Here is a 144,179-nt window from a genome sequence, read left to right as displayed (position 1 = left end):
ATAAGAGCAAGGTTTTGGGTGTTATAATGCCAAACTCTTTCCCCTACTAGTATTAAGCTACATCCTCACCGGCACTTACTTGTAGTCAGCTCTTCAATTTTTGCAAATCTGTAGGTGTAACATGATACCTTGTGGTTTTCTTTTGACTGCTAAAGAGTATCTTTTCTTATGTCAATTGACCATTTGTGTTTTCTCTCCTTTGGAAGGTTTGTTTATGTCTTTTGCTCACTCTTGGAAGGTTGGGTTTTTCTTATGTGTTTTTAGGTCTTTATGCTTATGGATACTAATAATTTTGAATTATATAGTATGTATCTCAACTCTCATGAAACAGTATTGCATTAAGCTAAAAGCATACAGATACTGTGGTCAGATGTTTTGTGTTCAAATTCCAGTTCTAACTGTGTGACGCTGGATAAATTAGTTAACCTCTCTGTGCTTTAGTTTTCTCATCTATAAAATGGGGATGATAATGGTACCTACCTCATAGGGTAGTAGGGGGATTAAATGAGTTAACATGATGCAGTTAGAACAGTGCCTGGCGCATAGTAAGAGTCAATAAGTATTTGCTCTTATTAGCTTTTACCATTTTACAGCTCTCATGTAATTTTGAGACACAGTGCGCTCATCAAAGTGCTCATCCTACAAGAGGTCTCCTACCCCATTTGGGGGTCTCCTGCACCATACCTATGGCCTCATCCATAAACTGCTCCCTACAACTGTGTGCCACACCACGTTAATAATACAACTTTGCACAGGCAAGCGCCCATGAAGTGATGTTTGCCCCTCAAAGGCGCATGGGGTCAATAAATTGTTCCTTGTGAGTGTGGGGGAGGGACACACACATTCTGCAAACTCTGAGGGCTTCCTCCAAAATCTGGAGCGAGTAATGTCAGTAAATCCTCTCCTTCACTTTAAAGACTCACAAGCACCTAATTCATACAACTTTGAGACCTAAAGGTGTTATGATTTATTCTGCAACAATTTATAAGTGTCTACTCATGATAGGACCCCTAGCATGTCACAGGAACCTCTCTCTCCCCCAGCCTCTCCCCGGGGCGCTTCCCCCAACTTGGGCCTTTCTTTGTGTAGTGTTTCAAAGCTTAGCAAACTTGTGATACAAGCGCACCCAGTAGGCACTAAGTAAAAGCTTCCTAAATGAACGAATGAATGAAGGAAGGAATGTTACTGGTTGCCAGGTAGAAGTGATGAAAGGAGTAAAGGAATGTTGGATGGCAAGCCTCGTGATGATTGGCTGGCTGCCACAATGGGAGTGCGGGGAGAGCAGGGAACGTAGGAGGCGGCGTCTTTAGACAAGGTGGTGGCTGCCCAGGCAGTCACGACGTGGTGCGTGGAGAGCAGCGCTGTCCAGTTTGCGGGTCCCAGGTGGGCGGGGCGGCCCTTTGGGCCCCGCCCCGCCAGGGCTGCCCCGCCTACCAGCTCATCGGCCCCAGCCCAAGCGGCTGTCGCGCCGGAGCTTGCGCACTGTGGCCCTCGAGACAGCTGCTGTTCAGGGCTCTACTGCTTGGAAGATGGCGGAGCGTGCTATCGCTAGTAACGCTCCATCCCTGAGGGGTCTGAGGGAACGCATGGGTGAGCGGACGGGGGATCCCGGGAAGGGGGTGGGTGGGGCTCGGGCCGTGCGGGATGCGGTGTCCCTGTGGCCCCGGAGACCGTTGGAGCAGTGCAGAGGGCGCAAGAAAACTTTATTCCGGAGTCGCCTCGCGCTGTCCAGTCCTCCCCTCATCCCCGTTGGACCTTCTTGGGATGGGATGGGAGCTGTGGTGGGAGAGGGACGCTAGGGAAAACGACTGGCCAGCGCCGCCAATGGCCGAACCCCCTTGGGCAGGGCGCTTCAGAATTAACGGGCGTTGCTAGGCGCGGCGTGGGGTGGGGGTTAGAACCCCAGACCCGGCGGACGGTCCCGAGTCCGCCTGCCTCTGCGGGCGGCGAGCGCCGTACAGTTGCTGGAACGGACGTGCCACTGCCCGGCATGTGCGGGCGCGCACTGGGATCCCGCGCGCCGGGACCGCCCCCGCGGCCGGGGGCAGCCCTTCCAGGCGCTGGTGGTTGTAATTTTCCCTCAGCCATGGGCACTCGCGCTCTGATTCTTTCCTGCGGTCGCAGTCCTTGCCTCTCCCACAGGCTTACCTCCCGCGCCCTCCTGGTCAAGGTCCGCTGAGGAGGGAGTCGAAGTTGGGATGAAACTTGGCTCTCTGTTCCTCCTGATTTGCCTGCTGTAGCACATGACATCGCTAAGATGTCACCGTCCCTGAGACATCTTGCAGACCCTAGGCTGAACTGATTGAGAGTGCTTCTCCCAAATTGGTCCCATCGCCATAGTTTTTTTCCCCTTAAAATCATTAACTTTGTAAAATGTGCAGCGCATTGCTTAATTAGGAGACTGCTTCACTACCTGAGCGAGATAGTATTTCTTGTTTTGGGGAGGCTGCTTTTAGCTAGTTCTCTGGCTAGTTGCCTCCTACATCAACTTGAATAAAACGGATCTTGTTGATTTTATTGAAATCCTTAGGGATTTTTTTTTCATTTGCAATTGAACAATTAATTTAGATTGGCTGCGATTGAGAGGCTTTATGTTACTTCAGAACGCTTTGAGTCAATTCCCCCAAAGAATGTGTCAGAAGCAAATACACTTTCATCGTTCTATAGGTAGAAAAACTCTTTTCTGTCTCCAGCTTATAATCGTTCACCTAGAGAATCTGCAGTAAATTCAGATTGCTTTATTGGTTATTGACACCTAAGGCTTTCTGACATTGGTTTCAGTGACTTAAATTAACCAGCATTCCAGATATCCCCCGCCCAAAAAAAGACATTTGTATATTGAACATTGAAAAGTATTTTAAAATTTTAAGACAGTTGCTTGTATTCACAGTGTTTCAAACCAAAAACTTAAAAAGCTATGCAAAAAGGTTTAACTTAGAACCATAGTTGACTTCCTTGCTGCCATTTTATATTAGAAATTTAAAACATCACATGCTAGACCAGAACCGCCCTCAAGGTCTCAGCGTTTCCTGAAGGGGACAAAGGGTCAATGAAATGTTTTGCCACTTTGTGGCAAATGAAATAGGGCGCTTTGTGGTGGTTGCTTCTTTTTATTCTGTGGTCTAAATAACAGTATTAGATCTATTAATCTGTAAAATTAGTTTCATAGTGTGATGGTTCTTTGCCACAAATATAGCCCTTTTTATAACAAAAAAAAAACTGTTCAATCATTTTTTCCAAACTGTCCTTTCCTCCTAATAAAAATACTAATAAAAAATAGTTTATGTGCTCTATTATTTCTGGCGAGTACAGAAGAAAGGATCTTGGAGAAGAAAGGTTGTGGAGAGGTAGGGCTACAGATTTTATGTTGAATTCTGAGAGTGATTTCAAGAGCAACATCTCTGGCAGACGATACTAAGTAAGTATGGGGATGTGTACTTATTGACATCTCATGACATTAAGCATTTTGGTTGATTGTGCTTGGGTGCAGCCTTAGGAAGATTATTATTACCATTCTTGAACTAGTTGTCATCGAGTGTCTTTCTTTTCTTGCATTCAGTTTGCCCTAGTGGAGCAGAGCTCTAATGACACAGATCGTGTATCACTATGTATGTATGTATATATGTGTGTGTGTGTGTGTGTATGCGTGCACGCGCATGTGTTGAAAAAGGGAGGGGGGCCCAGAGAGAAGCAGAAATTTTCCACTGTATTGAAGTCAGTAATGAGCTAAAATGCTTTATGTCCAAAAGGGACTTCAAAATTTCAATGACGTCTTTTTAAAACCTAGTAAATATAAAGCATTCTTTAACTTTGGCATCCTAGTGACACCTATTTTTGGTTTATTTCATTCTGAGGCTTTTATTGGGCTAGATAGGATGATTGATTTTAAGTTTTCCCCTGGTAGAGGATGATTTTCTTGTAATTTCTTTTACACTTTTTCTTTAAACTTAGGCCTTTCTTAGCCACAGCATAATAGTGCTTTCTTTTTAAAAAGGAAAAAGAAAAAGAGAAATACTTTATTTAAAAATCATTCTATTGCTTATTTTCAAAGTATAATTTAAACCTAAACCCATATATTTCATTTATTTTTTGCTGAATCTATACAGTAACCTTAGAAGGTAGCTGAAGAGAGAATAATGAACTAACTCATATAAAGATTAATGTGGATTTTGTATAATCTGGTCCTTGATAATTATGTAATATTTCAAAGTAAAGTTGCTTCTTAATCTACAATTGAGTAAAGTTCTGGCTTCACCATTACTACCTGTGTGACCTGGGAAAGTTATGTTTCGCTTCGGTTTTCTCGTCTGTAAAAAAAAAAAGGGGAAAAAACAATAATATCCATTTTATAGGATTGTTATGAGAATTTACCAAGGTAATACAAATGAAAAGAACTTCGTATATGGTGAAGTGATATACATTATTTGTTATGGCAGATTTTAGGAAAGTATAAATATAGATTAAGATTTATAATTCAGTTTTAGTAATAAATACTACACATTTTCTTATTTAATCTCCAGGCAAAGGTACCTTTTAACCTTAATTTAAGATTTAGAATTAGTAGAAAAACTAAAGAAATACTGTTGTATATACTTCCTGCACCTTACTGTTACTTTAAAATGAATGATAAATAAATACCCTCATTCATGGAATTGAATAAAATGTTCACTCTGTTAAGACCGGATATAAAGACTTTCTCCCATTGCCTGGAAATTTTAAATAATTTTTAGAATCTGCCCTTTTGGTGAATGTATTTCTTGCCAGTAGGAATTTCAATATAAAGGTCTAAAAATCAGATTTGATGTTATATTAACACATTAATATTTATATGATTTGGTTCATTAGTCCCACCATAGCTAATTCTAAGGTTACTTCTGTTTAATAAGATCTTTAAATCTGGTAAAATTGTACACTTTGAGAGAAATTACCCTTATGGTCGGCTAAATTGTGCCAAAATATGGACTTTCCTTAGGACTCTAAGCAAGAAAACCAAACATGCAAAAACAACTTGTTTTCTCTGTGCTCACAAAGAAATGTTATGGGGGCAGGGGCGGTATATAGGAAGGCTTAATTAATTTATAGTGTGTATTTAAGAATTTTTCTCAATACACTAGTACTCAAAATCAGAGGATAATTGTGGTCTACAAAATTGCCAGTAGTTGAATTATTAAGGAAGCTGGAAAGAATTTAATCTTCAAATTTATCTAGGTCATGGATTATCTGAACTGTTAGGTCTTTGGGGTAATAAAAATCCTTTTCCCTTTTTGAAATGGTGATCCCAGTGGCAGCCATTGTAATGTCACTTTCAAGGTTACTTTGTAAAATGACTCCAAGATATCTTTCCTCAGTGACAACTAACATCTTGGTCCATTCATTCTATGCATACTACGACAGCCCCCTATTCACTTAATTATTTTAACTGCCCATCTTCAACTGTTATATTTTCCTTGATATATAGAAACCAGAATTGTATGCAGTATCACAGGAGCATATTTCTTGTGATTTTTTACAAGGGTAGAAGAGTTTTCAGTGTTAATCTCCAGATCCTTCCTGAAGATGCGCAGCATCGTAGGGTATTTTAGAAACAGCCATACGTGGAATTAAAGGTTTCAGGGAAACCACTGTAATAACTTGTTTGCATATCATCCTAGAATTTTAGTTTTTATTTCCCTCAAATGGTGCTCCCCTTATCTTATATTTCACCCTTATTGAAGATTTTTTTTAAAAAAATTAAGTATAGTTGGTATACATTTAAGTATAGTTTCAGGTGTATAATATAGTGATTTGACATTTATATACCTTACAATGTGATCACCACATCAAGTCTAGTAATCATCTGTCACCATGCAAACACACTATTATGGACTGTATTCCTCTTCACCTTTTACACCTATCACCTCCCATTGAAGTTTATTTACCACTTTTCTGCCTGTTTATACAGGATATATGTAAATTTGTGTTGTATAATTTTATGTCCGCTTGACATTTTTCTACCTAGAATAATACCATCTAATTGGAAATTCCTTGAGTGGTCTTCCGCCTTAACTGTGCATCAGAATAGAGCTTTTAGCAACTGCAAAGGCCTGGGCCCCACCCCCAAGAGAGTGGGGGCAGGGAGGGGCAGGCATTGCTAAATTTTTTAAAAGCAACTTAGGTGACTCTAGTATGCAGCCAGGGTAAAAAGCCCCTGATCTAGATCATTTATAAATGTATTCCTTAATATTGGGCCTAACCTTTGAGGATCTCACTGTTGACACTTTTGATTCCAAATTAAGATCCATAAACTCCAAATGTTTTCTAAATTCCCAATTTATGGTGAGACATTTTTTCCAATTCCTTGCCAGCTCAGTTTTTCTAGTACTTGGCATAATGTCTTATCTGAGGCATTTTTAAAAGCTGTTAATCATTAGCTCCTATTCATCTACAAACTGGTGCTGCTACTCCCACTAAACAACTATATCCACAGATATGCTGGCACATCCACAGCACACATTTTTAATTCTTTGTGAAATTTTTGTCGAACATCATGAACTCAGTATGTCTTTGTTGACCCAGCTTAATTCATCATGACTTCATCTTAAGGAGGAGATGCTATCCTTTATCATCAAAGACACAATTGGCTGTGCTTTGCTGACCCTGTTTTAGCTGTTTGTATTCTTAATATCTAATTTATCTCCCTGTATTTTAGTTGCTGCCGCTCATGCCATTGCTCAGGAAAGACGGAATCAGAGCGGCTTTAGCTCTCTTCCATTTCAACCCTCGAATTCAAGATCAACATTTAAACCAGGTATGATTTCTTGAATGCTTTGGGAGATGTCAAAGTATCTTTATCAAAATTTGGGATCTTATTAATGTCTAACTCTTCTTTTTTTCAGTGTTGGACGGATCTGTTCTTAAAAATGATTTAAAACAAAAATTAGCAAAGGAGCGCAGGGAAGAACGGCGGCGACAACAAGATGGTACAGTTTTGACTTAAAAAAAAATCAAAATGGATGAAGTGGTTTTATTTCCAAAGTGGTTTTACTTTTCCTTATCTGTTTGTATGATAGATTACACTTATAGTATGCATCATATTGGATTAAATGCTTATACTAAATCAGATAAAGAGGGCCCATGAAAAGTATTTGACTAAATTGTTTAATTTTTGAAGTAGTAGTTTCTCTTAGCTTTAATTTTCTGAAAACTAAGGTATGAAAATTTCTCAACATTTGTAGAAACAAGCAGAATGGGATTTAAGTAAAAATGATTCTGAACATGAAAACGAAGTTGCTGAAAAATTTCTAACATAGATAAGGTATCTTTCACTGATCGCTTTGCTTCTCAAGTGTAACTTTTTATCAGTTAGGATCTAAAAGAATAATCTTTCTACAACTTGAGAGGATGCTTTTTCAACTATATTTTCTTACTCTGGTCTTGTAAATCCACTAACAGTTCTGTGCTCAACTTCATTCAAATGGAATATCAATTATCTTTGTTTTGGTGAGGAGCCGTTTCTTCCTAGCTCTTGGTAGGGGGGAGTATTATACAATTGCATGGATGCTCTCCAGGATTAAGCGAGGGGAAATTTGAATAGAGGAAAACATCAAAATGTGATATGTGACTAAGTCAATGAACTTAATATAGTCTGTATAGATATGAGGCCTTTGAAAGAAGTTTCTTAGTAGAAGGAAAAAAAACATTCTGGCTGTATTTTTTTTTTAATTATTATTTTAAAGTACAGTACTTTAAGCTGATAGGGCCTTGAGTTTACCTCAAGTCAGCAGAAATATCACATGAATGAAACTATTTCTTCTTTGGAATTTTGGTTTAGGCAGGATGGGAGTCATCTAAGCTAATTTATTTCTCTGGAGTTAAATGAATACCCAGTGAAAATGAATCTTTAGCAGCCATCTCTGTTCACGTACATAACAAATCTTTAGTTATCAGGATAGATCATTGTTTTTAAGAAAGAGAATGAGAAATATTAACTCTTTTCTTCTCTGTTTCTAATGTGGAAAATGTAAATATTTTCTTGGCTCTTACACCTTGTGTTTGGAATATTGCAGCTAATAAAGAAATACAACTACTTGAAAAAGAAAGAAGGTCCAAGATCCGATATGAAAAACAAATGGAGGAAAAACAGCGAAAGCTGCGGGAACAAAAAGAAAAAGATGAACAGCGGAGGATATCCGCAGAAGAAAAAAGAAAACAAAAATTACGAGAAGAAAGGGTATATATTTTTCTAGCCTGTTAATCAAATTATACACTGTTACCTGGGTCTGGAATACTTTTTTTCTTATCCCTTCTCTGTCTTTACTGGTCCAACCTGTGGAAAGGGAATCAATCCCAATTCTTCTTTTCTTCTTTTCTTAAGCATTAGAGTCTCTTGCCCCTGTCCCATCAGATCCTTGGAGTGTAGATCCACTGGCTGAGGTTAAGAGGAGCTGTGCAGATCCAGGAAGAGAGCCCTGTCCACCTTCAGGACATGGCACACGGGGTACTGAGTTTGCTCTAAGTGGCTCTCTCCCCTACCCAAAAGTTTCCAGTGTTGCTCCAGTTCCTGATATTCACACCCACTGTCTGGTCCTCCCTGACAGGCCTCCCATCTGACAGGCTTACTGCTTTCAGCTCCTCTAATGGTGGGACTACATGCACTGCTTCACTTATGTGTTCCCCTGGCTCCCTCTGGTGTGCACCCTCTCTCACCTTCCTCACATTCCCTTCTTTTTCTTTGTCGTTTTGTGGCCCACTGCTCTCTTTTCCCTTCTGGACTCTGTTGGTGTCTTTGGTAATCTCTTGGTATGAGTCACTGCCTTTGTGATGCCCTCTCTTTTTCTCTTCTGTCCCTCTTCAGTCAGTTTGCATTTCATCGTTTATACATGGGTACCTGGCTACCTGGCTCATTCTGTATGATTCTCTACGCGACCAAATGTTTCACCTATAGGTCATTCCACTACTTTGCTCTGAGTATCCTTGACTCTTCTAAATCCAGTACATTCTCTGTTACACCATTCTCTTTCTTGCTGGCATTCTCTTTTTCTTTATTCCAATGACTCTAGATCTCTAAATAAGTCTTAGTCTGTCTTCTGGTTCTCTGTTTGCCTCACTTTTCTTTCTGCTTTCTTTGTTTTAGCTTCTTTCTTTTTCTTTCCCCATCTTTGGACTTTCTGCCTGTTCTCTCGGTATGAGTGTTTTTATCTTCTCTTTTTTTCTGTTGCTCTAATTTTTACATTTCTTATTCTCTTCTCTTTAGCTTCATTTCTCCCCATGAGCCTTCTTCTTTGCTGCTTTTTCTGTGGTGCTCACTTTTTCTCCTTCCTTGTGCACGTGGTTGCTCTTGCATATGCCTTATCCCCAGCCCTCTCTTCCTTCTGTAGATCTTATTCTGGGACTGTCTTCGTGACATTTCTTCCCCATCCATGACCCAGTACCACTTTATCTGTCTTTTTGAACCTTTTTCTATGGTTGTTTATGCTATCATTTTTCACATTCCAGTGTTTTATGGACTCTCATTGAGTATTTCTATTCTGTCACTCTTCATTTTCCTCTGTGAAACATCTTAATTTACTTAGGTATATTAAAGAGAATGAGAGAGAGACAGAGACAGAGAATATGAACTAAGTAAAGACAGAGGACCAAAGTAGGTAAAACAGAAAACTATTTATGCAGAGTGGAGGAGGGGCCCTGGAGGTGAGAGAGAGTCCCAGAAACTGAGAGAAAAAACATACCATCTTAGAGAAAGAGGAATCTGAGAGAGAGAACACAGAAAAGAAGAGAATGCAGCAAAATGACACTGTGGACAGAAAGGGAGCCAGAGACATGGCAGGGAGAAGAGGCAGAAAGATAAGGAGAAAAGGTCCAGAGAGCTAACTGGTGTGCGTGTGGGCGGAGGGGGGGGGGTGTCCCAGCAGAGCAGGGACCATGGGATACTATAAGTAGGCTACAGGTAGAGCAGGGTAAAAACTCCAAATTTGGGGAATGGGCGATACATCTTAGCTACAAATGCACGAAGGAACCTGAGAGCACAGAGAGTCGGTGCATTTGGAAACAGGTATGGAATTCTTAGGAATCAGGAATGTTTTACTAATACAAGATTAGTCTCTGTTTTTAGTCTTCATTATACTTTCTGGGTTTCTAAGTAATTTAGAACAACTTCCTGTTAGAAAATATAATTTTAAAATATTGCCATTACATACATTTTATTTTAAGAATTGCAGTTGCTGTTCTCTGTAGAGGATACGATGATTCTCCATTTTCCTGGTATGCTTACCCTCTTTGGCCTGAGAAATAGTGGGGATTTTATAAGTATGTTGTTGCTAAGAAACGGTTGTTGTCAGAGAAAAATAGAAAACCGTCTGGCCCAGAAGTTGATTTGCTTACCTGCGTATAGCCCACGGTGTGTTATAGCACCAGGATGAAAAATATCTAAGAATTTCTGGCAGTGGAGTTGTTTTGCCACAGTATGACATTTAAATTTGTATAGCTGTTATCCTGAGCAGTTTAAATTGAGTCGAAGTCAAGACCAACTCATCATTATCTTTTTAAAACTATATTAACACCAGAATTTAAGATGTTATAAATGTGGGTAAAATAGATGACTCTGGCATAGATTTCACTTCTGTGTGTGAGTTGACTTTTTTCCTTCCTCATTCTAAAAAGAATTTCAAGTGTATTTTTAAAAATACATACTACAACCAGATGATAAATGTTTGAGGGAGTCAAGCAGAGGGGAAAATTAAAGTAGGAAAAAAATAAAACGTAAGGTATGATTAGCAAACACAAAAGTGGACCACTCAGTCTTCGTATAGTTTCTAGAAATAGGCTACAAATTTGGTTCTAAATTTCCCAGTGATAAAGGCAGAAGGAAGTATGATCAGTTCCTCGATTCAGATTCATAAGATTAAAACCTAGTTATTCAGGAGAAGCACTGATATTGACTGATACCTGAAACATGTCTCTATTTTTAACTTTTACCTGATACGAAAAACTTTGCCTGATATAAAATGTGATGGTGGTATTGCTTTATAACCCACAGATCAAAATTATACTAACCATTATAAGGAATGTGTAAAAATTGTTGGCATTTATTTTAAATAGGAGAAATTCAAAGCTGCTCTCTCTCGTACATTGGAGCGGAGCAACCGTGTTGATCAACGTCAAAAAAGATGGTCATGGGAAGGTTCTACAACAGTAAATTCTGGAAATAAAACTGGTAATTAATACAACTATTGAACTTGAAGTTCATTCATGCTCATATTAAATATTGGCTATTACCATAAGCTTGCATTTAGAACAAGGTTTTGAGTTTTGTATCTTCAATGAAAATACTGCCATGTGCTCTGATGTGCACAGTATTTCATCTGTGTCATGAGATTGCAAAAGAAACAGTGAAAATTTTATAGTTTTATTTTATCTAATGTATCTAAAATCTTAACATTTAAACTCGTAATCAGTATAAAAATGATAAATAATCAATACACTTTATACAGCTTTATTCAACGCACATTTAAAAAATAAATCTGCCCTGTTTACTATTGATATACTGTAAATTTTCATGTATGTGGACATAATTCTACACTATTTCATAAAACATAAGTTAAATACATACAATTTTAAAGAAATGACTGACAATGAACATTGTGTACCTAAAAATTGCATATTTATGCTCCATAGAACTACATCATGAACTCGTTTTGTTTCAGCTAATGATGCTTTCTTAAAATTGTATATAGTAAATATTATATCTTTTCTCAGTCAATAAACGATCTGTATCTACTGAAAAAATTGAACAGGAGACTTCTGGTTTGCAAAAACAAACGACTGTGTCATCTGCAGGTCTTCAAAATTCTATAGCCAAAAGTAAGTAGTTATTTCATGTATTCCACTGAATTTCAAATAAATCAATTCTTTATATGTATTTTTACAGTACCACTTATTCTTTATATTGTGGAACATTTAGATTGATTTCAGAAGAGCAACATCACATTGTTTTACAGTAGATGATAGAGATGGTCATTACCATTTTGTACTTCATCAGTATACCAATATAAATATCAATATATGCATGTGTATATAAAATTAATATATTAGTATAAATATCAATATAAATCCTCATTTTGTGATTTGTGTATTAATCATATCAGATGGGTTTGTAGGGCTCAGGTAGCCCAAACTAAAACATTTCAACCAAAAGACATTGCCATTAAGTGGCACAATAATTTATTTTAAAATTAATTCATATTCTTTCTAACCTATAAACAAAATCATTTTTTTCTAGGGACTAGTTAAACTAATCATTCAATTTTCATTAAGTTTCATGAATAATTCCTTATTTAAGGAAAATAATAGCATATATATAGCAGTGGACAGATTGATCTGCTTCACATATATTTGTTATTCGCAACAACCTTGTAAAATCGACAGGCAAGTATAATTACCTTCCTGGTTTTGTAGTTAAGATCCCAATGAAGTTACCTTACTATGGATACTTCAGATACTTTTGCTCCTGGTATTTGTCCTTTTATTTAGTGTTCCTTATTTAAAAAAAATTATTACCTGACTGTGTGTCATTGACCATTTCTGGCTTGTAGTACATGGTGCTTCTCACTGATAATTAAAAAAAATTAAGCAACCATACTCATCAAGCAAAAAAAAAAATTTTTCTTTTTGGAAATAAAAATACAAGTGATACAAGTCAACACCAAAAAAAAAAAACAAAAACAATCCAATAAAAAATACAGGCAAAGGACCTGAATAGGCATTTCTCCAAAGTGGACATGCAGATAGCCAATGGACATATGAAAAGATGCTCAATATCACTAATCATCAGAGCAATGTAAACTAAAACAATAATGAGATCACCTCACACCTATCAGAATGGCCATCATCAATAAATCAAGTATGTGGAGAAAGGGGAACCCTCATGCACTGTTGGTAGGATTGCAAATTGGTACAGCCACTATGGAAAACAGTATGGAGGTTTCTTAAAAATTAATAATAGAACTACTTTATGACCCAGAAATTGCACTTCTGGGTATTTATCCAAAGAAAAGATATATACATCTCTATGTTCACTGCAACACTATTTACAATAGCCAAGATATGGAAGTGCCCTAAGTGCCCGTCAATAGATGGTTGGATAAAGAAGTGTACACACACACACACACACACACACACACACACACACACACACACACACTGGAATATTATTCAGGCATAAAAATATGAAATCTTACCTTTTGAAACAACACCGATGGACCTAGAGAGTACTATGCTAAGTGAAGTAAGTCGGACAGAGAAAGACAAATACCATATGCTTTCACTTATATGGAATCTAAAAAAAATATGAATGAAAATGTAATCAGACTCAGATACAGAAAAGAAACTGATGATTGACAGATGGGAGGATGGGATTGGGGGACTGGGTGAAAAAGGTAAAGAGATTAAGAGGTACAAATTGGTAGTTACAGAATAGTCATGAGGATGTAAAGTATAGCTTAGGAACTATAGTCAACAATATTATAATAACTATGTTCATTTAAAGCCAGGTGAGTACTAGACTAATCGAGAGCATCACTTCATAAATTATATAAATATCTAACCACTATGCTGTATACCTTAAGCTAGTATAAAATAATGCTGAATGTCAACTGTAATGGAAAAATAAAAATTAAAAAAAAAAAGAAAAAATAGAAATGATCACGGAAGGAAGAAAACATGGCCAACATTATATAGCATTCCCTTAAACTTAGTCATTAAAAAAAGAAATACCACTTTTGTACCTTATGAATGGGGAAAAAAAGGCATAATTTGAATTAAAAAGTATTTTTTTTTGTATTATTAGGTGCTTTGACATTTTTTGGAGCAATGCTGATTGCTCTAAAAATTCCAGTACAGCAAAAGATTCTAGATCTCATTTAAAGTATAATTGTAGCAGTAGTTAACTTAGTGGGAAAGATTTTTCCATTTTTGTCTAAATATTATAGTTTGAATATGTTGGAAGTGATTTTAGCTTTGTTCATTCTTACATATGTTATTTGTACTTTTAGGAGTCATACAATTTCCAACGATGAGCTTGCGTGCAAGGTTTTTCATCAGTCTGGGTGCATCACGTTTTCTCCTGTAATGTTCTGACAAAAGTTGAACCACAGTTACCCTCAATATGCTTTCCCAAAGCACTTTTATATATAGCGTAGGTCCATTCATAGATTAATGTGGGAAGATTTTCTCTAGCACCTTGTTTGTCATATAAGAAAATTAATTTAGTTTCCACCAACTCAATCCTTTAGAAAGATTAGATAACATTCACATCAATGTCATGTTTATATGCTTTCATTTTAATATAGCTTAATTTTTTCACAAGCATTAACTTTGTTTTATTATCTAATTGCTTTGAGGAATTAGCAAAGATTTCTTCCAGAGATGCTTACTATATTTTTTAATATAATGAGCAAATACTAATATGCTTTCAATAATATGCATACTTGCCATATTAGTGAAACATGTAAAGAGAAGGGACAGGTGATGACTTTCACAGTAATAATTAGTTAAATCGCACTGAAGGAACAATTCCAAGTAACTTTTTAAATGATTTCTTTACAAGTTTTTAATACAAGAAGGTGTGTGGAAGACACTTTGTAAAATAACTTGCCTAAAGGTACAGTATATTGCACACCCTGAAATGATGAATGTTGTAATCATTGGTTCCAGGGGAAATAAAATCAATATTGGCAGTGGCTTATCTTTGTAAAATCCCGTCAAATTGAAATGAAACCTATTCAATCCAGAGATGAGAACTTTAAACTCAAATGAAGTTCATAATATAATCTGTAATATTTTAAATAGCCCTATTTTAAATCTTGGCTGATTCAAATAGTCTACTTTTCTTCTGTTCATTGCTGACTCATAACTTTATAGCATTTTGACATTTCTTGCAATATAATAATAAAGGATGTGCGATTTAACCACCTAACTGAATCATTTACACTTCTGTGGTTCACAATGCTCAATTATATTATCAATTCAGGAATTTTCAAATGATGCTGTATTGTCAATATGTACTTTAATTTGTCCCCAAAAGAAAAGTTATTCTTTAAACAGACATTCCTTAATATTCTGAGCCAGAATATGTCAAGCGAAATGGAAAAGTATCTACACAAAACAAATTATTTTCCCTATGAATGATTTGGGTTGCTAAAATTGTACATCTGAATCATGTGGTAATGATCATTTTTGTTTTAAAGATACTAGTTATAACTAAAGTATAAGTTATTTTAGCAGTAGATATCATGGATTGTATCCAAAATTAAAGGTTGTATACTTCTAATTTGGGAACTTTGATGTTGTCAAGTTGTATCAGATATCTTCCCCTCTTAATTTTTACAATTTTCTAAATAAGTTTATTTTATTTTAGATAACTTAAAGAGTTAAACAGTTAAACTAGTTTTAAGTTTGGGGATGTAGAAGCTCTACATAATATTTGAAACTTAAATAAATTCTTTACAAGTAAGTGCAGATAAAATAGAAAATGTTTGAAAAAAGGAGTGACTCGCTTCTGAAATAATATATTCAAACAGCTTGTAAAATATAATATTCCTTTGCCTTTGATCTCCAGAAAAAACAGAAAAGAAGATAAACTCATCTTTCAGAAGACATAGGAAACTGCATTCACCTACAGAGGAAGAGCAAAAGGAAGGAAAAGCAGGTGGTTATTTATTTCTAAGTACCAGTCTTAAATAGTGGTTTAAAAGAGATGTGAATGTCAACCTTCAGTTACTTGAAAAGTCATTCCTAAATTTGAAAGCCAGAATATCCCTTCTTTAACTAAAAAATGTACTTCGGCGCCGTGCTTATTTGGCTGAAGCCAGAAGAGTTAAATAGATAATTCTGCCATCATCTGAGCAAGGAGTCTTTAATGAAACTGACAAACTAGATGATACATGTTGGAAGAGATAGATTTGTACTAGAGGACTTGACTCCCTTCAAACATTTCATCAATTTGCATTTAGCAGTTCTAAATTACCGGCCACATTTGGAACTTCAAAGCTTTGCTTTGTTGCTTCATAGTATTACCCCAAGTCTATCCTTTGTGTATGTTTTCTCTGCTGATTATTGCATGCAAGATTTCACAATTATTACTAAAGTACTTCTTTATTTAAAGTAGTTTCTAACACCTTCCCTGCTAACTTTTCCCTGTCAAACATGATTGCTGCTTTTTGTTTCATACCGAACCATTCACTTACAGAAGACTCTCCAGTTCATTGATTCAGATCAAATCCTGTTATAACAAATGCCATTGTCACAAGGATCTTTATGAGCATAAAAATTTATTGGAGCAAGATATTTACAACAAGATTCACTTTTAGCAAAAGAATTCAGTCAGTCCCTTGGAGCTTTTGGCAATGGACTTGACCAGCATGACCATAGAAATCCATGTCAAAGTTGTTTTTTCATTCCTCTCCATAAAGATTCCATCCATTGAGTACGGTTTTGTTAAATATATTACCTAGATTCCTTAATTGGGGTTTTTGTGGTATGCCGGGGCCTTTCCCCCTTTATTCAGGTACACTTCCTTAACAATGCAGTCTGGTCAGGTGGTAGTTTTCACTATCATGTATGTCTTGTTTTCATTGCATTTACTTTTTGACAGAGAAAGTTACAATAGTTCACATTAGTCTTTCTTGCTTTCCAATATTTTCAAGGCTTCAAATTGAATCCTTTTTGTTTTTTCTCATCATATAGTTCAGCAGCTGTATACCGAACTTTGGGAGAATGATTTAATAATGAGCCTGATTGTCCCAGCAAAAGCAGCAATAGCCAGAAGCAAAAGTGCTGCTTCATTACCAATCCCTGGAAAAGATACTCCAGGTAACAGGCATGGTAGAAAGCTGGAAAGTGCAACTTTTTGCACTTAAAGAGTAGGTTGTATCAGTTAATTTGTCACAGTAAGGCATACATTTTGAATCAATAGCTTTCAAATGAGTGCTTTTACCCAATATTGTATGTTGCATATTTATTTTATGACTTCTAGCATGGTAGAGTAGTTATCTGGGTAATAGGTAATTCATAGGATGACATAGGTAATTTTGGTGGTTATTAAATTTTAAAGCTATGAGTTTCTTGACCTGTGCTTACATGTCACAGTATTGTAAAAAGTACTGGATTTTAAAAGTATAGAAAACGTAATATCAAGGGAGAAAGTGTCCTACTCCACCTTCCTTTTTTTTCCTGAAATACTGAAGAATAATAGTGAGCTGCTCTTCAGCTTTTAATTAAGAACATAAAGATTGTTAGTGAAATAAAACAAATCTTCAGGGATATGTGGATTTTCTCATTTATAAGTTACCTGTATAGTATTAGACATGCCCATGGGTAGTTAGAAGTCCTCAGTAATGGAGAGCTTGAATGCATTGTTCCCATCATTTTTTTTCCCCCTTTTTTTCTCCACTTTTTCTTTTCCAGAATATATCCCACCTCTTTTTTCTGTCAATATTCATATGATTAATAAAATAAAATGTTCTCAAAGACTTTCTGGTAGTCCAACTTCTTTTGGTTTAAATTCCTGACTTTGTTTATGCCCAGTTATATGTGTGTCAGGTTATTTTCTACCAGCCTCTCTCCAATCTATTGTGAGATATTTCTAATTACTTTCATATTATTTTAATATATTACTTCCGTAAAAAAAATCAACATTTTGTCTTAAATTTTTATAGGTAATAGAAATCTAGTTATACTTACTGTATTTTCTGTAGCACAAACTATTGGTATTAAACACTGTGACTGTTTAGGCACATACAGATATGTTAATAAAATATTCTCCACCAAAGATGAGGGACTGAAAAATAATATTTAATTCATAAGTCAATCTTTGGTAATTTGTTCTATTTTTATTATTTGATGAGATCATACAAAACTTTGCCACCCATATTTAAAGATAATGTGACAAATTTACCAAGTCTTAAGAAAGCCACCACCAAATACATTTTTTAAAAATAAAAAATATTTATTATATAAGCAATAAATATTTAGAAAAAATTTTAAATATAATTCCCTATTATTCCAGTACCCACTTATAACTGAATATTTTTTGTTTATATATTTTTTCACAAAATGGGATTATAACCTGCTTTTGTTTAAACTCAATATACATTATTATTTTTCTTTAATTAATTAATTTTTATGGTGACATTGGTTAACGAATTCCAATAAGTTTTAGCTGTACACTTTAAGAGTAAGGCATATATATATTTATACTGTGTGTTTATCTCCCATAGTTAGATTTCTTACTGTCACCACATATTTGACCCCCTTTATCCCATTTACCTCCCCTTTCCCTCTTTCCCCTACCCTCTGGAACCACTAGTCTGTAGCCCATGTCCTTGAGTCTCCATTTGTTTGTCCTGTTCATTTGTTGCTTTTAGGTTTATATCCCACATATAAGTGATATCATGTGATTTTCAACTTTTTCTGTCTGGGTTATTACACTTAGCATGATTATCTTGAGGTCCATCCATATTGTCAATATGTATTATTTTTTATGTCCAAAAATTGCATATTATTAATGACTGCCTTAGTGTAGTCCAAATTTCCTCTTGAATATTTGGATTATATTTTCAATTGTGTCAGTATTATAAACAATGCTATAATAAGTAGCCTTGTACATTACATTTTCATTTATCTGATTTTTTTCTTAAGTATAAATCTAGAAGTGAAATTGCTGAAACAAATAGTATGTACTTTTTTAAATGGCTTTTGATATGTTACCGCTAAAATGCTCCCCAGAGAGCACATGCAAGTCTACACTCCTACCAGCAATTTATGAAGTTGCTTGGTTACCAACATTAGTATCAAGTTTTACCGTTTTTGTCCATTTATTAGGCAAAAAATATTTAGATTGTTAAAGCTGGAAGAGACCTTGGAGATCCAGACCATTCTGATTAATGTCTTATTATAATTTTTTAAATTAAATTTATGGATGTGACATTGGTTAATAATAAGATTATATGTTTCAAGTGTACAATTCTGTATATAATACATTGTCTGTATATTGCATCGCATGCTCACCACCCAAAGTTTAGTCTCCTTCTGTTACCATGTATTTAACCCCCTTTACCCTCTTCGACCTCCCTTCATCCCCTTTCCCCTCTGGTAACCACCACACTGTTGTCTATGTCAATGAATTTTTGTTTATTTTCTTTGTTCTCTGTTTTACATCCCCCATATGAGTGACATCATATGGTTCTTGTCCTTTTCCGTCTAACTTATTTTGCTTAGCACAATCTTCTCGGGATCCATTCATGTCTCAAATGAACAATTTTTAGTATGAGAGAGAAAATGCTCTTTTTTACATTCTATTCTAAAACAATCATGTATAGAGTGTCTTACCTAATCACCAGTAATGGTAAGTTCTCTGGTCCTGGTGAAGTTGTTGAAAGGGTTGAAAATTTTATAATTTTCTATGAAAATCATTCTGAACTATAGTGTGATTAAAAATAGAAATGGCTTATTGCAAACATCAACTTTGGAGAAGCATCTTATCTTCATCCATAGTGGATTACTGCTTTCACAATGCCTCTGTTGGCGGTGATACTTCTGAAGTGCCAACTTTGTCATGCTTCTGGGCTATGTCTGTGATTCATTTCACTAAACACTTTTGTGTTGTGTGTAATCTCTATCATTTCCTAATAAACACAGTCTCTCTTTCCTCTCTATTCCTGTTCTCATACTGTTTCATGGTGTGTTTCCATTTTGTTGGATTTCTAACTGTGGAATTTCATTTTCTCTCCTCATTCATCCACAGGCATCAATGACCCTGTAATGCGGTATGCAAACATGCCCTTTCTTAGCCGTAGCAGTGATGAATTGAAGAATGCTATAGTGTTTTCCAAGTCAACAGGGGCAATGCCTGCCCAGGAGAAAGTAGAAACACCCCTCAAGGCTAGTGTGGAAGCACACCCTGAGGTGAGCGTGAAAGCACCCCCCGAGGTGAGTGTGGAAGAAATTCCTAACAGAGCGGAAGAAATATCACCCGAAGGAAGCTTGGATGCGTCCCTCGGGAGCGTGGATCCATCACCCGAGGTGAGCATGGACTCATCTCCTGAGGTGAGCATGGAGTCATCCCCTAGAATGATCATGGAAATATTATCTGAGGCCAGCATGGACATATTCCTCGAGGCTAGCATGGAAACAATCCCTGAGGAGAGCACGGAAGCAATATCTGAAGAAAGCAAGGAAGTACCCTCTGTGGCAAATGTGGAAGTGCCCCCCAAGTCATCCCCTGAGGTGAACGTGGAAACGCCTTCTGAGGTGAATGTGGAAAGATCTGAGGTGAACGTGGAAACACCTGAGGTGAACGTGGAAACGCCTTCTGAGGTGAATGTGGAAAGATCTGAGGTGAACGTGGTAACATCTTCTGAGGTGAAAGTGAGAGACACTCCACAGGTTTGTCAAGTGCCTTTTATTGACCAATCTTCTATTAAAATCTGTATATTTAATTGTATAGATTGTGGTAGGTCACGTTTCCCAATATTAACAACTTATTATTTATAGTGTTCTGCAATAAACTTATTAAAATAGGATAACTCACTTGAATGATTTTATGATTTTAAAACCAGAGTTTCACCCAAAGCTGAAATATTAATTTTTAGTAGAAGGGAGAAGATATAACAGTTTATATGGACTGTGCTTCTAAACTCCGAAGAAATGTTTGAGAATTATTGCAAACCCTTAATTAAGATTTAGAAATAGAATTAGGTTTTGAAGTAAAACATTTCTTTTAAATTAATTATTTATATGACCTTGCTTGAATTGTGTAATATGAATTTTTAGTCAGAATTGTTAGTCTAGAAGAACGTATCTCTACCTAATTCTCATGCATGAAAGGAAAATTGAGAGTTTAAGGAGCTGTAATTATGTTTTAGTCAGTATTTTTCTCTTAAAAAGAAAACCCAGCCGCAGTAAGGCAAATGCTAGTAATTTCTTAATTAATCTGAGTGTATTAATCTGTTTAGAAGTCGGAAGTAGACAAACAGACATCAAACCTTGTTACCAAGAAACGCCTGTCATCACACATACCATGTTATAAATGGCCAACTTCTGCAAATGGATGGCGTCCACCCTCTCCCATCAGTGCTAAGTAAGTAGCTTATTTGCAACTGTTCCTGATATTTGTTTTACTGGGGTAAATTTTATATCAGTGTTTCATAGTTGAAATAATTCAGTATGCATGGTAATGTAAACGTAAAGAAAAAAACCTTTAATAGACCAAGGTTTTGTGTATTATAAAATATCATCTCATAATATATTTGATGAAATAGTATACTAAAAATTAATTGGCACACATTTATTACAAAACCATATCAGACTTCTATTAACTACTACTTTTTCTCAGCAGGCAAATCCAAAAGAATCACCCTCCATCACTCTCACCCACCATGTCGAAACAATCAACGGAATCTTCTCCTTCCTATAAAAGAACTCGTGTTCAGCGTACTCTATTTACACAAAGTACATTAAGTAGTAGTACTATTGGAAAGAAAAAGGCAGTTTCTAAAATCACTAACAGCTCTGAGTCTGTGAACCAAAAGCATATGACCTATGAAGGTAAGTTCCTTCACTGAGAAGTTTATATTTTGGCAACGTAGAAAATGGTTAAGTGTGAGGACTAGTCAACTTCACTTTATTCCCCAATTCAGAAAATTTTAGGGAGCAGGATTTCTTTTAGATAAAATTTAACCAGTCACTGGCATACTGCTTACTTTTCCTTATCAGAGCTTCTTACCTCTACCCCCTTGTTGTTTTGGAAATCCATTTTGGAACTGATGTTAAAAGTACCAGTTGGATGAGTGCATTGGTCTTGGGAATCCCTATGGGCCCTTCTAGCTCTGACAGTGGATGGTTCTGTGAATGACCCTATGGTATTTTCCATCCTTGGAGAGAGCACATCTAGCCATTTGAATCTGAGCAGATTTTGTTCAGGAGCTGTAGGTCAGTTGCCATACATAGGCCATGTGTCTGGGTTCCTGAAAGTACCATATTGGTATTTTACCTGTCACATGTGTTTTTATTACCCGTTGACATTTCTTAATTTTAAATACACTGGGAGATTTTACTCTTTGAAGGAATTCCACGGTGAATTCTTTATAACAAGAACAATCTTTTTATTATAAATTATTCATTCCTGATGTCTTAAAATTCTTTTTTATATGTGGTTTATTTAAAAGAAATTAGTCACATGGTCTAAAATATTATAATATGCCTTAATGTGGTCAGCTTATTTTATCGAGTCTTGGTTTCTTTGGTTATCTACAGTTAGCCACTTTATGATCAACCAAATATCATAATACACTATTATTAATGGTTAGCTAAACAGAAATTGTTCAATACAAGTGAAGCACAAATTTTAAACTGCATGCTGGATATATTTTTATTTAGTCAAGTATTTAAGATTTGTACACTTCATTTCAACCAAATATAAAGCTTGTTTTCCTCTATATTTAGTATGTCTTAATCCTTTTTTCCCATAGGATCAATTTAGTCAGGTATCTCAAAACAGATAAGCCAAAGCAAGAGAAGTACATTATTTCATTTTGGAACAAGTAGTTGTTAAAAAGAAAGTGGTACTTCTTTTGTTGGGGGTGGGGGGAAGGGTTTTGAACAAAATCTTTTATATAATCACTTATAGATTGCTTTTATTAAATTTTAGACCATGTACATGTTGTTTGCTTTTCATATTGTTGGTTGTCTTGTACTTCTTTATTGGACCGAGAGGCAGTAAGTTCCCTAAACTAACTGTGTCCCATGTTAATTTAAACTAGAGTCTGGCAATAAAAGCACACCAGGGACTATGAATGCCGAGGAGGCAACAAAAATTTTGGGAGAAAAACGACGCCTTGCTCGTGAACAAAGACAAAAAGAAGAAAGGCTCCAAAAAGAAAGAGAGCAAAGGTCAGCACAAAATTATCCTTTCGATACTATAAATATTGGCTGGAGCCCAAAGTTTGAAAGTCAGAACTAACTCTCAAGTTAGGGGGATTATGAATTCTCAAAGAGTAATTGACTTTCACTTCAGCTCGAATCAGAAATTAGTCACTGCCTTCTAAACAAGTGTGGGAAGCAGGTCAAGCATAGAGGACACTTTTGTGTAGATGACTGGGTATAGGCCTCTATCGTCTTCATGCATCATGTGCTCTGAAGGCATGCTATAGAGGTACATAAGGAGACCCAAACTCATGTCAGGGTCCTACATCTCAGCAGTAGCACCTGAGTGATCATACAGACAGTTTCTGTTGGCATTCACTGGTGTCAGCCCCTGCCTTTATTTCAGATGTCTTTTGTAACTTTAGAATTTGTAAACCTGGAAAGTATACTTACTCGTGTTTTTCTAAGGGTGCTTTCCAATGACCTTTGGGACACCTGAATCTCTTCAGTCGTTGCTGGATTTCCTATGGGCACCAAATCTCAAGTAGAGTCATGTGCATTCTAACTTGATCAAAAGGTTTCTTGATCTCCATCTTTAGGCCCATTTGAGTTGGGGCTGTTGTGTAAACCTCTGTCCACTGCCTGTAAAGAATAACTACAGTTCTGACTTTGTTTTTAAGTATTAAGTGTTTTTGAAATACAGTCACATGCATTGCATATACTTTATATGGATTTGGGAGAAAGGAGGAGAAGGGGATTTTATGAATAGCAAAAATGTATAATTCGAAGAATATTATTCATTGATTATGTAAACAGAGCCAATTTAGCATTTTTTAAGCCCTGAATACTGGGCATTGTGGATTGGGCTTTCTTTCTCTGGGTACCACCAGACCCTCCTCTAAATTACCCCTGTCACACCCCCATGTGAGAATGGGTGTGAGTAGTAGGCCTTTTGGAAAGTCCTGTGTGTCAAAACCAGTTAAGAAGGAGTAATATTCTTCCCTCCTTCTTGTGTTTTGAGATGTAAAGTAGTCCACCATGGGTTAGAAATCTTTTTCTACTCTCAAGGGCTAGTTTCCCCATTTTTTAAAAAAGGGTAAAATTGCATAAATCCTGTGTAGTAACAATAAAGGAAATGTAGTGAATCTGGTTTAAATATAAATAAATTGTAATTACTGCAAGGTGCATATGGTAGAGACCAAGACAAATAACTGAGAGTAATTTAAATATTCTGTGTCATTAGGAAAGACAAAGACGTGGCGAAGAAAGTAGTTGAAGGCCAAGAAGAAGACGATGGACAACAACAAAAGAAAATAACAGAGAAGAAAGAACGTCAGGATCAAAAAGACCAGAAAGTGCTATTACAGGTTTGCTGGCTCTGCACTATATCAGGGCATGAGAATCGGGTTAAAAATTCGGTTGAAAACCCAAGCAAAAATTTATTTCTCCAAGAAGGAAAATAAGAAGATGCTACCTTCTCTGGCTGCATTTTTATATTACAGTCTTGCTAATACCCCACACCACTGCAAGCCATTCTCAGCCACCCTTGGAAAAATCCTAGAATGTTTTCCAAGTGAAACAAAAGCAGAAAGCAGCAAATTATAGATTAGCAGTCCTTTAGTTTATCTACATAAACAATATTGCAGCTTGGTTTCAAAAAATCTAAACTACTCAAACAGTTCAGACATCCTACGTGAGTTTTCCCAATCCTGTGTTATTTTGGTGACGCAGTTGCACCCCCACACACCCTAACAGATAAGATAAAAATTACGAATACCTCTAAAACTTTAACATCATCAAATTCACCAGTAAGAATGTCTCACCCATGTAAATTCAAATCACCAGGTAAGTAAATCCCCAAACTGATCTCAGACTATACTCAGTTTGAATAGCCTAATTTGTACTCCAGTTTTACTGTGTCATTCATCAGAGTCAATTACATGTCACATAAATGATTGTATGCATTTACGTTCCTGGAGAAGGTACCTTTAAGAATCCTCTCGGTGCTTTTGAAGTGTTCAGACTTTTGGCTCTTCTCACTATGTTAAAGGATAGCTACATAATCATTTACATACTTTGAAACTATAGTGGTCTGATAATCACTATTAATGATAACCCTGAGGTTGGAGGGGATAACATGCCTTCTAAATCCTCAAGATAATAGCTTAGTTTTGTACATTTTAACTAATACTTTGAAAACTGATAATACAACATATAATATATATATATGTTGTATATATAGATACTCTCAATCAAAAGGTAATATTCTTTTATGCTGGGTAACATTTTACTGTTTAACTTTTTAAACTAGTATGTCTGATGTCATTCGGATTTATTGAGATGAAATATTTTTACATAAATTTCCTAGGAAGAGGACGCCACAATAAAAGCTCAGGAGGAGACTGACAAACGCAAAAAGGAACATGAGAGAATTATGTTACAGAATTTACAAGAGCGGTTAGAAAGAAAAAAGGTACACTCTCGCTTTCTCTCTCTCTGTTGATTCTTTGTTCAAAACAATATCAAAAGACGGTTTTGAAAATCCAAAGTGATATGTTAGCCCCTGGTTGTTTTCCCACTCTACTCTCTTTTTCTTTACCAAAGATCTGACCTCTCCTACCTAGAAGGGTCTCCTTTTATTGACCATACATCTCCCTCATGGACCACTGATGACTATTACAGTGATGCCTCAATATAGCAGGCCTCTGGGAACAAAGTTCCTTTGAGCAGAATTACTCAGGTCAAGGTTGGGGTTGGTGGGAGTTAGAGTTTCTTCTTCTAAACTGGGCTAGAAATTGCAGCTGAGTGAGAAGAAGCAGAAGTTGCAGTTTTCTCTGAGAGGCCAAGGTGCAGACTGTTTGTGATGCAGGACCTCACTCTGCGTAACTCATGTGGCTAGTGTGGGAGCAAGGTATGGCCCCGGTCTCAGCTGAGGTGCTGCAAGGCCTCTGTCAGGAGACTGGTCACCCTGAGGAGGCCAGACAGCTGCAGCTTTCCTTACTTTAAGGGAAAGAAGTATACACTGGGAAAAGAATTCTTATCCCTCCTGTGTGTGTGCTCTTTCTAGTAACAAAACCTCTGACAGTGTCGCATCATTAGGGTACATTCTTTTCACTAACCGGCTTCAGTCATGGTCTGTTCAGACTAAAATTATGTTACAAGTTCTAATTGGTTTGCGATAATTTGTGCTTAGTCTAAATGAATTTTGAAGTCTGCAAAATTAGGAATGAGAACTCATTTGGATTTCTGTGTTACAATAATAAGTACAACAATCATCACTCAAGGCATTTTCTAGATGACTTCGACACTGGGGTTGGAAGAAGGAACCCAGCTGCTGCCCAAGGTCTTGTTTTGGTTAAGTCTGTGGCGTTGGAGCAGTCACTGATACTGTCCACTTCTGGAAAATGGAAATAATCAACTTTTTCAGGACTACTGTCTCGTTTTTAATTTGTTTTCATGTTTGAAATTTTATTTTCCTTTAAATAGAGAATTGAGGAAATTATGAAGCGGACAAGAAAGACAGATTCGAATGCCTCAAAGGTAGTCTCTGCTCCCACCAGCAGTGTATAAAATTCCTGTTGCTTTCCATTCTTGCCGACTTTTTAAGTTTTGCCAATCTGGTGGTAATGAAATAAAGTATCACGTTGCATTTCCCTGATTATTAAAAGGTTGAGCATGTTTTCATGTTTTTTCTTATGCTAAATGCTTGTTTAGGTCTTTTGCATAAAACTTGGGCTGACTTGTCTTTTCTTTACTAATTTATAGTTCTTTCAGTGTTCCAGATACTACTCCTTTATTGGTCATATGTGTTAGATTGCTTCTCCCACTTTATGGCTTTGTTCTTTTTCTTAATGCTGTCTTCTGCTGGATAGAAGTTTTTCAGTTCCACACTGTTGAATTTATCAATACTTTTTATGACTAATGAAGTTGGTTGCCTTTTCGTGTGTTTATTGACCATTTGGAGATTTGGTTGGGGAAGCCCCTTTTCAAGTCCTTTGCCTGTCTTTCTGTTGGGTAGCCTGCCTTTTTCTTATTGACATGTAGGAGTTTTCACCTGCTCTGGTTATGAGCCCTTGAATATATGTATCACAGGTATCAGCTCACATACTGCAGTTTATCTCACAATCTCATAATGTCTTGTGATGAGCAGAAGTTCATTTGAATGAACTCAAATTTAGCAGTTTTTTCCTGTATGGTTACTGCTTTTGCCGTCTGTCTCATAAGGATTTGCTTACTTCAGTGTCCTGTCTTTTGATGGATCACATGCATCCAAGGCCTTTTTTCTCCATCTTCTGTGTCCTTTACCCTCTGTGCTACAAAACTGATGTTTTGCCTGTTTACCATTGCCTAGTTGTAATTCCTATAGTCATGAACAATTCCTAGCTGTCATTCCTATCATCATGAAAATTTAGAATAGAAATGTCATTTCTGAAAAGTTTTGGATCTCAAAGTAAAGGATCTCAAAGATCATTTAGCCCATTGGCCCGAGAAGTTTTACCTCAAGCAGCAGCCAAAAACTGTTTTAGCTGTTCACCAGTTGGGACTCCAAGTAGGTAAAGACCACATGCCAACCCAAAGCTCTTGTCCCTTGGCTCTCAGGGAAGTCTTTCATTCTTGAGTGTCTTTCCCTAGCTGAAAGATACACTTAGGGCCACCTGTCTTGTCCCCTGTAGATTCTTGGAGCCAAAGAGGTTAGATTTTTTTTTATATCTTTTAATTGAAATGATGAAAATTAACCATCAATCCAGCTGTGAAATCTGTCTTCTTTGAAATAACTAAGTCAGGACGATTTAATATTTAGATGTAACCATGATTTTTTTTTGTCATAGGCTGCAGAAACATCCACCAGTGACATATATGAGGAGAACGAGGCAGATGATGAGGACGAGTCAGAAAGTGATGACGAGGATTCCTTCGATGACTTGCACCCATCAGGTTTGCTTGTCTTTTAAGTTTCGTTAGTCACTATTTAAGAACTAGACTTCCTAGGTTCATACAGGGGCAGCTCCGCTTCTGAACTGTGCGGCTTTGGGCAATTGCTCGATCTCTCTGTGTGCCCAGTTTTCCTGTCTGAAAAGGGGTAAGCTATTGTTGTCCTCCTAAGGTAGGCATGAGATTTCAATTGGATGATCCATGCAATGCTAAGAAAATAGTACCTGACACATAATAAGTTGTTATTATTTTACAGGTTGTGCTGAAAGACTGCAGATGGCAGCTCTTTCTCAGTTAAATGCAAAGCTTACTAGCATTTCATAGGTCACGGCCTCCTAAGGCATCATGATTGACCACAGATGGAATGCCACTTCCCACCTCATTGAGAAACTTAAAATGATGTCATGATTATGAGTGCCCTCTAAAATTTATTATTGATTCACTTATGAGTAGGTACTACTTTATGACAGAAGTAATTGGCATTTGATAAAACACTGTTTTTCTACTCTTTAGCGTACAAGTCAAGCACTCTACTAGGTACTGGGATACAGAGATGAAGACACAGGGCCCTCAGCTTTGAGGAACCATAGCCAGTAGAGAGGCAGGCATGTGAGCAAAGAGTGATACTACCACAAGCTACTTGCATTGAAAGAAGTTTGGCCAAAATGCAATGAAAACAAAGCAGTAAGAGCATAGTAGGTGTAGGGCCTGCCTTAGGGCACTGGAAAGGTTCAGGTAGCAGGAGGTAGCATTGGATGCGAGACTGAAATCAGAGGTGGAATTGACTAGGTAGATAATCAGGAAGAGGGGTACAGTCCTGTCCTCAGGCCTGGCATTCTTTCCTGGCAAAGGAGACAGAGCAAGTTCCTTAAAGGTGGCCCCCTTGTGCTTTGAGGACAGAGCAGGCAGGTGTGCTGGGTGGTGGCCCAGGCCATAACTGTGCAAAGGAGAGCAGCTTGGAAGCTGCTGGATCTGCCTTCCCAGAGTACTGTCCATGACTCTTCCTGCCTTCAGACAGATGTCCCTCCCCTCAGCCCGTCAGGATCACAGCCTTCATTCTTCTTATCTTTGTTGAAACTCTAGTTTTAATTGTGTTCCTTTTTTTCCCTAGCCTCTATAAATGGCACGGGTACATCCAAAAAACTCAAGACAAAATTTAGAAATGTGAAGAAGAACACCCCCAAGCTGGTGTTTTTAGACGCCAGTTCTAGCCAAATCCATAAGGAGACACAAGCATCTTTTAAAAGTGACATGAAAAACTTCAGACAGAACGTGAAAGACTCTTTGACTCAGGCCAAGGATACCAGGTGAGTCACTTGGTGAGCTTATCAGAATAAACTTGGTGGCATTATTATTGACTTTAGAATGATACACAAGATTATTGACTGGGTGCTTATTTTGTACTATGTCAAACATTTGACTTACAGAAACAAAGTAATCTCCACAATAGCCTTGCTAGGTAAGGATTAGCATCCCCATCTTTACAGATAAGGAATCTGAGGCATAGAGAGGTCCTGGACCTTATTTGCCTAACATCTTACTGTTAAAGAGCAGAGCCCAATCACACCCAGATACATCCGACTCCAAGCTGTGCTTTCGTTCACACTGATTAATGACTCATAAAATCAGAGAAGATGTCATTGACTGAGTGACTGTTGTATACCAGTTTTACATTACCAGTTTTAATTCTCACTGCACCTCTGAGTTTGATATTAATGTCCTCATTTTACATGTGAGGAAGCTGAGGGTCAGAGGTTAGATCGGAAGAAGGGGAACAGAGTCTTAGAAAGGAAGGCTCTTTGGGTGATTGCCTGAAAAACCTTAACCTACAAGGCGCATGGAAACACTCCACTAAGAGCTTAGTGATGGTTTGGAAAGAGCACTGAAGCTAGAAAACCCACGTTAGTCCTTACTTCACCTTATTGGCCATGTCCCAGGTCAGTTTGAAGTAGGGACAGGGTTCCTGGAGCCTTCACCCTTAGCTGCTCCTAGCACCTCAGCGTGTCCATGGATCCTAGGACTTTGTAGGACACAATTTGGAAGCCAGTGTGTTCTGTGATCTTCAGGGCACTTTCCAGACTTCAGTCTTATGATTCAGAAAGTTCATTTATTTCCAAGGGATTTCTTAGAAGTTAAAATATAAAGCTTCTTTCAGGGCAAAGCCTTGGTTTTGGGATAATCAGGATTCTAACCAAAACATCTTTCCAGACCATCCACCAAAAGAATGACCAACCGAGCAGCAAAAACCAGAAAGACAATTGAGACCAGCAACATCACAGAATCTTCCAGGACTGTACATTCAAGGGAACAGGTTTGGATTTGTGAGAATATTCAAGATACCGCAAGCGAGACCGAAACACTCATATCCAGTATCCTTCCTGATAGACCAAAACACCATCCGAAAAGTTCCACTACATTCCACCAAAGTCAGCAGACACCATTAGAGGGCAAGAAAAAAAGCAAATCTGAATCTTCTCAATCCGGTAGGTCTCCATCCCATCTTCACTTTGCTTGATGGGCAGTTGACCTTGAACCCCTCCTCTGCTTCCTGCTATTCCAGGGCCATCTTGATACCATGTAATTATGGAGATGAGAAGACAGTGGTGGGTCTAAAAGCTAGGTTGATGTCGAAGCATCTTCCATCAAGGTAGTTTTGAGAGAGTAAATGACTTGATTCTCATTTTTTATGTCTTGCATTTCCTGCCATATAATACAAAATAGGTTCTTTTCACACCCCAGATCCCTTAGATTCCTCTGAGCTCCTGATCCACTGGCTGCTTTTTATAGCACACAGATTATCATTTGGAGCAGAGAGTTAGTGAGGTCTGTGGGATTCGCCTCTCAACCTCTTTCCAAAACCAAAAGGCCTTTTTTTAAAAATTTTTCTTTACCTGAGAAGCTCTCTTTGAAATTGAGAGGCAGTGCGGGTTCGTTTGGGGTTGGCAATGTAGGGGAACATTTATAAGAGCACCAGTGTGTCGGCAGCTCCATGGGGCACTGCCAAGGGTCTTGGGCCCACCCCAAAGGCAGACACGCAGCAGGTAGGCCAAGGCCCAGTTACTGTGAGACCAGCATCTTCTCTACTAATCTTCTGTCTTTTCTTTTTCCCTCTGGTCAGATATGTAAAACTTGTGCAGCCTAGAAGAGAATTTCTCCTCCACTCTGGGTTTCAACTTCCAGGCCCATCTCCCTAAATTTCTCTGCCTCCGACTTAAACCAGACCAAAAAATGACCATCAAAAAGTCATCATAATGGATCTCAGAAGATGCTTGTATTATCTTGATTCTTGCCCACAAGCAGGAGTTCTGAGTAAAGAGTTTTTTTTCCTGAAAAAATCTCCATTATCTCTCATTCTTGTGTTTTCCTGCCATGTGTGTGAGTGTGCATCAAGGGTGTTTTTATAAAAGAATCTCTACTGAAGGAATAATTTTTTCTCAATACATACTTGAAATCTTAGTGTTTATTCTATTTAACAAATACATTAATTTAGCAATTAAAAACTCAAATTTGCTCTTGTAGAGAATATAATGGGTTATACGAGGAACTTAAGATTGCTCACAAGAACTTTTTGGGATCGTTTCTAATAGACCAGTACTGAAAGTTGCAAAATATAGTAAAGCACATTTTACCATTATGTATGTGTATTTTTAACTCTACCATAGTCTGGCAGCTGAGTGCACAAGCACTGATACCCTGAAATGCTGGGAGTCCTAGAAAATGTGATCTTGGAATAGTTAGCATGTTTTGTGCTTTTGTCAGTATTTCCTTTTGAAGTACATATCGGGGTTTATCTACAAAAACGTGTTGTTTTTATTGTGTACATAAGACAGTATTTAGCCGTTGTGTGGTAGGGTATGTTAAATCCTCTAAATGTTTACTGCGTGTAATCTTTTTTTCTGTTTGTGCCCTACAGTCCTGCCTTTCAGTATACTCTCACTCTTGGGATATAGAACCAAATTTTGCTTACCTTTCTCTAGCCACTGGCTGCGAGTACAGGAGCAGTGTTATCCTTCAGTCCCTGTGATAGATAGACACACAGACAAAAATATGTATATGTGCGCGTGCACACACACTCACACATGATATATATTCCTGTAATTCATCGAATCCTGCTTAAAACCATTGACTAAAACTTGAATGCTTACGGTCTTAATGCTAGTGAGTTTTCTGATGAGCCACAAATAGTTTGAAGTAGGCCCGTGTTCATTTCTAGTCACCAGTGTTGGATTAGTTAAATGGAGTGATTATTCTTTCTGATTCCCTAGTTCTTTGCTATTCAGAGTACTGCACCTTTGTTACAGATTAGAGCTTGGTGCCTTAGATTTAAAACTATTTTTATATAGTAGTTATTTTATACAGAAGGCACAGACAATCATCCTAATGATATTTTTGATGTTTTTCTACACAAATGTCATGTGTTGAAATACTCTGTTACACCTCCATATAAATGTGTGTTCTGTGAAATAAACTTTTCAGGTAAAGCCAAGTTTTCTTTTTATTATACTAACAGAAATGTGGTAGTATAAAGGTAACAGCAATTGTTAACAAAGCTGTGAACACAGGCAAGTGGCAAGTTCAATAAATAGTAATGGAATCCTCTGATGCCTCACTTCAGCTCGTTGGTGATTTGGCAGAGTTCCACTTTTGGGACATTAAGATGTGAATTTCCAAACTCCGGTCTTCCTGTACCTATTTAAGTGCATGTTACTCTTCCACCTGACAGCTCTGACTTATACTTGAGACCAGTGATTAAAGTATCTTTACTGTGGTGAAATTCACCTAAGTCACCATTGAATGGCATTTAGTACCTTCACAGTGTTGTGCAACCATCACCACTATTTAGTTCCAGAATATTTTCATCACCCTACAAAGAAACCTCAGACCTTTTAAGTAATCATTCCCCACTCCCCCTCCCCTAGCCCCTTTAAACCTCACATTTGGTGCTTGCCATGAATGAGGATAACACAGTTGCTTTTTAGTCTGAGTGTGTGCTCAGGTAGTAATTGTGTTCCGTTATAGACACATCTCTTCATCACATCACTATTACTGTGCATGACAAAACAAATGTTCTGATCTACCCGAGAATGTTTAGTTTCCAATCTTGAAATGTTCTATTCCACTAGTTATTGTTTTTGATGAGGTGAGGTCATTTATCTTCAGTCTTTGGGGTCTGGTGCTTATGAGAAAGGTGGCATAGCATTCTGTTAGTCCTTTCCTTGGAGCTGTTGAACAAGGATATCCCCTGGCTCACACACAACCTGAAACTTGGTCAGAGCACCCTGTTTACAGCTACAAAGTGATGGGCACTGACCTAGTTTCCCCCTCTTGCCCTGGACTGGTATACTTGGTCACCTTCAGTTTCCCTTACTTTCTGGATAGCCTCTTGGTGTCCTCTCCCATGAGAAACAGGTCCCTGGCCTTAAACAATGGATTCTGAGGATGAGCACATTTCCTCCACTTATGTCATGAACACCTTGTGGAATGAAGCCTTTTAAAGACTCCAATCCCTGACAACCACAAAATGCAATATAGGATATTGTAAGGGACACTAGACAGGGATCTAAGGACCTGAACCTTAGCCGAGGGGGCTGTGAGCTTGGGTATGACTGTACATTATGGCCCCTCTGATCCCTCTTATCTGGCAAGCAAGGGACGGGGCTACACTACAATCTCTGAGGGCCCTTTGGTTCTGAGGAATCACTCACTGTGGTGAGAGCCAGAGGATCAGGACTCGAGGTATAAAACTGCAGCTAGTGCCAAGAATCAAAAGCCTGGAGGCAGACTGTCACATTTCATTGGGTCAATTCCCTGTGTCATGTTCAATGCCCCCCACCCCAACAGGCCAAGTTTGTTGAAGCCCAGAAAGGCCTTGCCCTTCGTCTTCCCACCAATCTAGTTCCACTGTTTCCAGAAGGGTGTGTCTAATAATTTGCCCAACTGTGTTGTAATAACTGTAGTTAACATTTACACATACTACATGCCAGATACTTTATAGGCATCACTTTAAACCCTCACAAGAATCCTATGAGATGTGGATGTTCATTTTTACCTAGGAGGACACTGAGATTTATGGAGATGGGTATTTGCTCAAGGTCACCCAACTAGAAAGAGGCAGAGCTGATATTCAAACCCAAGTCTGTCTGATTCTAAAGCCAACATACCATACTGCTCAGGGAGTGTCCTGTGGTTTGCTTGATAGTTAATATACTGTTCTGTTGATGAGGATAAAATAATTGCTGAAGTTTATTTAGTGCTTTTACTGTCAGTCACCCTGCTAAGCACTTGTATTACCATACAATGTACATATGATTCTTCAAGATAGGAGGAATTCTAAGTCTCCTTTTACAGGCGAGGAAAAAAAGCCTCAGAGAGGTTACGTAAGATCTCTAACTACAAAAACGGCAGAGCAGCCAGGATTTGAACCCCGACAGTTGGGCTCTAAAACCCACTCTATTAACCACAAGTAGATACGTTCTTGATATCCTGCTCCCCTTAATTATGAGAGAGAAAAGTTTTTTTTCTGCTGAAAGTTTCGTAACTAAAGTTTCCCCTTCTTCCTCCTGAGTCTTATGGTCATCACACTTAAAATTAAGTACTGAGCACTGTGCATGATAGTTTCCTCACTGAGATGCGTCAGACACTGCCCATGCCCTAAGGGGGTTCATCGTTTCTATGGCAATGCAGCATCATGAGTGATAGGCCCAGGGTGGTGATTCGTTACTAGTTGTGTGAATTTAGGCAAACCTCCTAATTTCTGAATTCATTTTCTCATCTGGAAGATGGAGGCAAGAGTGCCAGTGCTGACTGAGGATTCAACATAATGTATGTGAGGCACTTCTCAAAATGCTCAGGTGTTAAAAGTGGGCATTGTGTGGCAAACAATAGCTAGAGGCTGACTCCCATGGGCCTGTTTCTTGGGCAAAGGTGGTGGTGGGGACAGTCAGTTGGAAATATGAAGTGGTGGAGTGGTGACATGGGGTTGAGGGCCCCGCAGGAGTTCCTGCAATGTTGGCGCAGTCTGTGATTGTGTGTCTTTTTCTCAGCAGAGCTCATTGGCTCTGGTGTGGACTCTGGTTTTGCAGGCCAAATGGCATAGGAAGGGAAAAAGATAATAGGATTGAAGGAGGGATAAAAATGGTCGAAGTGATAGAGCATAGCATCTAGGGCAGATAAAGAGAGAAGAAAGGGTGGGAAAAGGCTGAGAGAAGAAACTGGAGCAGTCAGTGGACTGGAGGGCAAAGGATGAGCTCAATGACAATAAATAGGAGGACCAGGAACGGAAACATGCGTGGTTAGGAGACCGGTGAGTCTGGATGCTGAAAGGTTCAGGGTTTACTGAAGTGGAGCAAGCACAGGTGGGAGGGCATTGGAGATGTATCGTGGTCTCTTCCTAAGGAAAAGAGCATAAGCTGTTGCCCGTCTTGAGTGAAGGCGGGACTGGCCCCTCTCTATCCCAGGCTTGTCTCCTCTGGGTCTGTCCCTTGCTGCAGTCTCAGGAAGCAGAGGGGTGACATCTTAATTCCCCACCCCACCCGCTTCCTCGGGGCCCCAAAAGATGACCAGATACTCTTTTCATTGTTTTAAGGGTTTTAACTGCTAATTTATCTAGGTAAACACAAGGGAATGTTCCCCATTCAAAAAAATGCTCATGGCTTCTTACTGACAGATTTTGATTTCCTCCTAACACAGTAATATTAGCCCCCAAGGGGTTCTGCCCTTTGCTTTTATTACCCTGGCCCTGGGGCTCATCAAAAATCCACCACCCTCTCCCTCCCACCTCCTCCTTTAGCTGAAACGTAGTTTGACCAGGTGCCCGTATAGCCAGGTGACCCTTCCATCGTGAAAGCACAGCAGACACCTGTTTGGGCCTCCAGTGCCATCCTGTAACGACCATGTGGGGGTGTGTTAAATGGCTCAAGAACATGAGACTCAGAGGTGTGTGGTGATGATCTAGAAGCGGTGACCTCTGCACACCCCAACCCCATGCCCCCCACCCCTAACTGAACTCCTTGGGCTCAAACGAGCAGCTTCCCAAATAGGCACCGTCCACAAGGGGGAGTGAGGTTCTCCCCGAAGGTCTGACGGCAGAGAGTGGCACTTGAGGACAGCAGTGTTCATCTGGGGTCTGGGGCTCCAGAAGGCACTGGGAAAGGACAGCCAACAAAACAGAGGCCATGATGATTTCTCATGGACATGCTTCAGCCTCAGTTCCCTTCCCACCCCTCACCGTCCTGGCCAAAGACAATCAATTTGCCCTTTTTAAGGCATGGGAGCATCTGTGAAATGCTATTTTAGGTCAGAACAGGTTGTTTTTATTGGATCCAAGTGCTGTTATAGGTTTGTTTGTTTTGTCTTGTGTGTTAATTCCTGTGTTCCATACAATCACAATCAACTGAGTATGTCCTTGAAAGAAAACAAGTCATTCATGTTTCTGGGTCAGTAGCACTTATCACCGTATAGCATTCCACCAGGCAGAATTAAAAGACAGGAGGCAGGTTATTTATATGCTGCTTTATTTCTGTAAGAATACACTGAAACATCAGATGATAATAGCTAATGACAAAATGTAGAAATGAGGCATCAGTTTCTCTAACCACTGCTACGAGAATGTTAATATGTACTGTCATTACATGTTCACTTTTGATATCTCATTCTACTGTGTAATATAACAATGTAGATAGAATACAGTTAAGTAGGTGATCCTGCATCTCAGGTAAGCACTACATGGAAACCCGGTTCTGCCTTTGAGGATGGTGGCCTCCCCACTCCCCCTAGAGATCCAGATAAGCTCTTGAGGAATAGTCCTAAGAACCACAAGAGAAGGAACTCGGTGGACCTCTTTAACACATGGACAAAGAGCAGACAACTACTATGTTACAAGGGGTTCAACTTGTCACTGTTTGGAAATGTCACATCCATGTCAATGACAGTCCTGGTGCCTGCTCAGCTACCCCTCTAGAGTTTTATGGTTATGTCTGTAAGATGATTTCAAAACTGCAGGAACGTTTGAGGGGGCTAAAATGTTTTCATGCAAGTCTCCAAACCCATAAACTATGTTGCTATTAATTAAAACAAAAATATTATTTTTTTAAAAAAGGACGGCTGGGTTAGTTTTGTTAAGCTTCCAGAAGTATTTGCTGTGATGACGATCCTCTGAAACAGGCTCATTTTCTCAGATCTGCCTACACTCTCCGAATCACCTGCATGTTCCACGTTTGAAAGTGGGAACTTTCAGAAAACACGCCGCATGTGGAACTCAAACATTAGTATGGGGGAAAGGTCAGTTTAGAATCACAGCTAAGTTCAAATGTTAATTTTCTGGAAATTTGTATTACTCATTCAAAAGCACAAAAGAACAGAAGGAAGGTTCTGATGAGGAAGTTAAACCATGCATTTTGCTAAGTTCTCTTTCTGCTCACAGAACAGGGTGAGCAGTGAGTTGGAGCAGCCGCTTCAACTCTTGTGTGTCGTGTGATGACACGGTGGCTCCCAGCTGAGCCATGAAGGGCATCTCAGTGGGGGCTTTATCTCTTAGGCTTCTTGCTTACATCACTAAGCGGCTAAATGGTTAGCACTTTTCTGCTCTATGATAAACATGCAGAAGAGTCAATCTAAGTGTTTTTTAACTGTAGCCATCATAAAATTAACTTTGCTGCAGAGCTGCTTTTTTGCTAAATCCTAATATCACTGTGTGCCCTTATTTGAGTAATACTGTAAAATGGGAGAAAAGACAGAAGGAGCAACTTTGAGGAGGTGAAAGGCCGCTCTTTCCCTATAGGTGGTGCAGGGCAGAGGGCGAGGACACAAAAAACAAGACTCAATTCCATTTTACAGGACAGGAGCCCCTGTCACTTTACAGCTTTTTGGCACAGTCAGGGCAATACACTTGCTCCTGATGGAAAACAAAGCGCTTGTTGGCCAGGTTCATGGAGCATTTTTTGCAGTGGAAGCAGTAGTCGTGCCAGGATTGTCCTTCATAGGCCACCACACTGGAGCCTTTACCAAACCCTGTGGAAAACACAAAAGAGAACAAAAGAGGCAGCTGAGTGAATACAGGTGAGAAACACGCCACCGCCTTGCCAGTTCATAAAGCCAACAAGCACGCCGGGGCAGCATCTGCCCAACTCCCAGGCCAACCCTCTCCATCGTGCACTGTCCCCCACGCCACGCTGCCGCAACCCTGCTATGGCTCTCAAGGACCTGAGAAGATGCCGGAGCTCAGCCAAGGCCTTCCCTGATTTAAAAAACCCACATTCCCATGCTACCGCGGTTGCCCTTTGACGCGCACCGACCTCCCAGCATAACCAGTCTCTGTGATTTAGGTCAGGGCCATGGCATCAAATTGGCCACCAGGAGGCAAACTTGAGCTGTTCGCGGGGTGTGCACTTACCGGGCCTCGAGGAGCTGCTAAGCTTCGATTTTTTCTATAAAGAACCACCACCCACGAGGGACAAGTCCTCTCTCCACCCGGATGCCTGCCCCGGAGGTTGGCGCTGGGAAACAGGGTGAGAGGCAAGCGTTTCCCGTGGCACACTGGGGGCTTCCTAGCTTTAGAGACTGGGTGGCTCACTCTTGACACAGTCCTTTTCCCTGAGGATGGCAAAAGTCTTCTCAAATGTACATTTCAAGGCTCCCCGGGGAGATGGGAACAGTGGAGGCAGGGAAAGGGCCCAGGGCACGTGGATCGCGGCCGCGAGATGATGAATGAAGTGATTAGCTTGGCTCCTGATCGCAATATAAGCAGCCCACAGGCACCTCTAAGCTAGCCTTCCGCTAAGGGTGTTATGATCCCATCCTATGGCTCTCCAGCCTCCCCTCCCCTCCCTTCCCTCTTACATCTTCTCCCTCCCTCCCCACTCTCCACCTCCCCCACCCCTACCCCCATAATCACGCGCACGCACGCAGTGCCTGCCCGTGGCCACAGGTCTCAGGCTCGTGAAATCCGCAGCACAGCATCGTTAGTCAGCAGCAGTCAGGAAGTGTTCTGTATTGCAAAAGCTAACCTGGCCTGGGGGAGAATCCAAACTATTTGGGAAGCTTTGGGACCACAATGGCAAGGGGACAGGGTATTCTTTGGGGTCTTTGTGGATGAAACCGACGACACAGGAAAATGAGAGATGGTTACCATGCGCAAAACCTAGCCTGGCTTACTTAGCAAGGACTCTTTAGCCTACCAGTGATGGGGTTCTTGCATCCAGCACACTTCTTGGCCACAAAGTTCTTGTAGCAATCCACGCAGTAATACTGGTCCTCCACAGCGGTGAAACGCTGCCCAGCCAGCTTCTTAGAGCAGGTAACACACACAAAGCACTCGGCATGCCAGGGCTGATCCTGGTAAGTGATTCCTCCAGATGTGATGGCCTAGACCAGGGAGTGTAGCACCGGATTCAGATTCAACAACCATTTTGTTGAATGCCTACTACGTGCCAGGCACTGTGCTGGGCGCTTTGGTCTACAGTATCTCATTTAATCGCCACAACGGCCATGGGAGGCAGGTGCTATTATTATCCCCGAGTTACAGATGGAGACACTGAGGCTTAGAGAAGGCGAGCCCCTAGGCAAGGTTACATAGTCACTAGGTGACAGAGGCTGGCCTGGAGAGCCAGGGCCGCCCACGCCTCCGGGGTGAGTGCCGTCAGACAGCCTGATTTGGCTCAGGCACTGCTTTCTTCCTACCACAGTCTCCTCATCTGTAAAATGAGCATAATAATTCCCACGTCACAGGGCTGTCGTGGGGATGGAATGGGATAGTGTGTGTGCAAGTGCTCTGCCAACTGTCAAACGCTTCTAGAAACAACAGTCCACACAGAACTCTCTTGACAACATACCTTGTTGCACTTCACGCAATGCTTGGCAAATTTGGCCTCGTGGCAAGTTGCGCAGTAGAAGTCTTCCCCCTTAGGGAAGAAGCTTCCAGTCCCGATGACTTGCTTGCAGTTGCTGCAGGTGAAGCAGTCTTTGTGCCAGACGGTCCCCTTGTACTCCACGTTCTGATCTCCTGTGGGGTGGGGAGAAACAATTGGATAGCCCCACTGAGTGTATTCTGCAGGGTCTGCATCCACTCGGCTCCCACCCTGGGCCCTCCAGAGGTGAGGGAATGCAGGCCCTGCAGTTACTGGCCCCATGCTTCTGATGAACCTACTTGTGAGGGGTTCTCGACAGTGGCCTACTTGTGGGTGTGCCAACCCAGATCTGTTGGGGAGGGGACCCCTGCTGTAGTGTTTGAGGAGTACATGCCTGAGTCCCCACTCCCACTCCCATGCCCTTTGTGGACTTAGAGATAACCTAGGGGACTGGCTGACCCAGAGTTAGACCCTAAGGAGGAAGCATGCTTCAATGACTTACTATTCCCAAATGAGAAAGTGCTACATACTTTTCACTTCCTTCTGTTGCCACAGACAGTTCTCTCCAGTGGTCTTTAGTTTCCGAGTGTGTGCGTGTGTGCGAGCATATATGTGTACGCATGTATACATGTATATATATGCGTGCATATATATGCTAAAAGCTAAGAGCAGCTCACAGTAGCATTAGCCCCATTTTCACAAGCAACCCCTCCCCCCGCCACCATCTCTGCTCTCAGGCCTCCTCCCTGGCCGCCCCAGGGGGGTGAGTGTGGGCAGTACCTGCCACGATTTGCTTGAAGCAGCCCTTGCACTTGAGGGAGTCCTCCCGTGTGGTGCACTTGTTGCACAGGATCTTGTTGTCCTTGGCCACAAAGGTCTCACTGGCCAAGGGGTGAAGGCACTTGGCACAGCGGAAGCAGGTGTCATGCCAGTAGCGATTCTTATAGTGCACCTCCTGGAAACCAAGCAGAAGGGTACGGGCTGCTGTGAGTGACAGGGCGGGGGGTGAGCAGGGGCCAACTACTGAGATGACATCACCCTTAACACCCCGGGGATACACCAAGATGAATGTTCTTGTAACGTCAGGGACACTGAGGTGAGGATGGAAGACTCAAAGCTCCTGAAACAAGAGTACGACCAAAAGAGCTGGCATGGGCCTCGGCGCCAGCCAGTCCAAGCCCCACATAGACAGCCGCCTGCCTTGCCTTCCACACGGGAGGCCACAGTGATGAGAACTCAGCAGAAGGCGAGCTTTTGTTGTCTCAGCTGCAGGAAAGCCACCCTGTCCTGTCCCCATGTGCAGACCAGTTACCTTGGAGTCCGCACCGATAGGCTTGCGGCAGTCGACACAGGTGTTGGCGCAGAACTTGTCAAAGCACTTCAGGCAGCAGTGGTGGCCATCCTTTTCCACGTACTTCTTCCCCTGCAGGGGATCCCTGCAGTAGTGGCAGTCAAATTTCTCGGCCATGGTGCCCACCTTGTACCTGGAAGGACCTGTGGGGGCAAGCGGGCAGAACAAATGACCAATGGAAAGGCCAGCGTGCTTTGCCGCAGAGGCTCCCCCGGACAGCTGCTCGAGGTCGTGCTGGGGCTGCAGGCGCCAAGGTAACAGATACTTCACTATGACTCCTGGGAAGAAAGAACCCCTGACAGTAGCTTCCCAGGAGCCAGAAGGCCAATGGCTAGTGAGTCCCTGGGAACTTGGGAGACACCCCTCTTGGCATATCCCACTGTGCTGCTTCATAGGACACTGATGAGGACAAGTAAATCAGAGCTTGTGTTGGCCAGACAGGGCCCCTGGGCTTTGTGGTGAATCTGAGCAGTGATGTGAACAGTGCAAGAGTGTGATGGAGCAGGCAAGAGAGAAGGAGTTGTTTTATACAAAGGGACACACAGCTTTGGGCACAGTCTGCATGCAGTAGCTGCTCAGAAGAGAGATGCTCAGCCCGGCGACACGCTAGCTGGCTCGGCCAGCTTGCGGGAGGGAGGTACCCAGACCTTCTGCTTTAAGGGCTGTGTTCTACGTAGTGAGCCAGAAATGTCCCTGCCAGCTTCCAGATCATTCTTCGTAACTTGTTTTGTGGGGGAATAGCATCCTCTGGAGTCTCTGTTTCCTGTTTGTAAAATTCACTTTGCCTGAAGAAAAATGTACTGCTGACTCTAGACTATGCCAGACATACAAGCAATCCATATTAATCTGTTTAAAATGTCTGCATTTACTTTAAATATGGCAGAACACTTTTTAATCCCTGAATGATCCTAAGAAATTTTGTCCAAGATAGTTTACTGACTTTTTAGACCTGAGCAATCAAACAAGAGAGGATTTATAAAAGTGGCATTCTCAATCAGTACTAGCAAATTTTGCAACTATGAATTACTTGTCGCAGGGATGTGCAGTTTCGTGACTCCCCAAAATCAAATCCCCCTTCGTTCAAGAAAATGAGGATAGATAAAATCAATGAAGTGTTACTACTTAGGACATTTGCTGTTTTAAAAATTGCGATTTTAGAGTAAAATCTGGGGAGGATGACTTTCAAGAAATGTTAAGCCCAAGAACCCCTTCCATTGCCTTCATATGAACAATCCCCCTTGTCTCCCTCCCCCACCCATCCCTGACCCTAGACCATCTGCCTGCAATCACAAGCATTGCTAAGGCACTCTGTTAAACCTGCTACCCAAAAGGTACCAAATGTGAATAGCTATTAACTCTCAGCTTCTTTAAACATACACTAACTTGTTCCTCTGTCCCTGAAAAAGAAACTTACATGGCCAAATCGAAAGCAATTATTTAATTTGTGCAGGAAACACGAGAATGGACACTATTTTCTCCAACTACCCACAAACATGGTTATTGTGCTAGCAGACATTCCCAGCGTAATTTAGAGAAAAAGAATGAGGGAGAAGCAAAGAGCAGTTAATTGCCCAATACTTACCGCAGCTCTTCCACTAACTGAGTGGCCCCAACTCTCACTTTGGGTCTCATTCCCAGTGTTTTTTTTTTTTTTATATATATACACAAACACATGTCCAAGTTGTTTGGATCCTGTTGCCATAGGCAACCAAATAGCAGAGTATGAGCTAAGGAAACCACACCCTGTGCCTCAGACCACGCCTCAGTGAAGGCTGGTGAACTGTCAGTCAGAATTTGGTCACTTTCTGAAGCCAGCCCCCAGACAGAATCGGACCACTGACAAACATCATGTTCTGGGCCAGCCCAGCTCCTACTCATGCTGGCACACAGACAGAGCCCCTCATCTCCATAGAACTGATGACTGAAGCAAATAAGTGGCATTCTTGGACAAAGACAATTGCTTGAGACATCATGTCACAGTTCGGAGATTTACTGCAACCAGAGAATGGTTCTTAGTGGCACTTTCACCCCAAAAGGAAAGCAGAATGTTCCTTCCCCTACATAATTGTGTTAGAAATGAAAAGTAGAGACCTGGTGAAACCAGGGTCCATCTCCTTGAACTATGCACTGTTTACATAAGGCAGCTTTTAAACTGCCTTTAGCCTCTGTGCGTATAGAAAAGTGTCTGTCACAGTGATAGCATGTTGAAAATCACTCTCCTTAATTCTTTCTTGTTGGTCTTTCACATGTCACATAAAATCCTTGTCTTATTAGCTTTTCCATATTGAAATTGTGCATTCGACAAAGATTTGCTTTCTTATTAAGAGTTGAGTAGAGGAACCAAATAAATCTCCAGTAATAATAAATGCCAGGAAATTATCAGTGACTCCTAAATGCCATTTGGTAGGAAATCAGAAGCGATAAGATTAAACAGCACTGGCTTCCTGTGTGGCTAGTAACCTTAGCTGGTTTAGCCCTTCAGAGATTATCTTCTTGGACCATACCAAAGTCTCTATTTAGAAAAAAAAAAAAAAAACCTTTGAACTCTACTCATTTTAATATCACTCTCTTTTGGTGTCTTTCAAAGAAGAAATGATTCCAAATATTTCTATATTAAAGTACCGTTTGGAGTCCCAGCTAAGGAGAATCTTATCTCATGTTATTTCTGAGTCCCAGTTTTACAGTAAAAATACAGATATTAGTGTCACACAAAAAAAGAAACCACTGGAAAACAAATGAATTCTATTTAGAGGTTTTCAGAGGTTTTGGTTCACAGTACCAGAGAGATCTTACCTGCCACGTCTTTACCACTTTAAAATATATACTTTCAAACCGTTATTTTACCAAAGCCAAGTTCTTCATTGGTTACTTTCATAGTTCTAGAACACGACTCCCTCAGAGTTTCTAGGCATCCAGATGATGAAATAATCCATGGCTCACCAATGAACATGGAAGAACCAGAGTGTGTTGAACATGGAGTCAGTCAATGAAGTTGCTCACCACTTTATCATTCCTATAGCACAGGGTCTTAAACCAAGCAAAAGGAAAATTAAATGAATCTACTCCAAGTTAATGGCACCATTAAGGAAAGTCCCGCCTCTTGGAGTTTTGGGGTCCTAACTCCAGGCATTATTATTTTTCCTTTCTGCAGTGTGAAAAATCCAGGGTTATCTTATATTTCCCACCACTGTACACTTAAACCCAAAGAGCCTGTGTCCAGATGGAGAGACAGATTTCAAAGGGCATATCCTTTTAGAACTGATTTCCACCATGAACTGAAAGCCTTTCTCATGCGTAGAAACACTTGTCAAGATAAAATAGGCACTTCTAGGAATGCAGACTTTATTGCCTAATAAGTAAACAGGATGGAAATACTTAGAGCATGTTAACAATGTCGACGGCAAATTCATGAACTTTAGTACTCTTGCAATAAATCCAATTAAGTGGAACTCTGGGCAACCTGAATTAGCTTACCTCGTGTTTTTCTAACCTTATGATTATTTGGTCCGAAACTCTTCCAAATCACCACACAATGTACTTAGGAGGAAGCTGCAGTAATACATTCCCGCTGACAAGATAGTTACCATGTCAAAAATTTGCATAAAATATGGACGATGTGTACAAGAGCAAAATATTGTTACTGCTTATTTTCAAAGAGGTTAACAACTCTAAGAGAACAGCTTATAAATGACAATGTTGAAAGGTTCCAAAAATATAGCAAATACCCTGATTTATGGGCTCCACCGAAATGAGCCATAGTTAATCTCTGACTTCAAGAGGAAACAAAAAGCTTTGTATTTTCCTTCCTTTCCCTTTGTTGGAAGTAAGAGAATAGAGAAAAATGAAGAGGGCATTTACCTCTTCTTTGGGGCTCTCTTTAATCTTACTGAATGACGTATACTTAGGTGTTTATCTCTTAGGGAATAATTTTTATCCCCTTAGCAATTTCTAGATACATGAAATCCAAAGCCTTTAACCTTCCAAAACTTCCAGATCTGTTTGTCTTGACCTATTGCTGTTCTCTGGGAAAGGACATGTCATCGATCATTAAATGAAACTTGGATACATACTATTACAGTGCCGCTTCCTTCCTGCCCATAGCTTTCCAGGCCATGTTTGCTCTAGAGGAGCTCTTTGACTAATTTTAACCTCACAGTGTGGCCCTCACCCATACATAGTAAAGAGGTTTCTCTATCACAGAAAAGTCTGCCAATACACTAGGAGCCCCTGGGACCTAATCCAGGGCCTTGTGCACACGAGTCACACAGCATGTGCCTGTTGATTGACAGATGGAGATAAATCACCACTATTAAGCTTCTAAAACCTCTTTTTTTATTAAAAGCATTTTATAGCAAAGATTTCTGTTTTAGAAAAGCAGGAGGCAGCTCCTGTGATGTTAAGGTGCTGACATCTAACCGACAATCCTGTATAGACTTATTAGGTTAGACGGAGTTGCAAATGTGACTGGGCGATCCAATTTTAAATATTTACTCCAAGATGGTAGGGTGATTTTCTTGCTATGCCTGCTTCAAACACACATCACTCTTCACTTAATAAACAAGCTTCCTCTTTCAGAAAATTCCTGAACGACATCCAACATGCTACGAGGTGCCTACATAAACCTCAAAATCTCAATAAAAGGTTTTGGTTTTTGATTTAACCGTGCACATATACAAGTAATATAACATTGCAACCTTTTTTTCTACTATAAACCTCTCATTAGAGAAGATTCAATTTGTATGTAATAATCTTGCTTGTGTTTTTATGTGTATTTTCTCACATACTTCTTGCTATTTTTCCCCTCATGCCTGAGTGGCTCAAAATAAGAATATTTAAGGAAAAAGTGAGTATTATGACTAGGTAGCATTTTTCTAGCTATGTGCTTTCCCGAAATGGTATAATGTACAGTATAAACAATGAACAGCAACCCAGAAGGAAAAAAAAAATCAGGTTATTTCTGGTCTGTTAATTGCTAAGTCCAACATACCAGTATTTTAGTCACTCTGTGTATAAATATTGGCTTCTAAAGAAAGGGTATATTGCTTTCCTGCAATATACAACAAATGGAACATTCAACAAATGGAATGGAGCCTTAGCCGATGAATAGGACGCTTGTGTAGCAGACATGCTCACACACCTGGAGGTATCGTCAGACATTTGGGAATAAATACCTAAATAGCTGGAATGAGACGGAATTCATGAATCACAGCTGAAAAGTAGTCTTTCATAGAATTTCATAGAAAATCAGAAAGTGTTCTTTCCCTTAAAAACAGAATGTGTACAGAATGATTCAATGTTATTTGCAACTACACTTGTATGCTGCATTTGGCGGGGGAAGCCCTTGTTTTTATATCCACGATATAAACATATCCACACAATATAAATCTCTTGTGGACCACTGATAGACAGATAACAGTTTAGATTATACCTGGTATCATGAGGGTTGAATAGATTATTAAACAAAAAATTATGTGCCATTGAACTTGCACTCAGCCAGATTCTATTCTAGTGCTATTCCGTCCATAGTCGAAGGTTTTCTTAATGTTGTACATATTATGTGCAGCACATTCTATCTTCCATATAGAAAAAAAAGTGCTTTCAACCTGGCAGTAATAGAACATGTGTTTTTAGTTTCTTTAGTTGTGGTGAAGTAGTAGGCGGTTGTTTGGTAGTCATTAAAAGTACAAAACGTTCAGCTTCACCCTTGACCAAATATTCTGGCTTCCATTTTTCAGTTATTTTAAGAAGCCAATCCAGTTTGATTACTCTCTCTCACCCCACCATTTCATTTTTTCGTCCCCACCCTGAAAACAGACCGCTGGGGGTGTGTTATCCACTGGGTAATGGCTGGTAGAGAGAATTAATGGCTGTATAATATGGCACCCCCACGTGATCTTCAACTCAAAAGGCCAAAGGGTAAAGGATTTGAATATACATAATTTTGCCGACTGTAATTATTCAGTAACAAAAGTATAAATTCTTGTCCTTGAAATGTCCTCTCAGTATGTGGATGGTCACTAAAAATGGATTCTGATCTAATTCTGTCCATACAAAGCCCATTTCATGGTAATGTAAGAATTTTCTTTCTGAGGACTTTCATCTGCTCTTATGTATCTATGAACCTAATGCAATACAAAACAATAGTCTCTGATTTAAAAAACTCATCTAAAAGATGACAGTTAATTTGTCTAATTTAGTCACAGTTATAGCCTCCAGATTTATATAAGCAAGAATAACATCAGGATTTGGTGTAATTGAAAACCCAAGGTCGGTGCGCTGTAATTATGTCACCTTTTAAATCTGCTATTTGCTTATTCTGCCACTTAATTAGTAAATAAAATGGAGACTTATTCTACCAGTTAATATGCATTCAAGGCTCACTGGAACAACTGGTACAGCTGAATAGTTTGCCTACACCCTGAGAATGTGTATGTTGGCTAATACCACAATCTCAGGCATGTGGTACTATGTTTATAAAATGGCTCCTGGGTGGTGGGGGGAAAAACAGAAAGTTTTTGAACACTTCAGAGTAAGGGAGACATTGCATATTGATTCATTAAAGCAGGGAATTCCATTGCAGCATATTTGTTTTAAAATACCGAAGGAGACATTTCCGAAAGTGTTTCCATTGTTTAAATATTGGCAGGCAATTACAAATTTCAAAAATATTTTTTTTCCCAAAAGACTGCCACTAATAATTACTTTGTCCCTTAATCTGAAAGCTGGGGACAGGACAAAGTGCTTGGTTTCTGAGAAAAGGACTGTTACTTAGGCAGAAGGCACCAGAGCAACAGTGACATTCCTGGCTTTGGAGGAGAGACAGATAGAAGGCTGAGTTGAGAGAACCAGGCTTTCTGAGGAGACTGGCCATCCTTTAGCCCTTTGACCCCTATTCTGTGGTGTCTTGTTCATGGCCAAAGGGCTTCCTTAATAGCAGGATACAAAACAAGAGGAAGACTCTCCTGGTAAGGATGGTCTAGAGGTTCAAAACTTTTGCCCCTTTTTCTGATAAGAACAATTAATAACCTAAGTGCCATATCAAAAGGATCCTAGCTGTTTCTTCAGGAAGACTGAAAAGACTGTTTAGAAAAAGGGAAGATATGTGCTAAGTCATTACGGATTTAGTTATACATATTCTTCCTTCCAGTTCCATATTCAATTGACCTTTTCTAAACACCTTGAATTCAACTTAAAGCACTGTCAAGATTATTTGTATCTTACAAATAATAAAAAAATTTCTAACCAAGAAAACTCTTCTTTCCTCACATAATCTCTTATAGTTTCATAAGATGTCCCGAAAAATATACAAATAAAATATTTATATAATTATTGAAACTATGTGATAGACAGAGATTTATTACATCATTCTCTCTTTTTGTGTGCAAATTTGAGAGTTTCCATAATAATTTTTTTTTTAAAAATAAGCCACTCAAACTGCTAATTTTACTTGAATAAGAATAACCTTTTATCTTTGAAACAGCATTAGAAGGATAGAACAGAGACCAGCTATGTCTTATTTACTATTCAGACAAGACTAAAATCATTTCATCAAAAAGTACGATGGATTCACTGCCCTAACAAACTTGTGCTCAAGAGAAGATAAAGAATATGAAACTTTTACCTGAGTGTCTATGGGAAGCCATGGTTCAGAGATCAAGTTCAGGAGCAGCACCTAGACCAGTCCTCCCTCAACCCCACCTGAGAAGGCTGTGGCTCATTTGTGAACATACATTTAAGGGGAAGCAGCTAACACAAAAATAACCGAGAGCAGATGGCCCACCCCTCCCCAGAGATCACAACCTTAATCCCACTAGAAAATTCTTAACCATTTTAGGTGATCCAAGGGAGAAGAATAGGACCCAGTAAAAATACCAAACACTACATATAAATACCTGTGGCGCTACTCAGCATCCAAATTAGCTCCAGAGCCAGAGAGGCCACATAGAAAGTCATCCTTGTACTGGAATAAAATTTGGACTCAGCTCTGGCATAGCTTAACGCTGAGCCATCCTTGTTAATCCACTTTATATGCCTAAAAGAGCTTGCATTTGCCCTGCAAAAAACTCATTTTTATGCTATTAACAATAAAGTAACTATAACAATAGACTTATATTACCACTATAATTAAAAGGGATTAGACACTATGAATATAAATATCAAGGGTATTATCTACGTCCTCCTTGATTTGTACCACAGATCAGCAGAAATATTGAAAAGAACAATTCTAGCCACATATCTCCCCAGTGTCAGACAGAGTAGGACAGGACAGACATACATGTGTATACCCACTATGTACACAAAGAAGAGGCTTTGTTTCACAAACAAAATCTCTTGCTTTTGATTTTCACTGTCAAGGACAATAAAAGTAAAAATATGGATGAAAATGAAGATGGCAACCTATCATACTGTAGTAGCTCAAAAGGCCATCCAATGGCTGGAGGCTGGCCATTAGGAACAAGCTCTAGGAAAAGCCAAGGTCCTCAGGATAGCCTGTAAGTACCCCCATGACTCCTGCTCTGTTCCTTCTCTGGCCTCTTCCCTTCAACTCCAACCTCATCGGCCTCTGTGTTGTCCCATGCACCCTGGAGACATGCCCCACCTTAGGGTCCCAACACCGATTCCCTCAGCACTGAGCCTCTCATGGTTGTTCTTCTACTTCCTTCAAGGCTTTGCTGCAAGTCACTTTTCCAATCACGTCTTCTTTGACCATCCTATTTAATACTGCAACCATGTTCCCTGCCCCCGAGCTCACTACCCTCTTCCACAATTTGTTCCCCACAATAACTATTTGTTAAAAAAAATGAATTAAAAAAAGCAAAAAGTGTTAAGCTTCACACAGAAGCAAAACACAGTTCCACCTGGAACCCTAAAAGTGGCTTTGGCCACCGAACTGCAAAGAAGGCAGTCAACCTTCACTCTGGGACAGACCCTGGGCTCACTACCTTAAAGACATTGTCTCGTCTAGTGCATGTCACTGGTTTCAGCCCTATTCACACCTCTCTCCTACCAGGCTGAGGGCTGGGCATATGTTTTATTCGTCTTCCTATTCCCAGCGTATTGCAGGGAAGCAAAATATGCTTCATGGATAAACGAATGAATGAGTTTCACAATTCTTATTTTCTAAGAATTTAGTGAAAAGTTATTCTAAAGACAGCTGAAGTTGTCAGTAACTCCTAGTTAGCTGGAAAATAACAGTAAAAGCCAGGATGTTACGGACAAATTTATTACACGATAATGTTAAAAAAAAAAAAAAAAGCTTGGGAAAAGAAGGGAAGTGACACTGTGCTCTCCTCCATGCCTCTCTAGCCTTTCTTATCCAGCCTGATTACAATTATGGCAGAGAGACTGGCCAATCTGAGCAATACCACACTCCTAAAATAAACTTAAACTTTTCCCCCCCAAGGAAATGTTCTTGTTTTATTTGATGATGAACCTTTCTGAACCTTAAATTTTAGATTTTAGTGAGGTATATTTTTAGATAGAGCCGAGGTATTTTTAAATGCCCCTCTTATAGTGCTGTGAACAATAAGCTTGGAGTGCCACGTGCTTTCCTCTAGGAAGTCAATTCTAGTTTCAAGCCATGTATCAGGAGCTGTATTCTTTTAGCAAGTGTAGTAGTTCCATTAGTCATCTGATCATTTTGAAAACAAACAATAGAAGATGGACTGACAGCCTTAAGAAGTTAGCAAATAAACATAAATCTATTTTGCCTGAAACACAAGAGAAAAGCACAAGAAGAAGAGAATTACTTCCTGACCATTAATTCATCAACTACGACAAGGCACTGGGAGCTTAGCCATACAACGACAGCATCTATTTCATCAGCAAAGTACTTCAACCAGGTTAACGATGCCTTCCTGAAAACTTCATGAAGTGTGACCACTGCCTGCTCTGACATTTGTCCCCACATCCATGTCCTCAAATCACAATACTACCAATTTCACAAAACCAAAACAGAAAAGGCCCTTTTGTGAGGTGAAAACCAGTTTTTCAGTAAGAATAGCTGCTAATTTTGCCCTGTCTTGGATCAGTGGTTCAGAAATCTTGATGGTTATTTAGCACACACCTGAACAATCACTGGTTCATTAGCATTTAAACCAACTTCATTATGCATTAACAGTACAATGTTAATAATATCCTTAATAATCACTGCAGTGTTTACAAAATGCCTTTATATACTGTTGGTGGAGCTGACTGGTGTATATTAGTGTCTGAAGGCCACATTTCAGACCTTTTAGTTTTTCACACTCCAGCATACATCAGGATGATTTTTCCAGCCAGTGTTAGGCATCAAAAGTCTTAAGCTCTCTCTTGTATGTGATCCTCTAAAAGCCATTTACTTCAGAGGTTATCTACACATGCTTGTCTTCCAACTACTCAACGGTTACATTTTTTTTTTTATTTCTTACTGTTATTTGGGTTCTATGTTTTTAAATTAAATTTATTTATTTTTATGGTAACATTGGTTAATGAAATCCATTAAGTTTCAGCTGTATACATTAACAGTAAGGCATATATATATTTACATCGTGTGTTCACCTCCCATAGATTTCTTTCTGATATCACATTATTTGACCGCTTTTACCCCATCTATCTCCCCCTCCCTCCTTCCTCCTACCTTCTGGTAACCATTAGTCTATTGCCCATGTCCAGGAGTCTCTGTTTGTTTGTCCTGATCATTTGTTGCTTTTAGGTTTATCATGCTAAGTGAAATAAGCCAGACAGAAAAAGTTAAAAATCACATGATATCACTTATATGTGGAATCAGCAGTTACATTTTAACCTACCCTTGGGCCCCACCTGTAGATGATACCACCCCATTCATTCATTTTATAAGATGCATACTTATTGAACAGATGTCCTACTATGAGGTATAGTATATTTTGCTGCTCAAAATATACTATAGTCCTTCCTTCCAAGTATACTAAGATCAATATACAAATGGCTAATATAAAGTGGTATAGATTTATCACAGGCAGTGGCTGTATCAGGTTTGGGGGGATCAGACAAGATCTGATGAATGTGATAATATTTGGTCCCTGAAGAATGGGGAAGACTTTCACATGAGGAGAGGGAATTCCATGAAAAGGCAGTGTGAGCAAAGGTGTGAGGAGAACACATGGTCTGCTCCAGAAGCAGGATGCAGCCCAGTGTGGGCAGGAGCATAGGATATGAAAGTGGTGGCACATCAAGCTAGGAAGGCAGGGAAACCCAGAGTATGGGGAGTCTTTCTGTAATTGGTGTGAGGGAAGGGTGAGATCATGGTAATGCAAGCAGTGATAAGAATGGATCTTGGAGAAGGGAGTCTGGAGGCAGAAAGAGTCTAGAAGCGTACTGTGGTTGTCCAGATGAGACATAAGTGTGTGTGTGTGTGTGTGTGTGTGTGTGTGTGTGTGTGTGTGTGTGTGGAATGAATGAATGAGAGCAATGGCAGTGCACACAGAAAAGAAAGGAGATATAAGGGACACTGTAGGGCAGGACTGAAAGGACTGGTTAGATGAATCGGAGGGGAAGGAGCTGGCAATCCCTCTGATGTGGTGATTCTTAGTGATAGGGACATAATGGGGAATTTGGGAGGCAGGGCTGGGTTGGGGAAGATTAGCACTTTATTTGGGGCTTTATAATGAGGTTCTTCGGAGATGTCAATGACTAACCCAATGGGATCCAAATTGTCAAGAGAGAAATGGGGCTAACAGTGAGGTTATGATGGAATCACACTTGTGGAGATTCTCACCCCGCATCATAATCTCAGACTCTCTACCTCAGAACCACCACTGGGAGGATCAAACTTCCAAAGTTCAAAGTGGTGCAACCTAAGAGTCAAACACAGCAAATTCAGTGACCTAGTTGGCCCACATCTCAGGAGTTCCTCGTTCACAGCTTGGCTTGTGGTCATCCTTCTCCCTTTACTATATTTTTCTTTTACTGAAGAAATTTCCAAATGGCTGAAAACTTATTCAAACAACCACTGGCCATTAGTCATGGCCAGAGGCAAGAGGCTTACAAGAATCTGGAATGGATTCTGTGGATTTATCAGTGGTTTGATCTTCATTTTTTTTTTTTACATTATTCTTCTCCTCATGCCTACTACCAATAAATTAATACACAGCAAGTTTTTTCTCAATATAACTTTGTTGGGCTACTAGTTCCTCTGCCAACAATTTTACTGAGTGACTCCAATTGCGAGCTTAAGGTATCCAGTCATGCACTATGATATGATGGGATTCGGTGCTGAGCTCTCCCGAGTATTTCTTGTCCTATGAGTTCTCGCCAGAAAAAGGCCAGTACAGCTTCAGCCATCTCAGGTTCCTGTCAATCTTTAGGGTGAGAAGAGTATTTTTTCTTACCGACAAGTCAAATCTTGCAAAGTCACTGCTTAAATGTCACAATTCAGGGTGCACTCATCAAAGAATAAGACAAGGGAGCCTGGCCCCCTGAACCACCTGAGGGGCAATTTCATCATGCAAGATCCAAAGGAAAGCAAAACTGGAATTCTTCCTCCCTAAAGGGTCTCTCAGTTTCAGAGCAAAGGGAAAGACCTGTTACAAATGAGGTAAGATACATGAAACACAGGACCCCGTAAATAGCAAAGCACCTTGAAAAATGCTAATTCACTCCAGTGGACTTGTTCATTTCACAATTAACCAGGGCTTATAAAGCTTTCCTTGTAATATTCAACAGAGATTAGGAATTTAAACATATGCCATAGCCTCTGCCATTTCATTTTTGGAAATGTCATTCCATGATTCATAACAGTTTTAAATTCTCTAGTCCCCAAAGTTGGCCCCTTCCTATACTGCTAAGAGACTCTCACCAAGAAGTATGAACTATCCCAGCTACATCCTCTATATATTTTTATGGGCCCTTAATCAGAAATTAACATCAGGACAACGATGAACAAATGACTTTCAAAGCAATCCACTATGATGATTTCAGGTTAAAAAAAATTGAAGTGTCACTTAAAAGAGAAAATACAGAGAAAAAATGATAGAAGAAAACAGCAGTTTCAGAAGGAAATATATAATAGAAGTACAGACTCTCAGATCAAAGGAAAATGAATGTATCATGAAACTGAGAAGCCGGTAGGGATAAATCTTTGTCATATTTTAGGTGTTAAAATTCTCTTCCAGTCTATTTCTACCACCTACTTGAGACATATCTGTTTTATTTCCATGTTGCCATGTGCCATGACTCAAAACACCCTTTCAATCATGCTAAGTCCTGGCATTCACCAAGGCCACCTGTTATGGACATTTCAAACCTGTGATAGATGCTTGAGGGCTAAACATGCCATGACCCTCGTCTCTAATTTACCCAGCTGATTAATATCCATAACAGGAAAAAAAAACAAGCAAATCAAATAAACTTCTACTTCTTCATTCTTAAAACTGCTATTGGAGATCAACTGCCTCGACCAAAGGTGTTATCACAATACTTTATGAGCCCTGCTTCCTGGTGTGAGATCTCAACTAATAACATAAACTGTCTTCATTTACCAAATGACAGTAATTAACACGTTACCTTTTTATGCATTGGTGTTTTCAACTCCCCAACAGGGGATAGGCCCGGATTTCAGGGTAAAGGTTGGAAACACTCATGATTGTTCTGTGGGTCTTGGTCATGATGCACAGAACTGGGAGTGGAAGCACAGGAGGAAAGAGATCAAGCAGTGATCGGGGTGCCACCCAGCAAGTCTAGATTTTGTTAGGTAGTAGGGTTGATAGAAGGGGCAATCAGATTTCTAGAGGATTGAAAGCACCTAAGATAAAAGCCTCACTCGGTTCCCCCATCTGCTAAGTTTCCCCAAGGGCCACTGTATGTCTACCTGAGCAGTGTCTCAATCTGGATTTGAAGCAGATATTCACAAGGAGGACCCAGGAGGGTGGCTGCCACAGTGATTCATGACTGAGAACAAATATGAATAACTTTCCATGGAAAGAGGTATTCTGTTTGCAAGGACAGGCACTATTATGTGAAAACTCAGCAGCAAGACCAAAGTAAAGGCCAGGGTGATCTTGTGTGTGGCCTGACATGAGGTCACTGCCCCAAAGGGTAGCTTATTTTCTCTGACAGTCTGGACAGAGTATAATGGATGGGGTCTGTGGGTGCTTCCATCTTCATAATTATAGAGTTGGAAACACCTTAGATACCATCTAGTCCAACCACTTCATTTTACAGATGAGGAAACTAAGGCCCAGAGAGTGAAGATGACTTGCTTCCCTGCATTAACAGCAGCTCCAGGTCTAGAACCTGAGTGTCCAGACTCCCAAAGTGCTCTTCCTAGCACCATATCAAGCTGCTTCCAGCAAGGGCTCTTTATTGATGACAATGTAAAATCTGAGAATACATTTTATGATAAATGGGGTTCATGGTCCCTTGATTTCTGATAATCATCAGCAGAGGCTAGGTGTATGGGTCACAGACTTCAAGACTTAAGGGACAGCTGTATGATTATGATCTATTGATGAACACTTTGTAGATTCTCTCATGCTATATAGCAAGAGTCGGGTCAAGGAGCCCATAAACTTCAGCTGAGATAACCGGGAAGCTGCAGTTTATACAGAGCCAAGAGAGATAAGGACCAGGTTGATGGAATAGCAGAAGGTCTGCCGAAAAAAGAGGACAATCAAGGAACACGAGTGAGTGGTGTCAAAGCTCTTGAAGTCAAGCAGTATGTTTGTCATGCCAGGCAGCGAGTACATAAACAAAACAACAGTAATACGAAGATCAGCAAACAGTATGCAGCTAAAGTGGCAGAAGCCACCAAAGGTCATGCACTTGAAATTATTACATCACATTTACCTCAAATCCCAACCCTTCTTGTTCATTTTCAAGCAGTGTGATACTCAAAGAGAACAAATACATAAATACGTACCTAGTGTAAATAAGACCAGATTGTTGAAGGTATGGAAAACTAAATAAAGAGTAATGGTGATTATTGCATCCAATGGAATTCAAATAAAGTGGTTTAGACTGAATCACAGCTATTTTTGAAGATTTCCATGAAAGGAATTGTAGTCTTAATTTTATATGAGACCGTCTGAACCACTAACATTGTTTTAAGACAAATAATATGGAATTTGCCCTGAGTTTAATATGTGTATATCTATTTTATCAAGTTTCAAGAGAATACAGTGTAGTGGCTAAGGGCATGGGCTCTGGAGCCAGAATGTCTAGAATTGAATCCTGCCTCCACCATTTATTGGTTGTGTGGAAACAAGTTCAACTTCTCCGTGACTCGATTTGCTTACCTATAAAACGGGGATTCAATAACACCTATGTGAATAGGGTTGTTCAGAAAAATAAAATGGTAAACATTTGCAACATTTAGAACAGTGGCTAGCACACAGTGAGCACAAAATATTATTTATTCAATTACATTCTAAAAATATGGATGTCTCAAGTAGCAGATTCCTGCAAAAGAGGAATTTATCAAGTTTAGCAGTTCACAGGGGATATGTGGAAAAGAGATAAGAGCTCAGGATCTTGGCTAAGAGACCAGCTGTCAGGATTATGGGCCTGAGAATGCTTGGGGCACCAGAGAGCAATTCTAAAAGTCCTGGGAACTCAGAGGAATCGACCTCTGGCAGCGGGACAGCCCAGAGGAGAGAGCTATATAACCCCACATGGATAAGGAGGGTTTAGGAACAGATGACGGAGACCTAGAGAAAACAAAACACTGCTCTCTTGATCCTCTAGTGCGAAGAAAAGACCTGCTAGATCTAGGTCACCTGCTCAGTCTTAGGGTGAGGAAGGCTCTTCTCTATATCCTTCCTACCAAGTAAGGGCCCAATGAGCCCAATGGATTAGACTCTAACACGATGAAAAAGGGCTTGCTGTGATGTGACTAATTAATGAGGCAGGCCACCTGTGTAGTTCATGCCTCTGATCTTAAGTTGGCCTTTGATGATCAATAACAAAAACAAGCTACCTATGCCATCAGAATAGTGGTTCCAGCGAGAACACAGGTTAGTTTTACATTATGTGAGTTAATTCTGAATGAATGCTAAGGACATGGATCTTAAAGACCTTGTATTATGAAGTCACTTAAAGGACTCAGCAGCTCAGGTGAGGTAAGGTTGCTTGCTGGAAGACCTAGCTTCAGTGAGCACAGGAATGCCTAAAGGTCTCAGGGGTGGCAAACTGAAATATGTACCGTGTACCCCACTCCTAACCAAAGACACACTGTGATCATGCCCACCCCAAGATGAATTCAAGTTAAAGTACCTGGAGTTGGGAAGACTGACAGAAGACTGGTACTCAGCCAACCCATGGACAGGCCACATGCTATGATGGCAACTGTCCTGATGGACAACAATCCACAACGACCTATGAACAGTTAGTGACTATGGGAAGAGAAGTTGTATTGTCAGGTCCACCTATCTCTCACCCCAGAGCCCCAAAGCTAATACCTTATCAGGAAAGGCTCCTTAAACCCTGAAGACTCAGCTCCACCCAGGAGAACACAGGAAAGAGATTAAGGGCAGATCACTGGCCCAGGGAGGCAGGATAGAGAAAGGGGCAGCTCTGGGATCAGTCGTGGGGAAAGAAATGCCAGAGTCATCCAAAGGACTCTTTGAGGCTCCTTCAAAAACTCCCATAGGCTTCTCTCCTAGTGGCAGGGTCTGGGGAAAGCCTGCAGCCACATCTCAATCCCATATAATTCAAACTCCTTTTTTTTTTTGGTCTAAAATCCTATCAATCAGGGCTTCATTTGGGTTAACAATATTCCTCTGTAAAATGAAAAGATCACTGAATGTTAGTGAAAGGAGCTATAGGATATGAAGTCTTCTGGCACCATCAGTGATACTATGCAAAATATTTTTACAGTGGAAATATTAGGTGGAAACTTAAGAAAGTTGTTCATCGTTTTATATGTTCACGGTGATTCTTAAAGTGTTCATGTTCATGACTTCACCGAGTTGTTTTTATTTATTGAGATACAATTTAGGTACCATAAAATTCATCTTTTAAAGTGTACACTTCAATAGTTTTCATAAAGTTGTGCAACCATCATCCCTGTCTAATTCTAGAACATTTTCATCACCAAAAAAGAAACCCTGGACCTCTCAGCAGTCACTCCCTATCCCCTCCCCCCAGCCCCTGGCAACTACTAATCTACTTTCTATCTCTATGGATTTGCCTATTCTAGACATTACATATAAATGGAATCATAAAAGCTGTGACCTTTTGTAACTGGTTGACTTAGCATGTTGTAGGTACTCAGCACTTCATTCCTTTTTACAGCTAAATAACATTCCATTGTATAATATACCACACTCTGTTGATTCATTCATCAGTTAATGTACGTGAGTTGTTTCTACTTTTTCACCATTATTAATAATGCTGCTGTGAACATTCTTTTGGTGTGTGGATTTATTTCTTAAATATGTATTTTTGAAAAGGTACGAGAGGGTATATAGTGAAAAGTCTTCCTCCCCTGCCTGTGCCCAGACATCCACTTCCTCCTCTCCATCAGTAACTAATGATACTGGTGTCTAACATCTCCAGAGATGCTGGGCATATGAAAAATAGCTAACTATATATATTGTTCTTTTTCCTTTTTAAAAAACATAATGGTGATAAACTATACATACTCTTCAATACCTTGCCTTTTTCTATTTAATATATTTTAGAGAATTTTCCATGTTAGTACATTAAAAGTTTCTCCTTTAGTAACATGTACATAGCATTCCACTGTGTAGATATACTACAATTTACTTCCTCAGTCCCTTATTGAAAGACATTTAAGTTGCTTACAGTCTGTTATTATAAACAATGCTGTAAGGAATATAAAAATTTAAAACGATGGAGCGAACCAACTAAAAAGGATAGTAAGTTAATCAGATTGTTTTCCTCTAATACCTAACAGGGGTCAGCTGCATTAAAGAACAAGAGTTGTGATTTACAAGGGAATGGACAAAAAGGAAAAAAAGGATGAAAGGATCTCAAGTGGATCAGGTAGCACCCACCGAAACTTACTGAAATGGCAGATTATTTTTGTTCATGCAGAGAAGATGCCATGGAAATCCTATGCCAACTATGCTAAGGTTACCCTCAGTTAATAATCCATCCAGACAGGAAATGGACTTTGATTCCAAGTCTAGTGCTCTTTGCACCAAACCACAATGCCTCGCCAATGAATTATAAAACAATAAACTCAGTAAAACACTTATCTTGGCAAAGTACACATATGATCATACAGTGCCAGACCATGACAGACTAGTGGCAATGGAGGATTTATCTCTCAAAAACTAAGGAGGCACTTAATGTTCATCAAGTTTTAGGTTGAAAAGCTACAAAGTACATACGATAGTTGACTTTCAAATACTCTATAAAATAGCGAAAGGTAGCTTCTTGGCTGGGGATAACGGAGCAACCTGAGCTGGGCACAAGCCCTTTTGGACAATCAGACTGGCAACATGTCAGTGATGCCTATCCTCAACCAAGTACACAGCTCTGAGTCATAGGTCTGACCTTAAAACTGCCTGCTGGGAGAAAAAAACACCATACTTGTTCGTTATGCAAACCTGTCAGGGATTTTTCAGCTCCATCTGTATCAGAGTTTTAAATTAACCCTATAGTAGTTCAATGTCTGTAATCTCAAAATTAGCCTTTTCTGAAGTAGGCACTTTTTAAAGATAGCAGCATAACTAACTGAAGCCAGGTGACTTGTGTTCTATTTGTCACTGATTTACCAACTTAGATTGTACTACCCTGTTTCTATGGAGAACAAGAAAAAGAAATGTCACCAGCATCCTCACTCCAATCTCACAGCTAACAAGTAAAAAAATTAACTCTGGATTTCAGGAGAAGGGGTTGATGTTTGTAAATCGGCTTAATATATGTAAATCATTTAAAAAGTATGTCTATCAACTATGTTTGTTAGATGTTAAAACTGGAATCGTCAGTCACAGCGTTGTGGCAATTCAGTGTGGTGAACCGGGGGTATTATAAAAATCACAAAACCAATTTCCATTCACTTCAAATGGTGTACTCATTCGATGTCACAAGTCAATGCTGAAGCCTGTATAAATGATCACATTGGACAAGGAAGTATACAGAGGAGAGACTAATTCAGTTCTGAAACAGTACATTTAATTTTAAAATATTTTTAGCAAGTGCAAAACTAATCACAAGTTAACTTTGTAAAACTAAATTCAGACAATAGTATAAGAGTTAAATGAATTTTAAGCTTTCACTTAATGAACAGTGAATGTTTGGTTGACTTTATTCTTTTGTAACTCAAGGAATGAGCAATAGATGGGTAATAAAAAATCTCAGATAGAATCCCTGACTTTGGTGAGCTGCTCATTAGCTAATTTTTCTTCCTCATTGATAAAATGAGAACATTAATACCTATCCTACTTTCCCTATAGAACTGTTTTAGGAACCAAATTAATTCATTTGTCCAAGTAATGTATGAAATGAAAATATCAAAATATTATATTTGTACAAGAAAAATATATACATAACAGTTGACCCTTGAATAATGCAGGGGTTAGGGGTATTGAACCCCCTGTGCAGTCCAAAATCCAAGTATGACTTTTGACTCCTCGAAACTTAGCTAATAGCCTTCTGTTAACTGGAAGTCTTACTCAACATACACAGTTGATTAACACATATGTTGTATGTGATATGTATTATATACTGTATTCTTACAATAAAGTAAGCTAGAGAAAAGAAAATATTATTTAAAAATCATAAAGAAGAGGAAGTACATTTACAGTTATTTATTGAAAAAAATCCACCTACAAATTGGATCCAGGCAGTTCAAACCTATGTTGTTTGAGGGTCAACTGTATATAAATCAGGCTTTGTATCCAAGTAGGCAATGTCTTTCAATTTTTCAAGTGGATTTAATTTTTCACATGACTCACACGAGTTTCACAATAAAACATACATATTTATCATGCACAATAAAAATACAGTAGCAGATCATTGTGAAAAGACTCACAGTGTCCATGATAGGGATTCTCTCTCAATTTAGTTCAAACTTTGAAGACTACAGAATTGAAAAAATAGTCATATGGGTATTTTAGTTTTACTTAGGGTCTAGCTATGTAATCTCTTTGATATTTAGTTAATACTTGATTCTTTGCAAAGGCATAAGTAAGTAGCTGGGAACAAATGCATAATAAGTGCCACATAATCTTAGTTCTCTGCTTTGATCTAAAAATTAAAAGCATACTCCTCTACTTATTTGTAGAGGGTAATTTTAGTTGCTTCCAGTAACTGACATGGTTTATCCTTCACTCTTTACAAAGAGAATAACTTTGAAAGCCCTCAACAAAAGAACAAATTTAAGGCAATTTTAGCTAGAAGACTTTCATTCCAGAAAAAATAAGTAAAACAAGGAGCACTTTTTTATTTCTGTTTCGAAAGGGCTGGAGATTTAGTAACAACTTGAAGAAGTGAGTTAATCCTTTTGTAAGACATCCAAGACAAGAGTTTATTTTCCTACTGTTATGATGGTAACTTAGAACACACAGGACAACAATATCAAATATCAATTCCCTCCAGAGTTGTAACTTTCTAAATGTAGTAATTACTAATTTGTCAAGATTATCATTCAACATACGAATTTCTTCTACCTAGTAATTTCATTCTTCAATGCCATATTCTACATTAAGTTCTCAAATACTATCAAATAAAAACCAAGTACTGTTTTTATGAAATAAGACTACAGGTGTTATAGGTGGATAAACTGAGACATTAAAAGATTAAATGTCTTGCCTTAAGGGAGGGGAGCAAGGTCAAACTAAGAATAGAAGCTTGAGTACTGTCACCTGTCCTAATCATAAATCTAGGACACTTTCCACCTTCCTGCTAGCAGTAAGTACATAGTATGATCAATTTCTTTGTGTCTTAAACACATTTTGCAGTAAGAAAATGAATCTTCTAAACTGATTTGTGGAAATATCATTTAATTAAGGGTGGTACTGTATATATGAACTATAGAACATAAAGTATTTATACACAAAACACTTTTTCAAATGATGTTAAATTTGAATATTAATATCAAAATATTAATAAAATCATTCCAAAAACTTGAGGCCTAACAGCAACTAGATACAGTCTTAAACTTCTCTATTATACTATATGTAGTAAATCAGTTTTATTATCAGTGCCTATGAAACCATCACAGAACAAATCAGTCATTCTGAGATCAAAGAACAAGTCAGTGGTAGAGGGATCAAACCCTTGCAACCTAATAGTCTCTTCCAAGACCAAAATACATATTATTCCATGGTGCCAAAGTATTTTCATGGATTTTGAATGGTAGTGTATCTGTCTGGTGGGGGTTGGGGGTTGGTAAATTCTTTACATCTCTCCCTCCCTCTCCCCCTCTATATATACATATACATATATATGTATATATACATATATAGTGTATATATATATGTGTGTGTATATATATATATATATATAAATTCATGTTCTACTATATATATATGTATATATAGATATATGTGTATATATATAAATTCATGTTCTACTGACACATTTAAAGTATATCTAATCACCAAGTTCCCCACTTGGTGCCCCACTTAACCCCTGCCTCCAAAGATTTTTCTGTTCTAACTTTTTGTTCTTATACATTAAATTTTCTTGGAAGATCCAGAGATTGGGAACATAGTGGATGGAGATCTGTTGCTATTTAAGCAACAGCAGTTGAAACTGAAGTAGAAATTGCAGGATTAGCTCCTATAGGGTGTGGAAAAAACTGCTTGGAAATGCTTTTAAGGGATCTCCTGCCAGCTAACTCAAGAGCGAAAGTGAAGACTTCCAGAAGGAAATACACCCAGCCAACCCCCTGGGCCAAGAAAGAGTGTTAGGACATGATTCTGGGGATTGAGAATAAAGGGAACAACGACTGGGCTTTGCAAGAACGTAGGGAGGGCAAAAGCCATACACTAATATCTTTCATTTCCATCCTGATCTCACTGTTCCAATGTAACAAGAGTGTTGTGTTTGTTTGTTTGTTTGTTTGTTTGTTTGTTTTTTAATACTTTGCACTTACCACCTTGATACCAGGGTTTGGGATTGGATCCTGCATAGACCAATTTAATCCTCAATTAACTCTTCCTCTGCTTTCTAAATGCAATAGCTTTTGCTGGCGTGACCAACACTTGATGTTTATGACACTTGTAAAGATGATCCTGTCTCTCTATAAGAACTGGAAGTTATTTGGCTCCCGTCTCAATGATGAAAACGAAATTTACAAATATATCCCTTTTTGCTAGAGGTCAGCGATGTCTGAGTGACAAAAAAAGTTCATATTTATAAATTAGCCAGTATTCTTCTCCAACTCCATGCTAGAATTCCAGGAAATGTTATTTTAAAAAAAAATAATAAAAGCAGTCACCTAATTTTCCCCCCAATAAAATAGGCATTTATTTTACATCTCTCACAAGACTCTATGATAACTGAGGCACATTTTTGTAATGTTTAAAAGCCAGGCACCAAGTGTGTAAAATATATGAAGTTAACTGGTGAAATCTACATTTACTTTGAAATACACCTGAAAATAATATGGAAGGATGGATAGAGAGATGGTAGATATGTGATAAAACAAGTATAGTTAAATGTTTTAATTGCAGACTCAATGATGGGTATACAGGTATTCATTGCAAAATCATTTCGACTTTTAAAACCTTTATAATAAAATGTTAGGGGAAAATAAAATATAGATAAGCAATTTTTTTTAGTTGACTGCAGCTACACACAAGCAGGTACTGGCTTCCAAGAGGCATTTTAAACTACAGGCACAGAATGTGGTATAATCTAGAATTAAATAACCAAAATGAGTACCACAGCTTCTAAGTGAAAAGAAATCTGCTAAAGGCACTGTAGGGCTTTTCAGGCATAATCAAAGAAGCCCTGAAAATCTCATAATGAACTGCAACATCACACAATAGACCTTCAGACTTATGTTGAGCAGTTAGAGCTTTTTGAAGGTTCCCTAATCCATTCACGTAGCCCCATCTGAGAGATGACACTGGAGCCAGTCTCGGCCTCTTAACTAACTTTCCCCTTTTATGGTTCTTTCAAGTTAAAAGCATACAGTCATCTGTTTCCAGATTTCTAAAGGTACTAGAAAAAAAAATCTAACTATAACAGATGGATAAGTGCTCATGGTAACTAGAAACCAAAGTGTAACTTCAGATTTTGCAGGCCAGCGTCTTAACACCATGGCTTTTATGTAATAGTCTTGCTGAAGACCTTTTGTCTTTATTCCCACAACAGAAATATTACCCTGGCTTTGATGAATGATAGATAAGTGTAATTCAAATTTTTATTTTAAGCCGACATTAATAACCTTTACTTATTTTAAAGTCAATCAGTAAGTGTTCTCAGGAATGTTAAAATTTACTACAAAGCAGTTGAGTATGTCTGTCGTTTTTTTCTTTTCTTTTCTTTTAGTTTATTAAACAGTTCAATACACTTTGAAAATCTAATTCAAAAGTTGGTGAAACTTCTGAAACAGTCTATGAATTCTAGTGTGCCACGGAATATAATGTGAAAACTATTAGAGCTGAAGAACCCTCTATATGTATTGTTAGTGTTTATTAAATCTATGACCCTTAGGTAATATAAACAGCCACTAAACCCTCTCTAGACTTACACATAAAAGTAAATGGTAACCCGTGGATAACTTCCTGATTCTGAATCTCTTTCCCCTTGCGTTCTAGTATCTAACACTAACCTTCTGCCCCACTATCCTCAACCTTAATTCTCCGGTTTCACTCATATAAACCAGACTCTCAACTCTATTTCCTAGGTTGGTCTTCCAAGTTTCAACAATACAAACAATGTGACTATGTAATGTGTGGGTAAAAGGGCTGTGATACGTATGTTTGTATACTTGCTGGTAGTTAGAAACAAAAACTTCTCCGAGTCTGAAAACAGAGCTTATTTCTCATTCAACTTACCATCTCTTCTTAGTCACCACTAAAATCAATGTCAGAATCTTAGCAAATCTGATAGCTCTAAGCATGTCGAAATTGAAACTACACATGATATGCATGCTGAAGTGTTTAGGGGTGAAGTGGATGGATGCTGGCAGCTTACTTTGAAATGCATACAAAAAATTAAGAAGGACCAATCACAAATTAAAATACGTTGACAAAGCAAATATAGTATAATGTTTAACTGTAGAATCTGGGTGGTGGGAATAAAAGTATTCGCTATTTAACTTCAACTTTTCCTTCTGTTTGAGGGACTGTTCCATTCAAGAATGTGCTCCAATGATGTCAGGGGAATAGACAGTCAAACAAAGATCCTGAGAATGTCCTGTGTAATACCACAGTAATGCTATGGTTTGCAATTTATAAAATGCCTTTCACTCACCTAATTGTAGCTCTAGTAAATGACTACTAAGCCTCTGGCACTAAATAATAAATGATACGGAAGACACCAAAGAAAACTTAGTATTCTTGTTCCCAAGGAGCTTCCAGCTTCCTCGGGAAAGCAGAGTACAATTTAGGACAGTAACTCCAATCAAATCCTTGACTCTGTGTCTTATATTGTCCCCATAATAAAAATGGAAAATGCCCAGGAGAGGACCAAAGAGGTTGGGTCAAGATCCTGTGTAAAGTCTATGAAGACTGACAATACGGAGAACATAGCTTGGAATTTAAAAGATGGGCTAAAAATAATGGAATATACTGTATTGTTTCCAGGTTCGAACCCATCACATGAGCCCAATGCCAAGGGTGGAGCTCATCCTAGCATTTGAACCACTTTAGTGAGCAAAAGGCACTATGGATTACGAATCCTCTAGCCCATGTACAGTGACAACTATGTATGCAAACTCTCATCAGAATCCACAGAAAATGTTCCACTGGTTCTGGGAAAGAAACACTTGGAATGCCTTAAGTAAATTATTAATCTGTAACCCTGAATAAGGCATAAAAATGGTCATATCACACGGTTTAAGAGATACCAACAGACTCACAAAGATCACAATTTCTCACCAAACTACCTAAAGACCACTGATTTACTACTTAGGTGAAGAACTCTTAAAGAAACTAATTGTTCATCCAATAAATGGATATCCTTCATTGAGAGATGCTGTACAAAGTGTGAGGCTTATCTGACTGATAGGACAAGAGAATGAGGCCACTATTCTAAATGCATTTTTTATATATTTCATCCTTTTTTATTTAAATCGATTTGATCCTTAGAGCTGTTTAAACAAAACTGAAATATTAACAATTAGAGAAATAATAAAATAAATTTTAACTATTATTAGCACAGTTCTCCATACTGGGCTTTTAGCACATAAGGCTGTTAAGAAAATAATGATAATGACAATGATTAATGATGATGATAAACATGCTATTCTTTCTCAAGTATTATTAAGGGCTTTGGGTCTTAACATTTTGATTCCTGTAAAAGTTTTGACCTTAGCTATGCTTATTGCACTGACCATAACAAAATTTATATGATTTAGTTATGACTGTGACCTAACATATTTTCTAAGTTCACAGTTGCAAAACACATCAGGCAAGGTTTCAAACTCAGAACTTAATGAGTATCCAACATTTATCTCACAAGTATGGATCTCTTCTACAAGTGAGCATCTGTTGTTGGCTTCTCAAGTCTTTGTCCTATTAATAGAAGAGTTGATGATGGGGGAAAATCTTAAAACAAATTCCATACCCATTGAATTTTACAAAGTTAAAAATTCTTAATAAAAATATGAAGTATTCACAAGTTCCTATTAGACTTAAATGAAATTTGATGACAGATCTGAACTCTAATATTTTATTGGAGAATAAGGATGCAGGGGCATTTACGTTGCTTTGCTCATCTCAGCCTTTTTGCAATCAGTTTTTCAAGGGGAACAGAGCACATTACAAAGCGGGTAGCTCTTGACTCTTTGCCCGCCCTTCGCCTCCTTGAGCGTTCCTATTTCTTTTGGGTCTAGTTCTGTTTAGTTTTGTAGTCTTCGTCATCAGTTATGTTTGGACTCCTTGTTCTGGTTTTAAAGAAAATTCATGCATGTGAGTTTGTTCCTAGAGAAGATTAAAGGACTTATAAATGATCCATGAGTAAACTAACACAGTATACATGAGCCTTAAATAAAGTAAAGCACTCTGACTCAATTTCGGATAAATTATTAAATTTCCTGAAACTGGAGTAACCTTGTAAACTCAAAGGATAATATGGGAGAGGATAAAAAAAGTTTAAATGGTCATCTGAACCAAATGAAGTCCAAGATGGTTTGACTTTAGCCACCTTAGAGGTCAAATATCCATGCCTTCATTTCATGTCAATTAGGTATAGATGGAACACTAGATTTGAATTTTGATGTCTAGATCTGACTTCTTTCATAGGAATCCTAGTCAAACCTGACCATTACTGTGGACTTCCATGGCACAATTTAATATACTTGAACTCTGAAATATGGTTTGAACATATATTTGCAAGCAAATGTATAATCCTGTAATGGATAAAGGAGATACAGCTCATTTACATTAACTAAATATTTTATTTCACTGAAAAGAAAATTATTTCCTGGGGCCATTAGCAATAGTGTATGCATGTGTGTGTTTATCTAAAAGACTTCTCAGCTTTCTTTACAAGTGCAATACTACACGAGCTCTGATAGAAGATGGCATAAGAATTGAAGACTCTAGAGATTCTACTTTTCAAGGGTCCAGCTTGGACTTTTTCTCTAAATGGGGCAGTTTCTCTTCTAAAGTGAAAATGAATTCCTTCTATATCAGAGACTGGGAAAGTTAGGAGATGTACAAGAGGTCAAAATTAAGTCCATTAAATCCCAACCCCAGATTTAGTCACCATAGAGACAGGGGAGATAAATAAACCAGTAACCTTAACAAATGTGCTGCACCTTTGCCAGACATATCTCTGACTTACCATTATTTTTACTTAAGTATCTTTCAGTCCAAACATAACTGATGATGAAGACTACAAAACCAAACAGAACTAGGCCCAAAAGAAATAGGAACGCTCAAGGAGGCAAAGGGCGGGCAAAGAGTCAAGAGCTACCCCCTCGTAATGTGCTCTCTGTTCCCCTTGAAAAACGATTGCAACATGAAGCTCCAGAGGCAATGACATATGGGGAAAATATGTGGTGCTAAAGCCAGAGGAAACCATGTCAAAAAAAGAAAAACAGACATGAAGTAACTGACCTAATTAAAGAGGAAAAGCATACTTACAACAGGAAAATAAGCATATCTGACTGAAATAGGGAATACAACTGGATGGGAAAGGATGCTGAAAGAAGGAGGCTCATGACACTAGAATTTTTGTTGCTCACCTAAATGAAACCAGAAGATGAAATAGGCACTGCCGTTGAATTACAGCTCCATTAAGGTTCTACTTCACTGTACACTGAGCCTTTAGATGTTAAAATTCACTCTCTGGCACTTCTACACACTAATGAAAAGCTCTGAGACAAATATTTATACTTTGTCATGTGAGACACCCAGATGCCTCTGTATCAACCATAGGAAACAGAAAAAAGACAAATGGGAGCTCAAGATGATAGAACAAAGCAGCAAGTAGGAACTATAACATCAGAACTCTATGCTTATGCTCTGGACAGCAGTCCTCATCATGTTTCATCGTTATTTACTAAACACATACTGTGTGACCAGTAGGAATAGTGCTCCTTATATGGAGTTGATTTTAGTAGGTAAAAGTTGAAGATCCTCAACCTCTTAGTGAGCATGTACTTATGGTAAGATGTACAAATGATAGGACGAAACGAATAAAACCTCAAATAAAGTATTACTCACATTTGTCCATGTGCCATCTAGTCCTTGTCCATATGTACATATCTCTTTACAAGGTTATAATCACAGCACATATACAATTTTGCATTCTGCTATTTTTAGTAAGGCAATATTACACAAATTCTTTCATATTGCTCTGCAAACATCACAATTATAATTTTGAACAGAGTCATGGACTTCCACTGCATAGAGGTATCATAATTATTTAACCAAAATTACTTGTTGAATAAATGAACCATTACTCTAATGGTGGACATTCTTTCTAATTTTGTGTCCTTATAAATAACCCAGTGACGAATACCCACAACATATAGTTTTCCTATTAGAACAGTTTGTTTCTTAGAACACATTTCCCAAAATAGGATTATTGGATCAAGGGGTACCAAAAAGTCTTTGTGACTTTTGCCATATATTGCCAAATAATATTCCAAAAGGCTTTTACCAACTTATAATGGTACCAGCAATGAGTCAGTGTTTATCACTTTTAAGGTAACCATATTATCATAGGGTTTTCTTTTTGTTTTTATTGATTTAATGGGTGAAAATTGTACTTTGTTGCTATTTGACTATGCATGTTTTTGCCTACCAGAGAGGCCGAACAGTTCTTCCATGCATTTATTTTGTGAAATAATGTGTCTTTTGCCTGTCTACCTACTGCAGAATTCATTCAGCCAACAGTTATGGCACATCTACCACATGTCAGGCCTGTGCCAGGCCTTATGATCTATATGAGCTCTGTGCATAACATGGAAATTAATTATCTTGTCAAATTCATGACAAACTTTTCCTGGGGTGTTTTCCTTTTCATTATTTTTTCCATCCTTATTGAAGTATAATTCACAAAAAAATGTACATATTTAAGGCGTACAATGTGATGATTTGACATATACAATGTGAAATGATTACCAAAATCAAGTTAATTGGCATATCCATCACCTCGGTTAATTGTGTGTGTGTGTGTGTGTGTGTGTGTGTGTGTGTTAAGAATACTTAAAATCTACTCTCTTAGCAGATTTTTATATATTTGAATCTGTTGATCTCTTTCTGAATTCTATCATTTTATAGCTTACAAGGTTATTATATATCCAGGGATTTCATAGTTATTCTATTTTCTGTGGTCTTATTTATAAGTTTTCCAAAGAGTCTCATATATTCTCCTACAATTATAAAATGAAAAGCTCTCATCCCTATTTTTTGATTCTTGAGTTTTAACATATATAGCCTTTATTTTTACTAAAAGCACTTAATTTGAAACAAGTTTTAAAGGTTCGGTTTATCATTTACGTGGGCTGTGCTGTATTAAGAATGATTGAATTTTTTAACTAACCCTGTAACAAGACGAGCATGCAGGCTTATTTACAAAGACTCAACCCTCGGCCTAGCTAAAATCTCCTTCTTTTTCTCAGGCCAATAAAAAGATATTTAGAATAATCACTGCATTGCTGCCTTAAGATTGCTTTAGCGTAGAGTCCCCTTGCTACTCAAAGAGAGCTGGGTTTCCAGACTAGCAGTGGTGTAACCTGGTGCTTGTTGGGAAAGCAGAATCTCACACCCTCCCCTATACCTGATGTATCAGAATCTACACATTAAAGTCTGAGAAGCACAGGTGTAGACCACAGGAATCCTTTGAACTCTGTTGATGCTCCTTCTCTTAATCAGGCACCACCAGAAGATATTCCTCTGTTCAAATGTTTCCCTTAAACCCTTTTACTGCACTCCTTTAAAATGAACATCACTCAACATCGTGTACATGAAAAGTAATAAGCTGACATTTTGAGGGAAAAGATGAATCTAAGTTTGCAGCCTCAATTTCATCTAGACCTAAGGTTAAAAACACATGTCAGTAAGAGCCAAGCAAGTCTTACAAATCAGTAAAACATTCAGATAATGGCAACTGCCTTTGTCTTTAGTGTCAAGGAGATAACATAGTGGAGACTTTGGCAAATTTCAGAGTTCACGTCCCATCTAAAGATACAGCAGCAATTTGGCTTCAGCCTGGTGTTACCAAACAGGAATGCTGGCTCAATGTTGCCAGATATTCTGATATTTCAAGAGAAGCTGAAAATCTGTAGTTTTTAAAAATGTGAAATCTCTCAACTTTGAATTCTGGCAATTCACTTAAAAATTTAAAAGAACACTTCTCTGTGCCAGATCCAGCCCACCAGTTTGAGACTTTGGCTCTAGACTGATGATTTCCAATCTCTTTAAGTTCGTGTAACCCATTTGTGCTGATTTTCATGCTTACTGCTAGTGCACCAAGGAGAGAGGTTGTATTAATATAAACGGCAAAAATCAAATCTCTATGACTATATTTTAAAATTTTGTTTTGTGATTATTAAAACTGCCAAATCAATAATGAAAATGTCCATATCAGTGATAAAAAAATATTTCCTAGATGTGAAATATATGTTGAATGAACCAATATTGTCCTTACAACAGAAACAAACACATAGAATACCCAGCTCATATACACATTGAGAATTATGTTGTGTTCAAGTTTTTGTTCCCAATAATTCCATAACTAGAAGGCAGCCAAAAAAAATAACTTCGAGCTATTGAATTATAAACTTTATCTATGACAAATGCTGCGTCAAACATAAAAAGGGACACATTATCATTTGAAAAACAAAAACAAGAACAAAATATCCTCTTGTGGAAACTGCAAAGTCCATTTTCCTAAACTGTTCAATTATTCCAAAATAACATTTAAAAAATAGAGTGTGAAATACACCATTTACATTTGTTTTCAGTTTGGGGGCATTTGGGTCTCAGGCACAGCTGCATTCCCAGCAATTACTACATATTTTATTATTTGCACATGCATCTATGGAGGTAGCATAAATCGCAGGCTTGAAGAGCAGACTGGATATAAGGATTCTGAATTGTACCATGAACCCAAACTGGTCTACTCAATACTGGGCAATTTAATTTAAAAAGGCAAATCAATTTTCAGTTTCTTCGTCTGGAAAAGGGAAAATAATCTAGGACTGTCCCACACTTGAAGACTATCAGACCAAAATGTATTATTATTTTTGTTTGGCTCACTCCTACACTCCTGGCCTGGTACATAGTACGGCTGAATGAATGAATGAGAGGAAGAAAGATCACAAGATACAATTGCGTCGTGATTGTTGAACTGTTTTACATCAGTGACTGTTTTACATCAGTCCTATATGTTTCCATCACAGTGAAACAGAATTTAACAGATTCTATTTAATAACTCACCTGAGAAACTCACTCCTCAAAAAGAAAACCCAAGTTTGGGTCCAATTAAAGATATCTTTAGGTAGTCTTAATATCACAAAACCACTTCAAATATGTGTTCGAAAAGCTTCAATTAAAGGTTCCATTTTAAGAATATAGTCTTGTACACACAATTTCTACTGAACTTTGACACTGATGAAGTTTGTCAAAGTGGCAGATGCTGTAGAATGACCAAGGGCATACAATGTATGTGAATGGCCAAGTTTCACCTAGTCAGCATTTCCAATTAAGTTGATGGGAGGATGCTTTACCTTTCTGTGTATCTCCTTAAACAATCTAGTCTCTGTTTCTATGGAAAAATAAAAATAAGAGCCATGAAAGGGCTCAGAGCTAAAAATCCCCATTCTTTAGACAGAGCACTGTGCTTTCCAACTGCCCTAGGAATGGTTTCTCAGAGGAGGGTGAAAGAGTCAGTCTCCTACTTGAGCCAAAGTAGTTCTGCTTTGGTGTTCTCTGCTGGGGTTAGACCTGAGATTTTATTTTAAAATAGGTTTATATCATTAAATTTTTTTTTTCAAAACTGTTTTAGGTAAAGTCCTAAAATGATAGCCATTCTAAGGGCTTAGACTGAAAGATGGAAGAGTCGATCTATGGCAGCTGAGAGAATCTGCTGAAGCTTCTGTCATCAGGCTAATGTAAAGCCCCAGGCCCTAGGAAGGGCTTCCAATCTCTACCATAACTGATGAAATTGATAAAATCAGTTTAGACAATAAAATTCAGATTAGTAAAAAGCTGTCCTACTTTTTTACTCTTTAAGGTTTAATACATTCAGGTATTTGAATACATATTTTTTAAGCTGCAAATTATTCTGCAGCAAGTTGATGTAATCATAAAGGCAACTATCACCACCTAGTGAGCGTCTACCCTAACTGAAATAAAAGGACCTACACCAAATGTGGGACTGTGCCTGAAGGTGGGCGAGGTGCAGAGGAAGACAAAACTTTTTGGTGGATGAAAATGGAAATCCTGGCTGGTCTGGTGCTGACAAATGTTACATCCTCTCATAAACACATGGAGACTGGGACCCCTTCCACTGTGCTTGGATGAACCAGCTTTGAGATGTCCCCCTTTCATTATTTTCAAAAGGAATATCTAGTCTCTTAAAGGGAGAAATAGGTAATCTGGATCATCATGGAGTAGACAGAAGTCACAGTGGCTAAATGAAGAGGACCAAAGATGCCTATCTAATGTTAAATGAAAGGGCTGGTCAGTCTCGCTGCTCGCACCAATGTAACTGCTCTGAACTTTAGTACTAATCGGAAAAAAATCTGCTGGCCCATGTTAATGTAAGCCAGTGGAAGCACTCTTTGGTGTTCCTATCACCAGATTCTACAGAGGCCTCCTGCACCTTGGCTCCTTTCACTGGCAGTTGACTGGGTCAGCCCAACCTCCTCACAGTTGTCAGCAAGAGTCTCCTCCTTCATGAAGCTTTCCTGCTCCCTACTGTTCATGCTGTGACATGAGTAGATCTTTATTTTCAGGCAGACCATCTAACAGTTCTGTTGTGCTTGGCACATCCACTTTCCATGCCCCCAAATTAAAAGCAAATGAGATTTGTTTCCCCTTGAATAGGCATTCCCCAGAGAGCTAATATTTAGGGTAAGCAGTGATAATGGTTGGGTCAATTAAAATAAACCCTCTTAAATCTACTGTACAAATAAAGCTATTTGTACAATGTTGACCCTAACACCACAAATTGGAAGGCTGGAGAGCAGTGTATGAATTTGCGGCAATTAGTAAAACTTACCTCACACTGGATGTGTGGAGAATGGGATGTATTCGACAAGGGGTGGATACAGCTGTCAACAACTTCCAATGAGCCTAAATTAGGAAAAAGAATCAAGAGACAAAGTTACCCTTTTAGAAGAAAAGTTTGAAATTCTAAAAAAAAAAAAAAAAAAAAAAGTCAACTTCTTTTGAAATGGCTCATGGTAATCCAATCCATTCTACTTTGTATTTACAACTCTTTAAAGTTAAAGGAAAACTGCCAAGATGTTCTGCATATTTCCCCAAATGTCTGTTTATCACATAACATTCTCACCGGCAGTGGATCTGGCCACCTCATTATCAAGCTGTATTAGCTCAAACACTCAGCATTGTGAGCGGAGTGAGCTCATGGCCTATTTCAGTTTTAAATTAACATTTGGCAATCACCCGGGTAATCAAAACAAATGACTCAGTCGTTTAGAATAGATTTATTAGTTGAGCCTTTTTTTCCCTCTCTTTTGACATCTTTAGAATATTTTGCCACAGGAGGCTCTCGGATCCAGACAAAATGTGGAACACAAGTCACCAGAGGAATATTTAGAGGTGTTGCCATGGCGACGAGGTGCCGTGTGACCGCTGAAGTTATCTCCAATCAACAACAGGATTAGGATGCAGGCTGGTGGGCAGGCTCATCCCTGTGCCGATGGTTCCGCATCACTAGGAAACAGGTGTGCCCTGTGCTTTTCCCATCACCACACAAAGACAGTACAGCTCAACCCCACAGGCACGGTCACCCCCATTATGACCTGCCCCCCCCCCATTATTCAGAAAGGGCTGGCTGGGGCTAAAAAGACAGAAAGTGTGATTACTGTATTATCCCCAATGTGTGAAATCCTGAAACTCATACCAAAAAGTACTTTTATATCAACTGTGAAGTGTTTACCAGCAAATGAAATCTGAGGGAAAGAGCTCCCTGAGTGGAGGGCCCGTCTGTTCTGTTTACTGCTCTAATCCCATGGCCAGAACAGTGCCTGGAACACAGGAGGCTCTCAAGGAGTATCTACCAAATGAAACAGGGCAAACATAAACCAAGGATTATAACCAGGCTCAGAACTGAGCCCCTCCGGCCCCCCATCCATTTTCAGGCTCCCTACCAAACAAGCCGTGGTTAGAGATTTTAAAATGTTAATGTACCAGAAAATAGCTGGTCCAGTTACCTAAACAGGCTAATGGGTACATCTGTTTAGAGATCTTAATGACAAATGTCATAATTGAAGATAAGTCTTCCGAACTCAAAATGGACAAGCCTGCTGACTACAGGGACAGGGTTCCCCTGTGCCAGGTCACAAGCCCAGTAGAAAGCAAATGTGTGTCAGTGATGAAGAGCTAATTTGCAAAAGTGAATGCTTGAAAGTGACTTCAAAGGAACTCCTTCTAGTCCTCTTCCTACCTAGACTTAAATAGAGATAATATTTTCATATTCTATCCTATGAATATGCATTATTTCTTGTTATGTGTTGTTTGTCCTACAGGACTTCAAGTTTATTGGTGGCAGGGACTGAAATCCCTTATTTTCTATCTGCCAGTGCTTAAAATGGTGTATACATATAAAAAGCTTTGCTCAGTCTCATCTCCCACCATTCACATCCTGCTCATGTGGAACTCGCTGTATCTAGAAGTTGATGCCACACCCTTTCCTGCAGCTGCAGCAAGAATGCAGCATGGCACAGCTGTTCGGAGCAAGGGCTCCAGAATCAAAATGCCTGGGTTCGAATACTGGCCCCACTTCATATTAGCTGTGCAATCTCTCTTGACATCATAATGGTAACCTACCTGAGCTGTAAGGTGGCAAGAGGGCAATGCATGTAAAGCACTTAATAATGCCACACACATGAAAGGTACTCACTGAATATCAGATCTATAATTCTCACTATAATTATAGCAGGCACAGTACAAATGTTATCAAATTTGGATAACCATTTCATATGCTGCCACAAATAGTACCACATATACCCCTCTTTAAATTCAATCTAACTTAAACTTGAAACCTGAATCCATCACACTTTAGCCTTAATATACTATTTCATTTTACTTACCCTTCCAGAATCAATTTTTCCTGGAGATGGATTCAATACATACTGGGCTCTAATTGAAGGAATCTGGTTATCTGCTTAAGGAACCAGAATAGCTTCTTCCCTAAGACCCCAACCCTGCCAGTACCTTACCTTCCTTATCTCTGTATGCTCTCCACCTCTGTAAGTTCAGACTTTGAGGGACCCCCGTGGGTGAGGGGCAGAGAACTTGTCTTTTAGTAACCGCACCAAGACTGGCTCTCCCTGTCAGAGTTAAGTTCTTGCCTGTCATGCTCCCTGACACCCTCCAGAGGGCAGAAGAGGGAAAGGCCCAAAGGCTGAGCAGGCAGGGCTCTCACACTGGGTTCCAATTTGGGCCCTGGCCAGAGAGTCTTTGGTTCCACAGTTTATGGTTTCACCATGAATAACTAGACTGTACAGAATGATAAAAATGTACAGCGAGATTTTAACAGCTTTTTTAGTTCTGTTTCACTTTACTGTCTGTGCTAGTGTGTCTCACTTATTAACATTTAGTTGGAGTTGGGAGGATGAAGACACATAGCAGGTAGAGTTATGTGTATTTTTGAATCTGCAGCGTGTAACTGTGCCTCTGACCAGATGTAATACAAACTGTGTTGATGATATTGCGCAAGAATAAAAACAGAACAGCAGCCAAACACACTGGGTAAAATGTGATGACAGCGAAGTAATCCAAAATAAAACCCAAACACTTTAGGGTCAGTCATACTTAAAAATAAATCATGTTAATCTTATCCCACCCTGACAGAATTAATAAGTAAAATTAGACAAACCATTTACATCATTCCAGAAGAAGCCAGTAGCTATGTTCTTGTGACATTTAACATACACAATCATTCTCCTTCAGGTTTAACAATAGTATTGTGGTCACAGACACTGGAGAGTCTATTACTACTGTCAGCCAAGCTTAAATGATCCCCAAATCACCAATTGGGTGAATTGTGTGGAAAAATAAAATCCAGAGACAGCAGCTGTTTGAATGAGCCTAAAAGACCAGCTGAATCAATCAAAATGGATGAGCCCCACAGATTCATTGTCTCCTCTAAATTCTTTAAATGTGATTGTCATGGTAACCGTTCCTTAATCATGTCGTTCAGAATATTCTCTCCCACCTAAGAAACCAAAGAGCGGTGAGCCCCAAATATCTTCTTAATTAGGTACACTTGTGATGGTAACAGGCAGCTTAGACTTCTCAATTATTCTACTTTTATTCAAATGCTTACACTACTATGATAGTCAGAAACATTGGTGTGTGCAGCATTCGAAAAACATTTTAAATGTTATCATAAAACATAATAAATACAAGTGAGATGGTCACTGGCTCACTTCTTTTAGCATAAGAACTAATAAACTGGTTCTCATTCAGCAAAATAATTTACTGCTATAAATAAATGGTTCAGATGAAAGATGTCTCATTTTTAATAATTTCAACATAATCAAGATCTGCAAAATAATCATATCTTTAACAATATCTTAAATTAATAAAAACAAAAGGATATTACATTATAGAGATATAATAAGATCTAATTTTGTTTCCTTATATTAAGATTTAATATAAAGTATATCTGGTGATGTGTATCTCATGATATACTCTATACTACGTCTAGAAGGTCATTTATTCTGCACTATTTTCTACATTTATTTTATATAGTATAATCATAATATTCTTCATGATTTGGAAGAGAAAGGTTTTTATCTTTATTCAGTTTGGGAAAAGACAGGTTATATTTTTAAAAGGTATCTACTAGATGTACACTACATGTTTAAAGTTGTGATCACTCTAGATTTTGCTCTAGATTTTTACAGTTCCTTCAAAAAACTAAAATGTGCAGTGCTTTACCAAAGTTACAGTGGTTAGCCATTTTTAAACCTTGCTCTGGAATATAGGTAATCCTTCAAAACATCGAATTTGCTTTATAGGTTTCTAAACTAGTAAATAAAAAGTGTCTTTCTTCCCCAATATGACACAACCTATAAACGCACTAAAGATGGAAAGATAAGCAGTGCCCCCACCATGCCCCAACTAAACACTCAGGAACTCTTTTTTTATGGGCCACTTCTGGATGTAAATTTAAATAATTTTTTGGTCATAAAAGGGTAATAATAAAAATATATTTATTTTTGACTGGAGTATTAAAACATTGAGACTACTTTTGCAACAAAAGCAAAAATAAATAAGTGGGACTACATCATACTAAAAGCTTCTGCACAGCAAAGGAAAACATCAATAAAATAAAAAGGCAACTACTAAATGGGAGAAAATCTTTGCAAATCATATATCTCTTACCTTATCATATATCAGATCATATATGATAAAGGACTAATATTCAAAATATATGAAGAATTCATACAATTCAATGGCAAAATAAAAAAAAAAAAAGAAAATCAATCTGATTAAAAAATAGGCCAAAGGTCTGAATAGACATTTTTTCCAAAAAGACATACGGATGGCCCACAGGTACATAAAAAGATGCTCAACATCACTAATCATTGGGGAAATGCAAATCAAAACCACAATGAGAAATCACCTCACACCTGTCAGAATGGTCATCATCAATAAATCAACAAACAGCAGTGCTGGTGAGGATGTGGAGGAAAGGGAGCCCGTGTGCATCACTGATGGAAGTGTAAACTGGTGGAGCCACTATAGAAAACAGTTTGGAGGATGCTCAAAAAAAATAGAATTATCATATGATATAGCTATTCTACTTCTGGGTATTTATCCAAAGAAACACACTAACTTGAAAAGATATATGTACCCCTATGTTCACTTAAGCATTATTTACAATAGCCAAGATATAGAAACAACCTGTATCCATCGATGGATAAATGGATAAAGAAATTGTGATACAATACATAATAGAATATTATTCAACCATAAAAAAGAACAAAATCTTGCCATTTTCAACAACATGGATGGACTGCGAAGGCATTATGCTAAACAAAATTAGTCAGATAAACACAAATACCATATGATCTCTCTTGTATGTGTAATCTAAAACAAAACAAAACAACAACAAAAAATAACTTCGACTACAGAGAACAGATTGGTGGTTGGCAGAGGCAGGGAGTAGGGGTTGAGAGAAATGGGTGACAAGGATCAAAAGGTTTAAAAAAGACCATAGCTATTTTTCTGTGTGTTTTTTGCATAATTGCTGGCTAATGATCTTTATGAAAATAAAGAAAAATAGAAAAGTAAAAAAAAAAACATTAAGAATGCTTGATTAAAAAGCCATTAATAACAGAACAGAGGAAACTACAATGATTAGGCACTGGAAACAAATGGGAACAATGCAAAAAAATAAAATAAAATAAAATGGTAAAATCCAGCAAGAAAAATGGAGCAACAAATATTTGCTAAAGTCAAAAGTTAAAACCTTGAAATTCTTGTTCTTTGACCTAATGTTCAATGGTATTTTTGTTTTGTTTTAAAAATATGGAGATTGATGTCTTTTCAATGACAATTATAACAGCTCCCAAATAAAACAAATGATAATATAAAAATTCACTTAATTGACTGATAGACTTGAATTACTCGTTGCCAAGTTTACAACTTTCCCAAAACTCCAAGCATTCTTTCATTAAGAGAAACAGGGTTTTTTTCCCCCCTGCCGTGATGATCATGAGTAGCTTTCTGGGTGACTACAATTCTGTATTTTTATATAACTCACTGGGGAATACCCACTCTCCAAATTAGAACTCTTAAATCAAAATGATGGGGGACAAAAAAAATTAGGACAGATCCATAAAACATGACAATTCTGGTAGATGCATTGCAGAGAGCACTGGCTGTCCCAGAAGTCTGAGAGGAACTCCTGAGCCAGATATTCTAACACTAACCCTCACGCCCACGATTTTCACCAAGTCCTGCAAAAGAGCTTTCATACGTTTTCTTCCTTATAATCCCATTTCTACAATCTTAATTTGGCCCATTATCACTTCACACTTACACTACTTCATCAGACTTAACTATGGGCATGCTCCCTTCTTCATATAGCTGCCAGAATAATCTTTCAAACATACTACCTTGAATGTATCACACTCCCTTTCCCCAAGAGCTTCCTCCATTGTAATCTAAAGGCCAAATTTCTAGCATGAAATTCAAGGCCTTCCAATCAGATCCAAACCCACTTTTCACTTTCCCTCATACTCAACACTGGCTTTGGCTGACTCCCTGCCACTGAGGTTTGTCACCAGTGGAGAATAGGTGCTTTGGCTCATGCCACCCTCCGATAAACCAGTGATTCCTGAATTGGGTGCATCTGCGGAGCCAGAACTAGTGATGTCTCAGTGCCCCCCAAGTCCCCCAGATGAATCTAATGTGCAGCCAAAGTTTGAGAACCACTACCCCAAATTCCTACAGCCCATAGTTGTCAAAGTTTAGTGGGTATCAGAATCTCATGGGAGTGAGGGGGTTGTTAAAACATATTGCTGGGCCCCACCCCTAATGTTTCTGACTTAGTAAGTCTGGGATGGACCCATGAATTGGCATTTCTAACAAGCTCCCAGGTGATGCTGATGCTGCTTGTCCAAGGACCCCGCTTTGAGAACTGCTGCTCTATAGTCATAATTAGTATAATTACAGAGTATATATACATACTATATACAGAAGGTCCTCGAATAACATCATTTCATTCAATGCTGTTTTGCTATAACGTTGATGAGATGCCACAGGAACCTAACTCTTGTTTATATCAAATAGCCTATGGAAAAATTGGTTTTGTTATATGTTGTTTTCACTTAAAGTTGCGGAACCTATCAACGATGTTAAGTGAGGACTTACTGTACATACAATAGTAACTATTATATGTGCACTTTATTTGGTAAAACTAAAATGTACCATCTTCTGGAATCCCTTTTATTATTGCTTTGTACTGTTAGTTTAACTTTTTAACACATTTGTTTATGAACCAATCCTCAGAATGTTTTAAGAGATTATCTACTCCAATTCCCTTTTTACAAACTGAGACCTTGAGAGGGGAAGTGATTTGCCCAAGGGATCAAGAACTTGGGCTAAGATTCAAAACTCCCAATTCTTTACTCGTCACCACCCCTCTCAGTTCAATATTCTTTCCACCACATCTTTAATGCATCTCTAACAGCTCCAATTAGGATGGATGTTTTTTGCTTGAGGAGATCACTTTTGTTTTTAATATTCGCCACAGCATCTAGCAAGCCTTAGCAAAGTGCCCTGCACATAGAGTAAGCACTCAATAAACATTTGCTGATTTCATTTTATGAAGTACTCTGCCTCATACTTTATAAACTGTGTTTGGCACGGTGCTGACAATTGGGCAGCCCTGCTCCAATCAATTAGCCATAGAGTAAATCTTTCACATCAGTCCACACATTGCTGGTATCTGCTATAGGGTCAGTAATAAGAACATAAAGTCAAATTATAGGCGTTTTAAAAGTGGAAGGAATGATAAGTTTATATGGGGACACAATTCAACTCTCAAGTTATGTGTCAGAAGATGTTTACAATGTACTCTAAGTTCCATTTTATACCTTACAAACCAATGCAGCAGAGAAAACCTGGAAGTTAAGGAAGTCAACGTCTTCTGCTCTGGTAGTTGGAATACTAAGGCCAATGGTCCCTTAACTTTTTTGTGATGAGGCCCTCCTTGTTCCTTAACAGAAAACCTACAAGTAACTGAATTAAGAATAAAGAGGAGCTAGAGGAAAAGGGAGATGAAGAGGAGCCAAAGGGCTGTGAGAAGCAGTGGGTGAGCAGCAAGGAGCAAAAAGATGTTGTCATACACCTGCCTTGTATGCCATGGCCATTACACCTCCCCAGACCTTCCAGCTATTTCTAGCAGCTTCACTAGGAGGAGCATGACCATGCTAGGCCTCAGGACTTGACTATGCCCATTTATACATTATGATTTGGTCAGATCAATATTTTGCCATCTCTACAATGGACAGGAATTGCTGTACAATATCAAGTCAGTTACAGAACTTGGTATAATTGTGAAGGTGACCACAGGAATGCATTTGCTGTGCTACCATTTGGTTCACCACTGGCACAGAGTAACCCGTGATCTTGGCAACTGAACTGGAATCCCCAGCCTCCATCATGAATTGTGACTTGAGAGAGTTATTCCTGTTCTCGCTCTTTCCCCTTTCCCCTGTTAAGATCTACTACTTCTAACAGAGGTAGGATCACATGTACAGTATAGTCAATCGGATAGGCAGTGAAGCCAAGAAAAAATTGCGTAAGTTTGTCTAGTAACAGGTATAACAATAAGTATACATAACAGATCCATATATAATAGTTACTTCTGATAGACAAGATAAATTTTAATAAGTTAAATAAGTGAACTCTATAACCAACTCTCCCCTTTATTAGTATTTTTTTTTCGGGTAACTGTATGAAGTTTTTCACCCTGGGTCTAATCACAGAACTAATGGACATGTTCCTTAAACAACCACTTCCCCAAGATATCCATTCCTTAAGTGATCACCCTCATTCATGTTCTAATCCTTGGTGGTTTGTCAGTTTTTTCTCTTCCAGTGACTTTAACATCATCACGACATTTGCTTATCCACCTCACGTTTCAATGTCTCTCTCAGATCCAATACCCCCCACCCTGCTTACTACCACCTACCATAGAATGGTTTGCTTCACAGCCAACTCAAGAAAGCAACATATGCTTGTGGTTGCTCATAATAATCGCCCAGTTCCAATTTATAGAAACCATTTACAATAAGACTTTTAAAAACCTACTCTTTTCACATGAGTTTACTGACCATACTGAGTATCTGCATAGAGGTTCTGGTGTTAGGTCAATTCTTCTACAAGCCCTGGAATAGCCTTAGGCCCAAAGCAATCAAACTCTGACCTGGATATTAGCTCAAAGAGTTGCCATGAGTTCACCAAATGTCACTCTTGCTAGTGACACCACAAATGCAAGGGTCAAAAAAGGACTCATTGGGTTACAGGGAAGGAAATTTGTCAAGTCTGGGGCTCCACTCCATCTCAAAGATGGCACAATGCCCTAATGGTGGCAAAGTCCCAACCCAATACTAACACTGACTTGTCCAGTAACTACTGTGCAACCTGATGGTGGTTAGCAGTACAGGGCCACTCTTTCAGAAGCTAACACACTTTTCAGGGGACCTGTGATGCAAGTTATGTCACTCAAGGAGAAGCACTTCTCTTATTTTACTAGTACTTAAGAACAAACGCTGCACTTTAATCTACATGTTAATAATAAAAAGTGCCTGACATATTCTTTGTATTTCTGAATCCTAAATGTATAGGTTTTTTTTCTAATTTATAGATTTTTTTTTTTAGCAGTTTTAGGTTTATAGAAAAATTGAGTGGAAAGTACAATTTCCATAGACCTCAGCACTCCCTCCCGGTTTCCTCTATTACTAGTATCTTGCATTACTGTAGTATATTTGTCACAACTGATGAGCTATTATTCATAAATTATTATTAACTAAAGCCCATAGTTTACTTTAGGGTTCACTCTTGGTGTTGCGTATTCTATAGATTTTGACAAATGTTGAAGATTTTTCTAAAAAAAATCCTTTACATTATATTTTGAGGAGCAATCAATCACTTTACCTCAAGATAACTTTGATTGCTTTAGTTTTATAAAAGGAAGTTTCAGAGTTATCATAATGTAAATCGTTCATTTCTTTTTCATGATTCATGGTTTCAAAGACTGTCTATAACATAGCCCTGCAAACATATTTGACTTTATCTGAAAACCAACAGTTCACAACTCTCAAACCTCCAGCATGGCTCCAAACTTGAAAGGAGTCTGAAGAAATTATTGGAACACAATACAAAGAGTAAGAAAACAGCCTCTAAGATGATATCTGATATGGGGAAATTAGTCAGTCTGTTGACGACTCAGTCTGGAGATGTTTATAAAAACAGCTGTATCATGAGAAAGCAGGGTAACATAAGGGGCAACATCAGGAGACAGAATAAGATGAGGAAGAAAATGAAAGAAGAAAAACAGTAGAAATCAGATGTGGCAGATGGAGACTGGATGTAGGACAGGGTGATAGCAATAGAACAGAAAGCCAGCTAGACATAAAAGCAGAGTTATATGAATTTTTGAGGGGGTGAGTGAAGAAGGGATAAACTACATCTCAATACTATGACCCTTACATTGCCTAATAACTGTTCAAATGAATGTATCAATGAGAAAGTAATATTTAGCATATTAAAACCTTGCTTCTCATGTAAGTATGTAAAGACGATACATCTATGCACAGAAAATTCCCTCTTAAATCTGTTTCAAATATTTTGGAAGTCTCAAGGGATAGGGTTATTCCTGCATAATTATATACATACATTAGCTGGCCGTATATATATTCTCATTTTTCACTTTTACTTTACAAATACACATGAAGTCAAATTCAGATTATTTTATTTGTCCTGTTCTTGAGAAATCTAACTTGTCATTATAGCCACTTCAGCAGAACGTATACCATTTTTCTATTTTATCAGAATTGTTTCGCTTTTTGCTGTAATTTCCCTTCAATCCAAGTATGTAATGTGATTATTTAATAATGATGCTGCAGTTTACTTGCATGCAAAATTATTAGGTATTCGTTTTTACACAATTGGGATAGTATTAGTTTACCTTAAACATAGAGAAGAAAATTGCATTTTAGATATAAATCTGGTCTTTGGCTAGAGAGGGATCCACAAATTTTCAAATCTAAATTTAGAAAGTGGTTCTCACACAAAAGCAGCTCAGTGGTTTGCCTGGGGCCATGCACAAAGAGAAGAATGTACCGTAAAAGGGACCCAAGGAAACTTTTGTGGGGGTTTGTGACAGTGGTTTCATGGTTATTTACATCTGCCAAAACTCATCAAATTATATGCCTTAAGTGGATAGTTTTCTGTATGTAAGCAATACTCAATAAATTTGATATTAACTTACATTGATAATGATTCCACAATATATATGTATACCAAATCATCAGATTGTACCTTTTAAATATATACATTTATATTTGTTAATTATTCTTTAATAAAGTAGGGGAAAGGTTGATATTAAAAAAGTGGCTCTAAACAAAGGCAGATTGCTTTATCTACAGATGCAAAACAAATACAAGCTTTTGCCTCCTACTGCTTTGGCCACTTGGTTTCTTTCCTTAGTGTGGTTAGGTGTGCTTAACAACATTGGAAAATTCCTTCCTAGTTCCTTCCTTAAAAAGAGGTAGAGCTTCTTGTAGTCTAGAAGGGAATGGGCCTAGTATCTGAAATCTTGAACTGACCCTGGCATCTGGAGATACAGAATATTTGCCAAGGGACTTACAGTATCTCCTAAGCTTCCGGAAGCTATCTGGCTGAGGTCTTTATTTTATCATTTTAAGTATTTGAAATTATAATTATTTACAAAGTATTTCTTAGAAACGGTTGAAAAACAGAATTTTGTTAATTCAACTGTCTAAATTCATTACTATGTCTTAGTGATATGATATTTGAGACTTCATAATTTATGGGTGTGTGTGTGTGTGTGTGTGTGTGTGTGTGTGTGTGTACTTTGGAGTCTCTAAGTAACCTTGGAGGATGGGAGCCATCTGTTATTTCAGTTCACCTGGCCACATGAGAACCCAGATGATTGATTATGTCTATAGGCAGACACTAGCAATCAGTTTCACAAGCAAGAATGATGTGTAAAGCTAAGCCTGGCAGAGAGTCACTGAAAAATCAATCCTTAATGTCTTCCTAATAAATCACACATTTAAAATTCGACAGGAGTCAAACAGCCTTATCCAAATTCTAAAACTAAAAGTGATTGACAAAACTTATTAATTAATGGAGCACAGAAATTTAGGTTTGTATCATCCTTGTCAAAAAAAACCTTGATGATAAAACCGCTGCACCCCCACCTCTCATTTCCTTATTATTGAAAAGTAAACATAAAACTGTGTGGATATTACAAATTCTTGTGATTAGAGAGAGTATCTATGGACCACTTTATGTCTTAGAATAAATATAAGATCTAGAGAGTTTTTATGTGGGTAAATAAAATAAAAATTCTATAATTAGTAGAGTTATTTTGATGTTTGATATTTTCTTTTAGGTTTCAGTTCATTAAAAAAAGAGTATACACATATCTTCTCTCTGTGCATTTTATACCTATAGTACTTCAAAAATAAAGTACAAGCAAATCTCTTTGGTTTATATGAGGAAAATCCATTTTCTAAGAGGTGTACAGTGTGCTACAGGAAACTGGAAGAGCTGGTTGCTCACTGACAATTCACACACTCATTAGCAGGTAATAATGAGGAACAGGCATGAAAACTACTTAAGAACACACCCTTAGGCTAGGGTACAATTTTCTCATTTGTTCAAATAGTAAGCCTCTGGCAATGAGTATCCCACATTCATTATTTCATGGAGCTTTGGCATTTGCTGGGGCCCTGGCTGTAGAGAAGGGATGATTTCGTGTTCACAGGTTCACATGTTTATAGAGCATATGTAACCTCTGGTCGTATTTTGTTTAATTCTGTTTTATCAGTGACATTTCTGTATCAAGTGATACCAGCTCTTCTCAGCACACACCTGCTCTGGACAGCAGCTTCCCTGCCCATCCCAGGCTGAAAAACAGACCTGGCCCAGTCCAGGCTGGGGCAACTGTAATACTGGTGAATGGGGGATAAGGGAGACACAGCGGCAGATGAACTTGATGTGGATACACAGAGAGCCAGAGGGGAAAAAAAGGAAAGTGGAATCAGCTGGAAAGTCACCCCCAGAGTGAAACAGACATACACACAAAGGAGACACAAAGAGTGAGCCACATAACTGCAGAAAGAAACGAAAAGGGCAGGGAAAGAGAGGGAGGAAAGCTAAAGAACTTATTTTTTAATAGCGCCAGATTAAAACAATTTGTGTGTGTGTGTGTGTGTTAATGACCCAGTATTTGCTATAATTTGTTAACTTCCTACCTAAGTTTGGAATATGCAATCTTTAAAATTTCTTTCCCATAATTTTAACAGATCTCATTTTATAAAGAAAAAAAAATTGTGCAGCAATAGCTCTAATTGTGGTTTTCCAGGCTACCATGTGTAAAGACTCATATAAATTCGTTTTTCATTTCTGTGACTACAGACATGTTTGATATGCCTTGGTACTTGGTACTTGCCCCATAGGCCAGGGGAAATTAAACTGAGGGACAGATGCACAAAAGAGGTTCTCCATCTCTAATCTTCAATTTCAATAAAGCAAATAATATGGAAAATTCCTATACTGCTCACAACTGGTTTGACCATTTTCTGAAATTAGGAAATACTTGGTCTTTTTGGTATCCTTTAGTATAGTTAATACACTTCCACCATAAAAGCTTGTTCTTTTGAGGGACAAGCCAACAAAAAGTTATTGACTGTGCAAAGTTTGTAATTAGGAAATAAAAACTTACCTACTCTGGAGGACCTAAAACTTCTGTTGGATCAGGTACTTGACCTCTGTGAGCCTCCAGTTCCTCATCTGTAAAATGAAGGGGAGTGGATACTGACAGCCCCTTCTAGCACTGAAATTCTATCACTCAAGTTGTAGAAAGAGAAGTTTTAAGATTACATAAAGAGGCCACAGGACAGTTCTCCAACTCCCTGGCAGCATTCTCATTTCACTCCTTAGAATCATGACTTCTATCTAGAGATGAAATGATAATTCAGAAAATCTTTTGGTTAGGTTTAAAAAATAACTTAAGATTACACTTTTAAGTTGGAGATTTTGCAATGGACTTGAGTCCACTATTTAAAAAAAAAATCACTGCATTTTAAAAAGAAATATAAAACATTGTCACTAATTTCTGGATGGTAGATTATAACTGATTCTTATTTTCTTCTTTAGGCTTTTCTGTATTTTCTACAATGAAAAAGTACCACTCTTATTATTAAAAAATTAGATTTTCAAAAGGATTACTGTATTCTTACAAGTCTTATCAGATCTCTCAAGTCTACTCTGAAATGATTGGCAGCGGGGAGCAGAGGACAAAATCAGGCAGTATCACAATGCATGTCCATACACAGTGGTTGATTACCCAAGTGGCTGACTGCCGTAGTCAGAATCAGGACATTATTATTACAATCAGAATCTATGCCTCACAGTCCTATGTGGAAATCAAAACGTGCGTTTTATCTAAATAACATTTTTTTTTCCCCAGCATCCTGGCCCTTGAGAATTATGTTTAAAATTCCTTTCCAATTTAAAGTAAGTGAAATGAAACATGAGGTCCTTCTTCTACCCACGAAAAAAAAATCTTGCCAGACAAAATATGATCGCTAAAGGGCTGTTTCTTATTTTTCCTCTTTTTATGCTCTAAAATATGACATCAAATGTTAAAATAAATATTTAGCTGTCAAAACAAAACATAACACCCTGTATGGAAAACACACACGTATGAACCTGATGACTTTTTTTTTTAATAAAAAGAACTTCTGACAACTTCTATAGCAAAAACAAATGTTTAAACTATGTAAGATGACAAAACCAAACTCTACCATTACTAAGTTCTGTACAACAGTCCTAGGAAAGGTAGAAGGTGAGCTGCAGAAAGGATCTAAACACAATTTGGTAACATCCATTTTTATGGTTATCAAAAAAGTGTTTTAAAAATTCCAGTAAGACAGAGAATGAAGTTCTCCTAAATGACAACAACAGGCTTGGTTTGGATAGATCTCCAGAACAAATTCCATGTTGAACTCTGTTCTCTTCAGTTGAGGAAGGTACAGTAATTGACCTTTCCATTCTCTACCTAAATATAATCCATCATCTATAACACGTTACCTCTGAAATTACTTTTTACAGGGACAGTTACTCACCTTTCTGCAGCCTCCCTCAACTCACACCCTTTATCAACCCCAAGTTTTAAAGTAAGCAGCAGGGGACAATGACTTAGTCACGGGACTTAAGTTCAAATCCCAACTCTGCCATGTATTAGTTATGCAATCTTAGACAAGTTATTTAACTAACCTTGTCTGTGAAATGTGCATCATAACCACTTTGCAGAGTTGTTGTGAGGATCAAATTACATAATGGGTGTAAATTCAACTCGAGTATTTCCAAAATTATAGTAAGGCTTTAGACAATGTTAGTTCCCTTTCTCCTCCCTACTCCTGGTGACTTATTCTAAGTATGATCGAATTTAACATTCGTGGTTTTAATTACTCTCAAACAAGCTCAATGGTATATAGGACATGTAGCAATTTTAAAATTTTGAATAGAGCATGCCACAAGGGAGATAGTATGACACTGTGCTCAAAACCATGAACTTCTGAGGAGTATGACAATCTCACTTTTGATGTGCACTTCCAACTCTGACCAGCTGTGAGACTTAAGGCAAGTTACTTCATCTCTCTGAGCCTGGTTCTTCATTTATAAAATGAAGAAAAGTACCGTATATACAAGTGCCTGGCACAAATTACCATAAATGGTAGCTGTTATTGGTCTTTTTAATTACTCAGGTCCATGTATGGAAACTAGTCACTTTTAAGACTAGAAAAGTGAACTCAGCCAACTACTCAAGTCACATCAAGACACCGTCATTGTTCTCTACTCTCCTGAAGTCTGAAGTTAGGTTTTACTGCATTTTGTAGAGGAAATTACATCAACATTAGCACTATTAACTTTTTGGGTCAGATCATTCTTTGTTGTGTGGGGGAGCTGCCCTGTGTGCTACAGAATGTTAAAGCAGCATATCTGGTCTCTCAGTGGCATACTGCACTCCAAATTGTGACCGCAAAAAATGTCTTTGGGTGTTGTTCAATGTCCCCTGGGGGCAAAAGTGCCTCAGTTAAAAAATGGTCTAGCACTATTCAAAAACAGGAATTCTCAGAGATCTCAGAAGGTAGCCCTGAAGGAGGACAAAGGGTTTACTTGAGCTGCTATTTAGTATTATCCACTCTTCTGCATTCTGCCATCCATTATTATCCATAACTCAAAGTTTACCACAAAAAAATATTTTTTTGACCCAATTTGCTGTTATAAGATGCTTTAAGTCACAGGAAGGAACACTGGCCTGGCCGTCCTCTTCTCACTTCTCTATACAGTGATACAAAACGCTGAACTAAAATATTAAAAAATCTGCTATGTCATATTTATTTTACCTAAAGCTTATCATTTTTAAAAAGGCCATAGACCTTAAGATGACTTATAAACCATACTATTACACAAAATGGAAAGTATGTCTGAGTGGGGAGGTAAGATAAAATTTATGCAGTGAACAATTCCCTGAAAAGAAATGACTCCACTGTTTGCATGGCTGAAGCATGTTTAATGTATATAATATAAAGTGCTATGTTAACACCCAAAAGACTCTGTACAACTCTTGATTATTCACAACAAATTCGTTGTCTATATTTCATTTAATAAGTACACCGGAAGGCAGGAGCCATTACTTATCCACTGTGCACCCCTGCACCTAGCACAGAGACTCCGGCAGAGGTGGTAACTCAGTAAATGTTTGTTGAATAAATGAATGGTCATATATTCTGCTTAATTAAGTACTCCATTTACCAAAAAAAAAAAACCCACAAACCTTTCTTTGCTCTCATCCAACAGGAGCTGAAAGAAAAGATCTTTTAAGAGAAAATAATTAGAGTCTATTCCCTTTTACCCCAAATCTAAACAACTGGAAAGTTCAATTAACCAAAAAAATCTTGTAGGCAAAAGTTGGGGAAAGCAGCCAAATAGATAAGGCCTAAAGTTCAAGCAAGCGCCAACATTTGTTCAACTCCCACAGGGTTATAAAAGCCAATGTTGCTGGCACCAGAGGGGAAAAAGGGAGGGGTGTGGGGAAGCAGGGAACTGGGAAGTGGAGGGCAGGAAAACCGAGATCAGTCTCTTGGCTCCCATTCTTTCAACAAACTTTTTTTTTTTTATGTCAAAACCTTAGGGGCGAGGGTCAGTTTCTCACGCAAAGTCTTGATTTACAAATTACTTTTCAAATGGATGTTAGCAAAATCTTTAAGGTTACTTAGAAAGATATTTGATCATATATGTGATAATTTCTGAAATGTCTTCACCTTTTTTTTTTCTCTCCAGTCCTTCAGGGGAAACAAAAGGTTCTCAAAATTCTTGGTAAAAGACACTCCATTTACTCTTTTGTCTACAGAAACTTGAGGACCACCACCCATCAACATGCTTCGCTCTATAAAAGATTTTACCTCTCTAAGCACTCTATTCATAAGAGAAAAAACAATCAGACTTAAATTGTATTTTTAAAGGTACAGTTGATCCTTGAACAACACAGGGATCAGGGACACTGACCTCTGCATGGTTAAAAAAAAAAATCCACGTATAACTTTTGACTCCGCAAAGACTTAAATGATTACTCAGTATCATGGGGGGATTGGTTCCAGGATCCCGCCCCCCCGCCAGATATCAAAATCCACGGTTGCTCAAGTCTCGTATATAAAATGGCGAAGACAAATGCATACAGTCGGCCCTCTGTATCTGTGGACTCCCGAGGGAAGACTGAAAATAGTTTGGGTATTTATTGAAAAAAGATCTATGTATAAGTGGACCCCGCAGTTCAAACCTGTGTTTTTCTAGGGTCAACTGTACCATTTTTAGATCGCTGCCTATGCATAGAATGTGTATCACATTAACATTAGAAATGGTGCATAAAATAATGTTTATTTAAATGTATTTTCGTCAAACTTTAAAACCCAAATCTCTATTTCCACTTAAAACATTTCCAGTTTAGCACTTTCAGCAAACAAATAATTATCTTATTTAAGTGGTCCATTAGTTTGATACTTATTAAATTAGTTCCAATACACTGGTATCGTATAAGAGGAATTTTACCAATTTAAATCTTACATTTTTTTGATGTTTCACTCAAAAATCTAGACTTGGTTGAAAAAAAAGAAACTCAGTATTTTCCTTCTCCAAAAATTAAATATGGGAATGGTAGCTTAGGATTTCAAAAACCAGATATGACTACAGAATCTATATGGTAGTATTAGACTATATATTTATTGAGGTGGTTTGTACAAATCATGGCCTATCTGACCAATTTCTTGTTGCATAAAGATTATATTTGCTCTTAAAAATGTTAACTAAGCATTTTTAAAGACTGAAGGTAAAGACTATATTGGAACCTTATGTAACCAAAATGGGAAGGCACGTATGGCCTCACCACATTAAAGGCCTATGCCTTCTTAATATGTATTCTTCTTAAGCAAATAAGAGCATGGGTTTCCAAAGGCAATGCTACCATCCCAGAAGCCCTTGCTTCTTCAGTGTAAAGAATGGGGTGGGTTCTGTTCCCAGAGAAGACAAGTTTAGGAGGGAAAGGCTTTGCAAAATTTCAAGGGGCCCATAATTCAAACTTACACTATTCTGCAAATGTTCACGGTTCGAAGGAACAACATAAAACTTACATTAAAACTGTCTTAATCAAGATAACGGAAAAAAATATTCCTGCTGCTCTATAAGCTTGCCATAGATTTGATAACTCAGGGAAGAATTACAGGCAATTACAAAATGATGGCTCCAATTAGGAACACTGGATCTAGTCCAAATTCAAATCAAAGGGGGCTCGGATAACCCCGATGGAATAATTTAAATGATTATAGGGGACCTCCCAGCAAAGACATACTACGTTTTTCTATTTCGACCTCTTCTAAAAGCTGAGCAAAATGCTACAACGACGGATCTCTTGCCCTTCAGGAAATTCAAAAACCAAACCTGGAGTCCCCTTAATAAATCTTGTTCTTTTCTTTCCCAAGGGGTCTCCTTGGTACAGGGTTTTTATTGTAAAGGGCAATCAAAACAACCCCAAGAAACTCGCACAGTTCCAAATGCAGAAAATAATAGCAATGAACCCCAACCACACACAATCTTCCTTAGCTGATTTCCAAACGTCTACCTAGTCCTGGACGATGAGAAGCCGCGAGGGATGGACGGGAAAGAGAAACTTCGAAAGCAGAAAGCGCTCTCCCAGAGCCTAGAACAGACGGCACCTTGCAGGCATTTCATGCTTTTTGAGACGGAAAGCTCACAACATGCAATTTTGAAAAGCCACCTTCTAAGGCTCAATCCACGTGACAGAACCTTCCTCTTGCTCCTCCAGGTTCCACACTGGAGGTGAAATCTCTCATTTTCCCCACCCCCACTCGCCAACACCAGCCGCTCCCCTGCCACTCTATTAAAGAGAAGTATAGTGGGCTCTACCCCTCCCTCCTAATTCTCCCAGCACCCCGCACTCCTCCAACCCACTCCAGCATCTCCGTGGAGAAAAGCCAGGCGAGCCCCTCACCTCCACTCCCTCGTATCCCCGCCCCTGCCATCCTCGTGGAGCAAACCAAGGCAGGTCCCGCCTCATTCCAATCCCAATCTCCGCCATCCTTGATGAGAAAACCAAGGGGAGCCCCCCACTTCACCTTCACCTGCTCCTGACAAACCTTGCTAGCTACCCTTGTTGAGAAAACCAAGAGGTACCCCCGCTTCGCCCCACCCCCACTGCCCGCCATCCAGGGTGAGAAAACCAACGCCCGCCCCCCCTTTCGTCCCTCTCCACCATTCCGCAGAGGCAAACACGGAGAGCCCCCTTTCGGTCCCACTCCCTCCACCTCCACCCTGCTCCCTCCCCAGTAGCTCCCCATTCCCACCTCCCGCCACCACCTTGGCGAAAGCCTAAGGGAGGCCGAGGCACGCACCAGAGGGGAACCCCTAGCCGGTGTCCCGCAGCCCGCAGCCGGGTGCGCCCCCAGCCCTCTCCCCGGCCAGGCGGCCGAGGCCCGGAGGCCGCAGGTAGCGGGCTCAGGAAGGCCAAGCAGCCCCGAGCGGCGGTGGCCGTGGCAGGGCAGGAGGGCAGCGGGTCCCCGGGGACTCAGGCCGGCTGGCGGGAGGCACACACGCATGCACACGCAGAGAGAAAGCGGGCTTACTGTCTGGGGATGCTCGGCAGCACAGCTGTCCCAGCGGCGGCCGCTGCCTGCACACAGGCCGAGACGCTGAGGCGCGGTGGCGGACTGAGCCCCCTCGGCCGGGCGCGGGATGTAGGGCGCGGGAGGGGCGTGAGGGGAGGGGCGGAGAGGGGAGGGAGCGTGCGCAGGGGCGGCGCGGGCGCGGCTGGCCCTGGGCGGGGCGGGGCGCGCGCCAGGCAGGGCTCTGCCTGCGGGGGCTGCGGTACGGGGCGCGCGCTCGCGTGTGGGGGCCGGTCAGTCAGAGGGCCGGGGGCGGAAGCGCCACGCACCCCGCGTGCCCACGTGCCCACGTGCCCCTGCCTCGGGAGTGGCTGCGCTGCCAGCAAGTCTCGGGCGCGCGGACAAGGTGGCCGCAAAGAGGCGGTGGCGAGCGCCACCCCAGAGGGCCGGCTCCAGCCTGGAAAGGAGGGCGGGCTGGGGGCGCCCAGAGCCCTCCTCCCCCGCGCCGCAGCCTTCGAGCCCGGCAGGGAGTCACGAGTCACTGCAGGCAGCCTCGCCCAGGGCAGGGGAGGTGGGAGTAACAAAGGAAGTCGAGCGAAGGTGGCCTCACCAGGGGCCCCTACTAACCTGTGTAATCCCTGCAAAGCGGCCCCGGGCCGGAGCGCACCCCGTTTCGCCTCAGATTGCGGGAACCCGTGGTTTGGAGTGGCGCCGAAGGATCCACTGGTGACCCTTCCCCTCAGTAACAAGAAGGAGGGAGTGAAAGGAGCCCCAGCCATAAACCCAATGCCACCATCCAGAGGGTTTTACATTACTCAGAAAAGCACTGACGGCAGCGGCACGTGGCTACTCATTCATTCGCTCAACATTCAGTTTACTGAGCTGTCACCATGTGCCAAGCACTGTGCCACGCGCTGGGAGGACAGCGTGGAATCCTGAAGAATACTCTCCACCCTGCCCTGGGAGCTTGCAATCTAATTCGGAAGACAGACGATAAAGAATTGAGAAAATAATCAAATCTGGGATAAGACCTGTGCAGGAAGAGGGTGCAAACTGTGGTTAGAAAGTAGACGGCAGCGGCGGCGGCATGTAAGCTGAGTTCTGAGAATTACGAAAGAAGCAAACATAAAAAAGAGCCAAGAAAAAAATCCCTCCAGAAAGAGGGAGCAGATGTACGAAAGCCAGAAGGAGGGGGCAAATCTTGATGTCTTGGAACTAAGGTGGTGATTGTAATGGACACCACAAGAGCTGGGGAGAGCAGCATATATAAGATTGGACGGATTGTCAGGGTGACTGCATCCTAGTCACTGAGCAGACCATTTTATTCCAAAATAAATGGGAGGCCATCGAATGAATGGCTTTACCCTGGGGCATGACATGATCTGATTTCTATTTCTATTTTCTTTTGGGAAAACTGTAGATCGACATGCTTTTATAAGAAATAAAACAGATCCTATGTACCCCTTACCCATTTTCCTCCAATGCAAAACTATAATGAGATGACAACCAGAATATTGACATTAGTACAATCTATCAATCTTATTCAGATTTCCCTGATTTACTTTCACTCGTGTGTGTATTTAATTCTATACAATTTTATTACATGTGTAGGCTCATGTACCCACCACTACAGTCGAGATATAAAATAGTTGCATCATTATAAGGATTCATCCTGTTGCTCCTTTATAGCCACAGCTACTTCCCCAGTCCCCTCAGTCCCTCAACATTGGTGGCCATTAATTTATTTTATTATTATTATTATTATTACTATTATTATTATTATCATTATTATTATTATTACTGAGTAGTATTCCAGGCCTGACATATTTTTAAAAGACAGCCTTGACTACCATGTGGAGAAAGATTCAGAAGAGATTGAAAATTGAAACATGGGAACTAGTTAAGGAGTTTTTCCAATAGTCTCTGTCAAAACTGATGGCAGTTTAGATTAAGATGTGCCTGTTGTGGGAAGTGGAAGGGTTTGAAGAGGGAATTAAAGTTGAAGTAGAGACAACATAGTATAGACAACCGTTTTGAGACATTTCACTGTAAAGGGGAACAGAAGTGGAGTGGAACAGGAGGGACAGGTAGGGACAAAAGAAGATTCTCCCTTTTTAATTTGACATATGAGAGTATGTTTAGGAACAATCAGTAGGGAGGGATTACTGATGAGAGAAAAGGGCTTACAAAAGGAGTTGAGTCCCTGCCGGAGATGAAATGAAAGTTGGATTCCACAAGGAGGGATGGGCCCCCCACCTGCTGAAAGGCATTCCCTATTATAAAGACCATGGAGATATTTGCCGGTCAGGTGGTGGGGTAGGGAGCAGCTGGCTGTGTGTAAAGATCAGGCAAATTCAGTCTGATGACTCCTATTTTCACCACAGTGCACAAACTGGGTGCTGGCCTCCCTTAGGAGAGAGCATAAACCAGGGGCTTGAGCCTCTCCTTTTCCCATTCCAAACCCTCAGAAGCACTGAAGTTTGGTCTTTCTGGATGGTCAGAGAAGCTCCAGTTTCACACTTGCTAGGAAAAACAGAAGCTGATCCACCCCACCCTGATCTCAAGAACAATCAGCTCCGGAGCAGGTAACTCCCCAAATATAATACCAGCCCAGCCCCCAGCCCCAAAATAGCCAAGAGGTGCCCAAGCTCAAGGGTTTTGGATGAAAGACCTTCTTCCAAGGAAACTTCTGGCCATCCTTTGGCACTTCATCAGTCTTAGTTGTCGTTCATTCCTCACAAGACCCCTTTCTTCCCACTTTCTTTCTCCATCTTTCCTTTCCCCTCTTTTCTGACTTCCACCTTCTTTTCTGCCTCCCCCACTTCTTTCATCTCTTCCTCCCTTCTGCAGATACTCATGATGTGTTCCTACTAGCTGCAAGGCACGAATCTCCCACATTGCCCAGGCTTGGTCTATACCCAAAGTCAGTGCTGCCTGCCTCTTAACATTTCATCTCCTCGGATTTGCACTCAACTTTTGTGGGTCATGGGAACACATTGTTCCACTTAAAATATGTGGGAGACTGTGTTGTCTCTTAGTGTGACTTAGTTCACTTAGCATAAGCAAAATGAATAAAAGGAAAAAAGGCTTCCCAAATTGTGAATTTGTGTGCTACATTCTGTTAATGTGTTTCCAGCATCAAGGAGCAAAAAGAAATTTGTTTAATTTCTTTCAGGATGGCTAGATTCAGATGTATGATCTCAGATCTGATCTTTTTCATTTCTGTTTGAGTAAGAAAATAGGCATGAGGAGAAGGCTCTTAGATTTCAACAGAATTTAAAGCACCCTTGGAAGGAAATACAAAGCATTTATCAGCATACACAAAATAATCAAGTTCTTTACCTTCTTTTCAAAATACCATTATGACTAATGATTCTAAGTTATTGAAAGTGTAATATATACCAGACAGTTTACATGCATCATTTATTTACTCTGCATTTTATTTACTGTTCATGTCAGATACTATTATCCCTACTGTGCAGATGAGAAAACTGAGGCTGAAAAAGTTTAAGCAACTCTGGAGCCAGGATTTAAAACCAAGTAGTGTGGCTCCAGAGCCCACAATCCAAACCAGTATACTACACTTCCAAAACAGTGACAGAACAGATTTAACCACTTTTACTGTGGTCATCCAAAGTGGCCGCTTCTTTCTAGGAAGCGATTTTTTTTTTCAAAGTAATGATGAGTTTTCCATCTCAATGACTTTTCCCTATCAATGGAAATCACAGAGTTCAAGTGTCTCCTTCCACAAGGGGCCTCAAGCCTACAGACAATTGCTCCATTTCATGATCACCACACATCAAGGCAATGGAGAGCCCGGTGTAACATATCTACCTCTCCAGACAGCCTTCCCTCCCACTTCTCTCTCAGTCCCTATGGGTCATCAGTCTAGGATCTAGGAGGATTTTGAAATGCATCCTATGCATTCCTTACTCTGGAAACCTTTGTTACTGTGGTTCCTTCTGCCTAGAATAGAGTTTCAATGACTTCTTGGACATCTGTGCATTTAACAGGTATCTATCTCCCCTTTGCCTGCCCCCACCCTGACCTATTTCTCTTCCTGTATTCTGTATCTGTGTTAATGGCATACCACCCCTAGCCCCCTACAGGTGCCCAAGATAAAAGCTTCCTTACTTACCTTCGACGCCTTCTTCATGTCCAATAAATTGCCAAGTCTTATAAATTCCACTTGTGGAAAAGTCAAACCTCACCTCCTCTTCCAAGGCTTCCTAGGCAAACTCAGGATTAATTAGTGCATAAACCATGGCACTTGGTTTATATTGTTAGTATAACCGGTAATTGTTTACAAACCTGATAATTCCAGAGGTCTACTTCTTCCACCGGATGATAGGCTTCTTGAGGGCAGACAATATGTCTTTCCTATTTACACCTCCAGTTTCTTAGAACATGGTAGGCATTAAATTAATATTTCTTTTTTTAGTATTTCATTTTGATAAATTATAAACATATTCAAAATAGAGAAAGTGGTATAATGAACTTACAAGTACCCAACGCCCAGCTTTTACAATTATCAACACAACCAGTTTTATTTCATTTACATTCATCTACCCATTCTCTCAATACACACACTAGACTTTTTTAAAGCAAATGCAACACATCATGTCAGTCCATTCAGAAACATTTCAGCACATATTACTAAAAAATAAAGACTTTCTTCTTCTTTCTTTCTTTCTTTTTTTTTTTTTTTAACATAAGCGTGCTGTCATTATTACACCCCAAAGCAATGAACTAAAATTCCTTAATATCAGCAAATACCCAGTCAGGATTCAGAATTCTCCAAATGTCTTCCAAATGTTTTTTACAGTTTATTTCAACCAGGATACTTTTAAAGGCTCATTTATTATATTTGGTTGATATGTCTCCAGTTAACTGTTCTTGGAGAATGGATGGATGAATGAATGAATGAATCCTCCCTACCTTCTCTTAACTTCAGTCTTCCTAGTCCAAATTCTGTCCATTTTACAAAGACCCATCTATCTGAGGCCAGAACCTGCTTGAGCTCCTCTCTGATACCCTAGCTAAAAGTAATCTCTCACTTTTCTCATAGCATTTTTCAAAATGTCTCTTTCTCCTATTACATTTAACCTTATATAAGGATTTTATGAAGAGAGTTTATCTCTCCTATAAAGTTTTCAGCTACTTGAATAAAATGCCGTAATCACTATTGTATATCTAGTGGCACCCAGCACACAGCCTTGTTCGTATTAGACAACCAAATAAATTGTTTCTAAACTGAATGGAGTTTAAGTAAAACCAGCATTCATAGAATCCTTAGTTTCTTGGGTATAGTCAAAGGACCACAAGCTTTGAAATCTTGCAGACAGGAGTTTAATTCTGAGCTTGGCCACTTATTGGTTGTATGGCCAAGGGCAAGTTATAAACTCAGGCGTCTTCAAACTTTTTGCTAATGACTATACTAAAAAGAGAAGGACTAAAAAATACATGTCGACGGAGAAGACCTGACTTTAGGTGGTAAGCACACAATGCAATATACAAATGATGTACTACAGAATTCTACACTTGAAACCTGTATAATCTAATTAACCAATGTCATCTCAATAAATTTAATAAAATTTTTAAAAAGTTTTAAAAAGACTAAAAACAAAAAAGTGCTTGTTCACATGCTTCCTAAAATAATTTTGAAAAACTGTTTACCTCCTTACATATTGTAAATTGATATCTAAATCTGTTTTCATCCCATGCTTAAATAGTTACAAAGGACGATATTTTTAGTGTATCGTAAATATCGACATTTTAAAATAAAGAGGTATGTCACTTTTTTGAGTCTGTCTAATTGAATATGAATACAATAGTTGTTTCATGCCCACCATCAACTATTTGAAAAATACATGATTAATATATCTTAACAGTTGGAAATTGTACATAATTCTTTTTTTCTCCTTAAACCCTATCTCCATTCCACTTTGCCCACAAAATTTTGCCTTAATGTATATATTTTATCATTAAGTCTGTTTTTTGATTACTCCATATACTACTCTGCAACAAAAATATGAACATAAATTATTTTTTTTTCTTTTTGGCCTTCTTCACCTATTTCTCCCACCCCCACCTCCTGCTTCTGTTAACCACCAATCAGTTCTCTGTATCTACGACCTTGGTTTCTATTTATTTGTTTGTTTGTTTAAGATTTTTTAAGAGAGGTCATATGGTATTTGTCTCTTAGTGTTACTTAGTTCACTTAGCATAATGCCCTTAAGGTCTATCTATTGCTATCGCAAAAGGCAGGATTTCATTCTTTCTTATAGCTGAATAATATTCCAGTGTGTGTGTGTGTGTGTGTGTGTGTGTGTGTGTGTGTGTGTATCTCACATCTTCTTTATCCATTCATCTGGGGATGGGCAGTTAGATTGTTTCCATATCTTGGCTATTTTAAATAATGCTGCAATTAACATGGAGGTGCAGATATCTTTTCGAGTTAGTGTTTTTGTTTATTTTGTGTAAATACCCGGAAGTGGAATTGCTGGATCATATGGTAATTCTATTTTTAATTTTTTGAGGAACCGCCATACTGTTTTCCATAGTGGCTGCACCAGTTTACATTCTCACTATTAGCCATAACAATTAAAACTAATTTTTAAAATTTCCTATCACTATAAAGCTTCATGATTTTTAAAGAAAACGTTTTATGGATAGACTTATCCTTAGTACACAACAGATAAAACACTTTATTTTATAAAACTTGATATATAATTCAAATATGCAACGTAAACATGTTTTGGAATTGTATCTCTTAAAGATGGATGAGGTGTTTTCCGATTAGTTTATGCATTTGTGACTAAATATTACCTATTGCTAGAAGGAGATAGGATTCGGTATTGATTTTATTTTTATTATTTTTTCCTTTTTTAAAATGTAAACCCTAAGAAGTTTGTTCAAAGAAATAGGTAGAAGAAAATAAAAACAATTTTCTCACAGCATTGTCACACAATTCTTTGTATTTCTTCTGAGTTATGTATCAAAATCCAATTGTGATCTATCATCAAATATTAATTTTAATGATTTATTAGCTGACAATTCCTTTAGATCCTTCAGCAGTTTTCTTGAAAGCAAAGCAAAAGGTCTTGTTAAGCAGTGATTAGGATCATTCCTTTTTCCACACCAACACTCTTATTTTGGCTGGTCCCTTTGTTCGATACCGGGAGGTCTCTGCCCTGCTTTCCCCCACTCCCATCCCCCCAACCCCCAGGCAATGCACCAAAGTCAGATTAAGGAAAAGGGGTAGGGGGAGAGGATAGTTTTTCTTTTGTAAAATGAAAGAAGGGCTGTTGGGAAAGAGGAGGTGGGGAAAGAGAACCCACCTGCTAAGATTCATTGTTCTCAGATCAATTTTAGAAAGCTGGGAATCTAGAGACATTGATTTCTTTACAAATGAATGTGCCACCAGACTCCTAGCAATTCTTCATGTATCTCCAATGATATTCATAACCTAGGTTGACTTAATTTACCTCACCGTAGTTTCCACATCTGCAATTTGGAACTGGCATTCTCTAAATCACAGGATTAATATGAGGATGAAATTAAATTACATACCACTCGTAAAGAACCTAGCACAATGTTAGACATGTAGTAGGTATTCAGCAAATATTAGATTCCCTCCCCACTTTTCCACCTTGACATGCCCATTTTTACACAAGTATGATTATTAATCATTTCTTTTTGCAGTCTAAAAACCATGTTAAATAAAAGTTATGACGGCTAGTATTACACATGAAATCAATAAAAGTGGGTTGGAAATTGAATTCAGAACATTTCCCTGTGTTTTTTTTTTAACTTCCAGACATTTTTAAAAAGAAAAGTACAAAGAATAGCATAACAAACACTCATGCTCCCACCACTCAGAATTAATGGCTTTTAACAGTTCATAGTTCTCTTTTTCAGAAAATAAATAAATTAAATATTGCAAATAAATATTTAATATTGGCCACTGCCTTCAGCCCTACCCTCCCTTCTCTCTCTCGAGTCAACCACTATTATGAGTTGGTTTCTTTTACGATTTTATGTTTAATGTACAGTAGCAGTACCATTAGTATACATCATTTTCATCTTATTTTTGTTTATCTGTTTGAATCATCGTCATGGCTTTATTCCTCTTCTTCTCTGCACACCATAATCATTTTAGAAGTTTACAGATTCTATTTATATCATCTACTCCGACATAATGAGTATCTCTAGTCTTCTCCCAAGCAATTTCTCTTATCTCCTCCCAACTCTGATATTTTGGTTGTTTGTAATTTTAGTTCTGCTTTTTGTTTTGTTTTTGTACATGTTGACTTGATACATTTATATATTTCAATGTGATTGCTGTTGTAGCCTTAGCTAACACTCATTTGTTTTTAAATTGAAATATAACCACCTATCATAAAATTCACCCTTTTAAGGTGTATAATTCATTGGTTTTTTTTTTTTTTGGCGTATTCACAGAGTTGTGCAGTCATCGCCACTATCCAGGACATTTTCATCATCTAAAAAGAAATCCCACTAGCAGTCACTCCCTCAGTCATTTCCCCTTCTCCCCTCTCTCCAGCTCCTGGAGATCACTGATACTTTCGTTCTCCATGCATTTGCCTATTCTGGATGTTTCATATAAATGAAATTATATAATATGTGATCTTTTGTGTCTGGCCTCTTTCACTTAGCAAAATGTTTTCAAGGTTCATCTTTTATATTGCTGAATAATAGGCCATCATATGGATATTTTGTTTGTTCCATTTTGTTTATCCATTCATCAATCGAAAGATATTTGAAGAACATTTGAGTTGTTTCCCTCTTGGGCTGTTATGAATAATGCTGCTATAAATATTTGTGTACAAGTTTTTATATGGACATATGTTTTTAATTCTCTTGGATATATACCTAGGAATAGAATTCCTAGGTCAAATGGTAACTCTATTTTTAAGCTTTTGGGAAACTGTCAAACTGTTGTCTAAAGTGGCTGTACCATTTTATACTCCCAATAGCAATGTATGAAGGTTCCAATTTCTCCACATTCTCATCAACACTTGTTGCTGTCTGTCTTTTTTAGTAAAGCCATATTGGTGTGTGTGAAGTGGTATCTCATTGTGGTTTTGATTTGCATTTCCTTGATGACTAGTGATGTTTATCAATTTCTGCAAAAAAGCCAACTGGGATTTTGATAGGGATTGCATTGAATTTATAGATCAATTTGGAAAGTATTGCCATCTTGATAAATTAAATCTTCTAATTCATTAACAATGAATGTTTTTCAATTTATTTAAGATTTGTTTAAACAATAGTTTATAGTTTTCAAGAGTATAGGTTTTACACTTTTTGTTAAATTTATTCCTGAGTATTTTGTTCTTTTGATGCTGTTATAAATGGAATTGTTTTCTTAATTTCATAATTACATTGTTCATTGCTAGTGTGTAGAATTATAATAATTTTTACATATTGACCTTGTACCCTGCAACTTTGTTGACCTCATTTATTAGTTCTAATTGTGAGTTTTGTGGGATTTTGCATGTCATCTGCAAGTAGTGATAGTTTTACTTCTTTTTAAAAATCTGTATGCCTTTTATTTATTTATTTATTTATTTATTTATTTATTTATTTATTTATTTATTTATTTATTTATTGCGTGATTACACTGGCTAGACGTCCAATACAATGTTGAGTAGAAGCGGTTAGGATGAACATCTTTGTCCTGTACCTGATCTTAGAGGGAAAGCTTTCAGATTTTCACCATTAAGTATAATGTTGGCTGCAGATTTTTTTTCATAAAGGAAGATCTTCTCTATTGCTAGTTTGTAGAGTGTTTTTATCATGAAAGGATGTTTGATTTTGTTAAATGCTTTTTCTGAGTGTACTGAGATGATCATGTGTCCTTTATTCTATTGATATAGCTAGCCTTTATCAATTCTATTGATTCTATTGATATGTCGTATTACATTAATTATTTTTCTGACGTTAAATTAACCTTGCATTCCTGGGATAAATCCCATTTGATCAGGTGTATAATACTTTTTATATGTTGCTGAATTCAGTTTACTAGTATTTCGTTGAGAATTTTTGCATCTATATTCATCAGAGATATTGGTATACAGTTTTCTTGTGATGTCTTCCTTTGGCTTTCGTAGCAGAGTAATACTGGTGTCATAGAATGAGTCTATTTTTTGCAAGAATTTGTGAAGAATTTATGTTAATTCTTCTTTAAGTGTCTGATAAAATTCACTGGTGAAGCCATCAGGTCCTGGGCTTTTCTTGGTGTGAAATTTAAAAATTACTAATTCAATCTCTTTATTATAGTTCTATTCAGGTTTTCTTTTCCTTAGTCAATTTCGGTAGTTTGTGTCTTTTTAAGAATTTTTCTATTTCATCTAGGTTATCTAATTTGTTGGCATATATTTGTTCATAGTATTCACTTTATAATCCTTTAAATTTCTATAAGGTCATAAATTCTCTCTTAGTTTAACCCTCTTTTTTCCTTGGTCACTTTAACTAAAGCCTTTCACTTTTGTTGATATTTTCAAAGAATCAACTTTTGTTTTGTTGTCTTTTTATTCTTCATCCAATTGGTTTCTTTATTTTTAAAATTAATTTCTTATTGCATGTTTTAATTTTATAATTTATTATTATAATTTTATGTATGCCAATTTCCCTTTTTATCTCTTGAAATTTGTTTTTTTAAATTTTCGTTTGTTTTTCTCAACTTTTTATTTTAAAATATTTCAAACCTTTAGAAAAGTTGTAAGAACAGTATAATGAAAACCCATATACCCTTCTCCTAGATTCACCAATTACAATCTTTCCACATTTGTTTTATCTGTGTTTAGATGTCTGTCTCTCTATCTATCCATCTAAACTATTTGATTGTCGTAGTTGCAAATGACATGATACTTCACCCCTAAATATTTCAACATTCAACATGAATTTCCTAAAAACTAGGGGATATGCCTACATAATCACTGTACATCTGGGAAATTTAACATTGATATAATAATATCATTGAATTTGTATCCATTATCACTATTTCCCCAGTCGTTGCAATAATATCCTTTATAGCTGTTTTAAATCCAGAATCCAATCAAGAATCAAGCATTACATGTCATGTCTCTTTAGTCTGTTTTGATCTAGAATAATTTTCCAGTCATTTTTGCTTTCGCAATATTGACATTTTAAAGAGTTCAGGTCAGTTTTTCTTCTAGAAGTTCCCTAATTTGGATTTGTCTGACGGTTTACGTATTGGCAGGAATATAACATAACTGATGTCTTCTTCTTAGTGCATCACATTATAAGGCACACGATGTCAGCTTGTTCTATTATTTTAATGTGAGATTTGATCACTTGATTCAGGTAGTTTCCACTGGACTTCTCCATTTTAAGGGTTACTTTTCCCCTTATAATTAATAAGTAATACTTTGTGAAGTAATATTTTGAGATTGCGTGAATGTCCTATTCTTCAACATGATATTTTTAGCATCCATTGATGATCTTTGGCTGAATCAGTTATTACTATGGTGGTTATAAAATAATTTTCTATTTCTGTGATTTCTTCTATATTTATTAGTTGAAATTCTCCTATAAATAAGAGCTTTTCCTTTCCTCCTCTTCTTTTGAACTTCTTTTCAGCATCAGGTTGGACTCATGGGTTTTTTATTTATTATTATTATTATTCAGTGAGTTGTAATTCATTCCTGTTCTTATTCATTTTGATGCTTAAATTATCCCAAATTTGTCTAGTGGGAGTCGCTTCTAGCTGGCTCTTGTAATTTTTCTTTTTTTTACATGAGTCTATCAATTTTGGAGCATTTCCTTGTTTCTCATATGACATGATATTTCGGGCTCACTTTGTTCTTTCCATGCCCTGGACATAGAAACAGCCACTTCTGCAAGGATATCTAGCTCCTTCATGAGATCAGCATGGTAGACATGGAGATGTGCTGTCCAGATCACCTTTCAGGAAAGGACTTGCTGCTCAGCTATGGGGAGTATGGTCAGTGGGCAGCCTCTATCTGTCAGCTCCTTCAGGGCCTGCCTCAGCTGCAAAACCACTTCACCTATGTGCTTGCCCTTCCTGGAGCAGCCCACATCTAGTGACTGGGTGAGACAAAGGTATAAAGGCCCAGCTTTCTAACTTGATGTGGGACAAAATACCAGTTCTAGAGCTCTGTACTTGGTTGACTGGAGCTTTGTTAGGCCTGGAATCTTCTCTTCTCGATCTTGTTTCCTTTCCCATCTTTATACTTTTGTTGATCTCTAGTAAACATCTTATACTTCAGACTCCATCCCAGTGTCTGTTTCCGGATAACTCAACCTGAAACACGTGATATTGACAGTGTGAGATCTAGATACTGTGTGCTCATTGTGACTGGGATGTCATTGCTTCTAGGCCCTTTTAGTAGACAGCTATATATTTTTAAATTGTGACTTCATACTAATAGCTATATTCCAATCCAACATCATGTGGTTTTTCTTCTCTTTATCCCATAACATAGTTTATATTTCCCTTTACCCACAGGGAGAACTCTGACTCCCAATATACTTACTTATTTACAATGTACTTACTTATTTGCACATTCCAACAATACACACAAAATACCTTCGGAATTACTATAGCAATATATTACCAATAATAAGCCTACTAAAAATGTTAATGATAGCTTTGCAGCTATTTTTTATCTGTATAATATATCTCACTGAGGATATACAGTGGGAGTACTGTCAAAAAATATTGAACTAATTCCTTTTTATTCTGCTGCATAGTTATATTTTCAATATGATACACAGTTAGGTTAATTTATTTGTTTATATTGAATTTTAGTTTTTATATTAACTAAACTTATTTTTTTGAATATGTAAACTATTACTGTAATTAACTGAGAAAATATACAAAAATAAATATACTCAGAGAAGTCTCATTGCCCTCCCTTGCATTCCATTCATACCCACTTTACCTAATAAATTTCCTTACTTTCTGGTTAATGTTCCTGAAAAATATATTTAATAGATATTAGCAGATACATGTATATTTCTCTTTCTTTCTTACACAAAGGTACCACACTATACATATTTGCATCTTACAAATACAATATAGTCATTGAAGATTTTATACAAGCTTGCTTGAAAGTCCTTTTTACATTGTTATTTCCATTTCTTCAGATATTGGGTCTGTTCACCACTTTATGGTGCCCAACTTCCTATAAATTGCAGTTTTCTTTGGGAACTATGGGGATTTTCTTTGGCATGCCCATCCCTGTGGGAATGGTTTCCCAGTTGCCTCAGGTCTGACTATTCAAGATACCAGCAGCTCAGCTCAGCTCAGGACTTCTTCCTGCTGTATTTAGCAGTTCTAATGCTCATACCCACATGGCACAGACCCAGGTATAGGTCTCATGTTAGAGTCTTCTGCTTCAGTTGCCACCTAAAGCAAGCAGGAGATCCTGGCCCAATCCAAGTGGGTGCAGAGCTCTTTTAGCCACTGCTTCCAGGGAGAAAGCATAGCTCTAGGCCCTAGCCTCACACTGGGATCTTGCTTCCAGTCCTCTACCACATAGTGGGCAAGTTTAGCCCCATTCTCCCATGGACTTGAAGCCATGGCCCCAACTACTCATGGCTTACCATTTAGTTTCTCTCTCTATTTAGGTCCAGGCCGATTTCCCTCTCTATTTGATCAATATGTTCTTTCAAATATGTCTTTAAAGACCATATAGATCATTCTTTTGTGTTTGAAATAGTGTGGAGAGAATTATGCATATGCTCATTTCACCATCTTGACATGAAACCGTTCATTCATTTATTCAACAAATATTTATTCAGATCTACTATGTGCCAAGCATTGGTCCAGGGTCTTAGAACACCAAAATAAAGAAATTATAGGTAATCAAAGCTCACTTTTTTCTCTTTACATTTTATTAAGAATGATCACCTTGAATTCATAATACAGTAAAACTTTTAAATATATTAGGATTGCTAGACTCTCTTGAAGGAGTGCCCATCTCTCCCACTTCCTCCTCTCCCCAACCTATACTTGGATATCACTTGCAACATCAAAAACAAACAAACAAACAAAAAAACCAAAAAAAAACCCCCAAAAAACCCACCCACACACACAGCTTTTGTATAGAAAATAAAAACTCACCCTGAAAAAAAAAAGCTTTCCATTTATTCCTTTAATCCTTCCCTTCAATTATACTGATGGTACCCTGGAGCCCTTACATGCTAAAGTAGACTATATGAAACTGCTTCTAGAAAAAAATCCTGCCACCTACTCAATACTCTGTATTACTCCCTAGGACCTCTTGTGTAGATAGGAGTCTTGACTATTTTTAATGGTAAATTATTTTAAAGAATTCACTTGTGATGAATTCTGGTTTTCTAGACAGACCTCTTATATATACTGCCACGCCTCCCCCCCCCCCAGCATTCCTCTTCTGATGAATGTGTATTTAGACTGATTATTGTGTTTCACATCTTTTTATCCTCCTCTGAAAATGTTAAAATCAGATGCATTTTTGGTCTCTGGTTCAATGCTGAGACAAAAGGCCTCCTCTGCTCTTTGATATTTAACAGGCTGATGTGCTGACTAATTATGCAGCAGTTTTCTCTATTAGTTCATTTGCTAAATATAGCAGTGGACGTGGTGTCTGATAAAAGCAAGTTAATTAAACATTACTTTTCATCCATTAATTTTTCAGTTATTCACTGTTAAAGAGCAAACAACATCATTGTTAAAAAATTCAAAATGAAAGCACATATGCATTCAGAGTATTTAAATGTAATATTCAACCATTTTTCTGCAACTTCAGAACTGAAAGCCACTGATAACTGTAAAAGATTTTTTTTAAATGCAGTCACACACATCATAAGCTAATGTTCCTTTTGTAGAATTATGAGAGATATGGGAAGCCAGAGAGACCCACTGAGGAAGAGCCAGCTTGGTCTTGGGAGGTCTCCTCTGTTTGAGGTTAAGTCGTGTCAACGTAATTATTTTCTTCGTCTGCCACATGCAGACTTCCACCATATATGCTCATGATATGAATACGCATAGCTTCTCTCCGCCTGGGTTTAAATAGAGCAGAGAGTTGGCTGAATATTAACAGCTGTTGAATTCTGAAGAGCTAGATAATTTATGTTGTTTATGGATTAATGGTTTTGGCAAAATTGAATAAAAATGGAGGCATATGAATTCTTGACTTGTTTTCTAGACTGGAATGATTTAGGAGAGCCATTCTCAGTCAAGATTAGGCCTATATTTGGGATTTGGGTAAGAGGTGCTTCTTTATAAAGTACAGCATAAAAAATATAGTCAACAACATTATAATAACTATGTATGGTGTCAGATGGGTGCTAGATTTATCGGGATGTTCACTTCGTAAGTGTATAAATGTCTAATTACTACGTTGTACACCTGAAAGTAATAACATGTCAATTGTAATTGGAAAAAAAATTAAAAAGCTCATTATAAAGACAGCAACAAAGTAGAAAACAGTGACTAAAATTACCATCAGTTTAAGGAGTCACTTTTTTTCTGCTCACTCCCCTCAAATTTCTTAGCTCAGATAGTACATTGTTAATTACTGCTAAGTCAATGCAAATGTAAATTGCCTAAATTCTTTGCACTTTTTAAAACAATGCAGGAATTAAGAAACAAATAAAAATAGTTAATGTTTGTTGAGCACTCTGTGCATTTTCTTAAGAGCTTTTCGTGTATAGCCTCATTGAATCCTTACAATAACCCTGGTTTAAAATAGGAAAATATAATACCTTCTTATAGATGAGCAAACTGAAGGTTCAAAGAAGTTAAGCAACTTGCCAAGGGTCGCACAGCTGTTAAGAGGGGATACTGTTATTCAAGCTGAGGCACTCTTACTCACTATGCCTGCGTAGATAGACTCCTTTTTATATATGTGTTCCTCATCATTGCATATACATATTTTAAGAGATGTTGGATCATGATTTGCCATTGACTTATATAATTGTTTGAAGGGAATTTTTGATCATATATTGGCAAGATTCCCTTCGTCCTGTCACTTATAATAAATCAGTGAATGGAAGGTTCAGAACTCAGAGACTGCAAACAAAAGAAGTTCTCAGTGGAACCTCTTTAGTTTTCACTCAAGATATTATTTAATAATCACCATATATGACCAGCACTGGGATCTCTGACCTCTGTTGGGAGGTTCGTCTAACATCTGAACTATTTCAAAGGTCTGAGCAGATCCCAGCAGCCAACCCCCTTCACACACACACACACACACACACACACACACACACACACACACACACCAGCTATCAATTGCAGTCCTCTGAGGGCCAGAGATAAGAGGCTTGTTCACAGCCAAACACTGGAGCCCCTCCTGATCACTGCTCCCCCTCTTTGAAGAGACCAGTTTCTATCATTCACACCCAAGAGGATGGACACTGACGACATACAATTACAACGTCTCCTTTCTCATTTGAGGCTGTTTGCGGGCTTGCTTTTTTTTCCACAGAGGCGTTTCAGAGTTCTCATGACACCATTTAAAAAGTTAAGACTAAAGAACTCCTCAGGCTTTCTTCTAGTCCCCTTGTTTTAGCCTAGAGAAAATATCTCCTGCGAATGGAGCATTCCTAAGCCTTATCATACCAAGTTCTCTTAGTGACAGCCTGCTTCTAAAATATTGTCCAGGGTTCTTGAACTAATAATCAATTGGCTTATAATTAATAAGTATTTATTCACTTACTACTGTATGCCTAGCCCTGTGCAGTCTGCTGCGGAAGATTCAAAAGAAATATAAGGCATGGCCACTATAATGGAAACCCCACCAATGGCTTATAAGTCAGAATAAAATCTAAACTTCTTGCCATGACTTATGACCCTCAAGGTCCTGCATTCCTAGCCCTTGCCTCCCTTCCCCATCTCAATTCCTACCAGTCGCCCTCTCTTTCCCTGTGCTCTACACTGGTCTTTACTTCATTGAACACACCAAGCTTATTTCTACTTCAGAGCCATTGTGCATTTTTTTCTCTCTGCCTATAACAATCTTCCCCCTTCCTCTCATATGGCTGGTTCTTTCTCATGAAGTTTTCTCTAATCACCCTATCTAAATAGCACCTACCCTCAAGTCACTGTCACATTATCCTGTTTTTATATCTTAATAGTGCCTATGACTAGCAGAACTGGTCTTGTTTATCTACTTTTTGTCTCTTTCTCCCAGTAGAAAGCTGCACAAGGGATTTTGTCTCTTGTCCTTTGTGCTATTCTAAGCGCCTAGAACAACACTTAGCATCTAGCGAGTGCTCAAATAAATATTTATTGAATAAATGAATGATTAAGTACTAATTTACTTGTTATCCAGATAGGTAAGTAAAATCATAGGAATTCAGGAGAAGAGAAGGTAAATGAAAGTGGTTAAGATTAATGAAATTTTAAAGAGGCGGTCAGAATTAAACTGAGAGACAGGTTTTAAAAAATGATGATTCAGAGCACATTTTATTAGTTTTAGATGTGATTAATCTTTGCTTATCTGTGGCTTCTTTAGCTCCTCTGACAGTTAATTATATTTTAAAAATCTAAATACATCAACAGGGATGCCATTCAAGCAAGAAAATCCTTTGAACATTTAGAATAATTAGCTCTTCCCTAACTTTATCTGTTTATAAATAAGACTCTTGGCATTTGAGTCAAAACAAATTGAGAAATTGATAACTAATTAGCTGTTGACAAATTTTGAGCAGTAATGATTTTTCCAAACCTCAGGAGGGGATTGAATTAGCTCAGAAGTCATAGACTCAAAGGCCTCCCAGGGCCAGGAAGGTTATGCAGGGAGGAACACACATGCCTCCATATGTGCCAAGCAGCAGTGTGGGCCTGACATGGTCAGGTTTACCCATTTTTCTTAAGAAAAGCCAGAAATCCAGATTTTTATGCTAAACTCCCTGAATTTTCAATGTTGGCAACTAATCTAAATGGTTTTAAAATATCACAGAGGCCAAATAAAACATGTCTACAGACTGAACTTGGCTCATGGACCCCTGCCCTGGCTTTCTAAGATTGCTTTCAACTTCTCAAATGCCTATAGGCTATGAAATTTCCTTTTAAAAGTTGATACAAAATCCAGGTAAACATTAAAAAATACTTATTAACATAGAAATTTTTTTTAATATCAAAAGAAGATATTCACAAAATAAATTAATATTCATTGTGCACTTGAGTTCTGAGCAATATACTAGATGTTTTGATTAAGTTGTTCACTATTTCATTAAGCACAGAGCAAAGGGAACCAGCAATCTAAAGAGAAGAAAGTATGCTAGCTGCGATGTTTTAAGGCCAGAATAGAGAAGTAATGGAGAGATTAACCTCTCCATTAGGTGAGGGGTTGGTGTGAAATTATGTCAAGTGCAAAAAACAAAATTCATCCAGAACTTTAACAGCAGAGTCTTCTTGATCTTGGTCTTTGAGACAATTTTATTCTCATTGGATCAGATTCTCAGTTCATTAAAGAAAGTAGGAGATAAATACTGGCACCCAGGAATTTTCCATGTCCTCTAGGAAAAGAATGATATAGCAATACCCAGTCATCCAAGAAGCATATTAAATACTTTAACTATTAGCAGACAAGTTTCTGGAAGAACCAAAGTAAGCAGTTTCACATTAACTTTTCTCAGATAAGATGAATTTGGCTTGAAATTGTCATAATAATATTAAATCCATTAGTGAAGTTAATAGTTTCTATATTACCAAAACATACTAATGGGATAATTTTAAAAGTTTTATTACTGTGCAGACCATTGTAAAACATTGGGACCCCTGAAAGCAACAACCTAAAAATATTAACAACCTTTGTTTTAAAACCCAGAGCTTGGTCATAGTGATTTTTAACCTCTAGTTCAAAATATTATAGTAACAATATGAAAATGAAATTAAGAAAAATTCCATTTATGATAGTACGAAAGAGAATAAAATACTTAGGGATAAATTTAACAAAAGAGGTGTAAAATGTGTACTGTGTAAAGTACAAAACATTGTACAAAAAATTTAAAGAAGACCAAAATTAACGAAAAGACATTCAAACATTCATGAAGCAGAAGATTTAATGTTGTTAAAATGACAACACTCCCTAACCAATCTACAAATTCAATGCAATCCTTACCAAAATGCCAATAGCCGTTTTTTTCAGAAATGGCAAAGCCCATCCTCAAATTCACATGGAATCACAAGAGATTCTGAAATAGCCAAATACTGCAGAAAAGAGAAGAATAAAGTTGGAAGACTTACACTTCCCAATATCAAAACTTGTTACAAAGCTACAGTAATCAAAACAGTGTGGTACTGGCATAAGAATAGATGTACAGAACAATGAAATGGAATTGACTCATACATCTATGATCAATTGATTTTCAACAAGGGTGCAAAAGAATAATCTCTGACAAATTGTGCTGGGACAACTGGACATTCACATGCAAAAGGATGAAGTCGGACCCCAATCTCACACCCTATACAAATATTAATTCAAAATAGATCAAAGATCAAATTGTAAGAGCTAAACTATGAAACTACTGGAAGAAAACACAGGAGTAAATTTTGGTCACCTTGAGTTAGGCAAAAACTTCTTAGATATGACACGAAACACAAAAAAATAAATAAATTGGACTTCATTAAAACTAATGACATTTGTGCCTCAAAAAGGCACCATCAAAAGGATACCATCAGATCATCAGGCATTAGATTCTCATAGGAGTGTGAGCCCTACTGTGAACTGTGCATGCGAGGGAGCTAGGTTGTATGATCTTTATTAGATTCTAATGCCTGATGAGTTGAGGTGATGTTAGTGCTGGGGAGTGGCTGCAAATATAGATTAACATTAGCAGAGAGGTTTGACTGCATGGAGACCATACCAAATCAATTGCTTGCAGACTCATATCAAAACCCTATCAGTGAGTGACAAGTGACAATTAATCTGCATCTGGTGTCAGGCTTTATAGTGGAAAGTGAGTTGATGTACTTCAATTGTACAGCTGTACCTGGTGGCAGGCTTTCAGTCAGAATCCAACACTTATTTTAGTCCACGCGTGGCCTGCCCATTATTTTATTTACCACTTCCATCTGTGCCTCTTTCCTGCACTGTGTGCTGTCTCAGTCACAGTTTTGGTAAGCCCACTGGCTAACCCTAGCCAAAATGAGTAAAGAGCAAATGTCACCAGAGAGCTTCTTTGAAAAGGGAGAAAGACCCAATGATGAAACAGCAGAAGACTCTAAGACTCTTCATCCTTTTGCATGTGAATGTCCAGTTGTCCCTTTTTGTTGACAATTTGTCAACAAAAAGAAAGCTGCATTTAAAAGAAAACACCACGAGTCCTATTTAAATTACAAGTTCCTTGCAACAGATGGTTCACATTCCCCAAGCCTACTTTGTGTAATATGTGGTGACTGGCTATCCAACGAAACAATGAAAACTTCAAAACTGCTTCGCCAAATGGAGACCAAGAACCCTGCATTAAAAGACAAGGCTTGGGAATTTTTCAAAAGAAAAAAGAAAGAAAAAATGTGAACACGAAGAACAGAAGCAATTATTGAAGGCCACCACTTCATCAAACGTGTCTGCACTGAGAGCATCATTCTCAGTGTCTAACCACATTGCTAAAGCTAAGAAGCCCTTTACTATTGGTGAAGAGTTGATCCTGCCTGATGCTAAGGACATTCATCGTGAACTTTTAGGAGAGGCTACAGTTCAAAAGGTGACACATGTTCCTCTTTTGGCTAACACCATAACTAGAAGAATTGATAAAATAGCAGAGGATATTGAGGCACAATTGTTAGACAGGATTAATGATTTACCTTGGTATGCAATCCAAGCTGACGAGTCTACAGATGTTGACAGTAAAGCAACAATGCTTGTTTTTGTGCAATTATGTTTTTCAGGAAGATGTGCATGTGGATATGTTACCTGTACTTTTGCTGCAATCCAACATCACAGCTACAGAACTATTCAAGTCTTTGAGTGATTACATATTAGGAAAAGTGAACTGGTCATTTTGTGTCCATACATGCACGGACGGAGAGGTCGCCATAATGGGACAGCTTTCTGGTTTCACTATTCAAGTCAAAGAGGTCGCTTCTGAATGTGAATCTACACACTGTGTCATCCATAGAGAAATGCTGGTTAGCCAGAAAAATGTCATCTGAACCTAACAATGTTTTATAGGATGTGATTAAAATTGTCAACCACATTAAAGTACATGACCTTAGCTCACGTCTATTCATGCAGCTCTGTGAGATGGACACAGAGCACACGCATCTTCTCTTACACATAGAAGTGAGAAGGCTTTCTACAGGCCAGGGTGTTTGAGTTATGAGACCCACTCCAGAGATTTCTTTGAGAAAAACAGTCACCACTGGCACCACTTGTGAGACATATTCAACCTGCTTAACCAACTCAACATGTCATTTCAGGGGAGAACGACAACCTTGTTCAAGTCAGCAGATAAAGTGGCTGCATTCAAAGCCAAACAGAGATTATGGGAGTGATGAATGAACATTGGGATTTTTGACATGTTTCAAAGAGCAGCAGAGATTTTGAAAGAGACCGAGCCAGGCCTTCTTTCTCCCAGCTGATGCATAATCACCTATTTCTGCTTTCAAAAGAGGTTGAGCATTACTTCCCAAGCACAAAAGACTTCTGAACTGGGAAGGAATGGATCTGTGACCCATTTGTGAATAAGCCAGGTGAATCGGCTTTGTCTGTGCTCTAAGAATATCAACTGCTTGAGATCGCAAATGACGGTGGCCTTAAAAGTATGTTTGAGACAACTTCAAATCTCCCTACATTCTAGATTAAAGTCAAAGCAGAATATCCTGAGATGGCTACAAAAGCACTGAAAAGCCTGCTTCCATTTCCAACATCCTATCTTTGTGAAGCAGGATTTTCTACAGTGACAGCAAACACAGCGAGATTACAGAGTAGCCTGGACATAAGCAATACACTTTGAGTGTCACTGTCTCCCATCACCCCCAGATGGGACTGTCTAGTTGCAGGAAAACAAGCTCAGGGCTCTCACTGATTCTGCATTATGGTGAGTTGTATAATTATTTCATTATATATTACAATGTAATAATAATAGAAATAAAATGTACAATAAATGTAATGCGCTTGAATCATCCCGAAACTGTGCCCCCACCCCAGTTTGTGGAAAATTGCCTTCCATGAAACCAATCTCTGGTGCCAAAAATGTTGGGAACCACTGACATAAATTATACCTATGACTCAATAATAAAAAGACGATGCAAATTAAAAAAAAAATGGACAAAGGACTTGAATAGACATTCCTCCAAAGAAGACAAACAAATAAATGGCCAATAAGGTTATGAAAAGATGCTCAAAAATCATTAATTATTAGGGAAGTGCAAATCCAAACCACAATGAGATTCCACTTCACACCTGTTAAAATAGTTATAACCAACAGGACAAGTAATAACAAATGTTGGAGAGGATGCGGAGAAAAAGGAACCCTCAAACACTGCTGGTGGGACTGCAAATTGGTACGGCCACTATGGAAAACAGTATGGAGGTTCCTCAAAAACTAAGAATTGATCTACCATATGATCCAGCAGTCCCTCTCCTGGGTATTTACCCCAAAGACTTGAAAACCCATATCTGAAAAGACATTTGCACACCGATGTTCATAGCAACATTATTCACAGTGGCCAGGACATGGAAGCAATCAAAGTATCCTACGATAGATGATTGGCTAAAGAAGCTGTGGTACATACGTACAATGGAATATTACTCAACCATAAGAAGAGATGAAATACTGCCATTTGCGACAACATGAATGGATCTTGAGAATATCATGCTAAGTGAAATAAGTCAGACAAAGTTGAAAATCATATGATTTCATTCATATGTGAGATATAAAGCTAAAAGCAACAAACAAACAAGACAGACAAAAACTCACAGACACAGACAACAGTTTAGGAAAGGTGGGAGGGCAAGGTAGATAAGGGTAAAGGGGATCAAATATATGGTGACGGAAAGAGCTTTGATTTTTGGTGGTGAACACACAATGCAACACATATACTATGTATTATTGAATTGTACACTTGAAACCTACATATTTTATTAACCAATGTTACTCCAATAAATTTTAAAAATTTAAAACACCAAAAATGAGAGAGTAGGTCTTAAAATTTCTCATCACAAGGAAAAAAATGTAACTATGTGAGGTAAGGGATGTCAACTAAATGTATTGTGGTATTCATTTTGCAATGTGTACATGTATCAAGTAATTATGTTGTATACCTTAAACTAATACAGTGTTATGTATCAGCTATATCTTAATAAAACTGGAAAAAATAAAGTGAAAAATCATTTTTTTAAAAAAATAATAAATGTTGGAGAAGGATGTGGAGAAATTGGAAACCTTGTACATGGTTGATGGAATGTAAAAGATGTAACCACCATGGAAAACAATATGGCAGATTCTCAAAAAATTAAACGTAGAATTATTGTATGATCCATCGATTCCACTTCAGAGTATATATGCAACAGAACAGAAAACAGGGTTCTCGAAGACATATTTGTACACACATGTTCATACCAGCATTATTCACAATAGCCAAAGGGTGAAAACAACTCAAGTGTCCATCGATGGGTGAATGGATAAACAAAATGTAGTATATACCTAATGTGGAGTATTATTCAGCCTTAAAAAGAAGGAAATTCTGACACATGCTACAACATGGATGAACCTTAAGGCTATTATGCTAGTTGAAATAAGCCAGTCACAAAAAGACAAATACGGTATGATTTCACTTATATGAGTGCCTCGAGTAGTCAAAATCATAGAGACAGAAAGTAGAATGATGGTTGTCAGAGGCTGGGGGAGGGGATGGAGAGTACCTGTTTAATGGGTGCAAAGTTTCAGTTTCGCAAGATAATAAGAGTTCTGGAGATGGATGGTGATAATAGTTGCACAACGAAGTGAATGCACTTAACGACACTGAACTGCACACTTAAAATGGTTAAGATGGTAGATTTTATCTTATGCATATTCTACATAATTAGAAATATTATTTTTTAATTAGCAAAGGATCTGAATAGATATTTCTTTAAGGAAGACATATAAATGGCCAATAAGGATGAGAAAAGATGCTCAACCTCATTAGCCACTAGGGAAATAAATATCAAAACCATAATGAGATACCACTTCACACCTACTAGGATGGCTATAATCAAATAAACAATAATTAATATTAACAAGGATAAAGAGAAATTGAAACCTTTTCATTATTACTGGTGGAATGGTAAATCAGTGCAGCCACTTTGGGAAATAGTTTGGCAGTTCCTCAAAAAAGTTAAACATGATGTTATCATATGTCCCAGCTATTTTACCCCAAGGTATATATCGAAGAGAAATGAAAATGTATGTCCACCAAAAATAAAGTGTTCATAGCAACATTATAATAGCCAAAAAATAAAAACAAACTAAATGTCAGTCGACAGATGAATGGATAAAGAAAATGTGGTACATTCATACAATGAAACATTATTTGTCAATAAAAAGGAATGAAGTACTGATACATACTATGATATGGATTAAGCTTGAAAACATGCTAAGTAAAAGAAACCAGTTGCAAAAAACCACATATTTATAGTTTCATTTGCACAAAATGTCCAGAATAGGCTAATCTGTAGAGCCAGAACATAAGCGTTTGCCTAGCGCTGGGGGTTTGGGGCAGGGGAATGGGGAGTGTTTGCTAATGGCTATAGGATTTCCTTTGGGGTGATGAAAATATTCTAAAGCTGACTGTGGTGATGGCTGCACAATTCTATGAATATACTAAAACCATTGAACTGTACACTTTAAATGGGTGAATTATCTGATATGTGAATTGTATCTCAATAAAGCTGTTAAAATGTGATGATATTCTTCCACATTTACAGACAGGGCAAATTTATTTATTTCACGAACATTGATAGAGTACCTCCTATATGCCATGCACTGTCCTAAATGTAATGTTTTGGAGCTAAAACATTAGCTTTTAAATCAGAACTGTAATGTAATGTTTTGGAGCTAAAACATTACATTTTAAATCAGAACTGTCTCAAAGAGCTTTCAGTACAGTACCTGTGCATCGATGACATGGAAGATAGCGAAGACTGAACCTGAAGAAGGACCAACAGTTATGATGAGGATAAGATCAGTTCTTAACGGAGGAGGTACCATTTGGGGCACTGAAGGGTAGTGGGATATTGACAGGTATGGTACAGTAAGAAAGGCATTCCAGTTGTGTGTGTAGGGAGTGAGAATGGGATGGAGTAGCAATACACGGCAGAAACAATGGAAGTGAAAAACACCTATTTTTCCTTAGGAAATGTCAATTACCTCAATTGGCCTGGAGATAAAAACTGGGGGATAATTACCTCTAAAGCAGAACAGGTAGATTAGGTCATATCCTGGAGGACATTGAATACCATGCTAAAGATTTTGGATTTGCCTCGCTAAGCAAGAAAGAAAAATGAAGGCTTTTGAGAAGGGGGATTACATGATCAGACCTGTGCTTTAGGCAGATACCTTTGCCCCCCACCCTACCCTACCCTCCTCACCCTTACCATGAATGACACTGTGTCAACTACACATCTCATCCTCAAGAGAGAGAGAGATCTAAACAGATGAGCTAAAGAGGCTCATGACTTGAAGACACCAGGCATAGACAGAAGAGGCTGAAATGTCAGAACAATAATGATTACAAAAAGATCTTAAAGTTTCTGGAAAACCAGTCCCATGTAATACAAAGGAGAATCAGAACAATATCAGGCTTCTCGAGAGCATCACTAAATGCTACAAAATAAAATTGAGCAATAGTCTTAAAATGTGAGAGAAAATAATATTCAGCCACGAATTTAGTGCAAGAAATGTAAAGGATCAGAAACTTTATCTTTCTTGTGTCTTGTACAAACTACTGGAGGATATACTCTAGCAAAATGAAGGAATAAAACAAGACTGGAGAAGAAATGGGATTCAGGAAACTTGATGCCACGTAGGAGAGCAGTGTGGAGAAGTTTCGGGATGACAAGTATGTAGTGGAGCTAAATAGCAACCAGTGCAAGAATACAGGTGAAAAGTGATTTCTGAGGGGGGGAAAAGAAAGAGGACTTGATAGAATATCTAACATTGTGGAGACGTTATAAAGGATTTAGGACATGTGGATGATAAAGGTAAAAGAAAATAAAACAAAAAGTAATTAGAAGTTCCAGAAAAAAAGTATACTACAAGAAAAAAATAATCATATTATATTACTTGACTCCACGATAAACAATGTTAACATAGTCATAATAGTGTAAACACTTGTTTTATTTTAAAGTATAATTCCAGTACAACTATATAGTGTAAGACTGTTAGATCCTCATCTATTTAGTGATTTTCTAGCCTAACAAAAAATCAATAGGTGATGTCTGAAACTGATGAATCTAGAAATACTAATAGAATTATACTGTAAATAAATGTGGTCATAATTGCTAGAAAAAACAGCTAAAAGTATTTAAGTGGTTGCTTCTGTGGAGCAGAATTAAGGTGTGGTAAAAGGTGGATAAAGGAACTGTGGTTTTTCATTATGTGATATTTGATTTTGAATTATTGATTTTTATAATATTCATATATTACATAAATACATATTTTTAATTATGCAATTATACAAAATCTAACTCTGGATGTTCTGTGAAGATTGACCTGCAGAGGATCAAATATTAATTAGAAGGATAGTGCAATATTCCTGAAATAATAATGGTCTGAACTAGGCGGGTCAGACAAACAAATGTTCAATCACATTAATTCAATTTATATTCATAAAGACCTTTTTCTATTAGGAGTCTCATTAGAATATCTTCAGAGGCCAAATTGCTTTCTTTCTGATTCCTAAGGTGATTCTCATTTATAAAATGAACGCTTCCTTAGATGGCAACAAAACAATAGCCACATCATTCTTGTTTCTCTTTTCCCAAGAAAAGGCAGAATAGAGCGAGACCCACTTAATCTTATGGGACGCAGGGTGACAGCTCACTTCAGGAGCACAGACAAGATCTATAATGCTGACGTACATATTCCCAGGTAAAAGGTTAGAGGGGATAGTCATAGGGCTTGTTCTATCTGGACTTAAGTGCTTTAGGGTTTCCAAGATTCCATTCTCTTTATCTTTATCTTTAGCTGAGTTGAAAAACCATGATCTGGATATTTTCAAACAAAATGTTTGAACAGAATTTTGTACAGAATCCCCACAGGCTTAGTTGAAATTTGAGAAAGGAATAGTTCAAGAAGCTAAGCACCTGAGAAGTATTAGATTAAGTTATACAAGTGTCTGTAAGCAGTGCCAATGAAGTTCTGCATCAATATATTAGAAAATAAGAAAGAGATGTTGGTTACCTCCTAGACAAAAATAACTGAGCATATATTTCATTAGCAAGCTCACTTCCTGAATACTCTTGGAGCTCTGAAGTTCTAACCTTTAAGCAGAAGTTTTGGTGGGAAAAGACACAAGCAAGGCTGGAATCTATATAAACCCCACCATCTCAGCAATTACTAGGAAGGTTATAGACTAAATTAGTTTATCCATATGTAGTGGTTGCAAATCCCTAGACATTTAAGCTTAGGGTCTTTTTATTTGAGTATGACATGATATCACCTATAAAATAAAACATATCTGATAATTGCATAAAGACACGTTACCAAGGCAAGAAGACAGATGCGGGCGAGGAAGACAAGAATCATGTTAGTGGCAGTGGGGTGCAAGGTGGGAACTGTACTTGGTTTCTCCCTCCCTACTTGACTTCATTGATTTCTCAATATCCTCAGCCAAGTTCACTACAACACTATTCTCAATGGCTGCTCCACCTCAAAGAATATCTCCTTCAAAATTTGAGACCTTCCCAGTTTGCTCCAATTTGTTGTAGCTAACACTGTTAATTCTTGTTAACCTCTGGAATTTCTAAACTAGTCAATGTATCTTGTAATATATGGTTTGGTTTCATTGCTACTTTCGTAATATGAAAAAGATTTTTAAAATTAAGAGTTGAGAAAATGCTCAAAAATGAGAGACTGCATTGTCACAGTGCATACAAAGCATAAAATGTTTCTGAATATTGTTGCTAAGTAACACAAATAGTTATCCAGTCTCCTAAACATGTGCCTATGCTCTTCAGCATTCTTATGATACCATTCCAAAGTTGTGCTAAATCCTCCATGATTTCAATGCACAACAGGGGTAGGAAAGATCATATCTCATTTCTTCTGATACTTTTTGCTACACACTAAATGTTTGTCTCCCCCCACCCTCAACTTGTATGTTGAAATCCTAACCCCCATTGTGATGGTATTAGGAGATGAGACCTTTGGGAGGTGACTAGGTCATAGGAGTGGAGCCCGAATTAATGGCATTAGTGCCCTTATAAAAGAGTTCTCAGAGAGCTCCCCTGCCCCTTCTGCCACGTGAAGACACAGCTAGAAGACGCTGTCTGTGAACCAGAAAGAGGGCTCTCAGCAGACACCAAATCTGTCGGCATGTCGATCTCAGACTTCTAACCTCCAGAACTGTGAGAGTTTCTGTTGTCCATAAGCCACCCAGTCTGTGGCAATTTGTTATAGCAGCCCAAACAGACTAAAACACTGGAATCAGCAGCCAACACCATGCAATTCTAGACTGGACAGTTAAAAGCAGGCAGTATTTACTCAAGAAGAGATGACTGTGGTGTTAAGGCTCTGCTATTCATCCAGTGTCAGGGCCTGTGCTGGGCACTGGGGATAAGGAAGTGTAAACAGACTTGTTCCCTGCCTTCATGGAGCTCACAGTCTAGTAGGGAGGGCCAGATGATAAATAAGAAAACAAAGAAAGAATATTTCAGGTTGTGAGTAGAGTTATGATGGAAATAAACAGAGAGGTAAGGTAAAAGTTACTGGGAGTGGGGAGACTGCTATGGAGGTTCAACATCTTTCGTGTGAATAAGACAGCCTTGACCTGAGAAGTTTTCAGTTTAGTGAGGAAGATAGACTAAAAACAACTAGACAAAAAAAATTAACCTAATTGTGAATTATCACAAAAGAAACAAACAAAGGAACAAAAGGTGGTCAGAAAAAGCCTCTCTCAGGAGGTGCTATTTCAGCTGAGGCCTTCTGGGTTAGAGGGAACTAGCCAGGCCTAGAACTGGGGAAAGAATATTCCAAGCAGTGAAAACAGAAAATCTAAAGCCTCCAAGATAGTAAAATGCTGGTCATTTCCAAAAAGGCTAGTGTGGCCTAATGAACAAAAGGTAGATTAGAAGGAATGAGGTTGGAGAGACAAGACAAGGGCCGACTCTAGTCCACAGGGAGGAGTGGGATTCTTATTCTGAGTACACTACGAAGATGAAGAAGTTGCTTACAGTCTACTGTTCCTTGGCCTTCTGTTCCAAATTGGCTCTTTCTCTGTAAACTTTCATTAGGCAGATGGGTACAGGTTGTCAGTGAGGAATGTGAAATGTCCGAAAGCATAATAAATTAGCCTTGGCTTTAAATATTTCACAGATATCCTACTGAATATTTGAGCACAGTAGTTATATATAGACCTATTTTTGTATATCATTATTGCCAAGTAACCTGATAAAGCCAAGTGGAGTTTGAGTCCATTCCCCCTTCACTTTCTCTAAAGTGGTTAGCAGGGACGATGTTTTCCACATGGAGTAATATTTGTTATGTTCATACTGCCTTCCTCTGTTAATAAGTAACCACAGTAGTAGTTTGCTCAGTTACATACTCCCTACTTCCAAATAGGATGTGAAGTGGGTCACATAAATCCATGTAATATAATAGGACAAGAAAATAATCAGTAAAGTTCATGACCAAGGGAGAATGTGGTTAGGTAAAAAATGAAACCGAAAGTAAACTTCAAACAGTATGTTGAAATGCTACTAAATGGATCACGAATCTAGATATGGGATGCCTGGTGGACAAAGGAAAGAAGGAAACAAGACCAAGTTGATACTGCCTATAAGATTGTCAACTGACGGTTGTTGGTATCAATTCGACACCAACGGGAATCCCCAATTTGGGGTTCAGTGAAGAAGGAAACTTCATTGAGAGCAAACATCTCAATTGTGATATAGCACAGCTGCAGAACAGCATGGCTTTGAAACAGCTCAATAGTGTTACAACTTAGTTATGAGAAAACATGGCTGTGGAACAGCATGGGTGCGAGGCAGCCCTACAACAAGGCACCTCTCCAGTAGACAGATCTGCTCCCCTTTGCTTCCCTCTGCTTTGCTCTATTCTGCCCTGTCCTGGTCTGGTCTGATATGCTCTGCTCTACACTGTTCCTGTCTACTCCACTCTGCTCTGGTCTTGCAAGATGTCTCTGATGTTACAGCTCTAGCCAGGGAGATGCAGTCTCCAGTCTTAGGTGGAAATGAAAAGTGTGCTCCCTGAGCCAGCGGTGAGATGACTTATATGGAAAGAAGTCCCCATTCCAGGTCCCTGATCGATTCATCTTTATGCAAATGAAGATTCTAAATTCTTGCAGTTCACTTGGTCCAAAAGGCACTGTCCTGATTGATCAGTGAAGATATTGATGGGGATATAGCTGCATGGCTCTGATTCCACAGGGAAAGACTCAGTCCTATCGATGGAAATATAATTCAGGAACTCCTTTATAAGGGTTGGCTCAGATGGCAGGAACACAGTGCACGCAGGCAGTTTAGTGCTGGAGGCAGGTAGTTTAGTGCAGTTTTCCACCTGAAGCACGATTTGGGTGGAAGACCCCTGTTTAGAAATGGCTTCTAGGCTCTGCTTTTAAATTTGAGCCCAGTTAACCACCAGGAGCCCTTCTTGGTAGGTATCTTCCTTCTTGGGGTCAACAAGATAAACATGGTTTTGCTCAGTATGAAGTGCAGCTTTTCCTGATATAGAAGCCTGAGAGAAATTTTTCTTGTGGGTCCTATTAGATTGGGGACATTGCACTCAAATGGACCTATGTCTTTTTTAAAAAGCTTTATTGAAGTATCATTCACACAAGATAAAAATCACCTGTTTTAGTGTATGATTCCCTATGTCCCTATGTTTTCTTAAAGACTTCTACATAAGAACACCTAATTGGAGGACAGAATTATTATCTTTCCTTCAGATAAAGTGATTCATTAGATAATCATACTTTCTCTTAGCAAATGACTCTGTAATTGTTAGCATATTATTTCTAATTACTAATCTTAAAGGTTATAGCATTAGTTCTGTTTTATAATCTGGATAGCCTAAGGAGAGGGAAATTGAACAATTTAGCTGAAGTCAGACATTTTGCCAGGGATAGACTTCAAAACTGGACTGCTACACAAGCCATATTCTGATTCTAATTGCTTAATACAGGTTGATTTTCCCTGATTACAGATGGCTACTCTTGTAGTGTGTTCATCTCACTCAATTGAAGTCCAGAAATATGAAAGGGCTCCAGGAATTCAAATACCCTTAAGGGCCTATTTCAGATTGCTAAACACATATTAAGTGTGAGTAATGCCTTCCAATGCTACAAATGAAGAAATAAGATGATTGCTTCTTTATTTTTGGATGAACATATGAAAAATTTACTTCGAACCTTAAAAAAGTAGGTAGAACATTCCATCACATCAGTCTATAAATCAGTTTCTCAGAACTTTGCTATCGTTAGTTAATGACATGTGGCCCAAAAGGAATGTATAAATAATCGCTTACAAGCAGAATGTGAAATATGAAGGTATTATTTCAAAAGACCTTGTTATTTTTCCAGAATGTATTAACAGAAGTATAACATGCAGTTCAAAACATTTGTAAATTCATCCTCTTTGTTTATCCAGCAGTTTTGAACTCCTTGCAAAGTATCCTACCAAGCCAAGCAAGGATTTGACCATTCTGGAGACCACAGTTCTGGAAGCAAGACATGTTTATGATCTTTCCAGACTCCACTCAGCATAAACTAAGAGCTAGAGAGAGACAGGGAGGCTGAGATCATCTAAGAACCTAGCACAGTGCTGGGAACACAGTTGGTGCTCAGTAATTGGATTTGAATCTGAAGAACAATGGGGTGGGGAAAGTTTTTTACTTTACTATTTTTTGTGCATTAAAAACAAGCTTTTTGTTGAGTATAAGTGTAGAGCTTGGTGGGTTTTCACAAGCTGACCACACCTGTGTAAATAGTTACCCATTTCCAATTGAGGTTTTTAAACAGGGGAATGAGCAAAAATGGGTAAGACCTGCCCTCTGCTCTGGAGTAAGGCATAGTCTAGTAGGAAAACATGACAAACAAAATGATTACATTATAATTCATGAGCTGAGTGCTCTAATAAAAGTGTGTACATGGTACCTAGGCACATGGTGGAAAAAGTGGCTCCCTTTACCTTGGCTTAATAAAGTCCTCACAGAGAAAGAGAATTAGAGATGGATAAGATCTCATCAGTTAGAGGAAGGTGGAGAAAGAGTTTTGCATGTGGAAAGAAAAGTATGGACAGAGGCAAGGTTGGGAAAACTTTGAGAAAGACAGTGTGGCAGAAACACTGAGGCTTGAATATCCTTTCATTGACCCCACAGGTAAAGTTCTTCCTGCCCTTCACAGACAAACTTCTTCAAAGGAGCATCTACTTACACTGCTTCTTTCCCCTCAGCTCCCATCCACTCCAACCTATCTTCCAGACTGTCTACTGCACTCTTGCTGAGGCAACGAACTTCCATGTTGGCAAGTCAAAGGAACATTCTTCTGTCCTTATATTATTTAGCTTCTCAGCAATATCCGGAGGTCAGTCATTCTTTCTTAGGACAATCTCTTTTCTTGGTTTCTGTGACATCCCACATCTTTTTTTTTTTTTTTTAGGTTTCTTCTTCAATGTCTTTTGCTGGATCTCCCTCTTCTTTTACTCATTAAAAGAGTAAATAATACCTGAAAAGTGCTTAGAATAGTTTATGGTAAATAGCACTCAATAAAGAGTATCTATTATTATTTCTGGTCTTCTAGTGGCATCTTTTTCATTTTTCCAGTACTGCTATTGATTTATTCTTATTTTAAGTTATTATGCAACTTCTAAATTTTGTTATTCCTCAGGGCTCATTCTTTAAATACCATCCATATAATTATGAATCATAAATCTCTATCTCTAGACTTTCTTATCCACTGAGCCCTTTTTTTTTTACAAAGCAGCCAGAGTATTCTTTTTAAGACTTCTATATCATTGTATTTACTGGTGAAATATTGATCACTTTCCCTGTAAGATTGGTAACTAGACAAGGATATCCACTCTTATAATTCTTATCAAACATCATACTGGAGGTCCAATCAGTGCAATAAGTCAAGAAACAAAATAAAAGGCATACAGATTGGAAAGGAAGAAGTAAAACTTTTTGTTCAGATAACATAATTGTGTATAGAAAAAAATGTGGGGAACCTACAAAAAAACTACTAAAACCAATAAGCAAATTAAGCAAGGTCACAAGCTACAAGGTCAAAATACAAAATTAATTATATTTCTAACACTAACAATAAAAAATTATGAAATAAAAATTAAAACGTTATTATTTATGACAGAACAAAAAAGCTCTCAACACCTAGAGAAATTCTAATGAAAGACATGAAGATTTCTAGACCAGAAAATAAAACACATTGCTGAAAGATTAAAGGAGACCTAAATAAATGGAGAGATACATCATGTTGATGGATTGGAAGAATTAATATTGTTAGGATGTCAGTTCTCACCAGATTGATCTATAGATTTAATGCGATCATATTTATAATCCCAGCAAATTTCTCTTGTAGAAATTGACACGCTGATTCTAAAATTTATATGAAAATGCAAAGGGTCCAGCCAAAACAATATTGACGAAGAAAATCTTTGGATGATGCACACTATCTCAATTAATACTTACTATAGAGCTACTGTGTGATACTGAAATAAAGATAGACAAATAGATCAATGGATAAGGATAGAGTCTGGATTTATATTTTGTGCATTTATATATGTATATATGTATGTATATATTAATTGATTTCAACAAAGGTGCAATGGCAATTTAATAAGGAAAGGATAGTTTTTCAATGAATGGTGCTGTGCTGGGAATAACTAGATAAGCTTATGGAAAAAAATGAACCTCGACACCCTACCTCACTACTTACTTAAAAATGAATTTCAGATGCATTATTTACCTAAATGCAGTTTGATATAGTTAAAACTATAAAGGTTCTAGAAGAATACATAGAAGAATATTTTCATGATCTGGGAATAAACAATAGTTTCTTAGACAAGACATAGAAAACATTGATCTTAAAGGAAAAAACAAAAGTAAATGAAACTTCACCAAAATTAAAATTTTCTCCTCCTCAAAAGGCACCATTAAGAAAACAAATGGTCAAGTCACAGGTTGGAAAAAACGTTCACACTACATATAATTGACAAAGGACAAAAGACAAAAAACCCAATAGAAAAGTGGGCAAAGACTTGAATCGACATTTTACAAAAGAAGATAGATAAAGGGCCAATAAACACATGAAAATGTCCTCAACATTATTAGTTATCAGGGAAATTCAAACTAAAACTGCAGTGAAATGCCATTTCACACACTAAAATAAAAATGATTGACAGCATAAAATGTTAGCAAAGATGGGGAGCAATGAGAAACCTCACACATGGCTGGTGGGGATATAAAATGGTAAACTACTTTGGAAAACTGTTTAGTAGATCCTTATAAAGTCAAACACATATCTTTCCTATGACCTAACAATTTCATTCCTGGGTACTTATCCAAAAAAAAAATGTAGGTGTATGTCCAAAAAAAGACTCTATAAGAATGCTCATAGCAGCCTTACTCGTATAGTCAAAATCTAGGAGTGAAGAAATAAAACATACATACATACATCAACAGGAGAAAGGGCAAACTGTGGTGCATTAATACATTGGAATATTAATAACCAATAAAAAGAATAAACTACTGATACATGAAACAACATAGATTAAATCTCAAAAATACTATGCTGAACAAAACAAACCAGACATAAGAGTATATAACACATGATTTCATTAATATAAAGTTCAAGAGCAGACAAAACTAATCTATAGGATACAAATCAGATCATTGAGTTGGTGGAAGGAGGATGAAAGAATTTTCTGAAAGGATAGAGATGTTTATGTCTTAATTATGGTGTTGGTTATGTAGAGGTATACTAATTGTCCAAACTCATTGAACTTAAGATCAATGAATTTTTACAAAATAATAATTCAATTAAAATTTAATTAAAGTAAAAAATAAAGCTGTAAAACCTGAAACAACAACAAAAAGACTTCATATATCTGACTACTTAATTGACATCACGACTTGGATGATCACATAGACATTTCAAATGCAACTCAGATATTGAATGGCAGTCTCCAAATCCTATGACACTATGAAGAAAGTAAAATAAGGTCATATGATAGAGAGTGGCTGGACAAGGAACTATTTCAGATTGGGTTATTAGGAAGCCATGCAGTTGAGCTGAGGTAAGAATGTTCCAGAGAGAGGGAAAGCAAATGCAAAGACTGTAAGATAGGAATAAAACTTAACACATAACTAGAACTTAATGAACAAGGGAAAAGTGGTGAGAGATGATAAAGAGGCAGAGCCAGATTATGAAGGGCCATATAGGCTATGGTGAAGAGCTTGGATTTTATTTTGTGTGCAATGAGAAATCATAGAAGAGGTTTAAACAGGTCTATGTTATGACTGAGATTATAAAAAAAAAATCATTCTGGTTGCTCTGTGGAGAATTGATTAGAGGGATAGAGAGGAATGGAAGCAAAGTGACCGGTCAGAAGGTGTGTTGATTATCACCCTTAACCTCTTTATCTCTTACTCCATTACATTATCTGCCTTTCTTTGACTCTGTAGACAGCATCTCCAAGACTTATTTACTGGCTGGTTTCTAGTTGAGTTTAGCCAGTGGGAGACACTGGTAGGAGATCAGAAGTTTGGAGAAGAGGGATCAGGGTACTCATTACCACTCCCCCCACCCTGTCCCATTTCTTTCCTTCCTCAAACAAGTCCTGGCTGTGGCTGTGTTCCTGCAGCTCCTGGTGCTTGTTCCTGATGCTTCACCATCGTTTTCTTAAGCCTGCCCACACCTTGATTAATAGTCAGTAGTTAATATATATTTATTATATATATGTATTTTATATACTTATATAAGAATATTATATATAATTTTATGTAAATATAATATTGTGTAAAATATATTATATTTATATATTACAGTTTATAGTTAATGGTCTATAGTAATAATATATAGTAATAATAATATATAATGGATTGTAGTTAATAGTTATTAGATTCTCTTTAGTAAATCTCTTTTGAACATGCCATTTGTTGCCTCCTGGTGCCCTGAATGGCACAGGTGGTTATTGTAGGCAAAAAGATGCTGCTGATGGCCTGAACTACAGTAGTAGTATTGGAGGTTGTGAGAAGAGGGGCGATTTGAGTTGTTTTGGATTGGATGTAAAGGATGGAAGAGAGGAATGGAAGGAAATTTCTCGTATTTGGGCTTGAGTGATTAGCGTTGCTGTTTATCAAGGCAGGAAAGTCTGAGGGAAATGTAAGCTTGTATGGAGTAGAGATGGGCAAATCAAGAAATTCTTGTTCTCCATGATGAGTTTGAGTTGTTGACTAGACAATCGAATGGAGATGTCATTTAGGCATGTAGACATATGAGTCTGGAGCTCGGTAGACATGTTGGCTAGAGATAGAAATTTGGGAGCCATCAGTATGTTGTAGTATCTAAAACCAAGGGGCAGAATGAGATCATTGAAGGAGAGAATGTGTTGGGGAATCCCCTTTGTGTGAGTCATGATGGGAAGCAGGGCCTGCCCTCCACTGAGGAAATTGAAAGTGCCAAACATTCACTCTCCCTGACCTCTGGCAGCTGTGCACAGGCATGTGACCTAGGCTTAGCCAATCTAGGACTACTGTCCAGGACTGAATCTGGAGCCAGAGTTGCAAAGAAGCAAGAGGCAGTTCCAAATTCATTCTGATGGTAGCAGCTGCAGCATCCAAGTGGTCATTGACAGTGGTTAGTAATGACAGTGTCAGCATTCAGTGTCCAATGGGCAAGGCAGAGACACAGAGCCAGTCTGTTACTGTGGTGTCAGCTTGGCTGGGACCCTGACCCAAGCTGCCCTCAGTCTCAGACTATTTCCAAGCCTGGTTCACCAGCTTCCTGTCAATTCTGTTTGCTACCTGATTTCCTGCCAGCAAATTCCTTTTCTCCTTAGGTTAACCAGAGTTGATTTCTGTTGACTGAAACTAAGAACCCTTTTAGCACAATGTCTTGAACTTGGTAGGCATTCAACAAATATTTGCTGAATAAGTGTCTGAATAAGTTTCCTCCTAACTTGAAATTACTCATCAAGGCATCCCATGTTTTTCCACCAGGGCTGCAGTGGTCTAATGGTGATTACTTTTTTTCATTGATCGACAGCTTTCTTTGAAGGTTTTGAAGGATATGGAACAAGAGGTTGGCAGCTGAAGTAATTGTCATCCTAATCTCACAAGAATAAACATATTGACTCATGGATGAAGTCAATTTCTTTCTAAAAATAGCATATTCATGGGGAGGGATCCTTCCTGGACCCTCTGGTATTTAACGATGCTCTGGATCAACCCGCCCACCATTCCCTCTGTTTTAAACAGTGGTTATAGAAACCCATGAACTCCTGACTTTAAAATATGTATCTGCATTTTGTCTTTTACAACTAGAATAAAGAGATCACATTTTACTTTTCAAAACTTCTCAAGGTAATTCAATTCCTCCCTCTCCTCTAGTGCTTTTAAATGAAAATCAACTGTTGTCTTTGAAGAAACTTAAATTATTGAAACAGCTGGAGTCTAAATCTGCTTTGGCAAAAACAGAAAATATGTGGAATTATCCTACACTGTTCTAGTTTACATTTCATTGATTTTGAGCTGCATAAGGGGCCATCTACTGGGGCTCCTGAAACAAAACCAACTTTCTCTCTACAGATAGCTCCAAACCCAAAGAGAAGGCTAGTTCTTCAGGTGTAGTGCAAACCCAATCCAGGCGAGTGAACGGTCGGTTGGAACTCTAGTTGACAAAAAAATGGAGATGTCAGTAGATGGAGAAATAAGTTAATTTGAAAAGGATCACTATATCTGATGCTAAATCCTGTCAGTTCTACCTTAACAGATCTCTCATACCTATACCCTCCTGTCTATACCCATTTGGTCTTAGGCAATGTTTCCCCAATTTTAATACAGACACCAGTCACCTGAGGATCTTGTTATAAAGCAGATTCTGATTCAGCAGGTGTGTAGTGGAGCCTGAAATTCTGTATGTGTGATAAGTTCCCAGGTAATACACATGCCGCTGGTCTTAGACCACACTTTTAGTAGCCAGGGTCTAGGCCATCATAACGTGTCTTATCTGGACATTTACAGTAGCTTTCTAACTGGTCTCCTGCCTCCAGGCTTTTTAAATTGATTTTTAAATTGATTTTTTACAGAGAAGATAGAAATGATTGGTTTTAAATCATTTCTATCTGGATCTGTAACATCCTCCTCACCTCTCTTAACTTAAATTCCCCCATTGGCTTTCAACGTTCTAAGAATACAGTCCAGACCCCTTACCGCAGCACCAAAGATCTCTATGCCTATGAGTCTCCAAACACCACTCTACTCCATGTGCACCCTGCACTCCAGCCCCACCACCTTGGCTATTGCTGTGCCCTTGCACAGCTCTCTGTCTTTGCAAGTCTTATTTGTAGTTCTTCAATTGGACCTACTCCCCTCTGTCTGCCTGGTGAATGATTGATTATCTGGTAAGCTTTTTCTTTCCCTCCACAGATCCTGCTTCCTTCGCAGAGGGAGGACCTCTTCCATATGTTCTTACAGTACCCCCCAAATGCTATCTCTACCACCAGTTTTACTAAACTGCATTTTAATTGTCCATGTGATTATTCCCAGTATTAAATTGTGAGCTCATTGAAAACACAGACTTCCTTCCTTCCTTCCTTCCTTCCTTCCTTCCTTCCTTCCTTCCTTCCTTCCTTCTTCCTTCCTTCTTCCTTCCTCTCTCCTTTCCTTCCCTCTATTCCTTCCTCTTGTTCTCCCTCTTTCCTTCCCTCCTTCCCTCCCTCCATCTTTATTTCCTTCTTCATTTCTTCCTTTCTGTCATACTGAACTATCTCAAATTTCTGAAATCTCTGGTCTATAGGACTTTACAACACTGTTTTATCTCTCTGGAATATCCTTTCCTCACCTTCTAGATCTGGAAACTCCTATTTATTCTCCAGGATTCAGTTGAGATGTTACTTTTTCCAAGAAGTTTCATTAATAATTCTTATCCCACTCCACACTCCAGCCAGACTAGAGGTCCCCACAACACCCCCATAGAAACACATCATACTGTTGATTACATTGCATTGTAATTTGAATTTTTACTTCACTACTCAGCTAGACTATGTACTCATTCATTAATTCAACAAATATTTATTGAGCATCTACTGTTCTAGGCACTAGGGATACAGAAGTTCACAAAAGAGACAAAATCTCTGTTCCTGCTTCCTTGGAATTTATATTCTAATGGAGAGAGACATATAATACACAAATACATATGTCTGGTTGTGATAAAGCCTTTAAATAAAAATAAAGCAGGTCAAGATTAGAGAGGGGTGGAGAGGTATATTGTTTAAAGTGGTGAGGAAAAGCCTCTTGGATAAGTTGGTATATTTGGGCAGAAAACTTAATGAAGTAAAGGAGTGTTCTATAAGAGGGAACAACAAGTGAAAAAGCCATGAGTATGCTGGACATTTTTTGAGCAGCAGCACAGAAGCCAGTATGGCTGGAGCAGTGTGAATAAGGAGAATGGTGAGAGGCACTGCTGAGCATTGGAGCAGAACCGCCTTCAGAAATAAAGATCTTGGACTCAGGAAGACAGAGAACTTTGCTTATATTAAACACCCAACATAAAATAATATTTCGTGAGTATCAAGAGTGGTTGTTCATTGCATGCCTGCCGTGGGCTCATTATATTTAACACTCATAATATTCCTTCCAGGGATGTGGTGTTAACCCAATCATACACATGAAGCAACTGAGGCAAAGTGATTTGCCAGAGGTCAGTCAGCTAGTAAAAAGAACAGGAGGATAGGGACCTGGGTCTGTCTGACTGCAAAGCCTGTGCCATTTCTGCTACATCATTATGTGTTCTCTATAGTTAAAAAACAATATCAAATAATATAAAAGCTTTTGGGAGGAGTGAAATGAGACATTCTCATAGTTTGAATCGTAAAAAAAATGTCATGGCATACAGTTTGAAACTTAGAAATATAAGAAATACCGAGAATATAATGCATGATGTTCTAAGCAGGACGTAGACTCTAATGAACATACGTTCTGAATGAGAAGCAATAGGTGGTGTATTGTTTCCTGTGGCTGCTGTAACAAATGACCACAAAGTTGGCGGCTTAAAACAACAGAAATGTGTTCTATTCTGAAGGCCATAAGTTCAACATCAAGGTGGCAGGCAAGGCTAAAGTTTCTAGGGGTCCCTGCCCAAAGGACCAGAAAAAGGGTGGCGTAACAGAACAGAAACTCTTTTTGATAATGCCTGCCCTCCTCCAGCTAAACACCAGTCTGTGTGTCTATTCTTCCACCAATACCGCATTGTCTTAATTACCAAAGCTATATAGTAAGTCTTACATTTGGTAGAATGATTCCTCCCAGTTTATTATTCCTTTTCAAAATTGTCTTAATGCTATTCTAAGTTCTTACTTTTCCATTTCAATGTGAGTGGGCACTTAAATTATTGATTAGAGACATTTTCTCTTAATATATAAATTTAGTGCTATAAATTTCCCTTCGGCACTGCTGTAGTTGTGTTCCACAAATTTTGATGTGTCATACTTTCATTGTCATTTTGTTCGATGTATTATTTCATTTGTTTTGTAGTTTGTTTCTATCGTGGCTAGAGAACAGACTCTGTATGATTTGAATTATTTTAAATTTGTTGAGTTTTGTTTTATAGCCAAAGATAGACTCTATCTTGGTGAATGTTACAAAAGTGCTTGAAAACAATGTGCATTCTGCTCTTATTGGATAGTGTTCTAAAAATGTCAATTAGATATTCTTGGTTAATGGTTTTGTTAAGTTCTACATCCTTGCTAATTTTCTGTCTAATTGTTGTATCTATTGCTAAGAGTAGGGTGTTGAGGTCCTCAATTATAATTGTGGATTATCTCTTTCTCCTTTCAGCTCTATCAGTTTGTGCTTCATGAATTGTGAAGCTCTGTTGTTTGACGAATACACTTTTAGAATCACTGTGTCTTCTTGGTGGATTGATCTTTATATCATTTCTGTAATTTACCTTCTTTTACCTGATAAGTTTTTGTTTTGGTCTGAAGTCTACTCTACATGATATTAATATAGCCACTCTTATTTTTTAAAAAAATTAATTAGCAAACATTATATCTTTTTCTATCCTTTTACTTTCAACCTACTTATGTGGTTATGTTTGAAAAGTTTCTTGTACAGAGGATATAGGTGTATTATGCATTTTGATTTGCTCTGCAGTCTCTTTTATCTATCTATCTATCTATTTATTTATTTTTATGGTGACATTGGTTAACGAAATCCAATAAGTTTCAGCTGTTTCAGCTGTACACTTTAACAGTAAGGCATAAATATATATATATATACACACACACACACAATGTGTGTTCACCTCCCATAGTTAGACTTCTTTCTGTCACCACATATTTGACCCCCTTTACCCCATCGACCTCTCCCCTCCTCCCCCACCCCTTACCCTCTGGTAACCACTAGTCTATTGTCCACGTCCATGAGTCTCTGTTTGTCCTGTTCCTTTGTTGCTTTTAGGTTTATATCCCACATATAAGTGATATCATGTGATTTTCAACTTTTTCTGTCTGGCTTATTTCACTTAGCATGATTATCTCAAAGCATTCTCCTTCTTTCAATTAATATATTTAGAGCATTTATATTTAATACAAGTATTGATGTGTTATGATTTAAGTCTAACATTTTATTATTTTCTTCTTGTTCCCTTTGTTTCTTTTTCCCTGCGTTCCTATGGATCATTTGAACATTTTTTATAATTACATTTTCATTTATTTATATTTGGAAAATGAAGAAAATAAAGTATCCTATAAACATTCTCTTTATGATGACATATCAATTATCTAAGATGATACAGGCTTTCTCTACCATGGTCCTGACTTCCTCCTGAGCCCTTCTGGCAGAATATTTAACACCCATATCAATAGCCTATCCAAGCCAATGTAGGATTTTTCTATCATACTTTTCAAAATTCTTCCAGCTTCTACCCGTTACCAAATTCCAAAATTACTTCCACATATTTGGGTGTTTATTACTCTCCTGGTACAAAATTTGTATCAGTCAGGGTTCAACCAGAGAAACAGTACCAGTATGAAATATATATTGAGATTTGACTAGGCAAATCTGAAATCCAAGAGTAGACCAGCAGAAAAAGCAGTCTGGATCTCTTGGTCATGAGTTGAAACTGTTGTCCACAGGCAGAATTTCTTCTCCAGGGATATCTTCTCCAGGGATATCTTAGCTCTGCCTTTGAGGCTTTTCACCTGATTGAACCAGGCTTACTCAGATAATGGTAGAATAATGGCTCTTACTTAAAGTCAATTGATTATGGACTTTCATTTCATCTATGAAGTACTTTCATAGCAATATGTATATTAGTGTTTGGTTGAATAACTCGAACTATATTATAGTTCTAAGACTTTATTTGACTGTAAATTACACAATCACTTTTTAAAAGTGTTGACAACATATACTAAAGCTAAACATACATGTACTCTATGACCCAACAGGTATCCTTCTGGGTTTATACTTAATATAAATCCATGTATCCAGCAAAAGCCATGTACAAGAATGTTTATAACATCATTATTTGTATTAACCTGAACTTGGAAACAACCCAAATTTATATCAACAGAAGAACGGATAAACAAATTGTGGTATATCCACTCAATGGACTACTACTTAACAATGAAAAAGAACAACGTACTGCTATATGCAACAGTGTAGATGAATCTCACAATGGATGAGCAAAAAAAAAAAAAAAGCCATTCACAAGTGAGTGCATTCTGTATGATTTCATTTATATGAAGTTCAAAAACAGGCAAAAACTAATCTAGGGTGTTAGAAATCAAGACAATAGTTACTTTGGGGTGGGTGTCATTGACTGGAGCAAGACACAAGGGGGCCTTCTGGGTGATGATAATGTTCCGTTTCTTGATCTGAGTAGTGGTTACAGGGTTGTGTCTTTGTGTGTATGTGAAGATCAATCAAGCTGTATACTTAAGACCTATTCACTTAAATTATACCTTAATAAAATTGTTTAAAAAATTAAAAAAAAAGATCCAGGCAGGCTAGAATGAGTTGAAACAGACAAGATGATATTTAATGTCTAGCAATTTTAAAGCAGAGCATGAGGAAGACCTAATTTGGCAGCACAGAGAACGACTTGGGGGCTTTAGGTGACCACAAGTTCTGCATGAGTCAGCCATGTGACATGGCAATTTTAAGTGCATGTAACTTAAGCTGTTTTAGCAGATGCGAAAGTCTCTTTTATATTTCATCTTGTTGGTTTCAATCCATCATTTTCAAATCTCTTTGGATCTTAATTCTGTCATGTAGGACAGAATGGAGTTGTAGAAATAACTCAACTATTAAAATAAAGTCTTAGAACTATCATTCTAATTAAGACAATAATGTTTAATATTGAGCAAAAGTCCAATGAGTTGTTTTATTTATAACTGGACTTAGTTTTAGAGACCAGATGTAACACTCTTCAAAAGTTGTTAACAAATCTAAGAATCCAGAGGCCAAGAGTTAGGATGGTAATGAGAGGTAGCCCTGCTATATACACAGGAGCTTGAGACAAACAACAAGGGAAGACAAGGGAAGGACATGGAAGTTTTTTTTTTAATTATTATTCTGAATATTAGAAAGGATGGTGTATAGAAGAAGGCATATCTGTTCACTCCCAAAGGCAAAGCTAAACATGCAGGTAAGTGTGATGGTGAAGCTGACTTGGGTTTCGTATTAAGAAATGACCTTTTAATGCCTGGGGCCCTACGAAAGAAAGAGAGCTAATGGTCATGGAAGAGTTTAAGCAGTCACTGAATGACCATGCACTGGATAGTGCTCAGAGGACTCCTGCTGCATAGTGCCTCCTTCCAGATGTGCAGAAGCAAAGAATGGCATTGAGGAGAATGTAGAATCTCAAATATAATAAGAAAGGAAACATGCTAACATCTATATTCAATCGTTATTATCTATTTGCAATTTCTTAAAAGTGGTCAGTGGAGATGCTGATAAAGATAAAACATCAATTTTTTTTTACCTAGAAATGAGCTAGAAATAGAAGGTAAGATGATTGCAACTTCTCCAAGATTCCTCTGAAAAATAGATCTAATATCAACTTTCCTCCCAGCATTATGTTTTCAGAAGAGAGAGTCCAAATGCTGTCTAGACTCCATTTTATTTATGGGGCCACCTATTTCAAAATCTTGCCTCTGTCAAGTAACATAGAAAACAGCTTATTATGGCCCTTTTAAAACCAATCTGTTCAACCACAATCCCTTTACTCCTCCAAAACTAAAGCCCGGCTATGTGGAAAACCAGATCTTTATGCTCACAATAAAATGATTTTGCTTTAACTGTGTTTAATTTATAGAGTTGGCATCAAATATAAAGGACTATGCCAGCATGTGTTGGTCAATCTGGCCTCGTCCAGAATGCAATGCTTATTTTATTATACAGCTGCAAAAATATTGTCACAAGTATCTATGACAATCTATAAAGTACATAAACTTATTAAAACACATTACTTTACTAAAGCTGTATAAAAATTACATAAACAAATAAAGCTAGAAGCAAGATATTTCATTTACTTAAATAACACTAAGGAAATCACTGAAACAAAGCTTCTGATGGACTGGCAGGCAGCAGGGAGATAATTTCAGAGATGATATGACATGATGAATTGTCTCTGTTGTACACAATTTTCACTCCAAAAAATAATTCATCTCTTACTCCCATCACATTGTTCTTTTCCACTGATGGCATATATCAGTTTTGTCATTTCTGGAGTCTGAGCCGGACCAAGTTCGTCCTTTGCAGTTGTAGCTCCAAAGATACAAAACCATGAAAGAAAAATAAAACCACAAAGAACAGCCTGCTTTTGGGCAACTTTTATAATGTAAATGTCATTATTTGGGTCCCATTTACATGTTTGCATTGAGAGTCCAGAGATACTCATAGAATAACACTCTTTTGACAAAAGGCACCAAGAGCAGCCACACTGTGACTCTATGGAAGCTTGAGTTGGAGTTCTAGCACTTTCTAGATGTGTGAGTTAGAGAAATTCACGTAACTCTTCAGTTTCCTCACTGCAAAATATGGATATAATACAACTTCTTAGGGTTGTTATGAAAACTATGCAATATCATGAATGTAAGGTGTCTAGCTGCACAATTCGTGACTGTTAATTGGTACCTGCTATTATTATTCAGTCATTTAACAAATATTTATTGAGCACCTATTTGCCAAGCACTGTTCTAGGTGCCGGGGATATAGCAGTAAATAAAGAAACCAAAATCCCTTCACTAATAGATCTTAAACCTACTGAAGGGAAACAAACAATAAACAAAATAAATAATTAAAACCTGTAGTTTGTCAGAAGATGATAACTGCTACGGAGAAAAACGTAGCAGGGAAGGAGAATAGGGAGTGCTGGGATTGAGTGTGGAGTAGCAATTTTTGATGGAGTGGTCCCATAAGATGATTACATATAAACAAAGATCTGAAGGAAGTGAATGAATTATCCATGAGCCATGAGGATATCTGGGAGAGGAAATAGCAAATCAAAATCCCCCAAACAGACTCATGTGTAGGGTATTCAGAATAGTTGGGAGGCCTGTGTAGAGCGGTATGAATGACAGGGAGAGTAGTAGGAAATGAGGTCACAGAAGTAATGGGGGCCAGATTATGTAAAACTTTGTAGTGACTGCCACGTAACAGGTACTATATATGTAATAAATATTATAATAAATATATAATGTATATATACACATTATGTACATGTGTGCATATACACATAATATATATGTATATATGTGTATACATATGTGTGTGTGTATGTGTGTGTGTGTGTGTATATATATATATATATATATATATATATATATAACTTAAATATTTAAAGAACCATCATTTTCTGAGTTGAAACTATAGAAGACACAAGGGTTGGTAATGGGGAAATAATTGAAATAACCAGATGGTGGGTTGGACAAGAGTAACAGCAGTGGAGGTTGTGAGACTTGGTCAGGTTCTGAATATATTATGAAGTTAGCATCAACAGGATTTTCTGATTTAGTAAATGTGGGATATAAGTGAAAGAAAGGATTCAAAGATGACTGCAAGGTTTTGGTGCCTGAGCAACTGAAAGGATGGGATTGTCATAATTTGAGAAGTGGAATTATACAAGTGGAACAGATTCTAAGAGATTGGCAGCTTGTTTTGACCATGTTAAGTTTGAGATGTCTATTAGACATCTATGTGGACATGTTAAGTAGGAAGTTGGATATCCATGTCTAGAATTCAGGGAAGAGGCCCATGTTGGTGTTATCAGTGTATAGATTATATTTAAAGCCATGGAACTGGATGAGAGCACCAAAAAGTAAGAATAGATAAAGAGGAAAAGGAACTGAGCCTTGGAGCACTCCAATGTTGAGAAGTCAAGGAGAAGAATAGACAAATCCATAGAGACAGGAAGTAAATTCATGGTTATCAGGGGCTGGAGTTGGAGATAGAGTGTAGAGTGGTACTATTAGTGGATAAGGGGTTAATTCTGGGGTGATGATAATGTTCTCAAAATAGTTTATTGTGATGATTGTCAGCTCTAGGAGTATACAAAAACTACTTAGTTGTACAGTATAGTAAATTTTGTGGTATATGAATTATTTCTTAATAAAAAAAAAAGAAGTCAAAGAGAAGAGGAGAGGAAACAACAAAGGAGACTGAGAAGCCATTAGTGAGGGGGGAAGAAAACCAGGAAAGTGGATTGCCCTAGAAGAAAAGAGAAAAAAAACGGTTCAATAAGAGTGTATCATATGCTGCTGAGACTTAACTGAAGTTGAAGCTATAGCATCATGATAATCATTGATGGTCTTGACAGACGTCATTTAGGTGGAATGGTGATGATGAAAGCTTGACAGGAGTGAGACAGGGAATAACTTATTGGTCATTGTCGGAGGATGCTAGAGACCCAAGTCATTATTTTGAAAATTTGTAACTAGAGGGAAAGAATCAATCATCCCTCTGTCTTTCTATAGAATTGGTACTAATATAAGACCTTATAGTAAATGTAGGAACATTTCTATGTATAGAAGCTTTTCCAGCTAGTAAGTGAAGATGGAATGATGGAATTCTAACATGCATTAAATTAGTAATAGCAATAGCTGCTAGCATCACACAGGAGAGAATTGTTATATATGTGTCTTTGAGTAGGTGATAGAGGGTGGGACTTTAGTGAAGAAGTGGAAGAGTTGCCCTTAGATAGGAAACAAACACCTCTTCCATTGTAATAAATTTGGTTATGGGAGCTTTTGAAAGTCCTTTTTATCTTCTGCTTGTCTCTATATTTTTCAATAAAATAGGAAACTAGATCACTTAATGAAGTGAAAATAAGGAAAGAAGTGACGAAGTTTTAAGGAGAGATGAGTAAGTATGATACAGTCTACAATGGGAATTAGAAAGTGAATATCTAGGGAAATAGTTTGGTTGCCAGGCAACTCCCAGGGCCTACTTGTGGTTAGTGGTCATGAGTTTAAAGTGAGACCAGATACCGTGGTTTTTATATTTTCTTCAGCCGCATTTCAGCTGCATGTGCAGAGCAGGGAGAGAGGTGAATTTAACCAGGTTTGGCTTTTGCCAAGTAAGTTTGAAGATGTGAGAAGGGCAACAAGTTTGAAGCACATGCAGGAGAACGATTACAATGATTGAGTGAGGAATGTAAGCTTAGTAAAAAGGGAAGAGAAAACACCAACAAGGTGAGGGACAGTGAAAAAGTAGTAGGATCGATGGATGGGAAGTCTTATGGGGTCAAAAGATAGTTGGAGTCGCTATGGAGGTGAGCTAGACAGATAGGAGATGCTAGTCTCCTATCTAGACTTGCGATGTGACATTGCATGTTTTGGTAGAAAAATAAGTAATGACTAGGTCTAAGGTATGATCGTGGAATTGAGTGGCTGAGGTGGAGCTGGGGGCAGACGAGACCATTTGAAGAAAGGAGGTCAAGGAACTGAAAGGCTAGGGGTAGAAGGCTCTTTCTCATGTATATTAAAGTGGTGTGGTGATATTAGTAGAAGAGGTTGTGGTTGTGGTGGCAGCCCTAGCACATGTCATTGTTATTGCTGTCCTAGGGAGGAAGGAGACAAGTGCAATTCTGCAGAGGTCATATGTCTCCCCTTTCAGAGAACCTTTCTCTGGCCATCCTGGTGAAATGACCTTCTCTCGTACTCTGTCTCCTTCCCTTCCCATCACTGTGCATTCCATTACTCTATTTTGTTTTCTTTAATGAACTCATCACTGTCTTAAAATATTATACTTATTTAGTTTTCTTTTTTCTTGCCTGCTGCTTCTGCTAGAATGCAAACCCCATGAATTTGTCTTTTCCAATGCTTTACTCTCAGGGCCCATTCAGTGCATTTTATAATAGGCACTTAGAAAATGATGAGGGAAAAAAGAACAAATGAGTTGTTTTTTTTTTTTTATGAGTGTGCTGCCTCCTCAGCATACAGGAGGACTCTTTATGAAAGCTTTGGAAAGTTGGATGGAAGTAATGCATCTAGAGAAGGGGGAGCCTGTGTCATCTGGGGATGAGAAGCTCTGTGAAGGGAGTTCTGGTGAAGTGTGGAGAATCAGTTATGAGTCTTCAATTTCTGTAAAATGTGGTCACTACTTTTTTCTTTGGGAAAGTTTTGGAAGTTACATTTTCAGTGAATATAGAAAGTCATCTGAGTGACTTCCCCTCCACAGCCCATTGAGGATTCAATATTAGTTTATAGGCAGTGAAAGAGTAGCACAATCTTGGGCTGCCCTCCAACCTGCAAAATGTTGCCTTTCCTCCAAAGGCTCTATCTTCACCTTTTCACACCCAGTTCTTTTCTCCTCGGCAAGAATTTATGCTCCATGGGAACAGAAGACTTGTTTGCTTTTGCCTCACATTGTAACATGGCACATAGTTTAAAGCGTTGCACATTGCAGGATGAATGTTGGATGAATTGAATTAATGAATGAATCAATCAATTAATCAATCAGTCAATAAAATGCAAGCCTCAGAAGAGAGCAGCATTCCTCAAGTAGAAGCAGTAAACTAAGTGAGGAGCCTGTGAAGACTCAGCTGGGGCCTAAGATGGTCATCAGTGGTTCCCTAAGGGCTGTGGCCTACATTCACCCGGCATGAGTTGCCTCTGGCACTCATTAAAAGAGGACACTGGAGAAGGTTCTCTTTTTTTTTACTTCCAAATGAGACAGACCCTTGAAAGAAAAAAATGGGAAGAAGAAAAAATAGCCCCCCATGACTAGGTAAAGAAAGGGGCTGACAGAATGGCTTATCAGAACTGTCAATGGGTGCTAGAGACTGGTTAATTGGTAACAGGTAAGGCCTAGGATCCATATGTCACATGAACACTCAGGAAAACCAGCATACCATTTGCTAGTGACACGACCTGGGGAACGACTGAGTTGCCCAGATGTCTAATGACACTTTTGAACAGTCTCAGCTTTTCTGGGGGACAATGAAGAGGAATATTGGCTAACAGTCCCTGCATTTCATCGCTACCCTGCCACTAACTGTCTTCAACCCTCCCACTTTACCACTCCCCTCCTCACATCCCCCACCCCCATACCACCAACAGCAAGAAGAGTAAAGCCATCATTCCACTTCCAGAAGCTTGGCCCACAGAAACGTGTCCAACCTACTAAATTGAGCTCTTCACTCCTGTGAATACTAAGAAGTGAACCTCAATAGAGCTCTTACCGACATAACTTCTCCCTTGCTCAGCATCAAAATCGAGGTTTGAGCTTTCCAACAAACATTTCTGAAGCCACCCCTTCTTTTTTAACACTGCAAACTAAAGAGCTCTCTTGCAAACAGCCCCTCCTCCACCTCTCGCTTTGGTGGAGAGCCATGCCAGTTTGGAAACCACCCAAGGATCAGACTTCTTATGCCAGACTTTTTATGAACAAAGTGCGAGTTCCTTCAAATGCTGCCTGATTGATGGAAGTCCTGTGAGATTCAACCCTTAGAGAATTCCCACCGAAATCCACTTAATTATTAAATACTACCAGAATAGACACTAGGCTCAAAATATAAAACCAAATGTCCAAGTCCCATTTG

At 38.2% G+C, this 144,179-nt stretch overlaps 2 protein-coding genes across 11 annotated transcripts; one reads left to right on the top strand and one right to left on the bottom strand.

Annotated features, from left to right (window-relative positions):
- Positions 1-1,437: 1,437 nt before the first annotated feature.
- Positions 1,438-32,309, top strand: MAP7D3 (MAP7 domain containing 3). Of its 4 annotated transcripts, none has more exons than XM_011382411.2 (19): positions 1,438-1,590; positions 6,689-6,787; positions 6,876-6,959; positions 8,046-8,209; positions 11,077-11,191; positions 11,734-11,838; positions 15,593-15,682; positions 16,720-16,845; positions 19,778-20,418; positions 20,988-21,112; positions 21,371-21,579; positions 22,794-22,923; positions 24,140-24,263; positions 25,265-25,369; positions 26,383-26,436; positions 27,726-27,831; positions 28,940-29,135; positions 30,037-30,311; positions 30,947-32,309. In XM_011382411.2, exons 1-19 carry the CDS (start codon positions 1,530-1,532, stop codon positions 30,952-30,954), a joined length of 2,817 nt encoding a protein of 938 aa, XP_011380713.1. In that variant the 5' UTR covers positions 1,438-1,529; the 3' UTR covers positions 30,955-32,309. The 4 variants fall into 4 exon arrangements, with proteins under 4 accessions (XP_011380713.1, XP_023380323.1, XP_023380325.1 ...); XM_023524555.1 differs by having other exon boundaries at positions 21,368-21,579; XM_023524557.1 differs by lacking the exon at positions 16,720-16,845 and having other exon boundaries at positions 21,368-21,579.
- Positions 32,310-36,324: 4,015 nt separating this feature from the next.
- FHL1 (four and a half LIM domains 1) lies at positions 36,325-94,520 on the bottom strand. 7 transcript variants are annotated; one of them, XM_011382406.2, is made up of 9 exons: positions 93,746-93,907; positions 87,268-87,335; positions 73,804-73,877; positions 40,984-41,165; positions 40,452-40,626; positions 39,657-39,826; positions 39,003-39,189; positions 38,219-38,418; positions 36,325-37,836 (listed from the first exon to the last, which is right to left on the bottom strand). In XM_011382406.2, the coding sequence occupies exons 4-9, from the start codon at positions 41,137-41,139 to the stop codon at positions 37,753-37,755; spliced, it is 972 nt and encodes a 323-aa protein (XP_011380708.1). In that variant the 5' UTR covers positions 41,140-41,165; positions 73,804-73,877; positions 87,268-87,335; positions 93,746-93,907; the 3' UTR covers positions 36,325-37,752. The 7 variants fall into 7 exon arrangements, with proteins under 7 accessions (XP_011380708.1, XP_011380710.1, XP_011380707.1 ...); XM_011382408.2 differs by lacking the exons at positions 87,268-87,335; positions 93,746-93,907 and adding an exon at positions 94,352-94,520; XM_011382405.2 differs by lacking the exon at positions 87,268-87,335 and having other exon boundaries at positions 93,746-93,906.
- Between the last annotated feature and the right edge of the window lie 49,659 nt (positions 94,521-144,179).

The sequence above is a fragment of the Pteropus vampyrus genome, unplaced genomic scaffold, assembly GCF_000151845.1.
Source record: "Pteropus vampyrus isolate Shadow unplaced genomic scaffold, Pvam_2.0 Scaffold472, whole genome shotgun sequence".
Lineage (NCBI taxonomy): Eukaryota > Metazoa > Chordata > Mammalia > Chiroptera > Pteropodidae > Pteropus > Pteropus vampyrus.
This window is presented reverse-complemented; position numbering and strand designations above follow the sequence as displayed.

What these genes read in the sequence shown, in the direction of transcription:
- FHL1 (XM_023524558.1), bottom strand. Translation starts at nt 48,665, where the DNA reads ATGGCTTCCCATAGACACTCAG. An exon ending in CTATCGGTGCGGACTCCAAG is followed by an intron (nt 40,627 to 40,983) that starts GTAACTGGTCTG and finishes CTTGGTTTCCAG; the next exon opens with GAGGTGCACTATAAGAATCG. An exon ending in ATGCAAGAACCCCATCACTG is followed by an intron (nt 38,419 to 39,002) that starts GTAGGCTAAAGA and finishes TGCCATCCTCAG; the next exon opens with GGAAAAGGACTGTGTCAAGA.
- MAP7D3 (XM_023524555.1), top strand. Translation starts at nt 1,530, where the DNA reads ATGGCGGAGCGTGCTATCGCTAGTAACGCTCCATCCCTGAGGGGTCTG. An exon ending in ACGGCGGCGACAACAAGATG is followed by an intron (nt 6,960 to 8,045) that starts GTACAGTTTTGA and finishes GGAATATTGCAG; the next exon opens with CTAATAAAGAAATACAACTA. An exon ending in AAAGCATATGACCTATGAAG is followed by an intron (nt 21,580 to 22,793) that starts GTAAGTTCCTTC and finishes AATTTAAACTAG; the next exon opens with AGTCTGGCAATAAAAGCACA.